Source organism: Macaca nemestrina, chromosome 13, assembly GCF_043159975.1.
Source record: "Macaca nemestrina isolate mMacNem1 chromosome 13, mMacNem.hap1, whole genome shotgun sequence".
NCBI lineage: Eukaryota > Metazoa > Chordata > Mammalia > Primates > Cercopithecidae > Macaca > Macaca nemestrina.
Genome location: NC_092137.1, coordinates 111,697,290 through 111,841,468, shown reverse-complemented (window position 1 = coordinate 111,841,468; position 144,179 = coordinate 111,697,290). Strand labels below are relative to the sequence as shown.

At 39.4% G+C, this 144,179-nt stretch overlaps 1 long non-coding RNA gene across 2 annotated transcripts; it reads left to right on the top strand.

Moving 5' to 3' along the window:
- The first annotated feature begins 63,978 nt into the window (after window positions 1-63,978).
- LOC139357726 (uncharacterized) lies at window positions 63,979-131,864 on the top strand. Of its 2 annotated transcripts, XR_011611332.1 has the most exons (4): window positions 63,979-64,132; window positions 67,682-67,854; window positions 121,431-121,562; window positions 131,677-131,864. It is a non-coding gene; the product is annotated as an uncharacterized lncRNA (long non-coding RNA). The 2 variants fall into 2 exon arrangements; XR_011611333.1 differs by lacking the exons at window positions 121,431-121,562; window positions 131,677-131,864 and adding an exon at window positions 81,391-81,705.
- The last annotated feature ends 12,315 nt before the right edge of the window (window positions 131,865-144,179 follow it).

Below are 144,179 nucleotides of genomic sequence, written 5' to 3'. Positions count from 1 at the left end.
TCCTTTAACCTTCAGGCTTAATACTTAGCTATCCATCAGATTGTTAAATTCTTGAGGGTGGATACTGTCTTTAACCCCTTTTTTTTTTCTCACAGCACCCAGCACGGTGTTAGCACTAGGGTCTATCACATAAAAAATATGCCACGTGATTATTTTGGCTATTTATCAAGTTACTGATTCAAAATAAAGAGAATTCTATTATTGCTTGTCCAGTAGTATTTAAGGGTCTGGATTAGAGTCATCCTAGGTCTGAACCTTCTTTCTGCTCTATATTGACTGCATGACCCTAAGCAAGTTACAATACTTCTTTTTGCCACTGTTTTCTCATCTGTAAAACTAGGATAATAAGAAAATATACATCATAGGGTTGTTGTAGAAATTACCTGAGTTAATACTTGTCTAGCGTTTAGTACGTTGCTTGTATAAAAGAAGAGCTCGAAACTGCTAGCTCTGGGGTTATTAATTCTCATGTCGTTACACTGATTACTGTCAGATAATTGATTATTTTTGGACATGAGGGCCAAGCATCCCACAATACAAAAACAAAACATGACACTTTAAACAGAGCTGCGTGAAGCAAAACAAGAACCAAAACCCAGTGTTATAAATTGAGCAGCATAATCAGAAAGTACATTAGTTGAATTCGGGCTTTTCTACGATATTCCTGATTTCTGATATTCTCTTCAGTTACTCCTATGATACGTATATTTGACAGTGCTCCCTATAGAGTACTTGTGACCTCACATAAAGGCCAGCATCAGGACCAGTAAATTCCCTTTAAACAAACTGTAACAAAGATGCTGAACTAAATTCACAAATCTTAAAGTAGTTTAACCCCCCAGTCAACAGGTCAGCTCAGGTAGACTGGGGTCAACCTGACAGAGGTCTCCTTTTTTTTCCTGACTCTATGGGACTATTAATCATTAGCCGGGAAAGGAGGCTGCAAGGTAGCAAGTCGCTGTCATCTTATTGTCAAAAATGGAGTATCCATCCTGACAGACAGACCCTGCCTGCATCCTAAGCTTCTGTCACCTACTAGAAATTACCTCACCACTTTAAAACAAACCTTCTGGTTAGCAACTGTATTGAAGAAAATGGTTAGGCCGGGCGCGGTGGCTCAAGCCTGTAATCCCAGCACTTTGGGAGGCCGAGACGGGCGGATCACGAGGTCAGGAGATCGAGACCATCCTGGCTAACACAATGAAACCCCGTCTCTACTAAAAATACAAAAAATTTAGCCGGGCGAGGTGGCGGGCGCCTGTAGTCCCAGCTACTCGGGAGGCTGAGGCAGGAGAATGGCGTAAACCCGGGAGGCGGAGCTTGCAGTGAGCTGAGATAGCGCCACTGCACTCCAGCCTGGGCGACAGAGCGAGACTCCGTCTCAAAAAAAAAAAAAAAAAAAAAAAAAGAAAATGGTTAAGTATTTTAAAAATAAAAACCCATGTCTTTTTCTATCTTATACTTTACGAGGCAAAGAATGGTTCCTGTTTGTTTGTTTGTTTGTTTTTCCTATAATGTATTTTCTGCATTGAAGCCACTAATCCACAACCCTGAAAGTCTAAAAACATCTATTCTGACATGGGAAACCTAAAATAATCAACTTCTTTTGGAGCAAAATTAGTGAAGTAAAGTCTAATGCATATTTTATAGCTTAGTTTTATCCATCTACTGGTATAAACCTTTAATCCTCAATCCCACCTCTTGTTTAGGGAGTGCTAGTAGAAAGTCCCCAAAATCAGGATTATATGGCCTAATGTTAAAAACAGTCGATGCTCTTAGAGTATTTAGGGATTTGCGTCATGAAAATATTGGGTTGCACTAAGTACTGAGTAAGTGAGATTCTGGTGGTGGAGGCTACATTTTACTGGGAAGTTAAGTAGGAAATTGTTTTTCTTTTTTTTTTTTTTTTTTTTGAGACAGAGTCTTGCTCTGTCGCCCAGGCTTAGCCAGGATGGTCTCGATCTCCTGACCTCGTGATCCGCCCGTCTCGGCCTCCCAAAGTGCTGGGATTACAGGCTTGAGCCACCGCGCCCGGCCGGAAATTGTTTTTCTTTTCCTAGAGGCTCTGCTTGTAATTGTTTTAAAAAGCTTTACCTTCTGAGAACGAATGTGGCAGCTTGTAATATTTAAGTGTCTAACATTTCATCCTTTCAGATTAAAGCAAATTGTTAGGAAAGGCTCATTGGCATGTTCTGTACCAAAAGGTAGATGAATGTATCTAGAGAGACTCTTAAACTCGACACCTTCTTGCTTCTCATCAATAAGGAAAGCTAATTTCACAGTACTAACTTGAAATATTTTTGGCACCTTTGTTAGGAATAATTCATCATGAAACATCTGGCCGACTCATAAAAGTTTTGCAGTTTCAAATAACGTTCTAGCCTAAATAGCTCTGAATGTACCAGCATTTCTTTTGATTATTAATATAATGGACAAGTTTTGTATTGTTTGGTGCCAACACGAAGGAGCAGTGACAAATGAAATTTGTTCTCAATGTCTAGTATTGCATGAGTGAGGAATGCTCTTCTCCTGAGAGCTTTATCTCCCCTTTTGGTGAACTTGGCAACGTAAACATTTGTTCCTCATGATGACAGCGTCTGGGTGGAATTACCAATTCTGCACTGAGCTCTTTGAGGTTTTCTAAAGATTTTTCTTATTTGGAAGTTTGCTTCTGTATAAGGTTATTGTTATTGTTACTGTGCAGCCATAAAAAGGTGTTTGTGGTTGATTTCAGTTCAATAGAAAAGCAATAGATGTTAAATGTACCAATTTTGCATAATTTGATAAGCAAATAGATCTTCCATGACAAATGAGCTCTGCAGTTTTGGGACTGGCATCTATCAGAAAATAATCCACGTAGCTTATAAAAACATGCCTGATATGGAATTTCCAAATATTAAAAAATTGCACTTTACGTATTTTCCAAAAACCCTTCAAAACTTTAGTGTCGTTTAAAAGAACATAAAATAAGAAAATAAAAATTGGAATATAATGTGGGGAAATTAAGTAAAATTATAAAGAAAATAAAGCTTTTGATTGTAATTATTAAATTGTACCAATATCTGAACAAAACCTGAGTCTTTACCTTCCTTTTAGCCAAGGCAACCAGAGTATATGGCAAATGATCTAATTCTAACAATCACTAAGGAGGAAACGGTTTTAGGGTTATGCGCATTTAATTCACTGATTTATCCCTCCTCAAACAACAATTGCCTCAATTGCAAATAGCAGTGTAGAGCCCAAGGTGCTTCAGGGGAGCTAATTAAAACAAGTTGCATATGATATTTTGTTTCTAATCTCCTTTATAAATTAAGTGGTATGGGTTGTTAGTTACAATATCATCATCTAATTAAGGCACACTTATTGCATAGTCATTATAATAAATATGTAAATATAATGCCAATTACAGCTGTAATGTCAGGTCATAAATGTGGTTATGAATTTATAAGAAGTACCTAGAATAATTCATGATAAAGTATTTCGTTCAAATTTAAACACGGAGATTATCACTAAGATGACAAGAAACTCAGACTATGCAGAGTTTTTAATCCATTTAATTGCACATAGAAATTGTGCAAATTGCAATTGAGCCTGTGTAACATGACTGGGAGACTTAGATTAACATCCTGGGTCTCAGGTAAAAGACCCAGCATCAAATCAGGATTTCCATCCCTAGATACATCCTTCGCCCTTCCGCATCTGCTGTGTATCGCATGAAGCTGACCTGTGTGTCAGGTTTGACCAGTCAGGAGCATTCAGGGATCAAAGGCAGGGAGGACAGACTTTGGAGAACTTATTCTTTTGGATCTTTCCAGTGGCATGATGTGATCCTCTCCTTGTGGCCACAGCTCCTGCCAGGTAACCCTCTCCATGCACCTCCTAGCTAGTTTTCCACCCACTCCCACCCCCTTGCTCCTTTAGGGCCTTGGGTAAGGGCTCCCTGATATTGCTAGTCCCAGGGTACTGCACTACCTCTTGTTTCATTATACCCTGCCCATTTTGAAAATATTCCATTGCTAAATTCTCCTCAAATTTTCCAGTTTCAATTAGTCACATGTTTCATGTCTGTACCCTGATGGGTATACATCACAGATATTATTAATTAGGCCTTTAAACTCTGTATCAACATTGTTCCTTTTGAGAATTTGGTTGTTGAGAAATTTAAGTTTCCTCAATCTTCATTATTTTGTAACGACAGAGATAGTAAAAAGTCAAGGAAATGGTAAGAATAACAATGAATATTTCATAAACACAAATCAGATGCCATGCTAAGACTTTTACACTCTACGCTTCATTTAAATTTCATCAAAATCCTTTGGAGCGGGTAGTGTTGTCATCCCATTTTACACACAAAGAAACTGTAACCGGTAGGCGGAAAGGTCTGGATTGGTGTCCCATGTTTGTATTCTGCAGCCCCTGTATAAATAGGAAGAAGGGCAATTCAGACATAAGAATGTTAAGTTGGGAGGAAGGCGAAGTGTCCTGAGAAGCAACACCTTATAGGAAAGATTTTGCCAGAAGAAAGATGAAAACAATGATGACTAACAGAGCAACTGATGGGAAATTAAAAGGACTAAGTGATTAGAAGAAAGCAGAGAGGGAAGAACAAAATGGAAAGGAGAGGGAAGGCATGAGTGTGGGAGAGTGAGGGAAGCTAGGAAGGTTCTGGAAATGACATCTTCATGTGACCTGGCCTTGAAGATCTGACTTACTCAAAACCAGAGAAATGAGGAGGTGGCAGAGGGAGGGATCTGAGAGGAAGGGACATGGAGAGAGGCAGTGAGAAAAAGAAAAAGGGAGAGAGAGAGAGATTCGGTGAAAAGACAAATGATCAATCAGGGCCATTTTTAAAAATGAAAAATGCTAATAGTTTTATTAACAGTATCTAGTCAAATGTAATATGAAGAACTAGCCTCAGTGGAACTTTAAATGAGAGAGATTTTTAGCGGTAGAAAGCATCTTTTTAAATGAAATATCCACCACCCCAAGCAACTGTACATTCTCTTATAAATTGCACATGCTACTACTCAGAAAGTTGTAGTGGAATAAATATGGTTAGAGTTGCATGCTCACTTTTGAAGAAGATTCTCTAGTATTTGAGTGCTGTACTTGGAGAAAAAAGTTTTAAAAATATTCAGCATTTGATGCTTGGCATTTTTCAAATTAAGAAAGTTTTTATTGTTATATTTGAATATGGCTTGGGCATTAATTTTATTGTTCACTCTCTTGACTTTCACCATTTGCTATTATGACAACTTGCTTATTAACTAAAAATGGGACATAATGAACCTTCACAATATGTGCCGGGTATTTTTGTTAGAGCCATCTGGCAACTGTAGTGCACGTCTCATTTGGAATTGTGCCAGCTATTGATGATTGCAAAAGGCATCGCCCATTCTCCTAATCTCCCTTCCTACTTGATAATTTCCTTCTATTTCTTCATTTCCCCTTACAACAGAAGCCTTCTGGGTTATTTTACACCACATCACCACCTCTTCTGCCTTCTCATTGGACGTACGTTACCCAGACTTTTGTCTTCACCACCCAACTAACATTTTCCTTGTCAAGGTGACTGGTAACTTACATGCTGTCCCATCCCAGGATCACTTCTCAGCCCTCATCTTGCTCTATTGACCATTTGACTCCATCTTTGAAACACTTTCTCACGTGGCTTCCAGGCCATCACACCTTCTTGACTTTCCTCCTGCCTCCCTGGCTACTCCTTCTGGATCTTTCTTAGAGGGTCCTCCTCCTTGTCCTGGCTCCAAAGCTCAGTTTTTTTTTTTTTTTTTTTTTTTTGGCTTTTTGAGACAGGTGTTGCCCTGTTTCCCAGGCTGGAGTGCAGTGGTGCAATCATATAGGTCACTGCCGCCTAGACTTCCTCCACTCGAGCAATCCTCTCACCTCAGCCTCCTGAGTAGCTAGGACTATAGGCATGCACTACCAGGTCAGGCTAATTTTTTAATTTTTAGTAGAGACAGGGTCTTGGAGGTCTTGCTATGTGGCCCAGGCTGAGTACAGTCATACTCCTGGCTCAAGCCATCCTCCATCCTCAGTCTCCCAAAGTGCTGCAACTATGGGTCTGAGCCACTGTGCTGGGCCAAAACTTAGTTTTGGAGTTCTCTGTTTTCACTGCTCTGCTCCACATCTTTCAGTGGCATCTCTAGCCCAGTGTTTCCCAAATTGACCTCTCCAGCTGCAGCCTCTGCCTTGAGCTCCACACCACACATCCAACTCTGCACTCTGCATTTCCCATTGGCTATCTAGCAGGCATCTCAAATTCAGCATGCTTTAAAACTTTTAAAAAAGTTTTTAAAAAAAATTTAATGGGCACCATAAAAAAGGATGAGTTCATGTCCTTTGCAGGGACATGGATGAAGTTGGAAGCCATTATTCTCAGCAAACTAACGCGGGAACAGAAAACCAAACACTGCATGTTCTCACTCATAAGTGGGAGTTGAACAGTGAAAACACATAGAAAGGGGAGGGGAACATCAAACACTGGGGCCTGCCGGGGGCTGGGGGGTAAGGGGAGGGAGAGCATTAGGACAAATACCAAATGGATGCGGGGCTTAAAACCTAGATGACGGGTCATGGGTGCAGCAAACCACCATGGCACATGTATACCTATGTAACAAACCTGCAAGTTCTGCACATGTATCCCAGAACCTAAAGTAAAATAAAAACAAAATAAAATAAAATAAATTAATTGACACATGCCAATTATACATGATTATGGTGTACAGTGTGATTGTTTGGTACTTGCATAAAATGTGTAATGATTAATTAGAGTAATTAGCATATTCATTACCTCAAGCATTTATCATCTCTTTGTGGTGAGAACATTCAAAATCCTCTCTTCTAGTTATTTTAAAATATGCAATATATTAGTATTAACTATAGTCACCTTATTGTGCAATGGAACACTAAAATGCATTTATTTCTCTTATCTAAGTGCAACTTTGTACCTGTTGATTAATGTTTCCCTCTCTCCCCTGCCCCTGCCACTCCCTTGGCTTCAGAGCCTCTGGTAACCACCCTTGTACTCTGCTTCCATGGTGTCAACATTTCTTTTTTTTTGGATTCCACATATGAATGAGATCATGCAGAATTTGTTTCTCTTCATCTGGCTTACGTCACTTGTTTTCCTCCAGTCTCATCCATGTTGCCAATGACAGACTTTTGTGTTTTATGTGGCTGAATAATATTCCATTGTATGTGTGTATATGTGTGTGTGTATGTGTATATATATATATGTGTGTGTGTGTATATATATATAAAACATATTTTTACCCATTCATCCACTGATGGACACTTAGGTTAATTCCATATCTTGGCTACTGTGAACAGTGCTGCAATAAACATGAGATTTCAGATATCTCTTTGGCATACTGATTTTATTTCTTTTGGATATATACCTAGTAGAGGGATTGCTGGATGGTATAGTAATTCTGTTTTAAATTTTTGAGGACCTCCATACTGTTTTCCGTAATGGCTGGACTAATTTACATCCCCACCAACAATGTATAAGAGTTATTTTTTCTCCACATCCTTGACAGTGTTTGTTATGTTTTGTCTTTTTCATAATAGCCATTCTAACTGGTGTAGGATAATATGTTATGTGGTTTTGATTTGCATTTCCCTGATTATTAGTGACGTTGAGCAGTTTTTCATATACTCATTGGCCATTGGTACATCTTCTTTTGAGAAATGTCTATTCATATTACTTACCTCTTTTATAATCAGATTATTTGATTTTTTTTCTCTTGAATTCCTTATATATTCTGGATATTAACCTCTTGTCAAATGCATAGTTGGCAAATATTTTCTCAAATTCTCTAAGTCGTCTCTTGACTATATTGATTGTTTCTTTTGCTGTGCAGAAGCTTTGTTTTATATAATCCCATTTGTCAATTTTTGCTTTTGTTGCCTGTACTTTTAAAGTCTTATCCAAATATACTCTTGCCTATACCAATGTCATGAAAGCTTTCCCTTATGTTTTCTTTTGGTAGTTTTATAGTTTGAGGTCTTACATTTAAGTCTTTAATTCATTTTGAATAGACTTTGTAAGTGGTGAGAGATAGGAGTCTAGTTTCATTCTTCTGCATGTAGATATTCAGTTTTCCTAGCACCATTTGTTGAAGAGACTGTCATTTCCCCAGTGTATGCTCTTAATGTCTATCAAATATCAGTTGGCTGTAAATATCTGGATTTACTTATGTGTTATCTATGTTCATCCATTGGTCTATGTATTTAATGCCAGTACCATGCCATTTTGCTTACTACTGCTTTGTAGTATATTTCAAAGTCAGGTACTGTGATGTCTCCTGCTTTGTTCTTTTTTGCTGAAGATTGCTTTGACTATTCAGAATGCTTTGTGGTTCTGTATAAATTTTAGGGTACTTTTTCTATTTCTGTGGAGAACATCATTGGTATTTTGATAGGGATTGCATTGAATCTGAAGATCATTTTGGACACAAACTAAAACATTTCATAAATTCCACAAATCCCTTCTTTCTCAGGCTTTCCCTTCTCAGCAAACGGTACCAAGAACCTAGGAATCATTCTTAATTCCTGTCTTTCTTTCATGCCTTCCTTTAATTCATTATCAATTTCTGATAGTTCCACCTTCTAAATACATCCTGAACACAGTCACTTCTTCCTGAAAGCCACTGCCACCCTGTGCATTCAAGCTGATGTTTCTTTGCCTGAACTATCACGCTAACCATATTGGTCAGTTTCCTGTTTTGGCTAGTCTTGTTTCCTATGAATAGACAGAGTGGTCTTGTTTCAGGAAGACCAGGTTATGCCTCTTTTTTGCTCAAAATTGCCCAGTTCCATCTTTTCACACTGGGAAAAAGTGTCGAAGTTTTGACAATGGCTTAAAGGACCTTTCAGCTTTCCAGCCCTGCCTCTTTCTCCGCTTCATTTTCCATCACTGCCCTCACTCTTAAATCGTTATTTCATTGCAATCTTATCAGCCTTTTCAACAATAGTTGATGCTCGTTTTCACCTTTGGGTCTTCTCCCTTGGTTTTCTTTCCTCCTGAAATTCTCTTTGCCTTGATATTTTTATGACTGCCTCTCACACTTTATTCAAACCTTTCCTCAAATTTTAACTTCTCTGATCAATCGAAAGTAGGGTTTTTTCTTTTTAGAAAACTTAGAATTTGGGTTCTCATATCTTGCCGAATTAGTTTTGTAATACTTATAATTACCTGAAATTACATTGCACATTTATTAGTTTGTTATCTTTATTTAATAGTACAACATAGCTTCAAGAAGATGGGGACATAGATGTTAGCATTCCTATGTCCCTTGTGTTGATACCTATTTATTGTAAATGGTCAATTAATATTGAATCACTAGCTCTCTATTGACTGTCACCATCCCTGAATACTCGTATGTAATGAGAATCTCAAAACTCAAAAAGAGCTGTGTGTGTGTGTGTGTGTGTGTGTGAGAGAGAGAGAGAGAGAGAGAGAGTAAGGTATCCCAGAATTACCTTCTAAAATAATCTACAATTACACCCTGGCAACAATGGGCACACCTAGCACCCAGATATTGATTTCTAAATATTTTTCCCACATAAAGTAACTAGAACACCTTAGAGAAATGGCTGATTCTAGGCCTGGAGTAGAAAAAGTGAAATATAAGGCTAAAATACCTTGATAGATCAGAAAGCAAAAATTGCTCTAAGACTAATGTGAGTGTTTCAAGGTAAAACAGAAAACATAGGTGCGACGTTGGAGAAATTTTCGCTAGCCAAATTCAGAGAAATTAGAGCATGAGAAAGGAAGAAATACTATTTATTAAAACACTATGTTCACAGTTTATGTGGGAAGGGTGAAAAGCAATGTTTTTTTTTTTTTTTTTTTTAAGAGACAATTTTTTTTACAAGTAATCTTTTTTTGCACCAGAATCTAATCAAGTTTTTGTGTATTTGAATATTAATTAAAGTAATCAAAAACAGCTGAAAAGTAGGAAATGTTTCCTAAATGAGGGTTTGATAATGTAATTTCAGGACTTACTGAAGAAGAGCCTTTCCCTACTCCTTGGAAAGATGAATCCCAGGATCATGGCAACTGCAAACGTGAGTCCCTCTGCAGGGGGCTGGCATCTTTAGAAGTAGTGGGGTTAGAGGTAGCAGTGCCAGAGGTGGAGGAGCAAACCCAATCCATTGGCTGTAGAGACCCTCAATGGGAACAGGTGAAAGCTACTCAGGGAGCCAGCCAAAGGTGGGGGTGAGGTTGAAGAGGTTAGGTTGGAGGACTGACCAGTCACTACTGATATTGGTATCCATATCCCCTTAGCTCAGCCTGGCCCAGGTGAGGATGCTGAAGGCAGGAAATTCATGCAGAATACAAATGACATTTTGTAATGATGTACCACTAACATATAAGACAAGTATATATTTGCCTAAGACCAAAGGGAAAATACATTTCCCCAAATGTACTATTCCTCAAAATCCTGGATTGCAAGGCCAGAAGGAGGAAGCTCCTGTAGGTGGTTAAAGGACTGCATGAGTTACAGCTTCAGGCAGCAGTGTGTCCTATTGTGTGCCAGCATTATCTGGACGAATTTGAAGTGATGATAATTTGCTCCTTTCTTCATTCTCTGTAATTCAGAGAACAAGCTCCTCGAGCCAGACAAATGCATTATGCATCTTTTTAAAATGAAGGACCAAAAATAACTCAGGGAGTAACCAAACAAAGTAAAGATTATTAGGAATTCTTTTTTTTTTTTTTTCTATACAAGTGCAATCTTCTAAAAGGAAAAAAAAAGAAAAATCAAGAGCTTTTTTTCATTGCTAACTCAAAAGTTATCTTAATGGCATAAAACAATATTTAGGAACAGTTGTAGGACTAAGGAACATGACGGAACTGAATAAACACCCACACATCTTTATAATGTAATCGAAACCTCACATGAATGCTTACAAAAGCAATTAGTGGGCAAAACTCGAAATTGCTCATATCTGTACTTAAACATGCATTAAAATCATAATGAAGTCGAAATCTCAGAAAAGGTTGGTCTCATGATTGAATACTTTGGTAAACAGAATCCGTTTTTATTTCTTTTGTTTAATTTCTTTTATATCTTCTTATTTCTTTTCATAGTGTGATAATCATTGTAAAGAACATCAGTGTGCTTAGAGTAAGTATGATACAGTGAGCATGAATTCATTCTGTAATGGTTCAGGTTCTTGTAATGCCCTAGGGTTACCATTACTACTGTTCTCTCTGCACTAATTATGCAAGACGGTGTGAATGAGGATGGTGTAGTGCATAAAACCAAATGGTTATTAAACTCAGAACAAATCACGGATGTCCGTTCCTCCTATGAACTGGGTTTTTTGTCATTCATCTGTCTCTTCACTCCAGCAAGATAATGGAATCACTTTTGCTGAAACATCATTTTCCGGTGTTAACTCACTGATCCTGCTTATCCCAGTCTGTCCTAAGGTCCTGCAACACCTCCTTGTCATGGAATCTTCACAGCCCCTGTATTTCTCCTCTACAGTGAAAGAGACGCAAGCCCAATGTATAGGACAACCACCTCATTGAATCCCTGGTTTCAAGCAAATTTTTGCACTACTTTGAAATCAATTCAATTTGATTACAAGAAAAGAAATGCCTGTTTAAGTCCATTTGTTACATAATGCTTTCTCAAATATGACCAGAAAACCTAATACATTGTTGAGCATGTATTAGTTATTAATAAAGGTTACGGGTTATGAATAAAGAGGCATTGTTCTTTTTCAGCAGTGATGTAGATTTATAAAGTGTCCTAATTCTGTTGTAATTTAGGTTCAAAGTCCTTCTTTTCCAGAATTTCAAAGGAGGGGGATCCTGAGGCAAGCAGAGCCCATGGCACTGTCATCTGAAGTCGGTCATCCAATGATGATGAGCTGGGGTTTTGCTGTGAAGTTGTATGCAGTTATAGGAACCTACTTGTAAAATTATAGCCTTTGTATATTAATGTTATAATATGCTCTGCTATCACCACTGGGGCTAAATCCCAAGGACAACCTCCTTCTCTGGCTCTTTAATAATAATTCTCCTGGTCCAGTGGTCACTGCGATGTCTCAGTACTTAGATTCCCCGTCCATGCTCATAATCAGAGTCGGTCCAAACAAAAATGGAACTGGGTGAAGTTTCTGTTTGGCACCGTTTACTCCTGTGTTCCCCTTTAGCCCCAGCCCCAGGCGTAGCCCATTTCCTACCCTTTGAATATTAAAATTTTTCCCCTCTGATACTTTACTTAGCTGCCATGATTGGCTCTTTCTGCTCCTGTTTTTATATTGTTTCTCATCAAAACATCCTGTCTTATGATCCATAGCTCTAAAATATCCTAGGAGGCTGAGGAGCCAGACTTAATATTTTCTGACAAAAATGCTTCATTCAAATTCACTTTCACATAATATTTTTATTAAGCACCAATTCTTCAAAAGAACAAGTCGTAGAAGAAACAGGATGGTTTACAGAGTGGCCAGAGCTATTTTCACACCTCCACCCTGACTCTTACTGCCTATGTGATCTGGTGCTGGGAAGGGTGATGTTAAGTGAAATAATTTTAAAATGTTACCTTGGGGGAAAAGCAGCACTAGGAGGTTAGGGACTTCGAATTATCACTGTACTTGGGCACCTAGAACCGTGTTTGGCACAGGCTAAGCGCGCAATAGATATTTGTTCTGTTCTTGTGTTACGTGCCACCCACTGAGCTACAGGCAGAGGGTTGGTTCAATGACATGTTAGAAACAGCCCAGCCTGCAAAGGACGTGCTGTGCTAGCCCAGCAATGGGCCTGCCTACCACTCTTCAGGAGCTTTAGGTGGCAACAATTACTGTTTCTTCCATTGGGAGCTGCTTCTTCCTAGCATGCCATGCTCTGCAGAATGAACCATTACCCCGGGCAACAGCCTACCTGATAAGGGGTGGATGTCTGACCCACCTAGAAGATGCTCAGTGGCCTCAGAATTGTTGTGGTTCATTAGCTCTGCCAGACAGGCTCTGTCTATTAGAGAAGGGGTCAGCAAATTTTGCTGTAAACAGCCAGATAGTGACTATTTCAGGTTTTCCCACAGAGATTTAAAAATCGAGGATATTATGTACATACTTCAATAACAAGAGAGAGAACGGCTGCCTTGCTGTGTCCTTTCTGCCTGGGGAGAGTCATCCCTGGTGGTGAGCTTGCTTTGTATCCAGTGGCATCTACTAGAAGAAGAGTGACGGCTGCGGGGGAGAGCCTCGCAGGCCGAGGATGAGGTGAGGTGGTGGCACTGGTCAGTTTCACTTTCTATACTGTGACACCCAGATCTTGTGGGATTCCCTGGAAATCATGGCTGTCTCACCATGAGGAACTTGGCTGGAGCGAGGTGACTGCCTGAGTCACTGTCTCTGAACTGCCACCACTCAGTACTCAGCAGTTGCCAGCAGCAGAGTCCTTAGTGTGTCAGTGGAAACCAGTGCAGGCTATAGGCAGCGGCAAAAGATAGCCATCAACAGGGAAGCCAGAGCTGGGGGTAAAGGGGTAAGGATGTGCTGGCTTTGTGTCCACGAGTCTACGTGCTAGCTGGAGCATGCCTGCTGTCGGTGATATCAAAGCTGTTGATGGATGGATTTGGCCTGCAGGCCATAGTTTGCCAACCCCTAGAGGCCTGCTGGCTGAACTATCAGATATGGTTGCTTGGGAGAATTTGAATTTCAGGCTTAGCAACAGGGAGTCCATTATTTGGTCACCCTATGTAAGCAGAGTCATCATGATGGACAAACACTGAATTAGGGGCAAGAACTTCTGCTGCGGAAGGCTGTCTGATAACTTGCCCTCCCAAGGCCCTTTCCTCCCTGCATGGTGTCCCAGTGTGCTCGTGGCTGGGGTGGGGGTGCCTAGCTGGGAGGTAGCTCAGATTACTTTCCCGGATTCCTCAATTCTTTTTGTATTTTTGTAAGAACTCAGGTCACTTCTGTCTTCTTCGCAGTCTAAATAGTCCTAACCACAACAAAGCATTTACTCTTCCCTGCCTGTTTCCTTCCTTGACCCTTAAGCTATCTTTTGTTGCCTTTATCAGAACTCTCAGAACAAGGTGTCTCCCTCAGGACAATTGTGCTTCTCCCACCTGAGGGTGAGATGTGTTTGCCTTTCCTAATCTGAGAGATCCATATCTGTTTTATTTCCTAAACTTTGATGAATGAATGAATGATTTATAAGCCAAAGGGATGAGGCTAAGCCATGTGCTCTGTATTAAAACAACGCCTGGCTTGAGGCTTTCTCTGTGTAATAACCATGCCAAAGACATCTATTTATTGGTTTGTTTATTGATATTTTTCTTATATATCTTTTATTTATTAATCAGAAGTTTTCAAAGAAAGCTGGAAATTGTCCTTATCACTGGCCATTAGACAGAATATTTAGTGTGGCTAATGCTGCTTCACCATAGACACACCAATGCCCCCAAATTGCCTAAAACCATGTTGGGCTTCAGTTATTTAACAAGTTAGAACAAGATTCAGCACAAATCTCTGCTCCTCTTCTTTTGGGAACACCAAGGGCTCAGGGTGTGTCCTCGTCACTGTTCATGTACAGATCCATTGTGACACTTTAGGCATGAGTGATTACGCCTTGGAGAAATGAATTGCTTAACCAAATGCACAGGAAATTGGTGATTAAAATATGATATTAAATTTAAATTTGATACTTAGCAAGGTACCTGCCAGGTAGTCAAAAATACTTTCACCTGCTGGGCGCTGCGGCTCACACCTGTAAGTCAAGCACTTTGGGAGGCCAAGGCGGGCGAATTTCCTGAGATCAGGAGTTCAAGACCAGCCTGGGCAACATGGCAAAGCCCTGTCTCTACTAAAAATACAAAAATGAGCCAGGCATGGTGGCTGGTGCCTGTAATCTCAGCTACTTGGAGGCTGAGGCAGGAGAATCTCTTGCAGTGAGCCAAGATCATGCCACTCCACTCCAGCCTGGGCGACAGAGTGAGACTCCATCTTAAAAAAAAAAGAAAGTCTCGCCTGCATGTTGCCTCTTGCATGCTTCTCCTGTCCCAACCTGGGGACACAGCAGGAGGACCAAAAGACCTGAGTGTCAGCACAGTGGTCCTGGCCAATGTTGACAACACACTGAGAAACTCCCAGCACTTGCCTTTCCCATTTCTAGGCGTCTGGCACATCCCTCCCTGTGGACTTCCAAAATCATCTAAGATCAGTTCCATCAACTGTGTCACAATTCATCTTGTATTTACCACATGTTTTCCCTTTTGTGGAAGTTGGAAATATACGTTATTTATTTAGTAATCTTAACATTTTTGTGTTGGGACTTCTCGGACTCTCTGATGAGGGCTGTCACCCAGCTGAGCATGCAAGCTCACATTCCCTAGGCCCGCCCTTGCCCCAGCATTGGTACCCACTCCAGAGAGCCCATCTGCAGAGCCCTGCAACCCCAGCCAGTCTTAGCTCTTTCCGCACACTGTGGTGAGATATCATTTATCATTGGTAAGTAGTTCATAAATTCCTTGCATATTAAAATGTCAATCATTTACTTTATATCAGTTTAAGCTGAAATTTACTTGCTTTTCTCAAGATGATTAAAGCTAGTGAGAAATATTTGAATGGTAATACTTCATTGTTAATATTGGGCAATTTAAAATGGATAACATGGTTATTAATGTGGTGAGTTCATGAGTGGAAATGGTGTAGTTTGTTGTAATATTTCTACTTTTTGTAATGCTTTTCTCTGGCTTGCCTGCTTTAACTCTAGAAGCAGCCTCAGGAAGAAGAGAGTTAGGAGGTGGCTTTGGCAGAGGTCTTACCCATGATATAATTAGCTAACGTTTCATGAGAGTTTACCTTGTTCTAGGCACTGTGCCTCACCAGTTTCCATGCCTTATTTCATGTTATCCTTACGACAGTTGATAATCTAGGAACTCGCCAGCAAGGATTTTTGTTTTGTTTACATGTGATCCTCATCCCAACTAGACTGCCTGGTTGATGTGGGTATCATCTACACACTGTTGTTGAATAAATGAATCATCCCAATGGAAAGGAGGCTTAGAGAGTTTAAGTGACTTACTGAAAGCTAAACAACTTGTAAGTGCTATAATCAAGTCCAAATCCAGATTCAAGTCCTTAACCTGTAGGTTGCACTTCCTTCTCTAACTAGACAAGAAGAGCAATGACCCCACCTCTTCTGTGGTGCTTCAGTTTCCCCTTGGCTTTAATGCATTCTGTGCCTTTTGATCCTCATGGACATTAGATCAGGTGTGATCACCCACAGTGAGGAAGCTGAGGGTGGGGATGTTAGGAAATGATTGGCAGCCTAGTAGTGCACACAGTTGGAACTAAGTGCCTGCAGCTTCATGAGATGATAAGGTTCCAGGAGTGGAGTTCCATCTGCTCTAGCTCTGAAATAACAATACGGCTCATCACAATGGCCAAACAATGTTCATTTGATTTCTCTGCCCATAAATCTTGGTGCTCCTCAGTCTCTTAATTTCCACACTGTTAAGGTTCTCCTTGTGTGACAACCTGACCACATTGTCCTGCGTTCACCTACATGCTAATAACTCCCAATTTCTATGCCTAGACTTCTCCCTTGAGGAGCAAACCTCTATTCCTTAGTATGCAGGAGAGGCCCATGGATGTCTCTTATCTGAGTGGCCTGTAGTCATTGCAACTTATCCTACTTCTGAGGAACTTATTACGTCTGGTCTTTTGCCCTGTCACCACGTTTATACCCATTCAGCACCCGCTGATCTGACTCATCCCAACCTCATCCAGCCAGACTTCCAAGATAACACCTCACAACCATCTTTACCAATTCTCTGCTCATCCAAATAGTTTCCAAGTCCTGCTCAGGTCACTTTCCAACACCATCCCCACCTCTGCACCTCCGGGACCACTGACTAATTGAGGCTGTCTTCATCTCCTGCGGATGTACCACAAATCTTCGAACCTTTGTTGTCCAACCTTCACGTTTCATCTTCTTAAAACAATCTGCGTGCTACAGACTGAGTGACTTCTGCTGGGCTCCTGATTTCTTGGGAGGAGACAGAATTATAGGCCCTAAAATACCTTACCAGCTCTTAATCCTACTCCTGGACAACATGAACTCTAGCCTGGGGTTGCCCTGTTGCCTTTCATATTTTTGAGTTTTAGTGTTTACCACTTCTTCTCCTTCCTTTTACAAGATTCAACCCATATGTCATCTCCTCAGTGTGGGGCTTTCTTCACCTTCCCACCTTCCCTACTTCCCTATGTCAACATTAGCTTGCTTGCTTGCTTTCTGCATTTTTTTTTTTTTTTTGAGACAGAGTCTTGCTCTGTCACCCAGGCTGGAGTGCAGTGGCAGAGGCTCACTGCAACCTCTGCCTCCTGGGTTCAAGAGATTCTCCTGCCTCAGACTCCTGAGTAGCTGGGAATACAGGTTCATGCCACCATGCCCAGCTAACTTTTGTATTTTTAGTAGAGACAGGGTTCTGCCATGTTGGCCAGGCTGGTCTCGAACTCCTGACCTCAGGTGATCCACCTGCCTCGGCCTCCCAAAGTGCTAGGATTACAGGCATGAGCCACCACTCCCAGCCGACGTTAGCTCACTATCCAGTGCTTCCTTAAAGTCCTTCTAATGTACATGCCGTCATGTGAAACATAATGACATTTTGGTCAATGATGGGCTATATAAATGACAGTGATCATATAAGATTATGATATCACATTTGCACTGTATCTTTTCTATGTTTTGATATGTTTAGATCCACAAATACTTATCATCATGTTACAACCGCCTACAGTATTCACTGAAGTACATGCTGTAGAGATTTGTAACCTACGAGCAATAGGCTGCATCATGGAGCCTGGGGGTTCAGTAGGCTGTACCATCTAGTTTTGTGTAAAGTACTCTCTACGATATCTGCACAATGACAAAATCACCTAATGATGCATCTCTCAGAATGTATCCCTGTCATTAAGCAATGCATGACTGTATAGATACATAAATATGCATATATTTACATATGCATATACATAGGTATGTATATATAAATATACATAAAAATTTGTGTATTATATATATGGCTTTTATTTTTCATTTTATTGGAATTGTTAATGTATGGATCTGTTTCCTTTTTTATTGGAATTGTAATGTATGGACCTTTTTTTTTGGTCTTCTTGTCATGTTTCTTAGCATGCAAAGACAATTTTCTTAAACGCTAAACAATTTGTATAAGTTACAGAGGCTCTGGATGATACTCTCTTCCTCCAGAGAGGCTCCTTTGTGTCCTCGGAAGGCAGAGAGATAGAGGTAGATTATCTCAATCTAAACTGAGCAGACGGGGTTGTCGTTTTATGAGAACTTGTCTACCTCTAATCCATTCACACCCTCTTCGGGAGTTCCAACCATGAACCTTAGGTGTGCACTGGGGCCTCTTCCCTTCGGTGAAGTACTCCCCAGTCCACAAAAACGGCAAACAAAAACTTTATCAGCAGCTTCTGCCAGGTTTTGTATCCCCTTGCGCTTTGCAATTCCAGAGGTCAGCAAGTACCTCAAGGGGAATGAAGCTGAGAGCAGGATCGCCTCCCTTTATCCATTTTGTCACCTAGACAAGGCTCCCCATTTCTTGCTGATATGGTCAATGTCAAGTCCACTTCGTCTCTTCAGCACCATGAGATTGCCGAAAGCTCTACTGCTCCTTTCCATGCTGGCAGTGGCCTTGTGCCCAGGCCCTCTGCCTGCGTGCTCGCTCTCTGCCGCCCACAGAGAGCTGGCAAGGTCTCCAAAGACAGAAGAGCAGTGTCAGCACCTAGGCTCACCTCCCTAAAGTTCCTTCTCACCGGGACTTTGGCCACGTGACTTCTCGTTATCTAAGCAAATCATCAACACCTTCGAACACTTTCTCTGTCTCTCTATTTTGTATTTCATCCAGTTTTTCCAGTTGTTCTTAGGGGCAGTGTTGGTCTGCTGCGAGTACTTCAGCATAGCCAGAAATGGAGTCTGAAATCAATTCTTTGAAGCAATAGTATTTCAAATCAGAATGTGCTACTTTTTCTGTTATTTTTGAAGGAGATTACTGCTTTTATAGACTGAGGTTCTCTCTTCATAAATCTATAATGGGCAACGCTAAGAAACTAGACAAACAGTCAAAACTGTGCATTTCCTTATGCTATATATTATTTTATAGTAATCCAGAGAAGTCTTTTGTGTTTGTACACCATGCTAAATTTCCCAAAAATCACACAGACAGGCTAGGAAAATAAGCCTACTGGAATTTTATTTGTCTATTTAAATCTATTATATCACATAACCATAAACCTAGTCATGCCTAGCAAAATATAGCAAGTCCACATACACTTACATCAGGATATCTAAATAGCATTGGAGGTATACTTCAACTAGTAAAAAAATTGTGGTAGGAATCTAACTGTGGGGAATTCAAGTTTAAACTTCATCAATCAAATGGGACAGAAGTGTAATTACTCTGTGTTAATGCTTTGCTTATCACCCTAGCTTAGATAAGAAAATTCTGGTTTCCCAGCATAAAATTCAGATGACCTGAATTTGTGTTCTTGTTATTTGGCCTTAAGCAAGTAGCATTTTCCCTGGGTTCATTTTCTCCTTTATAAAATGGGCCAGCATGATTTATTTTACTCTTTCTGTGTGTCTGGTAAGAGAAAATTAGGTCATTATATACAAATGTACTATGAAAAGTTAAGTGCACTTATAAATATGTGTTATTATTAGTTTTTAAAAGTTTTGAGGGAGTACTAGCGATACATGAATACAGAAGTTCAGACAAACTCAAACCTGGGCATCTGACTCAGAAAATGGCTTTTAAGAAAAGCATGCTGGGTTGCAAAGCAAAAGGAGGTTCCTGCAGCTGAGTCTTAAGTTAGTGTAGGTGGTCATATACCTGTTCTGATTTCAAAGGGGCCAGGACCTTTTCTGTTTCTCTACTTCTGGTCCTCTTCCCTCTCCTTTTATCCCCAGTCTCTCCCCAAAACATAAAAATACACACACACACACACACACACACACACACACACACACACACACACACTTGCACTACTCTAGGATTTAAGCCTAAATTTGCATCCTTACTTTACTAATTCTATGGGGACAAGCACATGTAGGGAGGATAGAGTTTTAGGTTGGAGTCCTTTGGTCCCTTCACACAAGCAAGGCTCACATCCTCTCCTGAGAACACTATTTGTGATACTGGAAGTTCCAAAGGGCCTGAGAGCTTGGAGTTTCCAGGAGAGACGGGATGAAGCACTGGAAATGAGGAGGAAAGTAACAAAGGGGTTCAGCAGGAGAATATGAAAAAAGCATCTGCCTCGCTTGACATGAGGCCTGGGGCCACCTTAAGGTGTGCGGAGATGAGAGAGGGGCAGAGTCACTTGGCAAGGATGGCTTTAGCCCTGTCTGCAAGATTCTGGAGAAATAAGCATCAGCCCCTCCTTATGGGACACACTGTGTACCAGGTTCTCCGCTGAGTACTTTGACATTTGATCTTCACAATAACGGGTGAACTAGACCACGTGTGATAGGCTGCATTGTTACCTCCCCTTCCCATCACACGCATATGTTGCAGTCTTAACCCCAAGTACCTTAGAATGTGACTGTATTTGAAGATGGAGTATTTAAAGAGGTAATTAGCTGAAAATGAGGTCATGGGGTGGACCATAATCTAATCTGACCGGTGTCCTTGTAAGAAAAGATTAGGACCCAGGCACACACGGAGGGCTGCCCATGTGGAAACACAAGGAGAAGATGGCATCTACAATCCAAAGAGAGAGGCCTCAGAGGAAACCACCCCTGCTAAGAACACCTCGATCTTGGACTTCCAGCCTCCAGAACCGTGAGAGAATAAATGTCTGTCGTTTGAGCTCCCAGTCTGTGGTACTTGGTTACGGCAGTCCTGGGAAATCAGTGCGCCACAGTATACGGCAGCAAATGGAGTGCAGGTCTGGATAGGGAGAAAAAGACACTCGCCATTATCTTTCAAGAGCTTTTCTGGTACTACATACAAGTATCAGAAAAATACTTCTTCATCTTATTCTCAGTTTTGAATAGACATTTCTATTTAAGCTTTATAACTAAAACAAACTAGGTTTTTTTTCATCTCATTATTTTAGGTGTGCTTTGTAAACTAGCTTGAATTTTATTGGTGATCCCTTCTTTCTTTTAATTTAATCCTCTAACTTTGAAATCAATAGAGAAGTTTCACAGAGGACTCTTCTTAATCCTCCCCTAATCATTACTGTAAAAATTGGGCTTGCATTTAAGACTCGTTTTATTATAATCTACCTAATGTTCTCTTAATATTCCTCTTGTACGGTAAGTGATAGTGATAGAAATTAATATTGAGTAGCCATTTACTGTGTAAAGAACTTAACATATATGACTTCATTTTTTAAATAAAATATATATTTTAGAACAGTTTAGGTTTTCAGAAAAACCTGTAAATCTAAAGGTAGCACAGAGTTTCCACATACCCTACACCTAGGTTCTTTTGTTACTAAGCCCTACGTTGTGATGGACATTTGTTACAATTAATGAAGTAACGTTGATACATTATTAATACTAGCTAAAGTCCATGCTACATTAGAATATCCTTAGCTGTTACCTAATGTCCTTTTTCTATCCCAGGATTTCACCCAGGATACCACATTACACCAAGTCATCTTGTCTCCTTAAGCTCCTCTTGGCTGTGACAGTTTATCAAACTTTGCTTGTTTTTGATGCCCTTGACACTTTTTTTTTTCAGTTGGAGTCTCACTTTGTTGCCTAGGCTGGAGTGCAGTGGTGTGATCTCAGCTCACTGCAACCTCCGCCTCCATGCCTGGCTAACTTTTTTGTGTTTTTAGTAGTGACAGGGTTTCACCATGTTGGCCAGGCTGGTTTTGAACTCCTGGCCTCAAGTAATCTGCCTGCCTTGGCCTCCCAGACTGCTAGGAGCCCTTGACACTTTGAGGATCACTGGTCAGATATTTGGTAGACTGTTTCTCAACTGAGATTTTTTTGATATTTTTCACATGATTAGACTGGGATTATATGTCTCTGGGAGGAAGGCCACAGAGGTAAATTACCACTTGCATCACATCATAACCAAGGTACACACTATCAATATGACTTGTCATTGTTGGTGTTGACCTTGACCATCTGGCTCAGGTAGTATTTGTTAGGTATTTCCATTGTAAAATGACTCCCTCTCCCTTTCTGTGTATTCTCTGCTGCGGGTTACTATGTACATCCCACACTTAAGAAATGAGGAGTTATGCTCTGCACAAATTATTTGCAATGTTTCGGATTTGGAAATGTGTCCCCCTTCTCCATTTATTTCAATCTGTTGTATCAGTATGGACACAGGGATATTTTACACATATGGTTTTAAAATTTATTTTATTTATATGTTTATCTTAAACTTAGAATTTTCATCTAATACCACTTTTGTGGCTTGGCTATTGGGAGCTCTTTCCATTGGTTCCTGTGTCCCTTTGTCATACTCCCATCATCCATCATCATTGTGACATTTTTCGTTAGTTTTTTTTTTTTTTTTTTTTGCATGTCTTTAATTCTTGGTAGTACAAGACGCTCCAGATTCATCTTGTGAATTTTGATTCAGTTTTAGAGCTTACTCTTTCTCAAGGCTCCCTGATTCATTTTGCTGGAGAATAGCACTAGAAATCAAGCTTTGGGTGCTAGAGGTACTGGTGCTACTGGTGACTAATGGCTTCCAGGCTCTCTCAACTGATAGAGCAGGGCAAGAGATGTCTGTACACTAACGCCTGTATATACTTGTATCCATAATTATTTCTGTAGGTAACTATGCATCTGTATTAGTCTAAACATGAGTTCATACTGCTGTCTGCATCTCCATTTATGACCCCATGGATTATTCGAATCTCCCTCTTGCTTAGCTGTAAATCCTTACCATCGGCTATCTATTTATTTAATTGTCCAATTTTGGTATACATCTATAGCAGCATGAAGCTTATGAAACTATGCCTCTGTGGGAAACAACTTTAACATTCAGAGTATAGTTCTTTGTGCTGTTTCCTTTGCTTTTATTACAGATTTGAAAGTTTTTTCAGGTCACGCCTTTTCTCCACCCATCATATAGTACTAGTATGTTAGATTGGTTGGTGACATCCTGCACTCCATCTTGGGATCCTATCATTTTGTTTTTGTCTTCACAATAAACCTCTTAAGGAGAAATTTTAAAAATGCTTGTTTTCCAGATGAGGAGACGGAGGCACAGAGTTTAATGAGCCCAAGGATTTCACAGCAAGTGATTAGTAGAGGTTAAATTTGAAGTTAGATTTATATGTCCCAATGTGAAGGTTAACATTGTCCTTGAAAAGGTAAACATTGATTACTTTTTCATAGAACAAACCCAAACCCATGCTTGTCGATGAAGGGGAGCCTGGAGATGAAAACATGCCACTGGGGTGACTGACCACACTCAAAGCCACAGCATGACACCATACTCGGTCATGACTCACAGCTCAGTCCTCACACAAACTGATGCTGGAAGGATTCACCTCAGGGAAGCGTGTGGTTTCTAATATTTCTATATCAAGTGAAGGTCTGCGGTAGCAAAATAGGAAACCTGAGCATTTAAGGTAGCTGAACCATTTTCCTGCCCCTGATGTGTGGGGGTTCGCTAAGGAAGCAGAAGCAATAGAATATATGTGTATAAAAATTTGCAAATAATTAGAAGATGAAACCAACTTTATTTTTAAAGGGCCATTTAGTTCTATAAGGTTAAATGGATAGACTTGTGCTAGGAGAAATAGAATTTCATATATATGATTTAGGTTATATTTATCCCGTACATATATGATATATGATTTATTGAAGGGAATTTGCTCTTGTGATTACGGAAGGGCTTAGAAGCCCAAAATCTGCAGCGTGGTCCAGCAGGCTGGAGACCCTAGAGACCTGACAGGGCAGGTAGACTGGTAGGCTGGCTACTGGAGAATTCCCTCTTGCTTGGGGATGTCAGTCTTTTTGTTCCGTTCAGGCCTTCAACTGATGGGTTGAGGTCCACCTACATTATGGAGGGCAATCTGTTTTACACAAAGGTTATAAATTTAAACGTTAATCTCATCCAAAAACACTCTTCAGGCTGACACATAAAATTAACCATCATCCCTGAAATGGCTACACAGAGCCTGTACTTTCCTTAGGAGTGGAAGCAAAACATTAGGAAAAACGATGCCTCTTATAAACTATATGCGAACAGGTCTCACTGGAGTAGCATTCGTACATGTTCAATTGCAGTTAATTGGAGGACCCCAGAAAGATTTGAACTAGCTTATGCCCGAGTTAGGCACGTTTGTGAAGAAAAGAAAGCACTTTTCAAAGAAATGAACAACTTTCTTGTTACGCCTAAGCAGCTGCAGTTTCTATTCTTAGCAGACAAGGGGATAATTCACTAAACAAAAACATATCCCAGCATTGAGGCATTCACACTTCACAAGGTGAAGCATTATTGCACTGACAACTTTATTGCCTTTTTTTTCCCTCTCCCTGAAATGAGTTTCCTGGGGATGAGGGCTGCCGCCTTCGGTTCACCAGCTGCCGTGTGCTCTATCGTGCCAGTGATAATGATGATCCCCCAGAAGACCGTGGCCGACACAATCAAAATATGACTTGCTCATTACAGAGATTGGTGGAAATAGTCAAATTTCCTGTGATATAGGGTGAGGCTGACAACCTAGCTTGTCTCAGAGAAACTCCAGGCTCTAGTGGATTAAGATCATGGGTTGTGAATCAATGGTGTTGTCAGAGACACCAGCTGTAAGGAAATATTTTTCCTGGATAGGGCTAGAAATAGTCTGAGTGTTGCAATTCAGAATCTCTGGGGCCCTTTTCTGCTTCCAAGAAAGCAGCATTGATGATTGGCTTTAGTGTTATTTCATATTAATCAAATGTTCAGATATGCACAAAAGTAGAGAGAAGTTAATGGAACCCTATTGTCCATTGGCCACTTTAACGATTCATTTTGCCTGTCTTGTTGCAGTATGACTCCTCACACTTCTTGCCATTCCCGCATCCCCCTTGAAGTGGTCTAAAGAGATCCTAGACATAATGTCACTCCATTTATAAATACTGCAGGATGTCTCTTTAACAGATGAGACTTAAAAACATAACCATAATAACATTTTCACACCCAATAAGACTTAAAATAATTTCTCATCATTATTATATACCTGGCCTGTGTACAAATTTCTACTTTTCTGAAAAATGTCTTTGTAGAGTTAGTTTGTTGGAATTACAGCCCCAAAGGTTCCTGGGCAGTATTGCTTGGCTTGCCTCTCAATGTCTCTTTTGTTTCCCTCTGTAGTAATTTCCTCTCCATCTTTTTACGCAGACCATATATTGCATGATGGCAACCAGATGATTTACATGAAATAGAACTGGCTACTTTCTGCATTGGCAATGGCTTCTTCAACATGTAGTTACTCATGCTTATGCTTTTACTAGTACAGAGGCTGGACTAGAATGAACCACTTTCTTACTTCTCCAGTGACACTGGGTGCTTCCTACAGTGTTAAAACAGGAGGCTCCTGAGACCTCATGGTCCTACCTCCCGCAAGGTGTTTGAACTGTGGGTTCCAATGTTGTTGTTGTTTTTTTTTTTATTATTATACTTTAAGTTCTAGGGTACATGTGCATAACGTGCAGGTTTGTTACATATGTATACTTGTGCCATGTTGCTGTGCTGCACCCATCAACTCGTCAGCACCCATCAACTCGTCATTTACATCAGATATAACTCCCAATGCAATCCCTTCCCCCTCCCCCTCCCCATGATAGGCCCCGGTGTGTGATGTTCCCCTTCCTGAGTCCAGGTGATCTCATTGTTCAGTTCCCACCTATGAGTGAGAACATGCGGTGTTTGGTTTTCTGTTCCTGTGATAGTTTGCTGCATGGATGCAGTTCCAATGTTATTAACCTGATTCTGCATTCTAAAGTTGCCCTTTAACTTTTCACTGAATGGTTTCCACAGACATTGATGAAAATAGTCTACATCCACTACTTCATTAGGAACTGCAAAGTGCTGTTTTTTTTTTTATTTTTAATTTATTTTATGTTTTTTTGGAGACAAAGTCTCGGTCTGTCGCCCAGGCTGGAGTATAGTGGCACCATCTGGGCTCACTGCAACTTCCACCTCCCGAGTTCAAGTGATTCTCCCACCTCAGCCTCCCAAGTAGCTGGGATTACAGGTACCTGCTATCAGGCCTGGCTAATTTTTGTATTTTTTTAGAGGATGGGTTTTCACCACGTTGGCCAAGCTGGTCTTAAACTCTTGACCTCAGGTCACCCGCCGGCCTTGGCCTCCCAAAGTGCTGGGATTACAGGCATGAAAGTGGTGATTTTCTAATCCTGCCACTTAATAATTAGAATTTTGTTGTACAGAATTTTCCAGCATTAACTACATGGTTACCAGAAGTATATTCGTATGGAAAAGATAGGGTATGTGCTTCACTTTTCCCCTTTATTTACTGATTTTCAAAAAAATAAAGCTGATGCCTTAGCAACTTCCAAGAATAAGCAAGGATTTTTTTTTATCATTAAAAACAGATGAGTTTTTACGAGTTTGATGTTTTAGTCCATTGCAGGCATTATTTTAGTTTTTGATGTTCAGAATATCTCATCTTGATTTTGGGGAACTCCTTTAGGCTGAATCTTTGACATGACTCCTGTGGCTGTTGGTAGCCCCGTTGCCTTCCAGCCACACACGATGTTCGGGATTTACCTTACGTATTTCTATCTTAGACTTAGAGCACTGTTGCTTTAGTGAGAAATGGTAGTCAGAGGCCACTATTATGTGTGAGGGTTGCTAACTACTACTAGATTCTCCTTATGTTTTCTTGGCCTTTCCAGTGGACAGAACTCGGAAGTCTTTGTTTTAGAAGAACAAGAAAATAAATCATAAGCCCATAATAGTATTTCTAATTCATATTTAAGACGGTAGTTTTCATGCTACTGATTTTGTATTTATACCTCTTTTATCTTACACTAAAAACTTTGTTAACTACATTAACATTATTTGTTTAACAATTTAACAATTACTTGCAAAATTACATATTTTCTCTTGTATGTATATGTTAATTTCAAAATAACACTAGTATATTATTAACTATGATTACTAAATGCAATTTAAAATTCCTTTTTGCGTGTGTGTAGATGAATATACTCTAAAATTCCTGTATTTAGAACCACTGGAAACATTTTTTTTGTTTATGCCAATACAGTAACTTGATATTCAGTTAACATCATTTAATTTTCAAATTGTGATTTCATTTACATTTTGGATTATGGTGGGGTGGGGAAAGCACACACATTTCCTGGCCATCTCTCTGTTAGCTGGTGCATGCCCCAAGGTGTTTCCTGGGTCAGGCAATTTCCCAGGTTCCCTCTAAGCCCAGCACTTTCCTTCACCTCCGTACTCCTCTCAAGAATCCTCTGGGATGGACCGGAAAAGTGGGGCAGTCAGTGTTGATTCTGTCCCTTCTTATACTGCTCATACACGGCCCATCTGGAAACCTATGATAAATTATATTTCAAATTGGATATCAAGGTTGATCATGTGTTTACTTCCAAATCTACATCAGATGGAAATCTCGCACTGCAAATGTGACTCACTATCTGCTTCGGAGTCTGACAATGCTCTGTCATCCTTCCAAGTGTTCTCTATTTTCCCAGTACTTGAGCGACTTGATCTGAAGTCAGTTAGAGAACTGTTGAGCCTGGACTCCTATGGGCCTGTTTACCATTCATAACCCAAAACCCCTCAATCATCCCCTGGCCTACTCCTTTGCTAAGGCCAAGTCTACAACTTTGAAATCAAGTGATCAACACTGCCCTCTGGGCTTCTCCTTCTCCTCACCCCATGGGTGGAGATTTGCTAGCCTGGAAGGGTATTAAAGAACAGATGTTCACCTTCCTCCTTCCAGCCTGTTTCCCCTTCAAATTGCTGTAGAACAAGCTGGAGTTGTTCTGTCCTATTACCGCAACAGAGACGTTATAAATTTCAACCAAGTTCCAGGACTGCAGATGTTTCTCTCAGTGGTCCAGTGGCATTCTCTGTCATCCATACTCGAGGTTCCCTTTTATATTCTTCTTTGGCTACTGTAATTCACACAGGCCCAAGGGCCTCACTGCCTCTACCTAATATGGAGCAGATACTTTCTGGACATCTGAATTAGCCTTGTAAACACCTTACATGGCTGAACAGAGTCACTCAAGAGGCTGGATATTATATAGAGATAGCTATAAAAGTCATTTTATTTCCAAAAATTTAGAATTTCTTAAGCATGCTTGCCAAATATATGAATCTTGGGTGATAAATAGTCATTTAGATATTCAAACTTTGCATGATTCATATCCTAGGAGAATAACTTTGCTAGCTGAGTAGACACTAGTTTATGTCAAGGATTTCTTCACTTGGCCATAGGTAGAAGACATTTGTCATTTGTTATCTTTAGGCTCTCTTTCTCCTATTTCAGTTCTAGAAATATATTTCAGCTAAGAGCTGTCCAGGTAAATGGATGATGTTGCTGTGTGTTAAATTTATGGCTCAATTACAATCAATCTTATGCTATCACCTTCTAGTGTCTGTATATAATTAATATAAACAAAGTAGTAAACCAACATTTCTTATGCCAACTTATTTCATGCTGGTAAAAAATAAAATAAAATCAATGCCTGCTTTCGAAGTAATTGGCTCCGGAATACCATCTTAGATTGTCCAGATAGGTGTGATAGTAAAGATAATTATTTCCTTGGGTATCATTTACGCTGGTATTGTAGATTAGTAAGTGATATTTACCTTGCTTAAATTGACAGCTCAAATTGTAGGTTTTTTCTCTATCCCATCATTCCTGGCAGGTTAATTGGGTTGGGGGTATCAAATGTACAGCGGTCAGCTTCTAAAGCTTCCGCTAGCAGTATGGAAAGACAGTACAGTGACTAGGTGAGCTCTGTCATTTGAGGATTTCCAGCCCAAACAAAGTCACTACCTACTTTGCCCAACCAGAGTCAATCCTGGGCCATCTTGGTTTAGGATCTATGTTTTGCTACACATCTATCATGATAAATCATTAAAACAAAGCCTTGTAAATATTTGCCTTTTAAACTAAAACAATTCTACACTGTAAACCAATTGAGCACATTTCTGTTGTTATAACAAGGCCATTCAATTAAAACAAAATGGCTCACTCGGAGTGACTTCCTCGCGTTTAGATATTTAGCATTCTGGATCCAGATGCACTGGGAAGTTGAGCTGCTTACCACTTTTGGTCCATGGCACATTAGGGTTGCTGAAGATATTGGACGCTAATTTTTCCACTGAAAACTTTATTAGGCATTCTTTTGTTTGGCCAGATAGACATCTGTGTTTCCAGATTAATGTATTAGGAATCTTTAAATCCTAGAAACACATTTAGCTGCTTTGCAGAAATTTCAATATGTGCTCAAAGGATTATCACAGATCTATTGAGGGTATTATTATGTAGATTCATTTGTTCACCCTGCAAAAGACTGAGCCTTACAGCAAATCTCTGTATATTAAAAAAAACAGAGTCGGTGTATTTTGGCAAAGCTCCAGATTCGTTGATAACGGGTGTCACCTTGGTACTTCATCCTGAGTGTTCGTCTCGATATATATTTTCTCCTGAATTTAAATAGCTCATATATGCAAGGTGGCTGTATTTATGCTATTTTTAAGAATAGCATAGTATTTAATGGCATAAAACCAAACAATCTGGAGTTAACCTAATTAATATGAAAATGAAGGTCAAATGAAAACTGACATCAAACTGCAACATAAGGTAACATATTCACATTCCTAACATATAAAGAGCATATATGCATTTTTTAAAATGATGTACAAAATAATTAGAAGTTAGGTGAGAGCGTGAACAAGTAGTTTATAAAATAAATTCAGATGGGCAATAAAAATACAAGAAATGTTAGCCTTATTAGTAACCAAAAAAGAGCTGATTAAACAATGAGAATCAATTGTTCCCTTAAGAGAGTCCAAAGATGAAAATAAAAGAGGAGCCCACCATGGAAAGCGTCGGGGAGCTTCCGCGCTGCGGGTCTCGTTGACCAGGGAGCGCCCCCAGAGAGTGAGTTGTCAGCACTTATTTCAAGCTCTAAATTAATGAATCTTCTCCTGATCTGCCAACCAAACAAGATTACAACGTGTATATCAAGCATTTTTACGTCACAGTGTTTTGAGGGGAGGAGAAAATAAAAATAACAACATAAAACTCTAATGATAAGATCTTGGTTAGATAAATTATGGTATAGTCATATAATAGGATAATAGGCAGCTACTAAAATAGTTAATAGAAGTCTATTTCTTGACATGAAAAGATGTTGATTGCATATTTCACTGGAAAACAACAAGTTGTAAAATAACTCTGCAGCAACAAAAACTATTTTAAAATAAATCGTAACGCCAAGAATATCAGAAAGTCTAAAAGCATGTACATTTCCGTAGCAGGCTCAAAGATGGATTTTTTTTCTCCATTTGGCAGATCCGTATGTTTTTTTTTTTTCCTCTCTGCCTTTCTCCCCCCTTTTATATTTAATAATCAAATATTACTTTTGCAATATGAAAAAAGTGACACATTTTAAAAGCAGAATGCCTACATCATCAGAATGAGCATTATCTCTTGTTGTCACCTTGGGAAACAATAAAAGTCTAATGATTGATGTAAAACTACTTTTGTGCCTTTTCACTAGAATCATGTTCTATACTGAAAAAGGATCAATTTTCATCAGTCTTGCTGAGATGACATCTTAGTATTTCTTATTTCCTGTGTTTTCTTGCAGGAAGGCTGCAACCCCCAGAGTGACCTGTGTACATACCTATCTTCACAGCTGGAAAGAACTTAATGCATCTATGTAAACTGATTAAGAATTACAAATCACAATGATGAAACCATCAAGGAAATTCCTTTAATAAGTTCCACATATATTTTCAAGGCCATATATTGTTTTTCTCATAAATGTAAGCATGCAAGCATTTAAGATACTTTTTGAAGTAAGTCACACATTCATGATTTTATTTATTTATTTATTTATTTTTCTGAGACGGAGTCTCGCTCTGTCGCCCAGGCTGGAGTGCAGTGGCCAGATCTCAGCTCACTGCAAGCTCCGCCTCCCGGGTTTACGCCATTCTCCTGCCTCAGCCTCCCGAGTAGCTGGGACTACAGGCGCCCGCCACCTCTCCCGGCTAGTTTTTTGTATTTTTTTTTAGTAGAGACGGGGTTTCACCGGGTTAACCAGGATGGTTTTGATCTCCTGACCTCGTGATCCTCCTGTCTCGGCCTCCCAAAGTGCTGGGATTACAGGCTTGAGTCACCGCGCCTGGCCACATTCATGATTTTAAAAAATGAATACAATGTAAGTTTATCTTGATTCAAGAACACACCCACAAATACATATATTTCACCATTAACTATCTTTAGATTGTACCAGTTGAAACAAAAGGCCTACCCAAGAGGTTTTGAAAATGCTGTAGTAGTAAGTTAACATCAGGAAGCTGGGAATATGGCAATCCAGTCTGCAGCACATCTGTCGGGGATGAAAGACGAGCAGACCACTATTAGCTACCATTTATTGACCATATGCTCCATGCCATACCCTTTATATCCATGATCTCTCTAAATCCTCAGGACACTCCTGAGAGGAAAACGGTGTTGTCCTCAAGTGCTGAGGCCTAGAGAATCTCAATGACTTGCTCAGTTTCACGTTCTATTAAGTGGCAGAACCCGGGAAAGTCTGACTCCAGTGTTCTTGCTCTTCACAATGCATTAAACTAGTGGTGATGAGGAAAACACAATTAGAAAAATCACTGATTTGCTTATTGCATTATTCTTGCAGAGGTAAGTCACTTCTCTCTTTCTTTTTTGGTACTTTTTAGGAAATAAGTCCTGCTTTCCTTAATGTAAATCTCGTCCATGAACAAATGACAGAGTAGGCACATTCCACAAATGTATTTACATTTCAAATGTTTCCATTTTCTAGAGACCCAGGATCTGTCAATTGTTTGTTCCCTACACAATATTCTGCTGATACCTATAATCAAGACAATTATTTGTCACACATGTGAAATTGTATTGCTACATATAATCAAAGCAGAGAATTTTTGATATGCTGACAAGTGATTATATTTTGCAATAAGAAAATCCTCTGGGTCCCTATAGAACACTCCCCAATTGTTCCTCTTCTGTTTTACTTAAAATATTCTACCCTAAATTATAAAGATGAATGTGAATGTCATTTCTGTTGTTAGTAAGTTTTGCGACGACAAGCACTTTTCATGTGACACCCAGAGAGGTGAGCAGGCATGGGAAAAATATGCAAGACCCAGAGAGGGCAGGCACTAACACTGAAGTATTCCAGCCCTTAGAATCGACAGCCAGCACAGCAACCAAAATCAAAGCAAAATAAAACCGAAGAAGCAGACATCCCCAGGAGGAAGACAAGAGTCTTTCCTCTGAAACTCCCATGGTTTTGGGTTGAGTGAGGAACCCTGACTCGAGCATGGGATTGAGAGAGAGAACACAGCTGCCTCTGCTGGCCCAGACCCTTCAGGACGGAAAGTAACTGCTGTGGAGAACAAGTGACCTGTCTTCCTGAACAGACCATGTAGACAGCTCATGTCTGTGTGGTCCTCTTGCCTGGTTTCTGTAATGCCCTCTGCTCACCACTCAGACTGTAGGACACTCGAGAGTGTGATGGTTTATTATCTTCTTTCTCAATGTCTGCTGAGGACTCGGTGGCAGAGGGCAAAACTTTGCGTTCCAGCACCCAGCACAGAGCCAGTGATCTCCAGGCTGAGCAAGCGTCCTCGGCAGCGGTGACTTCTCTCTCCAGGCGCTCCAAGGTGTTATTCTGTGACTGGACCGACCATGGGCTGCCAGCTTGCTGCTGGTTGTTCCTACACTTTCCTGGCCTACTCCTCTGCTTCTGAGAATAGCAATTTACCCAACAAAGGCAGTTATCCACCTGCCTACCATTCAGGCCTTTCTACTTCATTTGCAAGTGCGTTTCATTGTTAACCTAAAGCATTTTGTCCATACTGTAAGAGTCAGCACAGGGTGGTGATGTGATCTTGAATTTCCAGTAAAACAGATCTGGTGAATTCTGGTTGAATTCCAGTAAAACAGATCTGGTGAATCCATTATGCTGCATAGGCTTAAAGAAATGGCTTTGCCACTAACCGTCAGTTTCCTTCAAATGGACATAATAATACCTTACACAGGCTTATTGAGAGGAATAGATGAAATGGAGAAGGTGAAGCCTTGTGTTCTTCATTATAGAAGCTCATCACATGTTTCTGTCCGTCTCCTAACCCCTTCATCTTCCACTTACCCCAAGACTACAGTCCCAATAAAGTTTGGCTATGGAGAAATACCAACTACATTTTTAAAGGATGGTGTATTAGTCTGTTGTCATGCTGCTAATAAAGCCATACCTGAGATGGGGTAATCTATCAAGAAGAAGAGGTTTATTGAACTCACAGTTCCACAAGAGGGCTTGTGCAGGGGAAGTCCCATTTATAAAACCATCAGATCTCGTGAGACTTATTCACTACCACGAGAGCAGTATGTGGGAAACTGACTCCATGATTCAATTATCCCCACCTCATCCGACCCTTGACACGTGGGGATTATTACAATTCAAGATGAGATTTAGGTGGGGACAAAGCCAAACCATATCAGATAGAAAGCAATGAAGAAATCCACAAAAACATGTTACAAATTTATTAGGATAGCTTTGAAATCAGCAATGCAAAAACCTAGCTAGCAGCAGCTCCATCAGAGTGAAACAAACATCTCAAGGTGGAGCTTGAAAGGAAACAAAATCCCCTTGGTTGTAAAAACTTGAGCCCATTTGTTTAAAAAAAAGAAAAGAAAAAGTCAGTCATGCTCTTTTATAGCTGCATCTCATACATTTTATATTTCAAATCACACTTATATCAACAGATAAACGTTTCTTTGCAGCTCTCCAAAAATGTTTCACATTTAAGTACCACATGTTTAACTCGACCCAGTTTTCCACTAGAATAAATAACTTTCTTTAAATAGATGATACAAGTGGAGATTATGCTGTCCAGTATTTGACATAAATCCAGTCATAAAATTTGGGGACAAAATGATACAGTTAGATTTTCCTTTCAAATCATTCAGTGGAAGAACGGCTTAGAATTAGCTTCATGTTTAGAATGAAACTTTTATCCATGAAGTGCACATTCATTTGTAGCCTGATCAGGAATTTGCATTTCTGCCATTCTTATTTCTCGGTTCCCCTGGCAATTCTTCTCTTGTGCAAAAATTCTTAGAAGTTGACAAGGTATGGTGGCTCATACCTGTAATCCCAACACTTTGGGAGGCCGAGGCAGGTGGATCACTCGAGATCAGTTTGAGACCAGTCTGACAAAACCCCTTCTCTACTGAAAATACAAAAATTAGGGGTGTGGTGGTCTGCACCTGTAATCCCAGCTACTTGGGAGGCTGAGGCATAAGAATCGCTTGAATCCAGAAGGCGGAGGTTGCAGTGAGCTGAGATCACGCCACTGCACTTCAGCCTGGGTGATAAAGTGAGACTCTATCTCAAAAAATAGTAATAAATAAATAAATAAATAAATAAACTTTTAGAAATTGAGGCACCTTTCACCCGATTCTTTCCCATCACTTCCTGTAGGGAAGTTAAAGACCAGGACGCAGAGGGCACCCTGGACTCACACAAGGGATGTATTTGAAATAGCACCCATCTCCCATGTTAAAAATTTTTTTGTATTGGTCATGAATTTATATAATTTAAACATCAATAATTTTAAAAAGGAAGACAGTGAAAGGCCCCTTTCCCACCTTCCCTGTGCTTCCAATCTGTTCCGTTTCCAACACCCACAGTAGACAAATACTGCTTGGGTCCTTACTTATTCTTCCAGATAAATTTTATGAATATGCTATCCTTCCTAGGTAAGTATACACATACATATATACACACACTCATTCACAAATATTCACACACATGACTAGTTTTCTATTGCTACAAACTTAGTAACTCAAAAAAGTCATAGTTACTATCTCACAGTGTCAGTGGGTCAGGAGTCTGGATGTGGCTTTGCTACGTCCACTACTCAGGTTCTCACAAGGTTGCATTCAAGGTGTCAGGTGAGCTGTATTCCTTTTGGAAGCTACAAACCCTCTTCTCAGCTGTAGATGAGGAAAAATATCTGTTCCTCACTCATCCTAGGTTCATGGTTGAAGACTCTATAACCAAAGATAAATCAACAAAAGAAAAGCATATGAGTTTATTTAATATAAGTTGTACATGATGCAGAAGCCTCCATAACAAAATAAAGATCCCCCAAAATTGGCAAAACTGTGTTTTTTTGTGACAGGTTTGATGAAGAAGTGAATAGTCATAGAGAAGTACGATTGGATTAAAAAGTATGATTTATGGTAATAAACTGGAGGAAACACAGCAAGGCCTGTTCGTTCAGATTCTTCTCTGTGTCCCTGTATCACCAATAATAGGATGCTCCTTTCCTCTGAATACAGGGAAGGAACGTACTGCTTTCATGAAGGACTTAGGACCTGCTTCACAGGAAGGTCAGAAACTTCTTCCTAGGTTTCTTTTCTTCTTTTTTCTTTTTTTTTTTTTTTTTGAGATGGAGTCTCGCTCTGTCGCCCAGGCTGGTCTGTTGCCCAGGCTGGAGTGCAGTGGCCTAATCTCAGGTCACTGCAAGCTCCGCCTCCTGGGTTGACGTCATTCTCCTGCCTCAGCCTCCTGAGTAACCGGGACTACAGGCGCCCGCCACCACACCTGGCTAATTTTTTGTATTTATTAGTAGAGATGGGGTTTCACTGTGTTAACCAGGATGGTCTCAATCTCCTGACCTCATGATCCACCTGCCTCCACCTCCCAGAGTGCTGGGATTACAGGTGTGAGCCACCGCGCCCGACCACTTCTTCCTGGGTTTTAAAGGTCTGCCTCAAGGGAGAAGGGCAGGAGGAAGGTAGAGAGAGATCCTCCTGTTTCTGCTGTTTTCTCAAATGCCAGTGTGCCATATTTTCAGATAATGTGTCCTGAACCCTATCAGAGCACACATGATTGTTAGCAGAGTTCAGTTCCTTGTATTTGTACGACTGAGGCCTCAGCTTCTAGAAGCTGAGCATAGTTCCCTAGGTGTGGCCCAATCACATTAATTTCACTTAATAACAGCTTGCATCTACAAAGCCAGCTCAGAAGCCTTGCAGATCCATTGGAAGGGCCCAGACTCTCTTTTAAGGGCTCCCTCTAATTAAATCAGGCTCAATCAGGATAACCTTGCTTTGTATGGACTCAAAGTCAACTGATTTGTGGTTTTCAGTTTTCCTTTTGGACAGATAAAAGTTTGGTGGTTAACACTCATTCTCACAACAGCAACAACAATAAAAACATGAACAAACTGAAAATTAACATGCTTCTTAGATCATTTAGAGAATTGAGGTCACAGGGCAAACCACCATTTGAAAAGTGGTGATAAAGGCAAATGCGGAGAATCACATTCTGATGTGAGCAAAAACCTCTGGAAGCTCATAGGAATACTGGAGTAATTGAAGACTTACTGGAGTCTGAGCGTGAGCTACTTCGAGAAAGAAAAATGCCTGAAAGCCTAGTCTTAAAGGCTGGGGGGCCTCACACATTCTTGAATTTTACCTCCAGCAGCCTTAGCAGATTTTCCCTGTGAAAATCAAAGAAATACCTTCTGGAGGAAGGAGAGGGGAAAAGTAACATTTTTGGAATATGCCCAGAGGGTTCTGTTCTTCATGACACAGACATGTTCTTTAGGGAAACTCATTTACAGGAGCTTAGAGGAAGGTCAATTCATGTCTGCTGCCCTCTCTGGCTTTCCTGTCTCACATAACGTGAGGAAATGCAAAAGAGCCTGAAAATTTATTCTGGAAATCAAGTCCCAGGGATGCTGGCCCACCAAAAATGAAAGATTTAATCATGCAGTGCTTCTCCTTCCTAATATTTTACCACCACATCAACAGGGCTTCAGTGGAATAACAGCAGATCACAACTGAGAGAGTGCAGAATTAACTCCTAGCCAGATAGGCATAAAACCTCATGCTAATGGCCTGTGTACCTCAGTTCACATTACCTGCTACAACATGTCTATCAATAAAAAAAAAACAAAGGATATTAAAAGGCAAGAAACACAACCTAAAGAGACAAAGCAGGCATCAGAACCAGCCTCAGATATGACAGAGATGTTCAACTTATTATATTGCAAATTTAAAACAACTATGATTAATATCCTAAGGGCTTTAGTTAAAAAAGTGAACAATACGTAAGGTCAGACGGTTTATGTAAGCAGAGAGAAGGACATCTTAAGAAAAAATAAAAAGGAATTGCTAGAAATCAAAAACATTATAAAATAGAAATTAAGAATGCTTTTAGTAAGTTCATTAGTAGACTGGACATAGCTGAGGAAAGAATCAGCGAGCTTGAAGATACATCAGCGGAAACTTTCAAAATTAATATTCAAAGAGAAAAAAGAATGAAAAAGATGGAACTGAAACAGAATATCCAAGAACTATGGGATGATCTCAAAAGGTATAACATACATGTAATGGTAGTATCAGAAGAAGAAGAAGGAGAGAAAGGAACAGAAGAAGTATCTGAAAACAAAGACTGAGAATTTCCTAAATATTAATGACAGACACCAAACATCCAAGAAGCTCAGAGAACACAAACCAGAATAGACACCAAACTATCTACACTAAGTCATCTCATATTTGCTGTAGAAAAAAATCAAAGACAAAAAAATATCTTCCAAGAAGTTAGAGGAAAAAAATAGCTTACCTACAAGACAAAGAAGGATAAGAATTACAGTAGACTTCTCTTTAGAAAACATGCAAGCAAGAAGAGAGTGAAATTAAATATTTTAAGTGTTGGAAGAAAAAACCCCGACCAGCCTATAATTCTGTACACAGCAAAATTATCCTTCAAAAGTAAAGGAGGAATAAAGACTTTCTTGAACAAATAAAATTTAAAATTATGGGAATTTGTTGTCTTAGATGTGACTTGCAAAAAATGTTTAAAAGAATTTCAAAATATGTGCAAGATGGCCAACTAGACTCAGTCAGGTGGAACAGCTGCCACTGAGGGATGAGGAAGACAGACACACTCCTAACAGATCTTCAGAGGGAAAGAACTGAGAGAGGATGGAGGGAAGACACAGAAGCTGGGCTGAAGGAGGAGAAAGCTGGAAACCTTGCATGGGGCTACTGCACACTGGGGCTCATTCCTGGCCCCCCACGACTCTGGGGGAATGGGCGAGTTGGACTGGCAAGAAGAAATCCACTCTCCCCAGGGGTATCGGCAATCCTGGCAGGAGAGAGACCCCTCAACCGCCATGGACACTTGAGTTGGCAGGGAGAGATGCTTAGAGAAGTGGCAAGGGCAGCAAGCCAGCTGGTTAGGAGCCCAGAGGGTTTGGTGTGGGAGTGTCTATTGTGGAGCCTAGCAAGAGACGTCCATCCCCCTAGGCTCAACTTGCTCCCATAGGAGATTGTAGCCCTAGGGGAACTATTGCACCTGAACTCTGCAGGGAAGTCTTGCCCATTAGATGAGCCTGGTCTGATCTGAGCACCTCTTAGTCTGCTGGGTTCTCCTGGGGCCCCAGCCTGGCCACGTCTGCTTGTAGGCATGCCTTGGGTGCCGTTGGGCACATAAAGCTCCTGTGCTGGTGGACCACACCTGAGAGGTGAAGAGCTCCAGCCGTGTGGCCCCTGCAGATGGACATGTATCAGTGCACCTGCTTCCTCCCCAACTGCCGCTTCCCATGGGCCCATGGCCACTCCTCACATAGTTTTGCCAGAATGTGTGTGCCTGGGTGGATTTTGCCTGCACTGCGTTGCCAGAACGCTTGTGCATATGTACCCTGCCCTGCCACTACTGCTTGGCAGGAGTGCACTCCATCCTCCCTGATCCCACCTGCCACCTACCCTACTGCCATTGCATTTGGAGCCTTGGCAGGCACAGAGCCCATAAGCCCTGCCCTCATCAACATCCTGCCCCTGTGCCAACACTGCTGCAAGAGTAAAATGAGGCATGGAGAACAGCAGACCTTCTCCTGCCTTGGGCAGCCAACCCTGCCTGTGTGAATGCACATAGAGGGTACACTCAGACCTGGAGCCACCAGAGCCCCACCCCTGTGTTAACACCATCACCAGCATGACCCTGCACACAGTCACCAGTTGGAGGCCCCTACCCAACCCCCAGCCATACCACTGTTACCGCTACTGTGAATGCCCACACAGAGGCAGGCACCTCAGCATCTGCCAGCACCCTGCTGCTGCTGCTGAGCATGCACCTTGCCATGCTGTTACTGCTGATGCTGCTGCTGGCACATGTGAGCAAGGACAGACCCCATTGCCACCACCCTATGAAATGCTTTGGTTGGCACCACACATCAGAATGTAGAGATCAGTGGTCTAGGAGCGCCTCAGCCTCTCCAGTACAGTGGGTTCCTAAGTTTGAGGAGCCAGGGAACAAAGTTAGGACCGGATGCAAGTCCCTCAAAGTGAGAGCATGCAGTCAGGAGTTGGGAGCTGAGCCTTGGCCCCCTAAAAACTTCCAGAATTTAAGCCAATTGATGAACTTACCTTATACCTCAATCAAATCCTCAGTGGCATTAAATGGAATACAAGAAAATGAAAATCAGAAGACATTAACTTCAAAGACTGGAGGGACATCAGTCCACAAAGATGAGAAAGAATCAGTCCAAGAACTCAAAATCCAGAGTGCCTTCATTCCTCAAAATGATCACAGTATCTCTCCAGCAAGAGTTCTGACTGGGTTGAGATGGCTGAAATTACAGAAATAGAATTTAAAATACGGATTGAGATGCAGGAGCATGTTTAAATCCAATCCAAGGAAGCTGAGAATCACAATAAAACAATACAGAAGCTAACAGACAAAATAGCCAGTATAGAGAAGAACATAACCAGGCAGATAAAGCCAAAAAACAACACTACAAGAATGTCATAATGCAATCACAATTATTAACAGCAGAATAGACCTAGCAGAGGAAAGAATCTCAGAGCTTGAAGACTGACTTTCTGAAACAAGATAGTCAGACAACAATAGAGAAGAAAGGATGAAAAGGAACAAACAAAACCTCCAAGAAATATGGGATAATGTTAAGAGACTGAAAACTGTAATTCGTTTGTGCCCCTGAAAGAGATGGGGAGACTGGAAGCAACTTGGAAACATATTTCAGGATATTATTCATTGGGAACTTCCCACAATCTGGCTAGAAAAACCAACATTCAAATTCAGGAAGTACAGAGAACCCCAGTAAGATACATTACAAGAAGATCATCCCCAAGACACATAATCATCAGATTCTCCAAGGTTGAAATGAAAGAAAAAATGTTAAAGGCAACTGCAGAGAAGGGACAGGTCATTACAAAGGGAAGCCCATCAGATTAACAGTGGATCTTTTGGGAGAAACCCTACAAGTCAGAAGAAATTGGGAGCCCATATTCAACATTATTAAAGAAAAGAAATTACAACCCAGAATGTAATATCTGGCTAAACTAAGCTTCATAAGCAAAGGAGAAATAAGATCCTTTTCAGACAAGCAAATGCTGAGGGAATGTATTACTACCAGGCCTGCCTTAAAAGAGCTCCTGAAGGAAGCACTAACATGGAAAGAAGAGACTGTTACCAGTCACTACGAAAACACAAGTACCCAGACCAATGATACTATAAAGCAATCACATAAACAAGTCTGCATAATAACCAGCTAACATCATGATGACAGGATCAAATCCACACATACCAATAATAACCTTGAATGCAAATGGGCTAACTATCCCAATTAAAAGTCACAGAGTGGCAAGCTGGACAAAGAACTAAGACCGATTGGTTTTCTGTCTTCAAGAGATCCATCTGACATGTAGTGTCACCCATAGGCTCAAAATAAAGGGATGGAGAAAAATCTACCAAGCAAATGGAAAACAGAAAAAAAGCAGAGGTTGTAACCCTAATTTCAGACAAAACAGACTTTAAACCAACGAAGATCAAAAAAGACAAAGAAGGGCATTGCATAATGGTAAAGGGTTCAATTCAACAAGAACTAACTATCCTAAATATACATGCACCCACCCCAGGAGCACCAATTTCATAAAGAAAGTTTTTAGAGACTTTCAAAAAGACTTAAACTCCCACACAATAACAGTGGGAGACTTTAACACCCACTGACAATATCAGACAGATCATCAAGGGAGAAAATTAAAAAGTTATTCAGGGTCTGAACTCAGCACTGGATCAGAGACCTGACAGATATCTATAGAACTCTCCACTAAAAGCAAGGAAATACATATTTTTCTCATTACCACATGGCACATACTCTAAAATCGATCTCATAACCAAACATAAAACACTTCTTAGCAAATGCAGTCATAGCAACCAATCTCTCAGATCACAGCACAGTCAAATTAGAACTCAAGACTAAGAAATTAACTCAAAACCTACAATTACATGGAAATTGGCTAACCTGCTCCTGAATGACTTTTGAGAGTAAATAATGAAATTAAGGCAGAAATCAAGAAGTTCTTTGAAACTAATGAGAACAAAGATATAACATACAAAGATATAACATACCAGAATCTCCAGGACACAGCTAAGGCAGTGCTAAGTGGAAAGATTATAGCACTAAATGCCCACATCAAAAAATTAGAAAGATTTCAATTTAACAACCTAATATCACAGCTAAAAGAACTAGTGAGCTAAGAGGAAACCAACCCTAAAGCTAGAGGAAGACAAGAAGCAACAAAATCAGAGTTGAACTGAAGGAGATAGAGATGAAAAACCATTCAAAAGATTAAGAAATCCAGGAATTAGTTTTCTGAAAATCTTAATAAAATATATAGGCCATTAGCTAGACTAATAAAGAAGAAAAGGGAGAAGATCCAAATCAACACAATTAGAAAGGACAAAGAGGATACTACCAGAAATACAAATAACCATCAGAGAATATTATGAACACCTCTATGCACACAAACTAGAATCTAGAAGAAATGGATAAATTGCTGGACACATACACCCTCCCAAGACTGAACCAGGGTGAAACTAAATCGCTGAACAGACCAATAATGGGCTCCAAAATTGAATCAGTAATAAATAGTCTACCAATTAAAAAGAGCCCAGGACCAGACAGATTCACAGGTAAATTCTACCAGATGCACAAAGAAGAGATGGTACCATTCCTACTGAAACTATTCCAAAAAATGGAGGAGGAGGGTCTCTTTCCTAACTCAGTCTATGGGGTTACCACCATCCTGATACCAAAATCTGACAAAGACACAACAAAACATGAAAACCGTTGGCCAGTATCCCTGATTAACATCAATGTAAAAATCCTCAACAAAATACTGGCAAACCAAATCCAGCAGCATATTAAAATGTTTATTCACCATGATCATTCACCATGCTTTATCCCTGGGATGCAAGGTTGGTTCAACATATGTGTATTAGTCTGTTTTTATACTGCATCAAAAGAACTGCCTGAAGCTGGATAATCTGTAAAGGAAAGAGGTTTAATTGACAACAGTTCAGCATGGCTGGGAAGAACTCAGGAAACTTACAGTCAGGCAGAAGGCGAAGGGGAAGCAAAGCACCTTCTTCACAAGGCAGCAGGAAGAACAAGCACTGAGTGAAGGGGGGAATAACCCCTTATAAAACCATCAGATCTTGTGAGAAGTCACTCACTCTCATGAAAATAGCATGGGGGAAATTGCTCCCATGGTTCAATTACCGCCACCTGGTCTTTCCTTTGACATGTGAGGATTATGCATATTACAATTCAAGATGCGATTTGGGTGAGGGCACAAAGCTTAACCATATCAATACGCAAATCAATAAATGTGATTCATCACATAAACAGAACTAAAAACAGAAACCACATGAATATCTCAATAGATGCAGAAAAAGGCTTTCAATAAAATTCAACACTGCTTCTTGTTAAAAACTCCCAATAAACTAAGTGTTGAAGGAACATACCTCCAAATAATAAGAGCTATGACACATCCAAAACCATTATCATACAGAATGGGCAAAATCTGGAAAGATTCCAGCTGAAACCTGGCACATGGCAAGGATGCCCTCTCTCACCACTCCTAATCAATAAGTTCTGGAAGTCCTGGCCAGAGTAATTAGGCAAGAAAAAATAATAATAAAAGGCATCAAAATAGAAAGAAAGGAAGTCAAACTGTCCCTCTTTGCTGACGATATGATTCTATATCTAGAAAAGCCCAAAGGTCCTTCAACTGATAAACAACTTCAGTGAAGTCTTAGGATACAAAATCAATGTACAAAAATTACTAGCATTTCTATACACCAACAAGAGTCAAACAGAGAGCCAAATCAGGAACACAATTCATAATTGCCACAAAAAAAGAATAAAATACCTAGGAATACAGATAACCAGGGAGGTGAACAATCTCTATGAGAAGAATTAAAAAAAAAAAAAAAACTGCTCAAAGAAATCAGAGAGGACGCAAACAAATGGAAAAACATTCCATGCTCGTGAATAGGAAGAATAATTAAAATCGCTATACTTCCCGAAGCAAATTTTAGATTCAATGATATTCCTATCAAATTGTCAATGATATTCATAACAGAACTGGACAAAACTATTTTAAAATTTATTTGGAACCATAAAAGAGCCTGATACCCAGGGCGATCCTAAGCAAAAAGATCAAAGCTGGAGGTATCATGTTACCTAACTTCCAATTATACTATAGGGCTATAGTAACCAAAACTGCATGGTACAGGCACAGAAATAGATACTTAGGGCAATGGTACAGAATAGAGGGCTCAGAAATAAGGCCACACACCTACAGCCATCTAATCTTCAACAAAGCTGACAAAAACAAGCAATGGCAGTAAGCACTCTCTGTTCGATAAATGGCTCTGCAATTTACCCTAACTGGCAAAGCAAAATGGACAAATGGGATCTAATTAAAGAGCTTCTGCACAGCAAAACTCTTTAGTTTAATTATAGGAGTTTAGTTCAAGATAGTAACAACATCAATATGTTGAGTGATTATAGCTTGTGCATAAGTAAAACAAATAACAATAATGTTTATAAGGGATGGGAGGGAAGAATTGAGAACACTTTGTTATAAGATATTGCACTACTATGAAGTGGTGTATATATTGTTAAAGGTTGCACATCCCAAATCCCAAAATTCAAAATGCCAAATGCTCTCAAATCCTAAACATTTTGAGCATTGACATGAAACTCAAAAGAAGCCCTCACTAGACCATGCTGGATTTCAGGCCTTCAGAATTGGGATGATCAGTACATATGTATAATGCAAATATTCCTTTTTAAAAAAAAAAAGAAAGAAAGAAAGAAATCTGATACACTTGTGGTCCCAACCATTTTGGATACTAGATACTCAACCTGTCTTTGAATGTGAACTTCGATTAGTAGTAAATGGGCATTGCAAACTGTAGGACAACCCCTAAAGTTTTAAGAAATGTTATAATCGGGGCATGTATTAGAGGGGGATGCCCAAGATGGCCGAATAGGAATAGCTCCAGCCTCCAGCTCCCAGCATGAGCGACACAGAAGATGAGTGATTTCTGCATTTTTCTGCATTTTCAACTGAGGTACCGGGTTCATCTCACTGGGGTGTGTGGGACAGTCGATGCTGGTCAGCAGGTGCAGCCAGACCAGTGAGAGCTGAAGAAAGGTGAGGCATCGCCTCACCTGGGAAGCACAAGGGGCAAGGGAATTCCTTTTCCTAGCCAAGGGAAACTGAGACACACAACACCTGGAAAATTGGGTAACTCCCACCCTAATACTGCGCTTTACCAAGGGTCTTAGCAAACAGCACACCAGGTGATTATATCCCACACCTGGCCAGAGGGTCCCACGCCCACAGAGCCTCCCTCACTGCTAGCACAGCAGTCTGAGATCTAACTGCAAGGTGGCAGTGAGGCTGGGGGAGGGGCACCCGCCATTGCTGAGGCTTAAGTAGGCAAACAAAGCTGCCAGGAAGCTCGAATTGGGTGGAGCCCACTGCAGTGCAAGGAGGCCTGCCTGTCTCTGTAGACTCCACCACTGGGGACAGGGCATAGCTGAACAAAAAGCAGCAGAAACCTCTGCAGATGTAAAAGTCCTTGTCTGACAGCTTTGAAGAAAGCAGTGGTTCTCCCAGCACGGAAGCTGAGATCTGAGAATGGACAGACTGCCTGCTCAAGTGGGTCCCTGACCCCTGAGTAGCCTAACTGGGAGACATCCCCTACTAGGTGCAGACCAACACCTCACACCTAACACGGCTGGGTACACCTCTGAGATGAAGCTTCCAGAGCAAGAATCAGACAGCAACACTCGCGTTCAGCAATATTCTATCTTCTGCAGCCTCTGCTGCTGATACCCAGGCAAACAGGGTCTGGAGTGGACCTCAAGCAAACTCCAACAGACCTGCAGCTGAGGGTCCTGACTGTTAGAAGGAAAACTAACAAACAGAAAGGACACCCACACCAAAACCCCATCAGTACGTCACCATCATCAAAGACCAAAGGCAGATAAAACCACAAAGATGGGGAAAAAGCAGTGCAGAAAAGCTGGAAATTCAAAAAATCAGAGCGCATCTCCCCCTCCAAAGGAACGCAGCTCATCTCCAGCAACGGAACAAAGCTGGACGGAAAATGACTTTGATGAGCTGAGAGAAGAAGGCTTCAGTCGATCAAACTTCTCAGAGCTAAAGGAGGAACTACATACCCAGTGCAAAGAAACTAAAAACCTTGAAAAAAGAATGGATGAATGGATAACTAGAATAATCAATGCAGAGAAGACCATAAAAGAACTGAGAGAGATGAAAACCATGACACGAGAACTACGTGACAGATGCACAAGCTTCAGTAACCGGCTCGATCAACTAGAAGAAAGAGTATCAGTGATTGAAGATCAAATGAATGAAATGAAGCGAGAAAAGAAGTGTAGAGAAAAAAGAGTAAAAAGAAATGTTACAATCGGGTATGCTAAGAGAGAAGAGAAAATAAAATAACATAAAATGCATAATCAAAATTAGGGAAGGCACAAAATAGAAGGTTAAAAATAACAACAAATAACAATTGCAATGAACAGAAAACAGTTACAAATGTGGTAGATGTTATTTCAACTATGTCAGTAATCATTTTAAATGTGAATCATCTGAATACGTTAAGCAAACGACAGAGACTTACAGAGTGCATAAAAAACAGAACCCACTATATGTTTTTTATAAAAAATCTCGCTAAATGGAATGGTACAGATAGATGAAAAGTGAAGGGAAGGATAAAAATATGTTATGATAATGCTAATAAAAAGAAAGCCGGAGTAGCTATGTTAATTTCAGGCAAAATGGACATCTGAGTAAGAAAAATGATCAGGACAGAGAAGACCATTATATAATGGTAAAGGGGCCAATTCTCCAATAGGGCATATAATTTCTTACTGTGTGTGTCTCACTACAGAGCATCAAAATACATGGGGCCAAAACTGCTAGAACTGCAAGGACAAACATAAATTCACTATGATAGTTGGAGATTTTAACACTCCTCTACCAAAAATGGACACAGCTAGCAGGCGCAAAATCAGTAAGAACATATGTGAGTTCAACTACATCATAAATCAACTGGATATAATTGACATCTATAGACTACTTCATCCAACAACAGCAAAATACACATTGTTCTCAAACACACATAGAACATTCACCAAGGTTAATGACAACCTGGGCCTAATCGTAACAAATTTAAAAGAGTAAAAATCATACAATGTATACTCTTAGACCAGAATGAAATTAAGCTAAAAATCTATAACAGAAAAATAGCTAGAAACCCAGAAATATTGGGTCCTTAAAAAACACACTTCTAAATAACACATTGATCAAATAATTCTCAGTAAAAGTTTTTAAATATTTTGAACCAAATGAAATGAAAATACAGTCTATCAACATTTTTGGATTCAGTGAAAGTAATGCTTTAGATGAAAATCTATAGCATTGAATGCATGTATTAGACAAGAAGAAAAGAAAGATCTAAAATTAATAGCCTAAGCTTCCACCTTAATACAAACTGAAAGCAATAAGATAAAAGAAATAATAAAAATTAGTGCAGAAGGCAGTGAAATTGGAAACCAAAAGTTAATAGAGAAAAATCAACAAAATCAAAAGCTGTTTCTTTGAAAAGACCAATATAATTGATAAGCCTCTAGCCACTCTAACCAAGAACAAAAGAAAGAAGACATAAATTTCTATTGTCAGTAATGAAAAAGGGACCATTACTACTGATCCCAAGGACACTAAAAGATAATAAAGGAATATTATGAGCAACTCTCTTCTCACAAATTTTATAACTTAGATTAAATGGACCAGTTGTTTTAAAGACAAAAATGTACCATAATTCACACAACGTGAAGTAGATATCTGAATAGGGTGATATACATTTTAAAAATTGGATTAATGTTAACAGCCTTCCAAAAGAGAAAGCACCAGCCTCAGTTTCACTGGTGAATTCTACCAAACACTGAAGGAAGAAATAATATCACTTATCTACAATATCTTCTAGAAAAATAAAAGTAGAGGGAACAATTTCTAACTTATTCTTTGAGGCCAGAATTACCCTAATACCCAAAGCTGAAAAATACATTACAAGAAAACTAAAGAATAGTATCTCTCATGCACATATATGCAGAAGTCTTCAACCAAATATCAGCAATTTGAATCCAGCAATTTATAAGAAGAATATACACCTTAAACAAGGGAGGTTTATGTCAGGCATGCAAGGTTGATTCAACATTCTAAAATTATCTAATGTAATCCATTACAAAACATCAAAAACTTCAAGAAAAAATATGTGATCACATGAATCAATGCAGGAAATGCATTTGAAAATATCCCGCAACCATTTGTATTGAAACCTCTCAACAAACTAGGCATATAGAGAAACTTTCCTCACCTTGATAAACAGCATCTACAATAAACCTGCAGCTGACTTTGTACTTAATTGTGAGACACAAAATCAGTTGACTTGGGACTTTAATTATTTCTGGAAATTCTCTTCATCTTTGTTATTTTCTATAAACTAGAAAAGTACCATGTTCTACCCACATTGAAGAGGAGGGCAGTAGACAGAGTATAACCACCAGGAGGTGGGGACCTTGAGTGCTATCTTAGAATTCAACTCTCTCTTTCTCTCTCTCTCTCTCTCTCTCTCTGTGTGTGTGTGTTTGTGTGTGTGTGTGTGTGAAAATCTGCACACAACTTTTGATTCCCCAAAACTTAAGTACACATATTGTTTACTGAGCCTTACCAATAACATAAACAGTCAATTAACATGTATCTTGTATGTTATACATATTATGTACTATATTCTTACAGTAAGTAAGCTGGAGAAAAGAAAATGTTATTTAGAAAATTATAAGAAAGATAACATACATTTACTATGTATTAAGTAGAAGTAAATCATCATAAAAGTCTTCATCTTCATTGTCTTCACGTTGAGTAGGCTCAGGGAAAGGAGGAAGAGAAGGGGCTGGGCTTTGTATCTCAGGGTGGCAGAGGTAGAAGAAAATATAAGTGGACCTGAGTAGTTCAAAACTGTGTTGTTCAAGCATCAAATGCATGAATACACACAAACACATGCATATGTATGTACAAAAGTTCCTCTTCTCTTCCTAAACAAATTCTCCACTTTGTTTTTTGTTTTGTTTGTTTGTTTGTTTGTTTTACCTACTGATGTATCTTAGACAACATTCCAACTCTATACAGCATTTCCTCATTCTTTTTTTTTTTTGTAGTTGCATGATATTCCAGTTTGTAAAAAAATGTATATCTAAATAAAATCACCAATTTTCTGTTGGCAGATACTTAGGTTATTTCCAATTTTTCCTATTAGAAAAAATGCTGCAACAAAAAACCTTATTTCATACTTATGTATTTGTGGGAAAAGGTCTAAAAGTGGAAAATAGTGCATCATTTTCTCCACTGCTTTACACTTTGCATTAACAGACTTTTGCTTATTTACCAAAGTGGTGAAAAATATATTGAAGTATATGAAGCAAGGTAAGAGAGGTTATGCATCACCCAAAGCTCTCTGGCTGAATACAACAGTGTGTCCTTTGTGCACATTACCTACCCCATGCAGGTGAGGTGGGCCCTACTTCACTCATCACTGGAGACTCTGGGCTGCTGGAGACTCAGCCGCCATGTAGCTTCATCGTCTGCAGCACGAGGTCTCCTTGGTTACCTTGACAAGAGTGGAGAAGCAAGCAGGTTCTTTCCACTCCCTCAGGCTGGAAGGGGCGCTGATTATTAATTACTTCTCACATGGCACACCTAAGTGCAAGCCACACAGTGTGTGTGGGAGCCAGTGGAATATTTGGTGAACATTAATGTCTCTTTCACAAGCAGTGTTTTAATTATGACTGAGATTAATCATCTTTTCATCTTGAGAGCCATTCCTATTTCCTCTTCTGTGAATTGAGTACAACGTTTTACCTACTTTTAAACTTGTATTATCAGCCTTTTTCTTATTTATTTTTAGAAGCTCTTTATGTATAAATGAGATTATATTTTTGCATTAACAGATTCAAATGTGTCTTTGTTTGTCATTTGACCTTTGTCTTTACTTATGGTGGATTTTTAAATATTAATTCTGATTGATGTTGATATTTATCAATATTTTGATATTGACACATTTAAATTTTGTAAATATTGATGGTTTTGCTGATTTTTGGTATTGATGATTTGTGTTATGTATTTAAGTTTTTCACAGATTCTGTGTTTTGTGTCATATTTAGAAAAAACTTCCTCACTCTGAGGTAATGAAATAATTTCCCCATGTTTTCTTCAAGTATTTTCACAGTTGTGTGATTTTTATATCTTTGTCCATTTTGTGTCATTCTTTGGTTTAAGATACAGATTCAATTTCCTTTATCTCTGGATAATTCTTTTCTAGATGGCTACCCAGTGGTTCCAATCTTATTTATTGAATATCCTCAAGGTACTACCTTTATCATACCTGAAGTCCTGTACGTACCAAGGTCAGGTTCTGGATTTTCAACTTAATTCCATTGGTACATCTACCTGTTTTAATTCCTGCGACTTCAGAGCACATTTTGGTATCTGATAGAGCAATTCTCTTTGCATGGCCCTCATTTTTCAGGTTTTTTTCTTTTTATTTCTTTTTTTAATTTTTAACATGAACTTTATTAGCTGTTCCTTCAAAATACTGTATTTTTTTTCAGATTCATTAAATTTGCAAATGAAGATAGAAAGAGCTTTCATTACTATAATATGATGTCAAGTATTTATTTTCAGCAGCGTGGTGTGCTTCTCCATTTGGTCCAGCCTTGTTTTGCGGTCTTCGGTAGAATTTTCAAGTTTTCTTTGTTTAGGTGTTTCCTATTTCTTGTTAAGTTTAGTCCTACATGTTTTACGTGTTTGTTAGTATTGTAAATGGGCTTTTTTTCTTTCATATTTTGACTGTTTCTTCTTTTGTATGAATGACAGTTATTGCTTTATATCTACAAATTTCCCATCCTACTATTTTCTGAATTATTTACTATCTGTAGTAATATTTGACTTACAGATTTTCTGCGTCTATAACCATATCATCTCCATCTTGCTTTCATGTTTTTATGCACAATGGAATTTCTTTTTTAAAAAATATTGGATTGTCTACTACTTCTAAAACAGTGGTTATCAACCCCATTACAGTTCTAATTTTAATATAAAGAAAAAACACAGGGGAAGTAATTTATAATAAAACAGCTTAAATTTCAAATGTAAATAATGATAATAAATAATAAATTAGTCAAATATTTCCATCCATTTATAATAAGTTTATACTTAAGAGCATCAAAACAATATTTCGTCACATTTATCACTATTCTATAATTGGATACAAAATTAGAACAAGGGCCAACTACATAATTTGCAGGATCTAGGGCAAAATAAAAATGCCAAGCTTCTTATTCAAAAGTAGGAAAACTATGCCAGTAAAGGTACTAGCTCTTGGGTGTCCACTCCTTCCCACTGCCAGATTGCAGGGCCTGGTCCAGCTGGGGATAGGGAAATTGATCCAATGTCTTCCCTTTTTGTGGGATTGAGGCCCCAGCTCATGGAGGATGACTGAACCCAGTGGATATTGCAACCCCTGTGCCAGGATGCACTGGGTATCTGGATGAAGAGTGGGTCAGAGGCTCACCCCTTCCTAGATGCCCATGGAAGCTGCCCAGGTGCTGTCAGTGCAGGGCAGTGTTGACTACTGCCACTCCCTACCCAAGACACCACGAGGCTCATAACTTTGCCCTTCCCTGTGCCCATGTCAGGCCGCTCTGGGAACAAGGGGCTGCAGTGATCTCTGGGCCAGGGAAGGGAGGGGGAGACCAGGAAGGGTGAAAGGCAGCAGGGATGGGGGAGCAGGCCATCACAATCTCTCTGAGGATGATGAGGAGGTGGCAGAAGCTGAGACTGCTCCAGTGCTCCAAACCTCCAATCCCCCAACACCCTCTACTGTCCCATAAGACTTTACCTAAACAATACACATTCAAAGATAAAATTCTTAAAAATTTCAGGATGACCACTACGGAACATTAAAGGTCAACCATTTGGCTCTTCTGAGCATGGGGTCCAAGGGAACTGCAGAGGTTACTGGTCCACCAAGCCAGCCTAAACCCGAGGGGCAGTTTACAGAAAGGGCGTCCCCTACAATGATTCTGGAATCTATGTGAAGGCATTTTGGGTTGTTACAATAATTTAAGAGTGCTGTTGACGTTCAGAAGGCTAGCGATATTATGCATCCTGGAAAATGCAGAAGAAAATCTCCTACAATGAAAACTTACAGCTTTCCCTCAAAGACTTTCAAATATTCCCAGTCATATAGATGAAAACCAGCTCATAAGTGTCTGAGTCTAGAACATAACTGTTTAACATATGAATTCTAAGTCTTTTTGCAGTTTTAATATATTCTGAGTTTTCAAGGAAAGCAACTGCCAAGTAAATTGAGAAGAGGTTATGCTTTGTATTGTTCAGAATTTCATTAAGAGTTGTTTAGCATTGGAAGAAATTCTCTCTCCAATGACAGAGATTCTCATGTTGTCTGAGTCACGAGATTTCTTGTCAGTCACAATTACATTGATCATATAGACTTACATTTATATAGATGCAACTATGCTTATTTGTCCTTTGTATGGAAATATTGAGTATAAGGAACAGCAATGACAATATCCAGTGAAAATATTTTGTCTTATTGTATTTCCAAATTATTTATTATAATTAGGCATATACCTATGAATATGAATATTTCATTTTGTCTTCTAATGGAACTGTGTCCAAGCATTTGCATACAGAATACAAATCATTTAAAAAATTAATTATACTTTCTCTTTTTTCCTACTTTTTATTACGTTGTGGGCATAATACTAAAACTTTTTTTTCTGAAATTTTGTGTGGAGTTAGATTTTTACCTCTGAAGTTCTTTCCAGGACAGAAACGTGGTCATACCTAGAGTATCCTTGTATTTTTCCTGACTTTAGTGGAAAGGCTTTTAGTGTTTCCCCATGAACAACATACTAGCTTTTGAGATGAAATGGATACATTTCACTTGTATTATTGCATAAAACCTTTCAAGTCAAGAATGAGTATTAAATTTTGTCAAGTACTTTTTTAGCATCGTTGGAGATGAAAATATGATATTTTTCCTTTAGACGTAATTGATATGCTAAATTAGATCAATAGATTTTCTAGTATTAAACCATCTTTGTTTTTCTGGTATGTACCCTACTTAGGCATCCTTACTAAGAGCTCCCTCGTGGGTGAACCTGGGATGTCGAGGTGCTAGGTTGAGCCAGGCCCTCTCACTGTGTAAGGCCCTCACTCCTGCACATCAGCCTCCAGAATGCATTTCTCATCTGTGGCTTGGCAAATTCACAAATGGCTGCTGGTGCCCAGAACTCGGCTGTTAAATCTGCAAATGTTCCAGAGGTTGACCACATATTCTGGGATAACAACAGAGCATCTGCTGACAAAAATGAATGGGGAGAGTGAGGACATCTCTATACAGTCTCCTGTAAAAGGTCTCTGAAATATTGTTTCTAAGACCAGTTTTTCTGGAAGTGACGCAGTGGCTCACGTCTGTAATCCCAGCACTTTGCAAGTCCGAGGAGGGCGTGTCACTTGAAGTTAGGAGTTTGAAACCAGCCTGGCCAACATGGGGAAACCCCATCTCTACTAAAAATACAAAAATTAGCCAGCCATGGTAGTGTGTGCCTGTAATCTCAGCTACTTAGGAGGCTGAGGCAGGAGAATCACTTGAATCTGGGAGGTGGAGGTTGCAGTGAGCCGAGATCACACCACTCCGTTCCAGCCTAGGTGACAGAGTAAGAGCCTGTCTGGAAAAAAAAAAAAAAAAGTGCAGCTCTTGTTAAAATGTTTTCCCCTTGCTTTCTCATTCTTTCTTTCTCTGTGAATATTTATGTGTGTGTGTGTACATACACACATATAGATAGGCATACACACAAGCAGTAGTTTTGAACCATTTGAGTATAAGTTATATCATGGCTTGTCACCTAAACATTTCAATGTGCGTTTTCTAAAAATAGGGATAGTCTCTTATATAACCACACTAGGGTTAACAACCTCAGTAAATTCACTGCTATCGCACTCACACAGTAATTTCTCTGGTTGATTGTACATATCCCAATTTTGCAATTCACCCAATAGTGATCCTTAGAGCCATTCCCCCTCCTTTCCTTTTGTTGTCTTGTCTCTGTAGCCTCTTTTTATCTGGACAATTTCCACCTCCTTTCTTTTTTTCTTTACCCGATCTATGTTTTTGAAGATATCTCATTTATTTTTATTTAAATTGAAAGGAAATTTCCTACTGGTCTGAGATAGGTTGTGCATTCTAGGCCAAAATATTGCACTCATGATGTTGTCTACCTCAGACGGCTGATCCTGTTACAGCTAAATTTTAAAATAATATAGTGTGTCAGAGGAAGGTGGGAAGGTAAAAGGCCCCCTTTTACTGTAGGAAGCTGCACCGCAGTGGCTTCTCTGAAAATCTTCTTCAAGTTCCTGTGCATCAAGCTCTACTCTGCCCCACCTCACCGGCTTCATCCTCCCCAGTCCCCCACCTCAGCCTCATCTCTCACTGGGGCTCTTTGTTCCTTGCCTTAACAGTGACAAGAGAGTGTGCTTCACACCTTGGGGGCTTCCACACCTTTGCCCCCACTGCTTCTTCTGCTGGAGGGACTTCCCTCCTGGGATCCACTGTCCTATTCCCAATGAGAGGCTGCTGCTTATTCCAAGCCATCCTGCACCACCAGCCCTCCACAGAACCTCTCCTCTCTGCCTCAGTCCAGTGTGCCCACCACGCTTTCTGTCCACTTTATTGCCTTTCCCAATTCCTGTGTTTGTCTTTCCCTACTAGACCATATGTTTTCTAGGGATAAGGAACATGTGCAAGTTATCTGTAATTAATTCATCTGTAATTAATTTATCTGTAATTTGGCACATAAAATATTCAACAAATGAATGTATTAATTAATAAATACATGAATAGATATGTGTCAGAGACAAACTTCATCATTTGACTCAGGGCAGGTTTCCTTTATTTAATAACAGGAGAGGGTGATTGGATCAATTGCCCTTGATTGATCATTACGGTCTTAGAGAAGGAATCACCAGTAAATAGTCAATTTAGTCATATACCTAAAGTTGGTTAGGGTTATAATTACTGCTCCCAAGTAATTTCATGGTTTCGGAAGTCTGACATTTGGTGATAAAGGCTGTTTATTTACTTTTCCAAGAAAGCTCATTGCATATGCAGTATTGACCTTCTCCTCTGGAAATGTCATTGTAATAGTCACTTACTCATTGAGAAATGATTATGTTACATTTTACTTGCATCTGACTGCTTATTCAAATACACAAAAATCAGGTTACTTAAAACATAAGAAAACACATTCATTTATAGATATTGGATGGCAACTAGGTTTATTGTTTCTAATTAGGCATTTATCTTCCTTTTTCCTATCAGAAGCCCCATATTACATAATTCTGTATGGCACGTGAGATTTACCTGTCAGAACTTCATTACTTTCAATACATAGAACTTGTTGGCTGGTGTGACTGTTTATCAAAACCCATAAATGGCCCAACCCAGAAAGATAGACTTCTTGTTATTAAACATTATTTAAGAATTATACTTGAGGTTGGGCTCAGTGGCTCACGCCTATAATCCCAGCACTTTGGGAGGCCAAGGCGGGTGAATCACCTGAGGTCGGGAGCTCGAGACCAGCGTGACCAACATGGAGAAACCCAGTCTCTAATAAAAATACAAAATTAGCCGGGCGTTGTGGTGCATACCGGTAATCCCAGCTACTTGGGAGGCTGAGACAGGAGAATCACTTGAACCTGGGAGGCAGAGGTTGCGGTGAACTGAGATCTCACCATTGCACTCCAGGCTAGGCAGCAAGAGTAAAACTCCATCTCAAAATAATAATAACGAAATAATTACACTTGAATTTTTTTTTCTATTTTGGCAAAATATGATTCATTTTATCTTTTTAAGTTCAGTGACAGTTTGCTCACTCCAACGGGCAACTATTTAGCACTAATTAGGCCCAATGTGCTAAGTATTGGTCATGCTCCAGAAGATTGAATCAGACATGATCTTTCCTCTAGGGGGGCTTACACTCTATTGAAAGAGAAACCAGTACAAACCAATCACTTGCTTATCAATTTCCCAGCAGTTACTCTATCTATCCTGTAGTTATGTTAATTACACTCTCCCCTCTCCTTCACCAAAGCATCCATCATTTGGCAAACCACGAGGACACTGACCAGTTCTCTCTGCTTGGACTATGATTTCTTTGAATGCACACTTCCCCTGGGTTTCCTCCTTTCCTGTTCTCCCACAGCACTTGTGGGGTTCCCTATCTCAGAACTTACTTTACTGTGTTCATCTATTATTGTCTCTTTCCCAACCTTAATGAAGGGTAATGTGAGAAGACAATTGTTCTTTTCAGTTTTGTATCCCCATCGTGGAGGGGCACACATCTGGGCACAATAAATCTTTGCTGGATGGATGGATGGAAGGACAGATGAGGTGAGCCTCAGCTGAGTCTCCAGTGATTGTGGGAATGAGCCCACCAGGAAGGCACAGAAACAAAAGACAGGTACAGAGGCTGGGACTTTTATTAAATCCCCAAATCCTTATGGTAATCATGGCTCTGAAATTGATGATAATTGTGCAAAATAGTTGTTTAGAGGGGCTGTCTACTCATTTCAGGGATTCTGTCATGTTTCTACAGTTTGGGACTACCTCTGGGAAAATTGATTCTAAGTCTGTAGCACATTCTTTTGAATTCTTTTGAAAGTTTTTGATGTTGGTGAATCTTTGGTCTTTGATTGAAATTTCGTAAACAGATGCAAGACATTTCACGTAGCAACTGTTTGCTGCTGAGTCTCTGCTTCTTAGGACAGTTCCAGGCACATAGAAGGTATTTCAAAGTGTCCATTGAATGAAAACATTCTTGTACTTCCAAAACAAATGTGACTAAAAATAATCACACTGTTTTTTCATGTGACTCAGACTGGATCCAAAAGCTAGTTCCCATGGAATGTCCCAAAAATGTTTGAGGAAAGATAATGCTTGAATTAGACACTGCCACTGTATTAGTTGGGAGGCTGGGGTGAATAACTACCTGAAACTGCGTGATTCATGAAGAAAACAGGTGTAATTGACGCATGGTTCTATAGACTATACAGGAAGCATGACTGGGAGACCATAGGAAACTTACAATCATGTTGGAAGGTGAAGGAAAAGTAAGGCATGACTTCACATGACCAGAACAGGAGAAAGTGAGTGAAAGGGGAAGTGCTACACACGTACTTTTAAACAAGCAGATCTCATGAGAACTCTATCAGGAGACAGAACTAAGGGGATGGTGCTAAACCATTAGAAAGCCCCCCACCTCCCCCCATAATCCAATCATCTCCCACCAAGTTCCTTTCCTAAAATTCAGCATGAGATTTGGGTGGGGACAGAGTCAAACCATATCAGCCACGTAAATAATCCCTTCAAAGGACAAACTGGATTAATGATAATTATGGAAATATTAATCTTATATACTACAGTCACAGTGTAAATAGATGTTTAATATCTATCTTTAAATGAATGCATGAATTGACTCAGCATCAGAGTTCTGAATAGGCGTATAAAGCATTTCTGGGGGTAGGCTGGGAGCAGTGGCTGACGCCTGTAATCTTAGCACTTTGGGAGGCCGAGACGGATGGATCACCTGAGGTCAGGAGTTCGAGACCAGCCTGACTAACATGGAGAAACCCTGTCGCTACTAAAAATACAAAATTAGCTGGGCGTGGTAGCGCATGCCTGTAATCCCAGCTACTCAGGAGGCTGAGGCAGGAAAATCGCTTGAACCCAGGAGGCAGAGGTTGTAATGAGCTGATATCATGCCACTGCACTCCAGCCTGGGCAACAAGAGTGAAACCCCGTCTCAAAAAAAAAAATTTCTGGGGGTATAGGTAGAGGCAGAGTGACAATGATTTTGTTGTATGAGATTCTTAAAAGTTAATTTCTTTATTGAGAAGCATCTAGAAAGAGGAAGTAAAGATTCCTAGATCTTTGCTGGTAAAGAAGCATACATGAACAGCAGACAGAATGTTTTCTCTACCTTTATCCAGGGAAATTATACAGATGGCTTTCTTGATGGAAAGAAGAGAACCAGACTAAGAAAGCACTATGCTTTTGGTGGTAAAGATGATAATTTTTCATGCTATGTTTTTCCTGGTAAATAATTCACATACCAAAATATTCAGTTATCTTTCACTCCTATCCTTTCTTTCAAAACCATTAGCAATTCCGCTAGTACCACCTTAAAAAATATATCAGACCACTTTATCTCCTGAAAGTCCAATCCATCAACATTTCCATTTGATTTAATGACTGGAAGATTGGAAAATGCTGCTCTAGTCTGAGTAGTTTATGCAACTTCCTCTTTTTAAACTTTATCACATGGCCTCTTGTCATGCTTTTATTAGGTCCCTAATTACCTTTAGGTCTTCTGGTCATTTCTCATCTTCAAATGTCTGCCATGGGTATCTCTGCCTAGGAAATACCTAATCATTTCCCCTCTGATGTTTATTTTTCTCAAAATTTTTCCTCATATGAATATGGCCTGGTGGTTTTAAGAAGATATTCTGAATTTGTTAATTGATTTAAAGCCACATTCTCCCTCTCCCTTTGTTACAGTGAGATAAATAATTAGAATATTGTGTTTTCCCCAAATGCACAGCTGAAGGACTTTGAAACTCAGGCCCCTCAGTTTGTAAGAACATCATTTGGTACATTCTTTCAGAGCCAATTCTAGATCTTTCTCTTATTAGACAACCTTTGTTTGAAAAAAATATTATTTTCTATATTAAAATTACTAGATTATTATTTCAGTAAAGCAAAATATTTATTTCACTGCTTGCTGGTGTGAATCTGTACCTCAGACTCAGGGGAGATTTTGTTTCTAGACTTCTTTTTTTCCTGCTTCCTATGTAGCCATATGCCTAGCTTTTGTGAAAAATGCTTCACTCAGCCTAGAGTATTTATTGCTCTACCACCAGTGTTGTCTCCATCAGATAACCTTGTCTTGTTGGTCCATTCCTATGTCCTGGTTCATGGTTAATCTCTATCCACAGGATATTGGGAAGCTAGTGAAAGTCCGAGTCTGTTGGTATAGTTTGTTTGGGGACTAGAAAGCAAGAGCTATCAGGGTTGATGGGTGAGAGAACTCTTTCTGGATATTTCTGTCCTTTCCAGAGAAAAAGGATAGGTGACTAGGATCATCATTACAAATCATCAACCATGCATGACTTCCTCTTAATGTTAGGCTGACTTTCATCTTTTGGAGTAATTGCAACTGTCTTCTCCTTCTGTCCTAGATGGTCTTTATGGGTGGAGGGCCCCTACTTCATGTATTTACTTATCCAACATGGCCTGCAACAAAGTCTATCATACAGAAGCTGTTTAATAAATATTGAAGAAGTTATTTAATAAAAACATGAATTAATATAATTTGTTGATGAAAGACAGATTGAGAAAGTAAAAAGTCTGTTAAAAAAAACAGTGACACATGAACAAATTTGAGGAGAGATTCTTGGAATGAGCAAATGTAGAATAAAGGAAGAGGAAAGAGTGATGGAGACAAAGAAAATCATTTGCTTTACTACACTGTTTAAAATTAAACACGTTTTATTTCAAATGGAAGAAAACTCCATTCTTGATTATGATAGACACAAAGGGAATATCATAAATTCCCAAAATGACCATTCAGTAAAACACAGATTGGAAGCCTTGCTCAGGCTGGCCAGGCCTCTCTCTGGTCCCTCTCATCTGCCAGCCTAGGGGTCACTCTTTCTGGGCTCCATATTGACTTTCACTGTCAACCTTGGAAGTATCTTGGCCCCACTTCTGGAAAGTTTGGCTTTCTCTCTCACAGGCAACCATGCAAACGCTTTGCACCACTCCTGTGAAATTCTCATCCATTTTCTTCAGCTCTGGTGCAGATCTTGTTTGGGTTAGGTATTCAATACCTGGCTCCTGCCTCTGTCTCAGGCTAAAATCAATTGCTTCAGCCTCACCTCTACCTGCTCCACCAGATCCTATCCCTACCAGTCGGACCTCTACACATGGTGGTCCCATTCATACCATGTGGACCTCCATGCTGGTAGTTTTTGACTCAGCTTTACTCACCCCCAGTCTTTGGTGCATCTTATATTTCCTCTTTCATTCCTATCTGTCATAGATGTTTTCAGTCCAATTTGGGCAGTTGATTCCTTTTTCTTCTAAATACGTCTCTCCTGCCAATCTTTAAAATCCCACACAAGACAGAACTGTAGCAGAACTGAATGCAAAAGTGCAGGAGTGTTGGTTATTTGCAGCCCAGCCTTGCCCTGGAAGGAGTCACCATGTAGGTGACAGTAGGATGAACACCTGCAGGGATCTTCCCTGTCAGTGTGCAAGTTTAGCAGCAGCGGCTGGATGTAGAAGAACACGAAATAAGGAAGGCCCTATTACTAGAAAGGGGAAGACAGGGCTGGGAAGCCAGCAAAATGGAGAGAACCTGGAACAGTGTGGACTGATGCAACTTTTGGGAGTGGAGTGACCAATATGTGTCTCAGAGGGTGATGTCTATGAGACAGCATTGTGTTTCTATGAAGTAATCCATTTTTAGGACTCCTCCAAAAATATTAATTGTACTCTTAGAAATACTTTAAGTTAATGGATTATTTGGGGGAAAATACTACTCCTAAAACATAGGCTCTTTTAAGAAAGTAAGAACCCAGGAGTTTGCAAAGACTAAGTAGGAGGATTTGGGTTTTTGTAAGGCTTGGAATAGGTTGGTCAGGGTGGGAAGGTGATCAAAACTAATTAAATCTAGATTTCCAGAAAATATCAGGGATCAGCTGACAGTTGGACTACACAAACATTTTATTTTACCAAGTACTCGGAGATTGCAGGTCTCTTGAACCACCAAGAATTTTTAATGTGAGGTAGCATTTCAAATGTAATTTTTACATGTTAAAATAGACAATAGGGCTTGGGGTTTTTAGAAATGTTGGGTCCTTTGAACATTTTGGTTTCAGCCTATTATTGGTTGTAAAATTAGTTTAATGGCTCATTCAAGTGAGCAATAGAATAAAGTAGTAAGTGCTGTTGAGTATCACACATAGTAAGAGGAAGTATTGCTTAAATAAGTTTTTGTTTCCTTTATATATCTGTGTACATAAGTCTACATATGTACAGGTGTGCCTGTGTATATGAGTGCTTTTTTGGACAAAATACCAAGTTTAAAAAAATCAATATTTGGCTGAAGGAGGTAAGTTTAATGTAGCATCAAAAAGTAAATTTCTGACATAAGAATAAATCTGAATTTTAAGATCTATTATTGTCAATTTTTTTATAAATAGTTTAGTAGTCTTTTTTTTTTTTTTTTTTTTTTTTGAGACAGAGTCTCGCTCTGTTGCCCGAGCTGGAGTGCAGTGGCGCGATCTTGGCTCAATGCAAGCTCCGCCTCCCGGGTTCACTCCATTTCCTGCCTCAGCCTCCCGAGTAGCTGGGACTACAGGCGCCCGCCACCACCCCTGGCTAGTTTTTTGTATTTTTTAGTAGAGACAGGGTTTCACCATGTTAGCCAGGATGGTCTCAATCTCCCGACCTCGCAATCCACCCGTCTCGGCCTCCCAAAGTGCTGGGATTATAGGGTTGAGCCACCGTGCCCGGCCTTAGTAGTCATATTTTTAGCTGGGCATTGTGTTGCAGGAACAATAATTGCTGAGCATCATCGGCAGCTGGATTGCCCTGAACTCAGTGCATTGCATGTTTAGAGTATCAGAAAGGACAGATTTTCATAGAGATTAGTGGGGACAAGATAATTGGGGTGCTACTATTTTCTCTAGCACCTCATTCTCTTTTTTTTTTTTTGCATTATTTATATTATTTATGTTACTTGTATACTTCGACTAACTGATGGAAGGCACCATGTCAGGGACTCAAGGAAAAGTCACACCTGATACCTTAGTACCTCTGGAGCAAACATGAATTACACCATAAAGCTGGCCCAACTTGGAGTAATGATCTGGACTTTGTACCTCTGTGTTAGCCAGTCATAGGCTGCAGACTGGTCCCAGGGGTTGGGGTTGCATGGGGATTTGAGGGCCTGGTGGATGTGGGGCGTGACTCTATGTGTGACAGGCTCCTGTTTGGCCAAGTGCAATTCTCCCAAGAAGAGGAATTAGAGGGTCCTATGATCCCTGAATAGCCAGCACTCTCAGTGGAATAGTTGTGCTGGCGAGGTAAAGGGGACTGGGAGGGCACTGACTTTGTCCTTGTCACGTCCCTCCATCTTTGACCTATCTTCACACACCTTGATCAAGAACCCTCCTCTCTTCCTGTTTACTTGTCTCTGCACCAGCTCTACTGCTTCTTACTGTCAGGCACAAACTGATCCTCTGAACTTTATGTGAGAGCTGTCTAATCATGTGCAGAATTGTAGTGTCTGTTGATGAGGTGTTATATTTTAATTAATACACTCCATAAGCTCATTATCTTTTTTGGCAATCACATCTCACTGGTGACTTGCATTATGAACACAAATTTTGTTCCTGTGTGCTACAGGGAAGCAGTATTTGTTCCATCTTGCATTTCTAACTTTTTGTTGTTGTTGGACCCAAGAGCAGATCATGTCATCATTCCCTATTAAATTTGAACTTGTCAGATTTTTCCTACCATTTTATCCTGATAGCTCAGATTCAATAAACCAATGCACTATTTGCCTGTTGAACTTTTAAAAACTCAGAAACATAATGATTATGTCTTTAACATGTAATACAAGTTCTTTAGCTTGTCTATAGAAACTTCTTTCCAGATTGGCATCACCCCTTAATCACTTTAGTCATTTTTGTGGTTGCAAAGCTAACTGCAGTTCACCCAATAGTATCATTCAGCTTATATATCTCTATTTGCCCTTAAAATAGCGTAAGGGACCACTTCAGATTGAATGCTGAACTAGGGGCTGAGCACGGTGGCTCATGCCTGTAATCCCAGCACTTTGAGGATGAGCTGGGTGGATCACCTGAGATCAGGAGTTCGAGACCAGTCTGACCAATATGGTGAAACCCTGTCTCTACTAAAAATACAAAAATCAGCAGAGCATGGTGGCCTGTGCTTGCAGTCCCAGCTGCTTGGGAGGCTGAGACAGAGGAATTGCTTGAACTCTGGAGGCGGAGGTTGCAGTGAGCCGAGATTGCACCACTGAACTCCAGCTTGGGTGACAGAGCAAGACTCCATCTCAATAAAAATAAAAACAAATAAATGCTTACCTAGAAATATATAATGCCCATAGAATTTCTACAACCTAGCAGTTTAGAAATCTTGTTAAAACAAAGGGTGGATAATATGACATGACTTGTTCCACAGCTCAGTGATTCTTTCCTTTTCTGTATACTCATAAAATACCTGGGACAAAAGCTCACATACTGTATGGAAATTTATTTTTCCACCTGAAGTTTTAATAATTTGAGACTACGAGAAGCTGATGATAGACAGACTAATAAGAGAAAAAGGTGTACACATTTATTAATGTGCATATGGACACAGAAATCATACAAAATATGAAAACTCAAAGAGGGGCCTTGATGGTTAACACTTAAATATCCTCTTCATTGGGGAGAGGGAAAATGGGATGGGGTCTGTTGGAGTAAATGATTTGTAGGGAAAGTAAATGAGACCAAAGAACAGTGATGGGGGCCACATTTCTCTGGGTTCTAGGGGAGGTAGCATCACAGGTTATAGGAGAGTAAAGGGAGGAAAGCGTGTCAAGCAAAGACGGACTTGCTTGCAGATGAAACTAGCTCAGGGAATGTTGGAGCTGCCTTAGAAAGGTTAGATGGTAGTTTATTCCACCAATGTAGATATTTTTCCTCAGATGCAAAACTTTTCCACAAAAGGCAGCTTCTCAGGGCAATTCTGGTCTGCAGACCCTCCCTTATTTGAAATTTTATTTTCAGTATGTTTTACATATTAAAGTAAGATTGTTGGTGATAGAGAGATGTGGTTAGAGATTGTGAGATAAGAGATTAGCAAAGGGGGTTGGGGGGTATAGATTGGAGCAAGCAGCTCATATCTTTTCAAATTAGTCTTTTAGTTCTGAGAACAGATCAGTTCAGTTAAATAGCTGTGTCCCATTCCAGGAGCTGACATTGCAGATGAGCTTTCAAACCTAAGCCTCTATTATGATGCAGGCAAACAAATCTTTAATAAGAGGCATTTCTATGGAAACAGAAGACAAAACAAGGGTTAATGGCTAGAGTAGCATATAAGCTAGATTTCCTAGAGTTTCTAAGACATCCTCGGTTGGAGAGGGCCAGCAGTGACAAGCTGATACACTTTACTGGATTGTACTTTGAATCAAATATTGGTGTTCCAGGCAACTGAGTAGTCTACGCGTCAACTGGCACAAAGGTTATTTATATGCAAGTTCCTGTAGTGCTTTCTCCTGAATTGTATATCAATTTCATATCTAGCTTCAGTTTGAAGAGCTCTAAGAAACGAACAGTTTTAATTTCTTGTGATTTCAAGTCAGAAAAGTTGGAAATGTTAGTCTGGAGAGTAACAGCTGGATATTGGAGTAAATGTAACATTCAGAATTAGTCCCGATAATAAAAAATAAACTAACAAAAAACCCTCAAAAATAATGGATGTGGCTAGAATCTAATAACAAGTGCACTATACATTTTTTTTCTTGAAATATATATATATATTATTTTTCTCTCTCTCTCTCTCTACTACACTATTTTTACCAAAGATGAATCATGGTAAGACTAATCTATTTGCAAAATAAATTGCCTTTGGCCTGATTATTTACATAAATTTGGCAAGAATAGTGATTTATCACATATGCTCTTTTCAAGTTGGCTTTGCTGAAGTATTTTACAAAAAAATTTAGATTAGGCCAGGCACAGTGGTCCAAGCCTGTAATTCTAGCATTTTGGAAGGCCAGAGCAGGAGAAGGCCTGGGCCTATGAGTCAATGACCAGCCTGGAAACATAATGAGACTCCATCTCTATTTATGTAAAAAGGAAAAAATTAGATTGGACTTTTAAAAAGCCTCTCAAGACTAGGAAGCCAAAACAAAAATTTGTCTTGTCCTCAGGCTGTGTCTGTAATATCTGTCAAATTGGGTAAATATCCCTGTTCTCAAAATCCTCAAAATAACCTGAAGTTCCTTGACTTGTCAGAAATTGACATTCTTTACTTAGCGCAAGGTCAGGAACCCTGTAAGGGAGCCATGTAGATAAGATACTGGGCCAGTATTTTTTCCAAGTTTATGGACTTCTAAGTCAACCTCCACTTCTCAAAGAAGCCTCATCATATCTGAAAATACGACATTCCAATCAAAGTCTTGGTAAAAAACCAGTGTCTCCAATTGTGTCCTGTTACAAAAGAAAAGAGCTTGTTATTTAACGTATGCAAATAATTATATTGCCTTTAAAAATTCTTGAAAAGTTTTCAAGACTTTTTGATTCCCCAGGGATCAGTTAAAGAGAAAGGCAAATGTTTCAGTTTTGCTCATGAAAGTATATTTTGCCCAATTACTGCAATCTATAGAGAGCTTAAAGGGAAAACAAAGAGTTTCCTTAACCTTGGAAGACAAAACATAAAAAGAATCAGCAATGTTTCAAACAAAAATGTCATAAAAATTGTTTTCAATCCTCTATTATTTCAGTTCTGTATAATTCATTTTTGTTTTGGTGGTTGTTAGGTTAGCAATTTTATGAGTCCATTCTTTTTGTCATTCGCGTTTTTGAAATTCTTATTTAATCAAATTGTGTGATCTTAACCTTGTAAGAAACCTGTATTTAAGAGTACATATAGTCTTTCTCATGAGCATCTTTAAAGACAGAGTACTTTAGGATTTGCAAAAAGCTTTTAGGAAAAAAAAAGCATCATCATAAAACTGTGGACAATAAGACAAAATGGTCATGGTTAAAAATGCAATTGACAATGAAATTTGATTATTTTCTCTGGCCTACAACATTTTAACAAAATAGCCGTAATTATGATTGATTACATGTATCAAGATAAATCAAATTTTTAGGAATCGTGTACAGTTTTGAACATATACTAGTGATACATTTGTACAAATATAGCTCAAAGTTTCAGCATCATTTCTTATTTGATAATGCTTCCCATAGGACTTTAACATATACAAAATAAGCCTAATATCTCCCTTTTGGATTTTCAGGGATGCATCTGGAGTACCTAAAATTTAGTTTTAGGTCCCCCAAAATTTAGAGTTGTGAATTTGGAAAGCTTGTTAAATATCAAAGGTTTAAAACATTTGACCAAAATAAGATTACAGATTACTGTAAAATAATATTCATTTTAAGCAAAATGATAATGAAAAGATTTCAAAAAGAAAAAACCTTTACTCTTTGAAATAGAGGAGACTCAGGTTCCAAATAATCAAAGGATCTAATAAAGACAGCATGAGGGCCAGGTACGGTGGTGCACACCTGTAACCCCAGCACTGTGGGGGGCCGAGGCGGGCGGATCACGAGGTCGAGAGATCGAGGCCATCCTAGCCAACATGGTGAAACCCTGTCTCTACTAAAAATACAAAAAATTAGCTGGGCGTGGTGGCACATGCCTGTAGTCCCAGCTACTCGGGAGGCTGAGGCAGGAGAATCACTTGAACCTGGGAGGCAAAGGTTGCAGTGAGCCAAGATCGCACCACTGCACTGCAGCCTAGTGACAGAGCGAAACTCCATCTCAAAAAAAAAAAAAAAAAAAAAACAAACAGCGTGAGGCACATAGAATTTGTCTCTCTCTCTCTCCCCTCTTTTTTTTCCCCCTGCATTTTACTCAAAAGGTGAACAAAAATTTTTTTCTTACAATCTCTTATTAATACTACACAAAAATATTGTTTGAAAGAGAAGATCAATTATTAAAGTCACATGAACTTGAAAAGCATTTGGGCTAGTTATTTAATTTATGATCACCTGCATATTTATAAGTCAATTTGGTGCCATGTGGACAACATACAAACACATGTATAGACATATACATACATGTAGACACAACATGCAGCACACATATGTATATGTATATGTGTCCAAAAGTCAAAGATTTCAGGGAGTTTAATGCAAAAGAGAGAAGAACTTTAGACCTAAGAGCAACCCATTCATGACTCTTGGGGATCTTTGAGGAAAACAGGGGATTCCAAAAGAGGGGCTCAGTGATGTCTTAACTGTATTCCTCCAGGGGTCTCAGGGTCACTACAAGTCCCTGCTAGACCCCTTCATGTGGTATCCAAGGCGGCAAAAGGGAGAAGGGGCAAAAGTGGAAGGAGATGGGAGAACAAGGCTTAGAGGAGTCCATTTGGGAAGGTCTAAACTTTTCAAAACAGCAATGAAATTTTTGTTAGCAGGAATTTGAGGGAAAAGAAATCTAGTCAACTAAATGGTTCCCATGGGAGAAATAGCAGAGAACAGAGAAGGATATCTGCTGTTAACCAAACTGACTTTTGACAATAGAACTCTTAAAACAAAACAACAGCAAAAAAATACTTTTCTGAATATATTGGCAGCAAAACCTTTTGTCCCGTGCACATCTGGCCTTTCACTGGAGCAGAGAGAACTGCGGCTGCAGTGGAAATGCAGTGCCTCCCCCAGACTCTGCTTTCCAGGAGGAGCCCACCTTGCTGACTCACTGGTTTGGTTCCTGGAAGCAGGGCGTGTGTCTTTCTGGCCCAGGGAAGTGATCTTATTCTCTCAGTCTAAACTAAGGTATTAAATCAAAGGTATACCTCAAGAAATGAATCAAAACCAAAACAAGTATGTACACATAAGACTAAAACCGACATGTCATTTATGGCTTTAATCAAAGTCTACAAAGAGGGAGCAAAAGCTGCAACCCTCCCAAGACCCATTCCACTGCCATCGACAGGTCAGAGAAAGGAAATGTTTTGCTACTACCTGCAACTGAGGTACAACTCATATTTCTGTCCAGCCCTATTCTCCAGGGTCTTGACTTCTCGGCTTACCATGTGCACATAAAGGCTGATCATTCCTGTGCCCCATAGATGGAAGATTATAAGAGACAAGAGGAAAGAAAATCAAGAACTGTTCATGGGGGTAGAACAGATTACAAATGCGTTCTCAACAAAACCAAGAATTATACAAGTAAGTAAAACAATGCACATTCATTCTTATAAGTGTTTCTTTCCTGAGCCAAAGGAATATATGGAAGCATTTCTTTAAGATGTTTACATTTCAAAGACATGGTAACATGTACAGCTACAGGGCCACAGTTCTCTGACTAGAAATCAAATGTGGTCCAACAGTGATAACTCTGAATTCTAAAACTAGACTACAGAGTGCAGAGTCTCTGCAGCAAATCTCACAGATGATCGAAAGTAGGCAGTTTGAGCTTACAAAAGATTTTAATTTTGTTTCAAATACAATGTATGCTTTACTTTAAAAGTCTTTCCAAGGGTGTTTCTAAGCCTGTATTCTGTTTGTATCTTTTCATAGGTACCAATAAGACAGTCCTTTAAGATGAGAAGTCTCTAAAAAGGTTTTTAATATATTCAATTTATTTTAAAAGCAATTCCAACCAATACAAGAACGAATTTACATATTTTATTTTAATTCAAATTTAGAAAGAACAAAAAGACAAAAAAGATGCTTACTGCCTTCACTCAAGTGGGCTCTATAGGGATAGGTACTGGAAAACTGACCTGGTAGAGAAATTCTTACTTTTTTTGGAAAGCTGTTTATCCGTTGTCCCAAGATCACCTTCATAGGCTCCACAATGAACAGAATGATTTGTTATCCTGCTCACAGAGCCAAAACTCTAGGGAGTCAATATTTTCCCCCGAAGGCTTGATAATTTCAGTTTATAAAAAACTGCTAATAGATTAATAAGAGAAAAGGGCACACACATTTATTAATCTGCCTAGGAACGCAGGAATGAGACAAAATATGAAAATTCAAAGAAGGGGCTGGATGGTTGACATTTAAATATCCACTTCACTGGGGAGAGGGGAGATGGAGGGGTGTATAGGAGTAAATGCTTTTCAGTGGGGGCAAATGAGGCCAAAGAAAAATGTCATGGGACCATGTTTCTTGAGGCTGTAAGGGAGGTAGCATCAGAGGTTATGGGAAAATGAAGGAGGAAAGCATGTCAAGCAAAAACTGACTTGTTTGCAGATGAGACTATCTCAGGGCATCTTGGAGCTGCCTCAGGAAGGACAGATGGTAGCCTGTGGTTGCATCAATTTTTTCCTAGATCTGGGCCGTGGCAGTGTTGGGGGTTCTCTGAGAAAGCCTGGCTGTTTATTCCATCAGTGTAGATTTTTCTCTTCGGGCGCAACATTTCTCCACAAAAGGCAGTTTTTTTAGGGCAATTCCTGTCTGCATGCCCTCTGAATAGCCATCTTGACATATGTCAAAGGAGTATGCTTTAGAGTAAAATATTTTCAGTTTCCTTTAGTAGTTAAGTTTATGTCCACTTCCTTTACCACCTTCAAAGACAGAGCCACACCTCTCTACTGGCAGCTATTCTGTACCTTTCCCATTCTTCACCCTTAACTAGAAATCACTGGTAGAGACTTGGTGATTTTATTTACAGTTTCCTCAGTGACTACTCTGTAATTCACTTTTGGCATAAAACATCAATCCATTCAGCAGTACTTACTAGTCTTGCACACCAACACACACACACACCACTTTACACATACTCTAATTCTCTCTTATAAGTGATTGTCTCATTTTCTTGCAGAGGAGGAAAAAAATAAATTTTCTTTTAGCTTTGTAAGTTTTTAGTTCTGACCCCTAAATAAAGGACAGATTAACAAATGTTAACAGAAAAAACCAAACTCTGCAATATATTTTAATGAGGTTTATTCTGAGTCAATGTGAGTGACCATGGCCCAGGGAACAGTCTCAGGAAGTCCTGAGAAAGTGTGCCTGAGGTGGTTGAGTTATGAGTTGGTTTTACACATTTTAGGGAGACCGGAATTGTGGGTAAAATCATTAACCAATGCATGGAAGGTATACATTGATTCTGCACAAAAAAGGTGGGACATCTCAAACGGTCATGGGAGGAGTTACAGGTCATAGGTGGATTCTGAGGTTTTTGGATTGGCAATTGGTTGAAAAAGCTCTAGACTTGAAGTCAGTAGAAAGAAATATGTGACTTAAGGTAAGGGGGGGCGGGTCGTGAAGGTCAATGTTCTTATTAAGTAGATGAAGCCTCTTCATGGGTGACAATCTTCAGAGCAAATAGATGGTAAATGTTTCTTTTCAGATCTTAAAAGGTGTCAGACTCGATCTCTCTTAGATCTGGGAAAGGTCTGGAAAGGGAAGCCACGGCTGCATTTATGGAGAGTCTCTACTGATACGAATTTCCCTCAAAAAAGATGGTTTTGCAGGGCTATTTCAAAATATGTCAAAGAAAAGTATTTTGGGGTACAGTATTTTGATTTCCCTCAGGATTTGCTATCTGCAGTGTGATGCTATTTTAGAGTCAGTTTGAAATTTGGCATCTTATTGCTATAAGCCATCTGTGTGGTCAGTCTCATGATTTCTATTTCAATGTTGATGCTGGTCACTTGTGTCTAAACTCCAAAAGGGAGGAAGTATAATGAGTTGTGTCCAACCTCCCTTCCCAATATCATTCTAAATTTAGTTTTTCAGATTACTCTGGGGTCCTTTTGGCCCACAGCATGTCCATTCAGTTGTCTGGGGGACTTGGGATTTTATTTTTGGTATATACAAGAGAAAAATAAACGTATATATATTAACAAGTATATTGCATATGCACATATGCAGAGAAGTGGCATAGAACTATCACTGATATATCATCTTCAAATAAAACAACAACAAAGACAGTGTTAAGGAGGCAAGTTATGACAAAGAGGCAGGGAAAAGGGATAAACTAGAGGGTTCTTTGTCTCTCTCTTTTTTTTTTCGAGATGGAATCTCGTTGTGTCACCCAGGCTGGAGTGCAATGGCGCCATCTCGGCTCACTGAAACCTCTGCCTCCCTGGTTCAAGGGATTCTCCTACCCCAGCCTCCCAAGAAGCTGGGACTATAGGCACTTGCCACCACACCCAGCTAATTTTTGTATTTTTAGTAGAGATGGGGTTTCACCATATTGGCCAGGCTAGACTTGAACTCCTGACCTCAAGTGATCTGCCTACCTCAGCCTCCCAAAGTGCAAGGATTACAGGTGTGAGCCACCATGCATAGTCTTTTTTTCTTTCTTTTGCCTATTAAACCTCTGCTCCTAAACCCACTTCTTGTGTAGGTGTCCTCAGTTCCCTTGGCGTGAGAAGATGAACCCAGGGTGTTTAAGCTAGACAATGACATCTCTTCATTAGACTTTCTGATTATGCAGATTATTATGTGTATAACTATTAGGCTCCAGAAACAGCAAGTGCTTACAAGAATGGTGAAACCTTACTAAAGATAATTTACAATTTAAAATTACAGTGGAGAATTCCAAATGAAAAACACTGCACTTTAGGATGTTTATGTAAAAGTGAGGGCTCCTAAGTTAGGCTCACCAAGGGACATTTATTGATGTGCAGAATCTTCGTAAGCAATTATCATCCTGAAGTGTTGTGTCTTCAAGGAGGTTCATGGAAAGGATGGAAAGGACCCTGACAAGGACTCTTGAATATGGGTTTCTGATAAACTCTAGAATTAATCATTTGGGCTGGATACGAATTCCCAGAACTCCAATAAATAAACTGACTGGTTTATAAACGTGGTAATCCACAAAGGATGAACATTAATTAAAATATCAAGGAAACACTTTGGCAGATTTTCATGCTAAGTCATCCAGTACTGAACTTGTTAAGATATGCAATTCAAATGAACTCCATGATCCAAATCAAATTACCTATGATAACTCATCTAATAAACAGTGTTATGGACCTGAATTGGAGAAATGAAATTGGTATTTAAGAGGATATAAATTGAATGTTAAGTGTGGACTCATGGAAAGCCTGAGCAGTAACTTGGATCTTCCTGTGTCCTTAAAGCTTTCATTATTAGAAGCTCTGTATTTCATGACTCATCATACAAGAGATGAAATGATCCAAATTATGAAAAAATATTGGTGTACTGACTATTCTTAATTGTTAAAATGGTTTATTATCAATGTTTGATTTGTCAAACCCATAACCCGGGGAATGCAGTCAAAACTGCAGGTATATTTCTGCTACCTGATGGGCCATTTGAACATTTATAGAGAAATTTCATTCAACTGCCATTTTCAGTGCGGATTTTCTCGTTTTATAGAAGCTTCCTCATGCAAGATGTCCAATGCTGTAACAGTAGCTAAATGATTTTTAGGAAATGTGTTTCTCTCATTGGGCATTTCTGGAGAAATCTCCAGCAGTATCAGTACATGTTTTACTGACTAAGTTGTAGAATTGTTAAATAAGTTATTACAGATACAATATCATTAGGCAAAACAAACTGAATTGGTTGGATTGCCATGGCTAAATATATTGAAGATTAAAGACAATCAGATCCACTTCTAGTAGAAAACGTAACGAAATTGTCACTGGAAGGTCTGTGTCCCTAACAATAGAACCTCATGTATCTTTTACTCCTAAACTCTGATGTGAGTAAATGCTACAAAGCTTTCATGTATTATGCCAAACTGTGTTTCCACCAAGTAAGGGAGGCATTTTATGATCCACTGCCTGAGGACAATTAAACTCTTCACAATCTAGAACCTAGAGAGATTGGGCCTTCTGGAAACAATGTCAGAGAAAGACTTCTCTTGCCATTCACACTGTAGCAAAACTTAAGGACCTCCAACCATGGGCATGTAATCTCATAATTCAGAAAGGCCCCCCCCAGACTCTTGGAATTGTATACTCACTGGGGACTTTAAGGTAAAGGAAGTTTCTCTCCAGAAGCAGATGGCATCCTAAAGGTGGACAGCTTTCCCAAGATCATGGATCAAGACTGCTCTGATATCACACAATTCTTACCTCTTTTAATTTTTGTCTTGCTTATGCCTCTATGAGCAATAGAACCGGAAAAGGTGCCTCATGTGCACCTATGGGGTACGCTTTTATTTATGAAGAGTTTTTCAGCCAACCTTATACATTAGTAAACTTACATCCTGGTGGATGGAAGATAAAGGACCAGCGTGGACTACGGATCTTAATGCTATTTTTGTTTCTACACAAGTGATCAGAAACAGAATATTGGTCTTCTTCTCTTAACCTACATCATAGGTTAAAGAGATAATTGCTAGATCTTTTCCCTTCTGGATGGACATCACTGTGTTAGATCTCTTTTTTACAGTTTGGAGAAATTTTAAATGAGTCAATAATTGTACATTTACCCCTCATAGCAGGCTCTACAGTATATTCTACTGCAAAGGCTATGGTTGCACAATAGACTTTAAAAAATTCTCTTGCTAAAGTTGTACTAGGTAATATAATTGCTCCAGATTAGCCACTAGCTGAACAGGGAGGAATCTGTGCAGTTGCTGACACTTTTTGCATATGGATGAATACACTGGGTGTTGTAGAGACTCAGTTTCATGGAATTAACCAATAGACTGCTTGGTTAAAGAGGGCAGACTCCTTATTTGGCTTATTCTTTGATGGATTTGATTTTGGTGGGTTTGGTTCATGGAGACCCTGGCTAAGGAACATACTCCAAGGCCTTGTTATTATCCTCCTGAAAGCCATAATAGAAGATTTTCTGATGCTTTTTATTCTCTCGAAAGTTTTCAGTGTTTGCATGCAACTATCCTTAGAATATCAAATGATCTTTGACTAGAATGACAAAATCTCAAAGAAATGCACAGCCATGAGGACACTGTAACCTATGCATGACATGTTGAGATCAGAAGCCCCAAATGATGGTAACTGAGAGCAGTGCTAATGCCCTAAGTTTTGGTCATACTCTCACATAGGAATTGTTAAACAGAATTATGAGTGGTCAGTGTTTTGGACTGAGCTCCTGCACTAGCTCCCACCAGACCAGACCAAAGTGACATGGGGCCATTTCTGCTAATTGCCACATAGTCAAACTGAAACTTTCAGAAAGCAGATAGATCCCAAAACCAGAGCTGAGACCAAACAAGACTTGCAAATTTCATACTGCAACCAAATAAGACCATTTACGATGGTGGCAGAGTTACATCACTACCTAAAGTTTTTGTGAATATCTCAAAATTGAGAGATTGACCAAAAGAAGGAAATTGTTAAATTAAGTTTGACCCATAGATGCCTCTATACATATTTTGAGGTTGGCCTAAACATTTCTCTATACATATTAAACTGTAACTTGATATATAAACTAACTGTAACCTACTCTTGTAAAATGGTAACCAAATCACAGCCAACTACAGGTAGCCAACTATTCAAAGCCAGTTCAAATAAAGCACATGCCCCATTGTAACCAATTAGCAGTTTTTTCACCTCATTTCAGTTTTCTGTAGGTCACTTTCCGTTTTCTGTCTGTAAGTGTTATCCAACCGTGTGACAGCCCCTGGAGTCACTCTGAACCAATTATCATTTTGAGGGCTGCCCAATTCATGAATCATTTTTTGCTCAATTAAGCACTATTAAATTTAATTATTCTAAAGTGTTTCCTTTAACATTTCTAACAATGAGGCCACTGCATCTTTGTTATTCTTGTTCTAAACATAATTTTAAAAAATAGTTTTTGAGTCATTTTTTTGGATGATGTTTTCCTAGTCACTTATAATTTTTTCATTTCAGATGGTCTTTCACTTGCTGAATCCCTAGTGTCACGACGCTTCTCTTTTTATCATTCTCCTCTTTCTCTCTCTATTCCCTTTAGACAATAGTGATGCTCACCTACTCTTTCAGTCCCAGTCTTTCTTCATTGTTTTGATCCTCTTTCCACACGTCCCCCTTGCTCAAGCCACTAGACTCTCACCGTGATTGCATTTCCAGCCCCAACACACGCTGTGCCCATGTGCACAGACACTCACTCACATACACAAACCAAACAACTAGAAGAGTTGTTCAAGAGTTCAGCTACCTCTTATTTCTAAACTGTTGCCACTCAAAAATGCATCATCTTTTTCTATGATATCAAATTAAATCCTCTTCTCTTAACTGTTTTTGATGAATCTGATTTTCATAATATAATCCTCCCTTAATTCAGGTAACACTATTCTTCATAAATAAACTTTAGTAATAAAATAAAATTTGGGTAATTGGGTAGCCCCTTTTCTTGCATTGCATTTATTATAGTTAAACTATTCCTTTGTGTTAATGTCAGAACTAAATGGAAGTTAGGGAATAAAACAGAGAATAACTACTAGGAAATTCATTAATTAGAGCCATATTTATATCTTACTGTTAATTTTATTTGAACTAAATTATTGTAAGTTTAATGTGACTCTTTAAGTTTCTTATTAAGAAATAATATGCCTGAATTTCTGACTGTATGGGAGCACAGAAACCTTGCTCCCGAAGATTTAATAAGTTAACTGAGCAAAGCACTTATGACAATCCCTGACACATTGTAAGGGCTCAACCAGAGCTAGTTCATAAAATAATATATATATTTTTTACTTCATCAGTATTTTCACATTATGAGAGGTAGTCACAGGATTTTATTTAATAAAGAATATGGTTATTTTACAATAATAGAGCAGGAATCTAAGCAATAAATTTGCTGATAGACATTCTCCTGCTCTATCTTATGTTACTTATGATCTTTAATATTACATTGTAATTATCTATACTAGAGTTGACTATGTATTTTAAAATGTCAGTTATTACAGATACATTCCTGTATGTGAAGTTCTATATACGGAGAGAGAATACATAACTCACCCCACAGAAGAATTCTTTATACAGAAAATCTACCTGTGGGTTCCTTTATGTAACAATGTCTGCCAGAGTGGCAGCCAGTCCTTGAAGTCTTTGATAGTGGTTCTTGCATAGATAAGGATCTTGGGCCAGAATGGTAAGCAACATACTGCTTTCTTCAAGAAAATCTCATTACTAACCAAAGTTCAGATGAGTAAACAGCATGCCCAATGACGGAGCTGATTTACATTCTGGACTTACTGCAACATGAGCCCAGTTAGCAGAAACAAACGCTTCAAGAATTGGTATTGGTCTGCAGAACACACTTCGGAGTAGCATTGCACAAGAATACTTACTAGACTATTTGAAATAAGTCAATTAAAATTTTGCCTCTTAAATAATGTAACCTATGAGTAAATGTGTGCTAGATGTGACAATAAATGTAAGTATGAATTAAGTTATCAGAATGGCCACATTGAAACATTATAAATGATCAATGGCCCTAAAACATTTTGTTCCAAATCTCTGACTTTAATTTTCTGTATTGACAAGAAAGGTTAGTTGGTTAATATTAAGAGTTGAGAATGATGAGTAAGTTTTGAAAACTTTCATGAGAAGGCATTTGCTGTTTTATATCCATTAATCTTGATAAGGCAGGTAGCTAGAGAGAATTTTTCCAATATTAGTCAAGCATGAAATGACAAAGCTGATAGACAGTTAAAGCGAATAGCATTTCTGTTTGTATAATGAGTTTTGGGGGATATTATTAATAACCATTTTACCTTCATTAATTAGAGGAGCTTTATTTCCTCTGCTGGGTTTCAGAATAGATAATGTGCTTTAAGATTGTCTTTCAATTTAAATATTCATTTGAATGAAATACAGAACATGGAAATTGGAGCAAGATTTAACCTAATGGTATCAGTCAATCATAATTAAGGATAAATAGAAATGAGACCATTTTAACTAATATATTTATATATATATTTAAAAACATTTACTACCTGCTAGACCGTTTCACATATATTATCTTACTTAAAACTCATCATAATGCACAGAATGTAAATAGCTGATATTCAGATTGAAACCAGGTATGACTGCTTTAGAATTCAGCTTCAAACCATCCTCTTCCCCCGCATTTTCCTAGGCTAGAACAGCAGCTAGTTTCAGTGTCACTACTGACATGAACCAAGGGTCTTTATATTCTACCCTATTCCCATAGAACTATGTCACTCTGTCCCTTAACACATCCTGTGTTCAGGTTTTTTCATATTTCTCTGTATCTTCAAATTACTTACTTACATCAAATTTGTCTTTGAGTCTATTCTTGAGAAATAAATTCTTATGGAAAGCTTATAGAAGAGGAATCTGGGGTTATGTAACCCATCTGAGCTTATGTTATCAAGAGAAAACAAGTCCAGAATATCTAACTGTATTAAAACAACAACCCCAACAAAACCTATTAGATTGTATTTACTTTTTATTTTAAACAAGTTTTATTATAGAGGAATTTGCTTGGTGAATTATCAGCAAGTGAACACATTCATACAGCTTCACCCACGTCGAGAAACAAAATGACTAGGATCCAGATGTTCCTTCATAAACCCTCGTGATTCTTACCCATTCACAATCTCCAAAAATAACCACTGTCCTGATGTTTAACTCCATAGATTTCTTGCTTCTGGTTTTAAGCCTTTTATAAATTGAATTATGTGTTGTATTTCTATCTTAGTCCATTCAGGCTGCTATAACAAAATACTGTAGATTACGTGGCTAATAAACAGGAGAAATTTATTTCTCACCGTTTTGGAGGCTGGAAGTCCACGATCCAGGTAACTTCAGATACAGGGGATGGTTAGAGATCTCTTTCTAATTTACAGAAAGTGACTTCTTGCTGTGTCCTCACATGGTAGAAGAGGTGAGGCAGCTCTCTGGGACCTCTTTTATAAGGGTATTAATTCCTTTCATGAGGGATCTGACCTCATGAGAGAATTACTTTCCCAGAAGGTCTACTTTCTAATACTTTCATCTGCAGGATGAGAATTTCAACATATTAATTTTACAGATACATAAGCATCCAGTCTGTTGCAAAGTTCTTTGCAAATAGGTTACTTTACTCAGGATGTTTGTATAATTTATTTATATTGTTGCATGTGGCAGTAGTTGGTTCATTTTAAATACTGTATAGTATCCTATTGTAGGAATATACCACCTTTAGTAAATATGTTGTACTGTTGTCAGCTTTTAGCTACTATAAATGTTGTGGCCATGAATATAGTTCTATCTTTGGTGGTGTACATATACACGTGTCTGTTGATTTTATGTTTAGGAGATTATAAAGTAGATGAGTTAAGTTTGCTGAAAAAAAAAAGAAAGATGGCACAATTGGGACAGTTCTTAGCTCTTCCATTTGCATTTAAATTTTATAATTTTACTGTCAAAAAAAATCCTGGATGGTATTATAATTAGGATGGTGTGGATCTATAGACTAAACTGGGAAGAATTGATACTTTTATAATGTGTAGTTTTCCAATCCATGAACATAGATTATATCGGCATCTTTTAATGTATTTATTAAAGAAGGTTTAAGTTTTATCTTTAGAGATTACACATGGCTTTCATTGGCTTTCTTTCTGGGAATTTAAGGCTTTTCCATGCTGTTGTATATTGTATTTTTAAATATTTTATTTTCTAATTGATTATTTGTGGTTTATTAAAAGTTACTGTTTCTTTGTTGAACTTGCATCAGCCCTCATAGTTAATTTATGCATTAATTCTAATAGTTTACTTATAAATTATTTTAGATTATTGTATATACAGACATTTCGTCTACAAAAGAATGACAGTTACATCTTTCCTTGTGTCAGTTCTTTTTCTTGACTTATGGCAATAGCTCTAATCACCAGTGCAAAGTAGTGATGATGCTATAAGGGCAGGCAATTTTGTCTTATTTATTATGTTGAAGATTTCAAATGTCACCATCAAATATATTGTGTGACGTAAGGTGTATACATATACATTACATACACACACACACATATACACATCCTTTATCAAATATATATACACATATATACATGTATGTGTATATATATACATCCTTTATCAAATATGTGCACATATGTATATCCTTTATGAAACTGAGAAATTTCTCTGTATCAAAATTATTTTTCTGCATTTATTGCAATGATTATATTATTTTCTTCCTTTGTCGTGTTAGTGAATGGTGAATCATTTTTATTGATTTCTAAGCTATACTTGAGGAATACATCTAACTTGATTATAATGTATTATTCTGTTTATATTACAAGACGATATTGTTTGGATTTGTGTTCCTGCCCACATCTCATGTCAAACTTTAATCCCCAGTGTTGAAGGAGGGGCCTGGTGGGAGGTGATTGGATCATGGGGACAGACATCTCCCTTGCTGTTCTCATGATAGTGAGTGAATTCTCACAAGATCTGGTTGTTTAAAAGTGTGTGGCACCTCTCCCTTCTCTCCTTTTCTCCTACTCCAGCCATGTAAGATGCGCCTGCTTCTCTTTCGCTTTCTACCATCATTGTAAGTTTCCTGAGGCCTCCCCAGCCATGCTTTCCGTACAGCCTAGAAAACCATGAGCCAGTCAAACTTCTTTTCTTTATAAATTACCCAGTCTCACATAGTTCTTTATAACAATGTGAGAATGAACTTACACAGAAGGCATTTGGGTTGTGTGTGTGTGCGTGTGTGTGTGTGTGTGTGTGTGTGTGTACATAAAATTTCCGTGTATTTCTTGGAGAAGGTGGCCTGAATATAGACATTCTTGACATTATTACAATATCCTTTACAGGATTCATACCAAGTTTATGTTGAACTCATAATAATTTGATAAATAAGTCCTCGTGTCTATCGTCTAGGTGAGTTGGGTAAGTCTGGTATGATATCTCCTTAAAGTATTAGATATGATTCATCAATAAAACCAATTGGGTTTATCGTTTTAGGTGTAGGAATGCTTTAAATTATATATTCAATTTCTTTAACAGATACAGTACCTTTCAGATTTTGATGAATTGTGTTACTTTAAGAATTTGTCTTTTTTATGTGAAATTTTACCAAAACAAGAGCATAAAGTTCTTTATAATATCATTTATTATATTTTAAGGTCTGTAGGTTCTGATAATCAATGTCAGCAGCCAAAAGGAAGATACTCTGTAGAATTTATTTCTGTTATTGGTAACTTTGGATTCTCTCATTGACTCTTAATCAGCTTTACCAGTGATTTATATTAATTTATTGGACTCTACAAATAATTGATTTTGCTCTTCATAATTATACATGTGTTTTTCTTTTTTCTTTAGTTACATTTTAAACTATGTCATTTCCTTTCTTCTACTGTCTTTGACTTTTATGCACAATGCTTTTCTGTTTTGTTTTTGCTTTGTTTTACTAGCTTTCTGAGGTATAAATTAAATCATTGGTGGCCTTTCCTCTTTCCAGTTTTTGCATTTATCAGACATTTTATCTACATCCATTTAGCTACATCCATCAAGTTTTGATATCCCATTTTCATTATAATTTGCTTAAAAACATTTTCTAATTTCCAATATAATGTTTACATGTGAATTATTTAAAACTTCTGTGATTTATTTTCCAAAACATGGGAATTTTCTTGTCAACTTTTGTTTTTAATATCTTGTGAATTTTGTTATTTTCACTGTAGTCAGAGACTTTGTATAATGCAAACTTTTAAAATTTGGTGAAGTTTGCTCTATGGTTCAGTATGTGACGAATTTCAGTAAATGTTTCATATTCAGCTAAAAATGTGTATTCTCTAGTAGCATGTTAATTAGGTCAAGTTAATTAATGATACATTTTCAAATATTTTGTGTAGTTATTGATTTTCTCCCTTCTATCTGTTCTGTTATATACTAAGAGATGTATACTAAAATGTCACACTGTAATTGTGGATTTGTATGTTTGTTTGCATTTTTTGAATACTTGCTGAGTATATTGTAAGGATACAAAATTGGGTGTCTACAAATCTAGAATTATTTTCTATCTAATGATTTGATCATTTGATAACTGTGACATTTTCTTCTTTTCCTCTGGTAGTGCTTTGTACTTTAGTATTTACTTTGTTTTAAATCAATTATATTCAGACTGTTCGAGACATTCTAATCAGAGTGGGTCCATCTTGAATAAAGGTTACATTCCCAGGGGGTTGGACACTTTGGATCATAAGATGTTTACGGTTGAGTTACTGAATTAATGATGATAATTAACTTTAAAAAGACCCAGAATTTATGGAAATGTCCCAGTTCTTTAAGAACGAAAAGAATTCTTAGTTTAAGAATAGGTTTTGCTTTAAATATAATAGTACACTCATACATTCTTGCTGAAATCAGTAGTAACATAGGAAAATAACAATACTAACAGCCTGTCACAAACTGATTACAAGCCTCTGTAATAAAGCACACTGTTCTTAACAACACATATAAGCAAGCACAATGTTTAAGGTAAGGGTGTACCTCCTCTTGCTTTCTGAGGATACCCTAGCCTGTAATAGTCCTAATAAGCTATCTTAACTTCACTATACTGTGACTTTCCCTAAATTCTTTCCTGTGTGAGATCCAAGAACCTGCTCTTGGGGTCTGGGACAAGACCCCCTTTCAGGTGATATTTTCTCTGGTGACTCTGCCAGACCTTAATGAGGTGAGAGCTCCTTTCTGGTAACAATACCAACTTTCTTTCTTTTTCCTTCCTTTTACTTTCACATTTCTATATCCTAATATTGAGGGGGGGTGGTGTGTGTGCGTGTGTGTGTGTATGTTTAAGTGGTATATGGTTGTGATTTTAAAGACTTTAAACCTGATCTGACAATCATTGCTTTTCTGTTGTTTATTTCTTTAGGTTGAACTATAACTTACATACAAGTGAGGAAAGAAAAGAACTTTTATCTGAGGAAAAAGAACTTTTGCGTGAGGAATGTGAACCCTTTCAAAATATTAGGAGAAAAGAGGCATGAAAATGAGACAGCAATCATGTTCTATTCTGCCCTTTTGAGCTAGGTATTAATCTCTTGAAATGGCTTGCAGCTGCCACAACTATGAATTAGTCTAATAATGCCTCGTTGTATGCTGTAACTCACACCCTGTAGCTTACTACTGTATAGCCAATCACTAATCAATGTTATTTCTCTAAACCAATGATAATTCATAACATAATTTGATGAATATATCAGCCTATTATCTGTTCCCTCTTTTTTTGCCATTAAAAACCTGCCTGTAACAAAGGCCAGACAGAGCTTATATTGAAGATTACCTGGGTCTGAGTCTTGCAGGCAGCTGTCCTTATTTTGGCTCATGTAAACTCTTTGAATCACATTTTGTGTGTTGGTCTCTTCCTTTTAGGTTGACACAAGAAAGCTCACACCATAATGTAGAGCTTGATGAATTTTTGTAAATGCAACACACTTGTGTTACCAGCACTTGGATAAAGAGACAAAACATTACCAATATTCCACCATTCTTCTGTTCCCCTTCCAGTCCTTACCTTCCCAAGGCACCACAGAGTAAAAGAAAGCATGGATTGTGCCATTTTACAATGTTCAACTCTTACTTGAGCAATTTGCAAAGATTCCTGAGGGTACTCTCTAGGGTTTTCAATTCTCACTGAGTTTTTCTCAGAGACCCCTGACCATGGAAGATCCCTGTCTCCTCAGCATTGGGAAGTTGTCGAAAAGTCCAATCTTCTCTAGTTTTGGCCTTTTAGCCATCCAGCCTGCACAGCTTCAGACTTCATCAGTTATCTCGTGGGGAAGTGGCCCATGAAGCTTCTGCTTTTGTCATTCCAGTGTCTTTACAAATTCTAAAAGCTGGCTGATTTCTCCAGCTCCTGCAGCAGCCCTGTTAGGGCAAGTGCAGATTCTCAGCCTCTAGCCCTGCTTAGAATCAGTAAGAGAAACCAACTAAAGGGCAGCAGGAGATCCTCAGCTCACCTCTGAAACTTTCTCCTCTCGCTGGAACTTTCATTCCTCTAGATTTTATGAAAGCAGCTTTCAAAATAATGTGGTTGTATAACATAAAGGGTTGTTCTCACTGGGACTGTAAGACAGCCATGAACTATTCCATCTTATATGAAAGCAGAAGCAAATGCACATTTCATATCCTTGTCCTCTAATTAGAATGTTTACGCCATTTGAATTGAACAACCGAACACACATTTGTAGGGTTTTTTGAATTTTTATTTTTTTATTTCAACAGTTTTTGGGGGTGGTTTTTGGTTACATAGATGAGTTCTTCAGTGGTGATTTCTGAGATTTTACTATACCCATCGCCTGAGCATTGTACACTGTACCCAATGTATAGTCTTTTCTCTCTCACCCTGCAGCCCTTCCCCTTAAGTCCCCAAAGTCCATTATATCATTCTCATGCCTTTGCATTCTCATAGCTTAGCTCCTACTTATAAGTGAGAACATATAATGTTTGGTTTTCCATTCCTGAGTTACTTTACTTAGAATAATGGGCTCAATCTCCATCAAAGTTGCTGCAAAAGACATTATTTTGCTCCTTTTTATGGTTAAATAGTATTCTATGGTGTATATATATATATATATATACATTTTCTTTATCCACTTGTTGGTTGATGGACACTTAAGTTGGTTCCATATCTTTGCAATGATGAATTGTGCTGTTATAAACATGTGTGCAGGTGTCTTTCTAATATAATGACTTCTTTTCCTTTGGAGAGATGCCCAGTAGTATGACTGCTGGATCCAACAGTAGTTCTAATTTGGTTCTTAAAGGAATCTCCATAATGTTTTCCATACTAGTTGCACTAATTTACATTTCCACCAGCAGGGTAAAAATGTTCTGTTTTCAACACATCCATGCCACCAACTATTTTTTTTTTTACTTTAACTATGGCCATTCTTGCAGGAGTAAGGTTATATCTCATCATGGTTTTAATTTGCATTTCTCTGGTAATTAGTGATGTTGAGCATTTTTTTTATGTTTATTGGTCATTTGTGTATCTTCTTTTGAGAAATGTCTATTCATGTCCTTTGCCCGCTTTTTGATAGGATTATTTGCTTTTTTCTAGTTCAGAATACTAGCCCTTTGTCAGATGCAGTTTGTGAATATTTTCTACTACTCCGTAGGTTGTTTGTTTACTCTGCTGATTATACTTTTGCTGTGCAGAAGCTTTTTAGTTTAATTAGGTCCCACTGATTTATTTTTCTTTTTGTTGCATTTGCTTTTGGGGTCTTAGTCATGAATTCTTCGCCTAAGTCAATGTAAAGAAAAGTTTTCCCAATGGTCATGGGAGTTCATCCCCACTTGAGATCATACTGCAAGGTTCAGCTGGGAGCTTCTTTCACTCTGCAACCCCTCTCTGAGCTCACTGGCTAACTTCCCTGAGGGCCCCTGTGAGATACAGTCAGGAATGGCTTTCCTCAGTTTATGCTGGAGACTGGGAATGCCTACAAGGCACTTCCTGCTGCTGCTTCTAATTTTATATTTCATGCCGCTTCCTAAATCTGTTCCAGCTCTGGGTAGGGTTACGGCCTTCTCCCTTGGACTAGATTTTCAGATTCCACAGTGGAGATGTGTACCTGGAGGCAGACTTTCCTCCTCTCACATTCTGGGAACTGACAAATTTTCACCTGTCTCACAGAGTAGGCTGCAACCTACTGCTTCTTTCAAAGTGTCTGTGGATTCTTTCTGTTTTCCTGTTAAGTTCCTGTGGTGGTTCTGGAAAAAAAATTTCACAGTGTGAATCTGTACCCACGATTCTGTCCTTCTAAGTGGGAAAGACACACGAGCACTGCCTTTTGTACATCATTTTGAAAACATAAAATAAACGAACAAAAAACCCCCACACATTTGGTTTTATATCCTCCATCTTTATATATGTCGTTTGTCTCACCTGTTCAATATACTTCCTCTCATTCTTTGCCTTATTTTAGGTTATTTAAGTATTTTAATCATTTTTTCTCCATTCTAGCTCTATTGACTTAAAAGGTATACATCATTTTACTATGTTAGTGGTTAACTCAGGGATTGCCACATATACTTTCATGACAGTTTGAAAATACAAGGTCCTTGATAAACTTAATCACATTTACTCTCCTCTACCAACTTATTATTTCTGTGCTTGAATTATTTTATAATTTAAATCCCTCAATGTTACTATTTTTATATTTTCTAACATGCATATAGATTTTTACAGATATTTATCCATTCTGTTGATTTTCATTGCATCTCTGAGCTGCCATCTGGGATTATTTTCCTTCTGTCTGAATTTTCATCATTAATACATCCATTAGTGCAGGTCTGCTGATGACAAATTATTTTACTTTTTGCTTGCCTGAAAGTGTTCTGGGTATTCCATTTTCAATTTTAAGAGTTGTTTTCATGGGATGTAGGATTTTAGATTGGCAGCTATTGTTTTCAACAGCTTGAAGATATTTTATTTTCTTCTGGCTTCCTGGTTTTCTGTTGAGAAGTTAGATGAGTCCTATTGTTGCTCTTTTAAAGGAGAGTGTCTTTTTCATTGGTTGCTTTTGTATTTCTTTGATGTCTTTAGTTCTCACAGGTTTACGAGGATATGCGTAAGTATAGCTCTTTTGCTTTTTGATTGTTGCTGTGTATGTGCAACTTACTTGGGGTTGATAAAATTTTTGAATTCATTGCTTGATATCTCGATATTAGTTTTGGAACATTCTCAGTCATTACTGATACATTGCTTTGATCCATTCATTTGTTCCTTTCTTTCTGGGACCCAACTACAGACATTATAGAACTTTCACACTTGAGGCATGTCTAATATGATTTTAAATCTGACCAATGAATTCTGAATTCAAGAGTTTCAATTACTGAATTTCTTTTGTCCAACAATTTTATTTAATCTTTTAAAATAATTTTCATTACCTACCCAAAAGCTTAATCCTGTTTTTTTAAAAATTATTTGAACATATTCTTGAACATATTTTATTTTATGCTCTTTTCTGATAATCTAATTGCCTAAATTTTTATGAATATCTTTCTATAGTCTGCTTTTCCTCTTGATTTCTATTATCTTGTTTTCTTGTTATTGCTCCATCTTGTGTTTTTTTAATTGAATGCCAGACTTTGTATATGAAAATTCTAGAGGCAATTGGAGCTTCTGAATGATCTTGTTTCCTTTAGAGAGTTTTTACTTTTGCTCTAAGTAGACATTTAGGTTGTATATATGCATGTATAACACCCTGTATTATCTTAATCCAGTTAATACTTGAGTTGACTAAGGTGGTCCTTGCTGGGAAGAGGATTTTTTCTTTTTATTTCTGGTTCTCTCATACTCCTAGAGTACAGCCTTTCAGCCTCAACCTCCCAGGCTCAAGTAATTTTCCAGCCTCATTTTTTGTAGAGATGAGGTATAACTATGCTGCCCAGGGTGGTTTTGAACTCTTGGGCCCAAGGAATCCCCCTGCCTCAACCTCCCAAAGTGTTGGGATTACAGGTGTGGGCCACTACACCCGGTCTTGAACTACAGTTGTTGCTCTTTCAGCTGGAAACTACTTAGCCACTCAACCTCTTAAAAACTCTTTTTAGAATTGACAAATTCTCCAAAGGAAAAAGCTGAATAAATCCTTGTCTTCTCAATATTGGTTCTACAAATTATTTCTGCTGTACAGATGTCTTTTTCTTCTCTTTTTGGAGAGTGAGGAGGAAAATCTAGTTAATTTAATTGCTTTTGTTTTCACGTTGGTTAGGTTAAGAACAATCTGAGCCATTATGCCTGAGGGTATTTGGTGGCTGTTTATGCATTAAACACCAGAGCTCCTAAATACATGATACAAACATTAATAGAATTGAAGGTAGAAATTGTGGCATAATAGTAGACAACTTCAATATACTATTTTCAATAATGGATAAGAAAACCAGACAGAAGATCAATAAGAAAATGGAGTACTTGAGCAACACTATAGACTAATTGGACCTGATGGACTTATACAGAACAGTGCACAACAACAAAAGAATCAACATTCTTGTCAAGCACACATGGAACTTTCTCCAGCATAGATCACGTGTTAGTCCACAAAACAAGTCTTAACAAACTTAAAAGATGAAAATCAAAGAGAGTATCTTTTCTCATTACAATGGAATGAAACTAGAAATCAATACCAGAAAAAAACTGAAAACGCACTCTTTAATAGCCAATGAGTCAAATAAAAAAAAATCACATGGGAAATTACAGAATATCTTAAGACAAATGAAAACAAAAACACAACAAATCAAAACTTACAGAAGCAAGCAAAAGCAATACTAAGAGAGAAGTTTAAAAAGAAAAACCTCAAATCAACAACTTAAATTTATACCTCAAAGAAACAGAAAAAGAAGAATAAACTAAAACCAAAACAAGCAGAAGAAAGGATATAATAAAAATTAGAGCAAAGATAAACAAAATAGAGAATAGAAAAACAATAGGAAAAAATGAAAACTCAAAGTTGTTTTTCAAAAGAGATCAGCAAAATTGACAAAACCTTAGCTAAGTTAACCAAGAATAAAAGAGAAGACTCAAGTAAGTAAAATAAAAAATGAAAAGACATTATAACTGATACCACATAAATAGATAAGATTATAAGACAATACAATTGTACACCAACAAATTGTGTAACCTACAAAAATGAATAAATTCCTAGAAACATGCAACCTGCTAAGACTGGATCATGAAGAAATGGAAAATGTAAACAGCCCAATAATGAGTGAGGAGATTGACTCAAAAGCATCCCAACAAAGAAAAGCCCAAGTCCAGGTGACTTTACTGGACAATTCTATGAAATATAACATTTAAAGTGTCTCTATAACAAAAAATGCCAATCCTCTTGAAATTTTTTCAAAAACTTGAAGAGAAAGAAACACTCCCAAACTCATTCTGTAAAGCCAGCATTGCCTTAATGCAAAGGCAGACCAAGCTATTATAAGGAAAGAAAAAGGCAGACCAATATCCCTGATGAATATTGATGCAAACATCCTCAGCAAAATATTAGCAAACCACATTCAACAAATCATTAAAAGAATTATATAGCATGACCAAGTGGAATTTATTGCTGCAATGCAAGAATGATTCAGCATATGAAAATCAATCAATGTAACACGTTACATTAACAGAATGAAGGACAAAACCACGTGATCATGATTTTAAAAAAACTCTCAAAAAACTAGAAACTAAAGAAAACTACCTCAACATTATAAATGTCATATATGAAAAGTCCACTGTTAACATCATACTCAATGGTGAAAGATTAAAAGCCATTTCTCTAAGATGAAGAACAAAAGAAGGATGGCACTCTGCCACTTCTGTTTGATATAGTACTGGAAGCCCTAGCCGGCATAATTGAGCAAGAAAAATAAATAAAATCCTCCAAATTGTAAAGAAAGAAGGAAAATTATCCTTATTCATAGAGGACATGATCTCACATATAGAACACCTAAAATTCTACCATAAGCCTTTTAAAACTAATACATTCAGCAAAATATTAGAATACAAAATCAACATGCAAAAATCAGTTGCATTTCTATTCACTAACAATGAACAATTTGAAAAGGAAATTAAGAAAACAATTTCATTTATAATAGTGACAAAGAGAATGAAATAGTTAGACATAAACCTAGCCAAGGAAGTAAAAACTTGTATGCTGTAACTATAAAACATTATTGAAAGAAATTAAAGACAATTAAACCAAAAGACATCTGATGTATCTGGATTGCAAGACTTAATATTGTTAATATGCTGAGTGAGGGGCCAAGATGGCAGAAGAGAAACAGTTGTGGTCTGCAGCTCGCAGGGAGACCAACGCAGAATGTGGGTGATTTTTGCATTTCCAAGTGAGGTACCCAGTTCATCTCAATGGGACTGGTTAGGCAGTGGGTGCAACCCATGGAGAGTGAGCAGAAGCAGGGTGGGACATTGCTTTACCCAGCAAGTGCACAGAGCCAGGGGACCTCCCTCTCTGAGCCAAGGGAAGCAGTGAGGGACTGTGCTACCTGCCCTGGGTACTAGGCTTTTCCCGTGGATTTTTGCAATCCACCGAACAGGACAGTCCCTCATGAGCCTACACCACCAGGGCCCTGGGTTTCAAGCACAAAACTGGGCAGCTCTTTGAGCAAGAATCAAGCTTCAGGAGTTTTTTTGTGCTCCTGCAGCACCTGGAACTCCAGTGAGACAAGAGAACCGTCCATTGCCCTGGAAAGGGGGCTGAAGCCAGGGAGCCAAGTGGTCTTGCTCAGCGGGTCCCACTCCCATGGAGCCCAGCAAGCTAAGAACCACTGACTTGAAATTCTCACTGCCAGCACAGCAGTCAGGAGTCAACCTGGGATGATAGAGCTTGGTTGGGTGAGGGGCAACTGCTTTTCATGAGTCTTTAGTAGGTGGTTTTCCCCTGACAATGCTAAGGAGACTGGGATGTTTGGACTGAGCGGAATTCACCACAGCACTGCAAAGCAGCTGTGGCCAGACTGTGTCTCTAGATTTCTCCTTACTGGGCAGGGCATCTCTGCAGGAAATGCAGCAGCCCCAGTCAGGGGCTCACAGGTAAAACTCTCATCTCCCTGGGACAGAGCACCTGTGGGGAGGAGTGGCTGTGGTGGCAGCTTCAGTGGACTTAATCTTTCCTGCCTGCTGACTCTGAAGAGGGTGGCTAATCCTCCCAGCACAATACACAAGCTCTGCTAAGGGACAGCCTGCCACCTCATGTGGGTCCCTGACCTCTATGCCTCCTGACTGGGAGAGACCTCCTAACGGGTTGACAGACACCTCATACGGAAGAGCTTCAGCTGGCATCAGTCTGGTGCCCTTCGGGGATGAAGCTTCTGGAGGAAGGAGCAGACAACAATCTTTAGTGCTTTACAGCCTCCACTGGTGATACCCAGGTGAATGGGGTCTGGAGTGGAACTCCAGCAAACTGCAGCAGACCTATAGAAGAGGGGCCTGACTGCTAGAAGAAAAACTAGCAAACAGAAAGCAACAACAATAAAACCATCAACAAAAAAGACCCCCCAGCAAAAACCCCATGCAAAGATCATCAGCCTCAAAGATTAAAGGTAGATAAATCCACGGACATGAGGAAAATTCCAAAAGCCAGAATGCTTCTCCTCCTCCAAATACTTGCAACACATCTGCAGCAAAGGCACAAAACTGGATGGAGAATGAGATTGATGAATTGGCAGAAGTAGGCTTCAGAAGGTGGGTAATAAAAAAATTCCTCTGAGCTAAAGGTGCATGTTCTAACCCAGTGCAAAGAAGCTAAGAACCTCGATAAAAGGTTACAGGAACTGCTAACTAAAATAACCAATTTAGAGAGGAACACAAATGGCCTTTTGAAAAAATCATAAATGGTTTTTTGAAAAAGCTTAATAAAATAGACCACTAGGCTAGACTAATAAAGAAGAAAAGAGAGAAGAATCAAATAAACACAATAAAAAATGATAAAGGGGATATAACCACTGATCCCACAGAAATACAAACGACTGTCAGAGAATACTATAAACACCTCCATGGAAATAAATTGGAAAATATAGAAGAAATGGATAAATTCCTGGACACATACACCCTCCTGAGACTAAACCAGGAAGAAATCAAATCCCTGAGTAGACTAATAACAAGTTCTAAAAATGAAGCAGTAATTAATAGCCTACCAACCAAAAAAAGCCTGGGACAAGACAGATTAGCAGGCAAATTCTACCAGAGGTAAAAAGAGGAGCTGGTACCATTCCTTCTGAAACTATTCCAAACAATGGAAAAGGAGGGACTGCTCCTCCCTAACTCATTTTATGAGGTCAGTATCATCCTGATACAAAACTGGGCAGAGACACATAAAAAAGATACCTTCAGGCCAATATCCCTGATGAACATTGATGAGAACATCCTCAATAAAATACTGGCAAACCAAATCCAGCAGTACATCAAAAACCTTATCCACCACAATCAAGTCAGCTTCATCTTTGGGATGCAAGGCTGGTCATATAAAATCAATAAATGTAATTCATCACATAAACAGAACTAATGAAAAAGAAAACACATGATTATCTCAATAGATGCAGAAAAGGCCTTCAATAAAATTCAACATCCCTTCATGTTAAAAACTCTCAAGAAACCAGGTATTGATGGAACATATCTCAAAATAATAAGAGCTATTTGTGACAAACCCATAACCAATATTATACTGAATGGGCAAAAGCTGGAAGCATTCACTTTGAAAACCAGCACAAGATGAAGATGTCCTCTCTCACCATTCCTATTCAACATAGTATTGGAAGTTCTGGCCAGGACACTTAGGCAAGGGAAAGAAATAAAACGTATTCAAATAGGAAGAAAGGAAGTCAAATTGTCTCTGTTTGCAGAAGACATGATTCTATATTTAGAAAACCCCATCATCTCAGCCCCAAAACTCCTTAAGTTGATATGCAACTTCAGCAAAGTCTCAGGATACAAAACCAGTGTGCAAAAATCACTAGCATTCCTATGTACCAACAATAGACAAGCAGAGAGCCAAATCATGAATGAACTCCCATTCACAATTGCTACAAAAATAATAAAATACGTAGGAATACAGCTAATGAGATACGTGAAAGACTTCTTCAAGAACTACAAACCACTGCTCAAGGAAATAAGACAGGACACAAACAAATGAAGAAACATTCCATGCTCATGGATAGGAAGAATCAATATTGTGAAAATGGCCATACCACCCAAAGTAGCTTATAGATTCAATGCCATTGACTTTCTTCACAGAATTAGAAAACACTACTTAAATTTCATGTGGAACCACAAAAGATCTCGTATAGCCAAGACAATCCTAAGCAAAAAGAACAAAATGAGAGGTATCACGCTACCTAAATTCAAACAATACTACAAGGCTACAGTAGCCTAAACAGCATGGTACTAGTACCAAAACAGATATATAGACCAATGGAACAGAACAGAGACCTCAGAAATAATACCACACATCTACAACCATCTGATCTTTGACAAACCTGACAAAAACAAGCAATGGGGAAAGGATTCCCTATTTAGTAAATGGTGCCGGGGAAACTAGCTAGCGATAAGCAGAAAACTGAAACTGTACTCCTTTCTTACAACTTATACAAAAATTAACTCAAGATGGATTAAAGACTTAAATGTAAAACCCAAAACCATAAAAATCCTCAAAGAAAACCTAGGCCATACCATTAGGAACATAGCTATAGGCAAAGACTTCATGACAAAAACACCAAAAACAATCGCAGCAAAATCCCAAATTGATGAATGAGATCTAATTAAACTAAAGAGCTTCTGCACAGCTAAAAACCTATCATCAGAGTGAACTGGCAACCTATGGAATGGGAGAAAACTTTTGCAATCTACCCAACTGACTGACAAAGATCTAATATCCAGAATCTATAAGAAACTTAAACAAATTTACAAGAAAAAAACAACCCCATCAAAAAGTGGGCAAAAGTTATGAACAAACACTTCTCCAAAGAAGACATTTATGTGGCCAACAAATATATGAAAAGAAACTCATCATCACTGATCATTAGAGAAATGCAAATCAAAACCACAATGAGATACCATCTCACGCCAGTCAGAATGGCAATTATTAAAAAGTCAGTAAACAATAGATGTTGACAAGGCTGTGGAGAAATAGGAACACTTTTACAGTTGGTGAGAATGTAAACTAGTTCAACCACTGTGGAAGATAGTATGGCAATTCCTCAAGGATCTAGAACCAGAAATGCCATTTGCCCCAGCAATCCTGTTACTGGGTATATATACAAAGGAATATAAACCGTTCTACTATAAAGACACTTGCATATGTACGTCTATTGCAGCACTATTTACAATAGCAAAGACATGGAACCAACCCAAATGTCCATCAATGATATACTGGATAAAGAAAATGTAATACATATATACCATGGAATACTGCATGCAGCCATAATAAAGAATGAGATCATGTCCTTTGCAGGGACATGGATGAAGCTGGAGGCCATCATCCTCAGCAAACTAACACAGGAACAGAAAACCAAACACTGCATGTTCTCACTTAAAAGTGAGAGTTGAACAATGAGAACACATGGACACAGGGAGGGGACCAACACACACCAGGGCCTGTCTGGGGGTGGGGGACAAGGAGCAGGAGAGCATTATGACAAATACCTAATGCATTTGAGGCTTAAACCCTAGGTGATGGGTTGAGAGGTGCAGCAAACCACCATGGCACATGTACGCCTATGTAACAAATCTGCACATTCTGCACATGTATCCCGGAACATAAAGTAAAAATAAAAAAGAAAAATAAGCAAATAAAATAATAAAAAAAGAAAAATATATTGTTAATTTGCCAATACTACTCACAATGATCTACAGATTCTATGTAATCCCTAGGAAAAAAATGACTTGTTTTTTGCAGAAATTAAAAAAATATATATATACCAAAAGTCATATGGAGACTTAAGAGATTCCAAATAGCCAAAACAATTTTGGGAAAAAAGCGAAGTTCTTATACTTAGTGATTTCAAAATATATTACAAAACTACAGTAGTCAAAACAGTGTGCTACTGGCATAAAGACAGACAATAGACCAGTGGAATAGAATAGACTGCCCAGAAATACTCCCTTATGTGTCTGATTAAATAATCTTAGATAACGGTGTCAATATCACCCAAAAGGGAACAACAGTCTCCATAACAAAATGGGGGTAGGAAAACTGGATATTCACATGCAAAGAATAAAGTTGGGCCTATATATTTCTCCTTATAAAAAGATTAACTCAAAATGAATTAAAGACATAAACATAAGAACAACAACAATAAAATTCCTAGATGCAAACATAAGGGAAAAGCATCATAACGTTGGACATGGCAATCAATTATTGAAGATGACACCCGAAGCATAGGCAATACAAGCAAAAATAAACAAATGAGACTACATTAAATGTTTAAATTTCTGTGCATCAAAAGGCACAGTCAACAGAGTGAAAAGGTAACTTACATAATGGGAAAAACATCTGCAAACTCTATATCTGATAAAGGGTTAGAGTAATATCCAGGATATGTGAAGAATTTCTACAATTCAACAACAAAAACCAACCCAATTTAAAAATTGACAAATGACTTAAATAGATATATATTTCTCCAGTGACATGGAAATGGTAAAGAAACATAGGAAAAGATACTCAACATCACTGACCATTAGAGAAATACAACCAAAACCATATGAGATATCATCTCACACCTATTAGGATGGCTACTTTGGTTATCTAATAATAAGTAAAAATCAAGTGTTGACAAAGATGTGGAGAAATTGAGAAAGTGGAAACCTGGGTGCTAGTGTATACTAAGAAAAGTTGAAAGCAAGGTCTCAAAGAGATATTTGTGCATCCATCTTCCTAGTAGCATTATTCACAAAAGCTAAAACATGAAAGCAGCTCAAAGTCCATGAGTGGATGAATGGATAAGCAAAATGAGGTATATATATATATATATATATATATATATATATATATATATATATATACACCGTGGAATATCATCCAGTCTTAAAAAGTAAGGTCACTCTCTTGCATGCTACAACATAGCTGAGCCTTGGAGATATTATCCCAAGTGAAATAGGCCAGTTAGAAAATGACAGATAATGTATAATTTTACTTATGTAAGTTATGTAAAGCATTCGGATTCATAGAAACATTGGAATGGGGCTTATCTCAGTTTAGGGGGAGAAGGAAATGAAGAGTTGCTGTTTAAGAGGTACAATATTTTGGTTTTGCAAGCTGAAAAAATTTTAGGGATCTGTCACACAACAATGTGAATACACTTAATGCCACTATTCTGTACACTTCAACATGGCTGAGATGCTAAATTTTACATTACATGTTTTTTACCACCATTAAAAAATAAATTTGTAATGATTAAATAATAAAAAGAGAAAGCGATGATCGTGGCAGTCCCTGTGCTCACAGTATAATTATAGTGGTACCGGCATTGGGTTGATAAATGTCTCAGAAGAAGAGGAAATTATGGCTGTAATAAAGTTGTTATGAAGTAAGTATCAGAAGTCTAACCTTGATGCCATGATAGAAGACGAAAGAGGCCAGAGGAGAGCAAAACATAAAGGACTAGGTGACTTTCCAGAAGGGCATTGAAGCATTCCTAAGAGTCTGACCAGTGAAGCTACTGAGTGAAAAACCAATTCATGTCCAGGGAAGTTTTTCAGGGCATTGTATTTGTAGAGGTATAGTGAAATTGAGCCTGGAGTTGTCAGCTGGAGTGGAAGCCTTGAGTGCAAGATTAATAAGCATCATTTGTTGTGGGTAGTAGCCAAGAACAGCTAGCAGAGGTTTCAGGCATGAGTTCACTTGAACAGAGATGTGCTTTAGGATGATGAGCCACAGCAGCAGCAGATAGGATGAATGGCTGTGATATGAGAAAGAAGCAGAGAGTGGTTAAGAGACGAATACAGCCTTCCAACTGAAAAAGCAATGATATACTCCGTTATACCTTCGTCAGGCAAGGTATGACTCTACTGAGCGGGGAAGGTTGCTGAAAACCAGCCAGTTCTCTGCACCCCAAACTGTGCTCCTTAGGGAAAAGATGCCTTTTCCTTATTTGCACAACATTGTATTATGAGATGGAAGTGGCCTTGGAATTGGTGAGGCATTGTAAAATGGTACCCAAATCCAGATACGTTAGGGTTTTTTTTTGTTTTTTTTGTTTTGTTTTTTTTGAGACGGAGTCTCACTGTATCGCCCAGGCTGGAGTGCAGTGGCGCGATCTTGGCTCACTGCAAACTCCGCCTCCCAGGTTCACGCCATTCTCCTGCCTCAGCATCCAAGTAGCTGGGATCACAGGCGCCTGCCACCACGCCCGGCTAGTTTTTTTTTTTTTTTTTTGTATTTTTAGTAGAGACGGGGTTTCACCATGTTAGCCAGGATGGTCTCGATCTCCTGACCTCGTGATCTACCCGCCTCGGCCTCCCAAAGTGCTGGGATTACAGGCTTGAGCCACCGTGCCCGGCCAGATACGTTAGTTTTAGAGAGAGGGATGAATGAATAAGTCACCTTGGAAAGTCCATGTGTGGGAGTCATGGAGAATGAAGTAATATTAACAGAAACAGGGAGGTCAGAAGGATAAGTGTGGTTATTTAGATTTGTATGTTCATTTAAGATCTGAAAATATTGCAAAATAACAAGAGCAACAAAATCTAATGGAAACTCTTTATAATGAAGCATGTAGATTTCAGGATATTAAATATTAGTGGAGGTTTCTAGATATCTCCAAAGCACTGTGGGAACAGTGCTTTGTACTTGATAACAGCCATCTTTTGTTCCTTTTTTTCATGCTTGCTAAAAATTGGGTGCTCTTAGACAACTACTTACAAAAAAATATCCTACCCTGCACAGGGAAGGCTCTCTGGGCCTGGTCAGCAGTTACAACTGTTGCTTCTAGAAGTCTATGTGACTCTGTGTCTCCTCTGTAGGGATCTCCTTCTCTATCCACTAACTCTCTCTGTTCGCATTCTTCACCCTTTTTAGTTGATCGAATTTTTTTCTTTCTTTTTTTTTCCATCTGTGTGTTTGCCTGTTTCTTCATCTTCATCCTCCAACCTTGCTAATTTATTCATTCACACATTCATTTGGCCATTATTCACACATTCATTTATTTAAGCCCATGTGGTAGGCAGAATTCTAGGATGTTCCTCTGAATCCCACCCCATGTCAGAGATAGAAGATGTTAGAGAGAGTCAAAGCTGCAACAGATGTTGTCCTACTGGCCTTGAAGGAACATACATCCCTGTTACAGAGAAGGCCACAGAGCAAAAAAGAGCAGGAAGCCTCTAGGACCTGAACCTCATCCCGGCTGGTGGCTCAAAAGAAAGTGGGGACCTGCAGCTATAAGGAACTGAATTTTGCCAACAACCACATGATCTAGAAAGAAAACCCAGAGTCCCAGAAAGGAACGCAGCCTGGCCAACATCTCTCATTCAGTCTTGTGAGACCCTGACACTGAGTCTGTACTTTTGCTCTGCAGAAACTGTGGGATAATAAATAAAGGGTGTTACTTTAAGCCTCTATGTTTGTGGTTACTTTTACATGGCAATAGAAAATTGAAACAGGTTGGCCTTCATTCCTGTTAGTCTGTCTCTGGGCCTGAGTTCCAGAGCTACTAACTCTGCTTACCCAACCCACTGTGCTAGCACCACTGTCCCTGAGTTCCCCAGTGGAGAGCCAAGGTTCTCCATTTCCTGGGCCTGCCCATGATTCCTGGTCAGGAAACTGTTTATCGTGCTCATCTCCTGGGGTCTGCGCCCTTGTTTTGACTTAAACACACAACTTTTTAGCCAATCTCTGCACAAACTGACCTGACCGTTTCCTTTTTGCCCACAACTTTGACAGCCACCTTATCGTTTACCAGTCCAGGCAGTCCTTTTCTTTAAGCCATTCTTTTTTTCTGCAGCTGCTCCAAGACCTGATATTAAAGGGAGCAAAGAGTTTTGATCCATCAGTGTGAAACAAAAGCACCTCAGAGAAATCTGGTCAGAATCATCATCATTTTAATGAAGGGGAACATAAAGTCAGTGCCTTCTTAACCAGGAGTCGCTGGTCCATCAGTGAGCGATAGAGACTCTGAACCTCTGAGGAATTTCGTTTGAGATAATCTGGCCAATGCCGATAGTGTGGGGGTAAATTCACGACAATCGAGCAACCTTGCTAGTACAAGATCTCACTTGGTGAGGTGTGCCACAAACTTGCCTCCACCAAACTGATATTCTCATTTTACCCCCTAGACTGTGAACCCTGCCATTGCCTTGGTTTACCACTCAGAGTTGCAGCTGCTCTGTTTGGAGGAGGGAGAAGAGAGACTTACCCTTGGGAGTCTGGATTTGCAGAAGTTCCAGGTGGAGGCAAGAGTCAGGAAAATATAATATTTGTCTTCTGCAGCAGTTCATACATCTTTTTGTTTGTAAGGCACTAAAGGCCTAAGCTGAAATTATCTCTTCAACCAATGTTTTCTCTCTTGTATTGCTATTGTTCTTTATTTCTGCTGTCTATGCTTTTATTTTTCCTTTTTGGAATCCATAAGAAGAGAATACCATTCCCAACTTAGGTGACGGGTCATCCTCCATTGACCCTCCTGTCTTTGGATAAGTGTATGATGTTTCATACGGCAAACACTGTATCAAATGAATTGTATGACATAACTAGATACAGAACAGCATTTTGTGAAAAATAAGTACTGATTTGGAATAAAAATTACTTACATTATTTTTTTCTTTCTTTTCTTTCTTTTTCTTTTCTTTTCTTTCTTTCTTTCTTTTTTTTTTTTTTTTTGATATGGCGTTTCACTCTTTTTGCCCACTCCCGGGTTCAAGCAATTCTCCTGCCTCAGCCTCCTGAGTAGCTGGGATTACAGGCACCTGCCACCATGCCCCGCTAATTTTTGTATTTTTAGTAGAGGCAGGGTTTACCATGCTGGCCAGGCTAGTTTTGAACTCCTGACCTCAGTTGAGTCTCCCACCTCAGCCTCCCAAAGTGCTGGAACTGCAGGCGTGAGCCAGTGTGCCTGACCACAAATCTTAATGTATTAAATAGATAGGATTCTTTTGCTATTTGAAGGGGGAATAAAATACTGAAACATTTGAAATTAATGATGAGGAGAATGAAGATTCTTCAAAAAAAAAAAAGAAAACCATTTCATATAGAAATCTTTCAAGCAAAAGCAAAGGATTATATCCTACTCACCATATGAAAAAAAAGGCAAAGGAATATTGTAAATGTTTTATGCGTTGAATCATGTTTAGATGAAGTCTGCATTTACCACAATTAGAGTGAAATAAGCGGGTAATGTAAAGGTTGGAAATGTTTAATATATTCTCCAGATTTTCCGAGTTTCAACTGCTTGAATGAAAATATTTAGAGAAGACCAAGTCCTATGGGTGAGATCAAAATCTTAGAGATTGGAAAGATGTGATTTTTTTTCCCCTGTTCCCCACAGCATGGGCACAGCCTGTGGCCTTTGCTCACTGGCAGAATGTGGGGTGAACTTCATAGGCCCTGAGAATGTGGGTTTTTCTCACCAAAGATAGGAGCAGATATTTCAAGAACAGCTTTCAAAGCAGCAGATTTTATTTTTTATTAAAAAAAATCTCACATGAGTTAGATTTAAGACAAACTAAAATTTATTTCTCTAGGTGAAGACTTCTTAATTGTTCTTACTTAATATGACTTTTATCATAATAAATACAATTCATGGACTTTTATCATATTAAAAACAATTCAAAGTGAATGGTTGGAAAAGAATCTCATTGCCAAGGTTCATCAAAAATGGAAAAAAAATGTGATATGTTGATTGACTGATCAATTAATTTAGAGAAAGAATACAGCCACTCTGGATAAATCCCATGTACAGTGAACATTCTGCATTATTTCTTTCTTTGAATAAGGAATAGACATTGATCTTACTCCACCTTGTATAGAACTAGTTCTGTAGTTCAGATTTGTAAAATTCCTGCAAAGCAAAGTTCAGTGGAAACTTTCCCTAGTTAAGATCTTTCTATTCTTATGTTGGTGCTTAAAAGTGCTGTTCTTTCTGGCAAATCTTGCTAAAGTCTAAAACCTTTCTAACATGCGACGACTATTGTCTTCCTGAGGAAAAAACCCCTAAAACTATCTATAATTAGTAGGTCCTATTGTGAAACACCACCAGCATACTTACGGGATTCTGGGGCTGCAGGTTTAAAGAAAACCTAGAGATTAGAAATAGGGAAGAGCTCACCTTGCCTTGAACCATGATAATATTTCTATGAAGTAAAGTGAGTTATATTTCCTTGAGCCGCTCACAAATTCTTGTTTAAAAGTAAAAAGGCATCTGTAACTTTAAGAAGAAAAAAAATACAGAGAAGGTAAACACCACCACATGATGCAAATCTATAGCTCCCCAAAACTGTAATTTATACCTTCTTACATTCCGGTAACTTTCAAATGAGTTTACAGTTTATTTAAACATGTACCAAATGTTATTTACTTGGAGCTACAGAACAATCCAGAGTAGATTTGTTAGGCCAGGCTTTCAACCACCAAATAAGAAAATTTGTCATATGAGTTGCTGGCATACTCTTAACTCTGTAGCAGAGCACACTAAACTGTAATAATTTTTCTTTGGTCATTTTCAGCTCTTAATATCATTTTGATGGTTGATGTAAGAGCTGATTCTCTTTCTCCTTTGATCACAGAAAGTTGAATTTTTAGTGATTACAGTTTTTAAGGATTTTTTTTCTTTGATGGAAGCATAAAGAAGGTCAGAGCTTTAATTCTGTCCATTAAAGTGGGACAGAGCCTTGACTTAGAAAAGGAGGCAGTCACTGGGAAGGAGGGCACTAGCCTAGTGGCCTCTAATGGACATTATTTTCTGGTAGATGGTTGAGTTCTCTGTGACCTCAATCTTATCCTTTTATTCTGGTGTCTTTGGCCATTTCTGTCACTTTTCTCAAATTTAAAATCATTACGGGCACTCTTTTAGTCATTTCTGCAATTCTTTTCCCCAATATTTTGTCCTTCTAGAATATTCTATGCTTTATCCCCACTACCTGTGTTCTTCCTTCAGCAGTCTTTTCCCTCTTACCCACACCTTGTCCTTCCTCAGTGTCATTTCCACTCTGCCCACCACAGTGTTGCTAGGTTTGCTTCCTCTCCACTAAGGGACACGTTGTCTTGCACACTGCATGGCCCTTTCTCTCCAGGCGGTGAGTTAAACAAACATGCAGAGCACCCAGTACTTACAGGCCTTTCTCAGGATCATCTTACGAGTTCGTTCTTTCTACAAACTAATTCTCTTTATAAGAACTTGCGATTTTCACAACCTGTTTGGCAACTACTTCATAGGGTAAACTAAATGGCAGTTATACATTTCTTCTGTAATCTGCCATTTTGTATGCATGCATTTGGGAAGCATTGTATTTTTTAAAACACTCCAGCTGGCAGGAAACTGATAGCCAACAGTTTGTGCACATTACTACCACGATTGTTTGTGCTTCCCAATATTTTGAGTTAGGAGTTAAATGACAATCCTAAGCAGTTTTGCAGTTGCCTTTATTGCGATGTCTTGGTGTATCGCTGTCAGACACACTCAGAATCTGGAGCAGAGACAATGAGAAAAATCTGTATGTTTTAAAAATGTACTGCTTTTAGGAAGCCTGATTCTAACTCCAAAATGTAATCGAAGAATTAAGTCACATTTTGAGTTCAGTGGAAACTTTCCCTAGTTAAGATCTTTATTCTTATCTTGGTACTTAAAAGTGTTTTTCTTTCTTGCAAATCTTGCTAAAGTCTAAAACCTTTCTAACATGCGATGACTGTTGTCTGCCTGAGGAAAAAACCCTAAAACTATCTATAATTAGTAGGTCCTATTGTGAAAACACCACCAGCATACTTACGGGATTCTGGGGCTCAGATTTAAAGACTGGGTATAAAGCATAAAGAAGAAGTTCAGGAGAAAATGTCTTGACATTGCAAATCTATTTCCATTTTTTTGTTTTTTCTGAAAAAGGCAATCCTACTACAGATGAGAAATGTAATACTGAAATACAATGTGAAAGTATATGGGTTTCTAAGAAGGTCAAATTTTATATTAAACTTCATCAAGGTCACTCTCATTTTCCTATTTTATATGCTGCATTTCAAACATGTTCATGAATAGTCATCTCTATAATCAAAGAATGACACTAGTCATGTCATCAGACTTTGCCTTTTTAAGTACGACAGCCACAGTGCTTAGAAAAATATAATGTCACCTTAACCACAGTGTGATGTTGAACCCATTGGCTATATGCACATAGAGGGCTGCAGGAGAATCTGGACCGTATCCAGTGGTCTGCGGGTTCAGGGCACATGTGGCCTGTTAGAGAGAAGCCCAGCTCATGGAGTTTAAAATCTGAAGTGATGTAGTGGTGTAGCTGCCCAGCTACCACAGGCTGGAAATGATGCTGGGCCCTGAGGGCCCTCCTGCTAAACCTGCAAGTTCTGTTCTGACCTCTCATCGACTGTAGGGTTTTTCCCAGATTAGTTCATGTTTAAGCAAACATAAGTATTAATGTTTGCATTGAAAGAATCCAGACCAGGCTTTGAAGACCTTTCCTTCAGGATTCAAGCTTCTGCTGTGGTCCTGTGTTCTAGTATGTGAGAAGCACATACAGAAAGCAGAAGGCTCTCTTGTCGCGTGATTATATATGAAAGATGACCAGTGACGATTTGTCTTCCTTTCCCTGACCCTTTCTGGTAGCAAAATAACTAGCATCCCCCTTTCAAGGCCACAATGCAGCATCCCTGATAAAACCAACACTGAGCCATGAGTGGCTAAGGAAGATTTCTTCCTTCTGGTCTTGGGTGCTGGTAAGAGAAGTATCTAGTCCTGCCTTGTGCAAGCCATATGGCATGCCAACCAGTCATGCCAGGCCAAGGACCATGAGAACCCAGGGAAATTTTCTCCTAAGGTCCCTAAAATATGTGAGGGAGACTGAGACTGAGACTGAGTATCCTCTTGTCTCCGTGTACAGAATAGGCTGACTTCTCCTACAGGGGTTTTGTCATTCAGGATAGGGATATATCTACAACTAAAATTCTGTTAATGTTTGCTTTTAAATTCTGCCATCTACTCTTTTAGTAGTCATAACTTTAAAAAGAGAAAATGTAAGTTTAATAAAAAATAAAATACTACATTTTTGTTTCTCAACAGAGTTGTTGATAGACACATAACCTGAACAGAATGTTTTGATGTTTACCATCCATCATAGGAGTCTACTGATTTTATAGAAACTTGAAAACTGGAAGACACACATGTGCCTGTGCTCAGGAAATATCAGCATTTATTTGTTTAGTTGGCCCCCGAGAGGAGCCAGAACCAAGTCACAAAGTCTACTTAAGTTTCCATAGCTGAGATTGAAAACTTCTAGCCTATCTCTGGAGTAATGGATGGACATGTCTCCCAGCTTATCCCTAGGCGAGCAGACAGGTCTGTTTTCAGACTACAGCTGAAAGGGGCTGTAGCTGATTTATAAGGTCCTTTCAAGGTCCACAGTGGAACTGAAGACAGCAGGTCAGCCTGCTGGGGTACTGATAAGCATATTTCTCTCAGGGTTCTGGAGACTGGAGGCAGACAGGACTGCCCTCAAGCCTGGCTAGGAGTGGCTGGGAACAAGATTTGGGATCCTTTCTGGATCTGCTGTGGGACATAGGTCAGCTGGCCTGCCTTCTGGGGCACATAAAGGCAGGCATCCCTCCAGGTCACTGGGTTGCCAGACTGCTCTCAGACCTCAGTAAGAGGGGCTGGGGGTTATGTTCGAGGCTGTTTCAAGATCTGCTGTGGACCTGGGGTTGGCAAGCCTGCCTTACGGACTCTCCAGCTGTGTCTCCCTCTGGGTGCCTGTGCAAGCAGGACTGATGTTGGAATATAGCTAATAGGGGCTAGGGCCAGTCACAGAGGTGTTTTAGGATCCACAGCTGAGATGGAGGTCAATGGCCTGTCTCTCGAGACACTAGCGTATGTGTGAGTCTTTTTGGGCCTCTTGGTAGATGGTTTTGGTAGCAAAACCAAGGCCAAATGGGGCTGTAGTAAAGCCCTTGGGGAAACAGGGCCATTTCTTGGTCTGCAGCCCAAATCACAGTCTGTGATTCCACTACCTGGGTACAGGTCTACCCTCTCAAAAGGAACCTACTAGGTCTTGGGTTCTATTGGCATTTCACGTACTCCTACCTGAATCCCAGGGCATCTGCAAAGGCACTTGTGTTCATGAGTGGCTGTGAAGTCATTGTTGGTTTGGGAAATTAGCAGCCAAGGAACCTCCTTTTCTATCGTCTTGCTGATGTCTCTCTCTTTTACAAAGTGCCCAATGTTTACACTTGATTATTTCTGTCAACACACTAGGCAAATACTCAAAAAGAAAAGGAGCTGTTCTCAGGAGCGATAATGTAGGACTTGTATATCCCCAATTGAAAAACCACATTTCTAAGGGCATAATGGCTACCAGCTGAAAGCTTTGTTAAAAGAAATTTATCCTGTCAAGACCCACTTAGCATTGAAAGTGAAAACAGATGACTTAGTCCTTTTTTTCTCTCTTTCTCTTTTCCTATCTGTATTTAAAGTCTTTGTTTACGTATTTATTTGTTTTTTTTAAAAAAACATTTTAAGAGGAGTTCACAGCAGAAGGTTCACAGATTTCCCATGTACCTCACACATTCACAACCTCCCCCATTATCAACATCCACCACCAGAGTGGCACATTTGTTAAAACTGATAAACCTACATTGATATATCATCACCCAAAGACTATGGTTTGCATAGGGTTCACTATTGGTATTGCACATTCCACGGGTCTGGACAAATGTATAATGACAACACGTATGAAACAATATAGTGTCATATGCAGACAGTAAACTGTTTCACTGACCTAAAAATCCTCTGTGCTCTGCCCATTCAGCTTTCTCTCCCCCTCCTAATTCCTAGAAACCACTGATATTTTTACTGTCTCCATAGTTTTGCCTTTTCCAGAATGACATGAAGCTGTAATCATACACTATGTAGCCTTTTCAGACTGACTTTGTTCACTTAGAAATACGCATTTAAGGTTCCTTTATGTCATTTCATGGCTTGATACCTCCTTTCTTTTTAGCACTGAATGTTATGCCACTGTATGGATGTATCACAGTTTATTTATCCATTCACTCACTGAAGTACATCTTGGTTGCTTCCAAGTTTAGGGAATTATTAATAAAGTTACATCCACATGCAGGTCTTTGTGTAGACGTAAGTTTTCAACTATTTTGGGTAAATACAATACTAAGAAGTGCTGGATCATATGATAAGAGCATGTTTAGTTTTGTAAGAAACTGCTAAATTGTCTTCCAACGTGGATGTATTATTTTGCATTCCTATCATCAATGAATGGTATTTCTCATGTCTTCACATCCTCACTGGCATTTGGTATTGTCAGTGTTCCGTGTTTTGGCCATTCTAATAGGTGTATAGTAGTATCTCAATGTTGCTTTAATTTGCATTTCTCCGATAACATCCAATGTGGAACTTTTAAAAATGCTTATTTGCATTCTGTGTATCTTCTTTAGTGAGATGTTTGCAAGGTCTTTGTTCCATTTTATAACTTGGTTGTTTATCTTCTTGTTGTTGAGTTTTAAGAGTTCTTTGTGTTTTTTTTGAATGACAATCCTCTATTAGATGTGTCTTTTGAAAATATTTTCTCTCAGTCTGTGGCTTGTCTTCATATTCCTTTGACATTGTCTTTTGCAGAGTAGAAGTTTTTAATTTTAATGAAGTCCAGATTACCAAATTTTTATTTCATGGATAGTGCTTTTGCCACTCTAACTATGAAATCATTGTCATACCCAGGGTCATCTAGATTTTTTCCTTGTGTTATCTTCCAGGAGTTCTACAGTTTTTTTGTTTTACATTTAGGTCTGTAATTCATTCTTAGCAAATTTTCATGATAAGAACTTTGTCTGGATTTATTTATTTATTTATTTTTTGCATGTGAATATCTAATCATTCCAGCACCATTTGTTGAAAAAACTATCTTAGCTCCATTGTATTATCTTGGCTTCTTTGTCAAAGATCAGTTGACTATATTTATGTGGATTTATTTATGGGTCCTCTATTCTGTTCCAATGATCTTTGTGTCTATTCTTTTGCCAATATCACACTGTCTCATTACTGTAGCTTTATAGTAAGTCTTCAAGTCAGGTGGTGGCAGTCCTTCAACTTTCTTCTTCTCCTTCTATATCATGTTGACTATCCTGGGTCTTTTGCCTCTCCTCATAAACTTTAGAATCATTTTTTCAATAGTTACAAAATACCTTGCTGGGATTTTGATTGGAATTGCAATGAATCTGTAGATTTAGCTGGGAAATCTGACATCCTGAAAGTATTGAGTCTTACTATCCATGAGCATGGACTACCTCTCCATTTACTTAGCTCTGATTTCTTTCATCAGAATTTGTTAAAAGTTTTCTCATATAGATATTGTACATATTTTGTTAAATTTCTATGTTAGTATTTCATTTTGAGAGATGTAAATGATATTGTGTTCCTAATTTCAAGTTCCACTTCTTCATTGCTGATATATAAGGAAGCAATTTGCTTTTATATATTAACCTTGTATTCTGAAGCCTTGCTATAATTGCTTTGCGAGAGTGTATTTTTGTCCATATTAAAAAGTTTCAACGTAGTTGATCATGTCATCTGCAAACAAAGACAGTTTTCCTTCTTCCTTTCCAACCTGTAGACCCCTAGTTTCTTTTTCTTGTCTTATTGTATTAGCTAGGTCTTCTAGTATGATGCTGAAAAGGAGTGGTGAGAGGAGGTATCTTTGCCTTGTTCCTAATTTTAGTGGGAGAACTTCTAGTGTCTCACCATTAACCGCACTGTTAGCTATAGATTTGTGGTAGATATTCTTTGTCAAGTTGAGGAAGTCTTTCTTTATTCCTAGTTTACTGAGAATTTTAACCACAAATGTGTGTTAGGTTTTGAAAAATGCTTTTTCTGCACCCATGGAAATGATCATGTGGTTTTTCCTTGTTAGCCTGTTGATGTGATGGATTATATTAATCAATTTTCCAATGTTAAACTAGCCTTGCACTCCTGGTATAAGTCCCTGTTGGTCTTGTTGTATAATTATTTCTATATATTGTAGGATTCAATTTGGTAATATTTCGTTGAGGATTTTCGCATCTATGTTTATAAGAGATGTCGGTCCGTTGTTTTCTTGGAATGTCTCTGGTTTTGGTATTAGGGTGAAGCTGGACTCACTGGATGAGTAAGAAAGTATTCCTTCTGCTTCTGTCTTCTGAAAGAGAGTATAAAGAATTGATACAATTTCTTCCTTAAATGTTTGGTAGAATTCACCAGTGAATCTACCCAGACCTGGTGGTATTTGTGAAGGTTATTAATTATTGGTTTAATCTAATAGACACAGCCTTATTGAGATTGTGTATCCTCATGTGACTTTTGGAAGATGGTGTCTTTCAAGAAATTGGTCCATTTCATCTAGGTTATCAAATTTATGGGTATAGAGTTTCTCATAGTATTCTTACACTATCCTTTTACTGCCCATGAGATCTGTAGTGATGTTCAGTCTTTCATTTCTGATATTAGTAATTTGTGTCTTTTGTCTAATCAGCTTTTGATTATATTGATTTTTTTCTATATTGACTTTTTAATTTCAATTTTATTGATTCCCTCTCTAATTCTGATTTATTTTCTTCTGCTTCCTTTGGATTTAGTTTGCTTCTTTGTCTAGTTTCTTAATGTGAAAGCTTAGATTATTGATGTTAGACCTTTTTCCCTTTCTAATATATGCTGTTAATATTGTAAATTCTGCTTAAGATCTAATTTTGCTGTATTCCACAAATTTTGATAAGTTGTATTTTCATTTTCATTTAGTTGAAAACATTTTTAAAATTCTAGAGTTCTCTTCTTTGACCCATGTGTTACACAGAAGTATGTTAATATTGAATTGTTATGGGATTTTGCAGTTATCTTTGTTACTGATTTCTCATTTAGTCCTATTTTAGTTGGCTAGTAGTTATTTTAACAAATATGTGCCTAAGATGAAGCTTGAATGAGTACTATTACAGAAGCTGTATTACATTTCACTCAGTGAAATGTCTTTGTATTTATATCAAGCACCTGTTATTCTAAACTAATTGTGCATATTTTTTATTTGCAATTTTTTTGTGTATACATGAAAAGTGAATTGATCCTCAGTGGAATGTTAGCTCCATTAGCAGAAGAACTTGACAAATAGTTAAATGATTACACTTTTAATCAGTGACGCCAGATACTTCAAATATAAAATCAGTTAAAGTAAAACAAAAAATTATTTGATTTATTAACTCAATTTATGAACCTAAATGTTTGAACCTTTTTTTCTGTCAAAAATTAAATATCTGGCATAACTTGTGAATGCTATTGTAAATTAAATTAAAATTCAACATGGAAAGTAGAGATTATTTGTTTTTGTGCTTATACTATGATTATAAGTTTTACTGAAGCATAGTGTGGAAACAAAATGAACAATGTTCTAAACTAAATTAAGAAATCTATAGAGCAGAAATATATGTGTAATTAGCTGTAGTACAAACAGAGGCCATCATTACAACCAATCACACAGGATGCATGATGCTACCAACTGAAACTGAATTTGCAGTTAACAGAATTTTCTGTATATTTATATCTAATTTTCTATATATTTATTCTATATACTTATAAAGATTTCTATGTATTTATACCTGAACTACACCATTGTTTCTGATGAAGTGGTGTGGAATTAAAATAATAAAATAATGAATAAATAAATAAATAAAACTTCAGTCTTGCAGTCTGAGCTTGCTTTCTTTGCTGTTCATTATGAATCCGATTTTAGAAAATGTGTGAGCCTTTATGAAGGATTAGTTTAAAATCACAATAAGTGCCCTCTGTCGTACTGAACATATTTTGGAAACAAGTCCCTTACAATTTTGGTTGTCTTTTGTTCAAAACTGGTTGAAAATTTTTAACTAAATAATTGGACACATGAAGCACCAAACGACTTTGTCTTTCAAAGCTTTTAATAAATTGTAATCATGGAGGATACAATTTGCTAACAGGGAGAGAGTGCGCTTTATTCCTACAAAAGCACAGAAGCAGAGAACACATCCAGTGACGGGAGACCAGAGGGTGTATGTGAAATGATGTTGACATTTGCTATACTTTGGATAATCTTGACTTAGAAGAAGAATATTTTAATGATGATGCTATTTTCAATTAGAACATTTCTATTCTAAACCAGCATATAATAAAAATGAAAAGTTCATAATTTTGGACTATCTAAAATTGGCCACAATATTCCAAGAAATAAGAGAGGTAAGTTTTCATGAGCTATGACTTATTCAATATTTACTGAAGAAATATTTATGAAAAATACTTATTGAAGTAACCAAGAGCTGTGCGTGGTGATGTCTGCCTCTAGTCCCAGCTATCTGGGAGGCTGAGGCTGGAGGCTGAGGTGGAAGGCCAAGGTGGGAGGACCGCTTGAGCATGGGGCAGTGAGCCTTGATCACATCATACTCTCTAGCCTGGGCCACAGAGCGAGACCCTGTCAAAAACAAACAAACAAACAAAAAACAACGATACTCAGAGTGCAGTCTCCTTTTTAATATAAAATAACTTTAATTGAGATTATCCTTCATTTAGCAGAATTTTATCTGAATTGATCAGATACCACAGCACCCACAGAAAAGCCATTTTCTCCTTTAAAAACACTATGCTTTTCAAAGAAGAGTCAACTAAATGTGTCGACAATTTCAAATGTATTAACCATAAATACATACAGAAGAATAGTGCAGGTAATTTTGCGAAAAACATTTTAATACAATAAGGTTATATTGAAATTACTGACTCCAGAAAAATACTCGGGGCATGAAACTCATTAAAGCATGAACTATATTCCAAGCTTTGCATATATATTTATTTAATTTACACAATTACTATAAAATTTTACCCCACTGTATACACATACGCGCAAGTATATGGAAATTAGTATATTTTAAAAATTGATTCAGAACAGAACTGTTGTATCGGCCAATATAATAATGTAATAAGACCACATTATCAATCAATCAAAAAATACATCAGAAGTGTTCATCTGAACGATCGCACAGTTCCCACAGTTTGGGCAGTGAGCAGGACCCGGGTCTGCCGCTGGCCACCCCCATACGCTTGGCCCTTCAGGCCCGCAGTGCACAGGGCTCCTACTCACTGCTGTGTTGGCGTCTCTCTGCCTTGGCTGTGCAGTATCAAAGCCCTCTCTATTTATGCGGAAACCTCCACCTCGTGAATCTTGGACAAGTCATAGCCCATCTCCCACCACAGCAGGTGAGAACGTCACGTGCTGGCTTTTCAGCTTTCTGTGCACTTAGGGCCAAAGCCTGTATTAGGCTTGGCCTCAGAGATGCGCACCGAGGAGCTTGTAGTGGGAGCCAGTGACTCAGAGGTGGGAAAGCAAAGATGCCGTTATCTGGGGACACATGGGGACTGCTGCAGTGGTCCTGGTGTCCAGCGTGCAAGGACAGCACAGGTATTGCTCCAGTAGTGGTGCTCACAAGCCAAGTGCCCTCACCCCCAGCAAACCCCCAGGGAGAGCCTAAGTGGAAGCGGTGGGAGACCAGCAGGAGGCTCAGAGGCAGCAGCTGCGGAAGCTGGTGCGGGTGGTCCGGGTGTGCCACGGTCTTCGCTGCCCTGGCCGTGTTGACAGACTTGGCTGTGACCGTGGCTCCTGCCCAGCCCTCCTTTTTGCTGATTATTTTCTAAGTCTGGTTCTCCTGGCTGTTGTAGGATTCTGGAATCAACCATCAACCTAACATTTCCTTTTGTTGTTGTGAATAATTTCCTTTTCTGTCTTTATTGGCTGGAGTTTCTGCACTCATACTGAGGAGCCATGGCTGCTGTTACCTCCAAGGTCATACACCAGTGTCAAGCCAAGAAGTCTAAGGCTGTGCCTGGGCTTGGACCACGGTGGGTGTCCCGGCTCTACATAGGACTCATATGAAGAACTTTTCAAACCAGAAACAGAAACTCAGCAGGAAGTAGGGGTGCTTCAACCCTGAAAATAGCATGGAGACCCGGGAACCACACAAGTGTCACGCTGATACCAATTGGGGTGTCCTGGTCTGTTTTGATTCACATGAAATCAGATCGTGCCTGGAACATGTAAAATGCAAATCTAGCATCCTGGTCTTTCTGGGATTTGATGTTCTTGATTACTTTTGTTTCGTGTGCCCACTTGTATCTATGTAGTATGTTTGAAAGTTTACATTTGTTTAACAAAACATATGATACACTGGGCTTTACCAGTAAGAACTAAATATTCAACCTTCTGAATTAGGTATTATTACTATCCCCATTTAACAAACGAGGAACTTGAAGATTTAGAAATAATTTTCTGAGTCACAAAATTACTGACAGAGTGACGGAGTGAGTGGTCTGAGGGCAAAGCCCAGGCTCTACGGATCTGACTGGCACCACTCATGCTGGACCTGCTGTCCTTTTCCAGCCCTTATCTTTTCACCCGAAGTATGGACAACAGGAGGTTATGTCTGCAACAGACCCGCAGCTTTGAGGAAAAGACTTGTGTCTGTGTGGGAGGGTCGGGAGAATGTGTGACTAAGCATTGCTACATCACAACAAAGAATGAGCAAAGCAAACAAGACAGGGTGACAACAAGATCCTTTCGATTAGATTTTACACCCCCATATCCCTGAAATGTCCTTGGTCATTTCTGCCGGCCAAACCCTTTCATAGGATATTTGCTACTACTTTCTTGCTGAATTTTTGCAAGTTTTCTCCCTCCAAGAAACCCCAATTCATTACTTTGATTATATTGACAGAATTGTTCTTATTTCTTCACTTTCTGAGCCATGTCCTGAAGCTTGTTTTTTTCCTGAGTGACTTATCCTTGAACTGGCTATCCTGAACGTAATGGTGCCGCTCCCTAGTAGGCAGACAGAATTATAGTTCAAGGGCTTTTCTCTCTCCTATACTAGCCTAGAAGACTAGGCAAACAAAACGGAATGAAATGAAATCAAATAAATAAACAAAGACCAAGGAAAAGCTAGTGTGAATACCCAGGCAATGAGAATCCCAGGTCCAGTTGAGTAGGTAGAAATGGGAGTGAGGAGAATGAATGGAGGACTTGTAGGAGGGTGAAGATGGCTGGGGGTGGAGTCTTGGGACTCCTTATGAATGGGCATCTCTCTCCAGGGTGGTGGAGACCACAACCTGATTCTCAGTCCTAAAGCAGCTGCACATCTAAACCACAGTCAAGAGCATGTCAAATAGGAGTGGAGTTAGGCAGAAGTATTCAGAGAGGTAGCAGGAGGCCAATTCTGGCTAGACAGAGAAGCCAGCCAATACCAGCCACAAAGCCACTCCACAGCTGGTCCAAACAGTGCTGGAGTGCATTGTCCAGCAACAAAACCACAGAGAGAAATAGCCAGGGCTGTGAAGTTCCCATGAAACTCCTCAGATCAAACCATGGCCACACTTGAGTTAATGTTGGGTAAGAATAAGTGCAGTAAATTTATCCATCCTGCAGTTATTTTTATCGCATGATTTCTTAGTAATGTTACTTTTGAGAAATTCGAATTGATATCAGCAAAGTTACACTGAAGAAGAATTTTCTATGTTGCATAAGAGCTCTGGGTAAAACAGAACATCCCCCAGGGGCTGTGATGGTGGGTGCAGGCAAAGGTGAGTGGAGTTGGCTGGCAGGTGGCAGGAGACAAAGGAAGGAGCAAAGTGAGAAGGAGGGAGGATGTGGAGAAGGGGAGCCAGGCAGAGGGAGAGAAAGCCATTGACCTAGTAGTGGGAAGCTGGGCGCTGGTGGATTTTCAGTTCCTTTCCCTACTGGCATCTCAGCTTCCTACCCAGATTTTCCCCTACAGCAGTGGAGCATGTGTTTATGCTTAAGCAGCCACATATGACCAAACAAGGAAGGACTAACCAGTGACCTTACAGAACTAGATTGACTAGTTAGCTTACCTCAATGAGGAAAACCAGAAAGAAAGGCCAAGGTGCTTACCCTCTCAAGCAAGGTGTAGCATTGGCTTTCTATGTGGTGTTAGGAAATGTCTGGGGGTCCCACTCACTGGAGATGCTACTGCAATTAGTGAGTAGGGTCACATTTGTTAAATTCTGTGCTCCCCTCAAATATGCTAATTGCAACCCTATTGAGAAACGCTGGAAAAAGCATATTAAGATTTAAGGTGATGGTGGAGAAAGAAAAGTAAGAGAGAAGAGATATAGCGGAGAGAAAAGAAAGGGAAATGTATGGGGTGAAACATTACACGTTGATGGATGCTCTGCCATGCATTGCTAGTCAGTCACGGTGCTGAAAATAGGACCATGAATCATTTCTGTTGTAGACTTTAAATAAGGATGGGAGAGAGGGCAAAGGGAAGGGAAGACAGTGGAGAGACAGGCAAGAGAAACACAAACACAGGCTGTGCACATCACCATTTCCCTCGCCACACTGCAATTGAGCACCTCCTCCTGGACTCTACCTGCTCCTTTCTCCACCTTCCCTGTGTCCAGGCCTTTTGGAGGCAGGTATTGAAGCCATTGCGACATGTATCTGGGATTTAATTTTTTTATTCAAATACGGTGAGGCCAACAGATCAGGAGATGACTGCCTTTGAAAAGACAGTTTGTGACTCACAGTTCCCCAGAGGAGGGGGCACACCATATCTCCAAGAGCCACAGGAAGCACCAGGGCCAGTCAGGAGCCAGAGGTAGGGCTGACAGGTGGGTGGGGGAGTGTTGGTGGGGCTGGGGAGTCCTTTTGTGGTTTCTCAGTAAAGGAATGGGTGAGGCAGAGTAAGCAGCTGAGCAGACTTAGAATTGGATAGTTTGAATAATTTCGGCAAGCTCTGGGATATACAGAGGTCTCCAGTTGTCCACTTCTGGGCCCCGGGTGATTTAAGGCAGGGGGATAGTGCCCCAGACTGCAGACATCTGATAAAAGGAGGCAGGTGGAGGACACGGACTTGGGATTGGTTAGCCTGCATATCAAAGGCATGACCATGGGGGAAAGTTGTCCGTTATCTCTGGGAATTAGCTGATGCTGGGAGGGGCAGTTCCTCTCTAGGACTTGAAGGCCCCAAGATATCAAAGTGTCATAAAATGTAAAATGTGAAAAACATGACTAATACAGAGATTAGAGCAGAAACAGAAAGATGCTCAGGCACACACTCAATGTGGAAAATCCTTGTTTCTCATCTTGGCACTCTGAAATAGGCAGAGGCTCATTCCTAGTCGCCTGTTGTCTGGCTCCAGTGTGGTTAGCCAAGTTCATGGGTATCAGGTTGCCAGATCCAGCTGCCTTATTGACGGCACTGGTGACACTTAAAACTCAGAACACTTTTTTTGAGTCTTCCTCACTTCATTCATGCAATATATATTTCTTGAGTAGCCAGGGATTGAGTAGGTACTGGGGCTAAACTATAGATTGATTGAACTGATGGTCCCAGTTCATACCTTCCCTGGCTCTACTACCTTTATAAAGTGACTTTCCAGCTCTGTCCACTGAGAGCTGGAATCTGTTACCCTGGTTTGGCTTTGTACTTTGCAGTAGCCAAAAGAATTCAGCACAACTCATGTGCTGTGCTGAGCCTAGGCCTCGGGAGGTCTTTATGTGCTTCAGTGCTCTTTCCTAGAACTTCACCTCCACCGTGAGGACAGGTCCAAGCTAGCCTCCTGGAGGATGAGAGACCCGATGGAGCAGAGATAAATTGTCCTTGCTGAGGGCATCCTCACCAGCTAGCCCCTGTCCATCTGCTGATTGCAGATGCATGCACAAGCCCAGCCAGCAGGAACAGCAGGGCTGCCCAACCAGTCCTACACTCATGAGCAAAAATGAACGTTTAATACTGTATGCCACAGATGGATTTAGGGTTGTTTGATATGCAGCATCATTTGGGGGCAGTAGAAAGTGGATATAAAATATGTAGGTGAAAGAGAGAGGACTGATCCACAAATGTTTCTGAAACAATGCTGGAGACAGGTATTTTCAGACCACAGTGGAAAGTGTGGGCTTGATGTCGTATAGAAGAGGTTTCTAACCCAGAATGGATGGTCAGAAGAACTTTCTGAAGAAGTTGAGGTCTGAGACCGAAGGAGACATGGAAAATAGTTACAGAAAGAAGGTGGCTTAAATGTCAATGCAGCGAGCAGGATGGTCAGGGTTCTCTAGAGGGACAGAACTAATAGGATAGATGTATATACAAAGAGGAGTTTATTAAGGAGTATTGACTCTCATGATCACAAGGTGAGGTTCCACAATAGGACATCTGCAAGCTGAGGAGAAAGGAAGCCAGTCTGAGTCCCAAAGCTAAAGAACTTGGAGTCCAATGTTCGAGGACAGGAGGCATCCAACATGGGAGAAAGATGGAGGCCAGAAGATAAAACCAGTAGTGTTTCCACGTTCTTCTGTCTGCCTTTATTCTGGCTGTGTTGGCTGCTGATTGGATGGTGCCCATCCAGGTCGAGGGTGGGTCTGTCTCTCCCAGTCCACTGACTCAAATATTAATCTCCTATTGCAACACCATCCTCACAGACACACCCAGGAACAATACTTTGCATCCTTCAACCCAATCAAGTTAACAGGTAATATAACCATCACAGATAGGTGACTGGAGTTAATTGTGTGTATGTGTGTGCGTGTGCATGTGTGTATGTCTGTGCGGGGGGTTGGTCGACACTGAAGCAAGGACCTGTGAAGTCATCTTGGGATTTCTGTCATGATTTATTCAGAAGTCAGTGGAAAACCACTGAAGACTTTTCAGCAAGAGAGTGGCACAATTCAATTTACATTTTGAACCACATTTTCTGCGAAGGTAGAGGCTTGGTTGGAAGTAATGTCACTGGGAGCTGAGAAGCTAATAAAGAGGTCTTTAATTGAGATCATCAATGCCTCTTATAAGGCGTTGTCTTGGGGATAAACATAGGCGTAAAATTGACTTACAAAACATATAAAACTTGCGAAACTTGTAGAATTACTAATAAACATTTTTCAAAGGAAAAATGATACATTTCATTATGATCAATCCAAATATTACCAACTCCTCTGATTCTTCTCTCTAGCAAACTTGATCTCAGGACAGGCATGTTTTAAATAAAGGCTGAGCTAACATTTACCTGCTAGAGTGAAATCCTTCTGTCTGGCTTCTCGTGGCTATTATCTGCATAATTAAATGGTGGCTGTCACATTACTTTGGCGGTTCTCTGGCTTTATGCTCCAAAGACTTGCTGAGACAAATGTCAATCTCAGCTCCTCAGACACTACGGGAACCTGCTGACATGGTTAGGGAGTACCCCGTCACTGGCAATGGCAAAAAGTCTTTCAAGGTGAACTTTTTCAAGATACAGAGTTCGATGGCTCTGGAAGGTGTCCCCAGAAGCCTAAATGGAAACTGCCTTTAAGCCATGAGACAGGAATTTAAATTGCACTTGCCGTGTATAAATTGTTCATCTGTCATGTCATGAGGGGGCTCAACTTCAGACAGCATGGCCTGAGTTGACACTTGAAGCTACATCTACTTGAGAGAGGCAGATGTGCTGGAGAGGAGAGAAGGGTCCCTGTCCCATCACAAAACTGAGCTGAGGTGACAAAGCGGTGGTGTAGACCAGCGCTAGGAGCTTCACCCCATTAGAACCAGAGATATGGGAAGGTCTCATTAAATCGAAGAGGGGTTAGGCGTATTCTTTTTCAGGATATCCTTGTACTAGACAGAGACATAGTCCTCATGTCCACGAACATACACTAATAACAATAGTGGCGAACACTCATTGCAGCCCATATGAGGTAAATACTATTAATATTCCAATTTTACACAAAAGAGGAAAATTGCAGTATACAAAGGCTAATTTGCACAAAGCCAGGTGGCTCACAATTCATAGACATGGGCTTGGAACTGAGGTCCAGTGTAGCCCAAAGCTGATGCTCCTTTTCCTCACCCAAGGCCTGGCTTTGAGACCAGGCTAGGGCCAAGTTCTAGTTCCTAGAGATTGTGGGGACAGGTGGACAAGCAAGAGTAAGGGAGCATGACTCACTCAGGGAAGGAAAGGCCTCAGCCCAGGAGAGACATAGGTAGTGGAACCCATATACAGAGAGGAGGTCAGAGATCCAGTGAAGGGAAATAAGGTGCAGAGTTTCAGGGCCCAGTCATCAGAACCAGGATCACAGAATGCTTTGGAGACCTGCCTCAGTCCCTCTCACTCTTGTCAGGATTGGACCTCGACTTGAAAAGTTTATCCCACAGGCATAGCACTGACATAGAAATAATTGCAGAGTATGCCTACTTGAATATCTATTCTCCTCTTCTTCTTTTATATTTCAATTCCAGATTTTAGTTTAGCACTTGGGGGCCCAAATAAACCCTACATTTCCAAGCCCCTCCTGTCACTGGGTGTGACCACATACTTGATGTTCTAGCCACCAACAGATAGCTGGAAGGGAAGTGAACATTCTCTACGAAGTGTTCTTTAAAAAGAATGAGCATGTCCTGTTTTGTTGCTTTCTCCTTACTGCAGGCTAGAATTTGGACATGATGGCTGGAGCACAAGCAGCCATTCTGGACTGCGAAGTGTCATCTAAGGAAGGCAGGGAGGCATAGCAGACATGAACAACTTTGGGCTACCTCTCTTTATATCACTTTTATGTGTAAGGGTAATGAACTGTGTCTGCATGTATGTACATTATATTGCAGCAAACCTAATCCTAACTTAATTACTGAGTTTATAATTCCTGCTTTACTTTCAGACTACAGAAATATTTCTTCTCAAGGTTCCATTGAAATTGGTGTAGCATTAATGTGGGATTGGGGGAGTGGCACTAGAAGCTGTAACACGGATGTATTCTTTATCATCTTGCCCTATTATCAGTGCTGATTTTCTCTGAAGAGCTGACTTTAGGAGTTGAAGGTATTGACTGCAAAAAAAAAAAAAAAAAAAAAAAAAGCAACTCTACTTTCCATCTTTCCATATTTAATCCTCTTGATTGCAATTTAATGTATAACACCAAGGCACTTTGAAAAAACTGGACCAGTGCATTTTGTACACAGTAACCAAGATACACATACTCCTGAATGACATCAAAGGGGCACACTTACCCCCAGATGCAATATCCAAAAGTTTCTAAGAAGATTTGAACAAAATATTATGGCACCTAATAATGTAGAGACTTTTTTCCATCTGAACAAAGACCAAAAATTCATTTTACCCCTTGTCAGCAGATATAAATCTGAAACTGAATTTGAAAGCTTTTCCATATGCTCAGGCACACCACCATCCTGAGCTAAGTTTAAATCATAGCCTTGTCCTATCATATGTATCTATCTTCAAGCGGGGAGTGGATGTGGGGGAGGAGGGTGGGTTGAAACTTCCCGTTTAAGGTGATAAATGCTGTCACGGGACCATCTGCCATGGTCTGCATGTCTCATGACTCAGAGATGCAGCTTTTGGAACACAAAAGGATCTGGTTAAAATCCCAGCTTTACTACAAGGTATTCTTGTATGACTTCCAGGGGTCAATCAAGCCCTCCAGTCTCTGCTTCCTCATCTGTAGAACTGGGTAAAAACCACCAACTGTTTTAGTGTAACATGAGACAATTAAGGGGAGAATCTAGATCCCTGGCCTCTCCACCCCCTGTTCTATCTCACAAATGTGCTGTAAGCCCAGGCCCATTCTTAGGGGAAAACGATTATTTTGAAGCCTCTCAATTGTTAACCCAATGTGATACTGTTTAAAGGACAGAATGCGAGTTTGAGGTACTAATGCTCTGCAGGCTGGACTCTGGCTCACAGAGTCTTGTCCGTTCCAGGTGATTCTCCGTGTGTGCACAAGGGCACTGTCCTTGGGAGAAGTCCTTCCCAAGGGTGGCCCAGCTCGGACTTCCTACAGGTCTGTGTCTTGCTGTTAATTTGGAGGTGTTTATCTTGGTGCTCGCTGTGTTAACATGTGAGCGTTCAGCACATTTGAGCCCACTCGCTTTGCTCTGAAATAGCCTGCACAGAATCTTCGTGCTGCACCCTCTCCGGAGCAGCTCCACTTCTGTATTTTCAGTCGGACTCTTCAGTTCTGCCGTGGGAAAGCTCCAACTCAATGGACAGCAGCCTCAGTGGATAGTTTCCATGCATGCCTCCAGGAAAATGGGAAAGTTTAATTGCATAAATTATACGAGCAAGTGATCTTCCCATGGCTACTGAGCGAATATATGTTAGCATGTCATTGATGCTAAATCCTAATGGTTCATACCGACGTTAAAGCCAAGAACACCTGAGAAAGCTGCAGTTGTATACAATACGCTACCCAAAGCTTCCCATATGCCTACCTTCCTGTTGTGGGATGCAAGGGAAAGCACATGCATGCACAGGCAAATATTCTTAAACACACTCTGGGGCTGGGGGATGGTGAAGCCAACTGATTGGCAAAATCTCCCCTTTTCTTCTGTTTAGAGAAATTGCCAGTTGCATATAAATGAGGCTTGTTGAAATGGAAAGTCTTCTCTGTGAATAATTAGGGTCAATTGAACATGAGCCTGTTCTCGATGTGTTTCTTTTATTTCAAGAAATGTTCATTTATCAAAAAAACAGCAGAAAGGGTAAATGGAGAAAATAAACAGTAGATTTAGAGATAAAGATGAAGTAACTGCAGATTTTCAAGATGTTAAGACTAGTTTAGGTTTGCACATAGACATCTGAGGTTTCGGTTGTGGACAGACAAGTAGTAATTTTATCATACTGCCACATTATACAAATCCCCAGGCTAGGCGTGGTGGCTTACACCTGTAATCCCAGCACTTTGGAAGGCCAAGGAGGAAAGATCACGAGGTCAAGAGATTGAGACCATCCTGGCCAACATGGTGAAACCCCGTCTCCACTAAAAGTACAAAAATTAGCTGGGCGTGGTGGTGTGCACCTGTAGTCCCAGCGACTTGGGAGGCTGTGGCAGGATAATCACTTGAACACGAGAGGCAGAGGTTGCAGTGAGCTGAGATCGCACCACTGCACTCCAGCCTGGGCAACAAAGTGAGACTCCATCTCAAAAAAAAAAAAAAAAAAAAAAATCCTATACAAATGGCAAAGTATTTAACTGTTCTTCCTATTCTTTCTCCACTTTCAGAAAAACTTCCCCATTTTTTAGCTGAAAAGTTCTTAAACATAATTTGTCCCAGAGCTCAAATATGATGAAATTGATGGCTCTTGTGGCATTTCTTTGCTAAATTTACTGATGATGATGTTAAGATTATTAAAGACATTCATTTAATGACCTAGAAGATTTTAAAATCAAACTACAGACATGAATAAAGACTTTGCTATTAAAAGCATGGTATGAATAAATGAAGGCACACATAATAAAGGTCTCTACAAGAAACTATTTTCCCAATTATTTGTTTTTTAAATTTTCTAATATATCTGATATTTCCACCACTTAAATGTTGTGTAAATATGAATACCTAGCACCTTCATGGAAGGAGAGGAATAATTTTTTTTAAGAGAAATGAACACATTTCTAGTTTAATCAGTGTTGTTCTAAACATTCTTTTGTAGAAAGAGGGATGGTTAAAAAATGTTTTTATGATTCATTTATATTTTGTATTAGATGAAGTCTTAGCATATCACATATGAAGTTTCACATAAATGAATGAACATAATCAATTTGAAAGTATGTACTTTGGAGGACTGGGTTCTCAGCTTCAGCTCTATTGATATTTGGAGCCAGGTCATGCTATATAGGGGGCTGCCCAGTGCATTGTGGAATGTTGAGCGGCACTCCCAGCCTCTCCACTCCAGATACCAGAAGCAGCTCCTCCATGCTCCTCCCAGATGTGACAACTAAAAAAAAAAAAGAAAAAGGCCGGGCACGGTGGCTCACACCTGTAATCCCAGCACTTTGGGAGGCCAAGACGGGTGGATCACGAGGTCAGAAGATCGAGACCATCCTGGCTAACACGGTGAAACCCCGTCTCTACTAAAAAATACAAAAAACTAGCTGGGCGTGGTGGCGGGCGCCTGTAGTCCCAGCTACTCGGGAGGCTGAGGCAGGAGAATGGCGTGAACCCGGGAGACGGAGCTTGCAGTGAGCTGAGATCCGGTCACTGCATTCCAGGCTGGGTGACAGAGCGAGACTCCGTCTCAAAAAAAAAAAAAAAAAAAAAAAAAAAAAAAAAAAAAAATTCCAGATATGGCCATGTGTCCCCTGGGGTAAAAAATTGTATCTGATAATAGCCACCGGCAGTAATTCCTCTCGCAAACTAAAACGCTCTGTTATTTTCTTCAGCATTTTGTAAATTATTGACGAATTGTCAATGTTGTTTGCTCACTTGCATAAAGTACACCAGCATGCAGCCTTTCCCAGGGCTATGTAGCTAGTGTGCACTCCCATGCCTTCTACCAGGTGCCAGGCCTGTTCGCTTCACCACCCTGTGATTCAGGGTGCAAAAGGTGGCAGGCGTCTCCCTTGTTCTTTGCATAACTGAAGGGAGCTAATAATTATTCCTTCCCTTAATTGCTCATTCGCTTAACAAGGATACAGGAGCCACCTCTCATAGGCTGAGCATTGTTGTAGGTTCCGGAGACAGCTCCATGGGCAAAGCAGGCTGATGTCCCTGTTCTCATGCTGAAGGCTGGGGGCTGCATGGGCAGCAGAGATGAGGGAGACAAAAGCAAAAAACCTAAGTATATAATATTATATAATTAAGTAAACTATATAACAAATTGTAAGGTGATAAGCTATATTGAGAAAAGAAAATGCAAACAAGGTAAGAGGATTGGGAAATTCAGTCAGGGAGGATGTTGGAATTTAAATGGAGTGATTCAGCTGGATTTAATTGAGCACGGGGACACTTAAATGCAGACTTCATGGAGATGAAGAAGTCGGCCTGCTGGCATTTGGGGTGGGACGTCGTGGCAGAGGAAGCAAGTCTGTGCAAGGGCCCTGAGGTTGAAGCACACTTTGCCCACGTGGCTGCAGCAGCTCATGCCACAGAGCATCGTAGGGGGCAGTGAGTGGCCTGGCCACGTGGAACCTTGCAGTCACCATAAGGAATTAGGATTTTCTCTGAAAAGAATGAAGAGCCGCTGGATGGTTTGAGCAGAGAGGTGACATAAACTTGCTTATGTTTCAATAGGGTAACTCCTGCTATTAAATAGAGTGTAAACTGCTGGAAGACACAAATAGGAGCTGACGGTCCAGTTAGAATGCTAGGACAGTGATCTGGACCAGGGGAGGTAGTGGCGTGGACTCCATAATTAGGAGGGATAGAAGGGAGAAGAGGAGTGAGAAACACATGGCTAAGCTCCACAGTGAGGCTTCAAAGACTGTTTCCTTCCCAGGGTGCAAGGAGAGATATCGGAGTGCAGGGCAGTAAATAGCCGCCTGTGTCTTTGTGAAGAACTGGAAGTTGGTGTCATCTCAACGAAATGTTCTCTGTACGATGGAATTGGGAAGTGCTGGCTGCCTTCTAGGTAGGTAGGAAGGTAGGAAATGGGCTCTGAAATAAACAAGTCAGCCATGTACCTGCTCCACCATCTCCACTGCCATCTCTCATTCATTTATTTAGCAAACGTGTGCTACCTTCCTGGCTGCGAACCTCAGGATACTGGCAGGTTCATCAGGAGAGTGGACTGTTGGTGGGAATATAGATACTTTTTGTACCTTTTGAGCATCAGGGTCTTAGGTGAAGGCCTTGAACCTGCCCTGTTTTATGCTGCTCAGGCTGCTATTGCCAATACCATAGCCTGGGTGGCTTACGCAACAGAATTCTCTTCTCACAGTTCTGGAGCCTGGGCAGCCTGAGATCAGGGTGCCAGCATGGTCAGGTTCTGGTGAGGGCCCTCTTTCAGGCTGGCAGATGACTGTCCTCTTGGTGTGTCTTTACTTGGGAGAGAAGAGACAAAAGACGCACGCTTTCTCACGTCTCTTCTTATAAAGGTACTAATTTCATGGAGGAGGGCACTACCCTCAGGACCTCACCACCTCCCAAAAGTCCCATCTCTTGATACCATGATGTTGAGGATTAGAATTTCAACATATGAATCTGGGGGGGAATGGAAGCATTCAGTCTATAGGACTCCCCCTCCAGTCCTCTTGTACTTCCTAAGAGTGGCTGCGTGTTCTCTGAGAGCTCCCACATCTTAACATAATGTTGATTTCAGTTCCTCAGGTGTCGGGAGCCTCACTGACCTATGCAGTGGGGTATGTAGCAAGCAGTAGACAGTAGATGTGGAGCTTCCATTCCTAGAGTCGCAGCAGCCCATAGTCTTTCTATTAGAGACCCAGCTTCCTACAATTGCACCATTATCAGAAACATGGCAAACAAGGTCCCCATAGCAGTCTTTTGCAATCACAACTTTATCGTTATGTTAAATTTTTCCGATTAGAGAATATGCCGAATTATACATTTTATAATAAACGGTGATACGTTATGTTTGCATTACTTGGTTTTTATTTTTCATATTTGCTTTGTTAGTTAAAATAAGCTCCAGACAAAGCACCCTAATAAAATGATGCATGCCTATATCAAAACAATGCATGCACGCCATAAATATATACACCTACTGTGTACCCACAAACATTAAAAAGAAAAAAAAGGAAAATTTTGGATTAAAAAAACTGAAATTTTGGACAAGGCTTAAAGTAGGTGTTCATTTTTCTGTTTATGCACATGTGGCCAGCGCTCTGATTTGAGGTCTCTTGATGCTACTCCCCAGAACAATAAGTGGAAATTGGGGAATTTAAAGGAACCGGAGATCAGCCTTGTTTTTTCCTAACTGACGGAAGTTTTATCTCCTAGAGTGAAAAAAAAGGTCCTCTTACTTTGTTGTAACTTAGAGAAAATACAAGACAAGACTTGACAGGATCCTGTAGAACCACACCAGGAAAGGTTTGGTTTTTCTAAAAATATATGTATTGATATGATTTCCCCGGCCTCAGTCTCACATACACCCACATCCACACTCCCATACCACACTGGGTTAATAGACATTTTTTGGCTAATTGACATTTTTTTGTACCTTTTGAGCATCGGACCTTCCAACTACATACAGGATAAAAGGAAACTCAGCTAGCTGTATCAAGATTTTGTCTAACAAGAAAGCAAAAATACACAGAGAAAAAGAATGTAGTATACATTCCCTGTGCACATTTTGGTGGCCAGCCAGGCAAATGGGATCATAGCTTTGGAATCTGAAATGCCTGGATATGAGTCCTGGGATACCTTGGTTTCTTTATCTGTAAAAATAAGGCAGCAGTGCCTGGCAGGGTCTACTTCTCTGCCCTATGTTTGAAGGCTGAACTCCCGCGAGATCAGCTGAATCTGTCTGAGTGTCTGGACTCAGCCATGGGAAGCAGTGTCCCAGGACTGGAGGGGAATGAGATGATTATTCCTCCTCATCCTCTACTGGCCCATGGTTGCTGTCCTCCACGGAGGCACAGAGCCCTCTGTAAGGCCATTCATTTTGCTCAAGTTCTGGGGACACCATCTCCTCCACTTGACCTCTGAAGACCTAGTCCCTGAGCATTTCAGCTGCTCCTTTTGTGTTCTCTTCATGATGAAGACAGCTTTGTAAATTTTTCCTTCATTAATGTCTCTTTAGCCACCCTTGTGTATGCGCCATCTGTTCCTGCCAGCACCATGAGGCAGGCCTGTAGGATTAGGGTTAGGATTGGGTAAATGAAGGCATATAAATTGTTTAGCATCACACCTGGTTTACAGAAGTTCCCCACACTTAGTAGTAGGTATTTTGTAAGAGTTGGTTCCTTCCCCATAATACAGGGTCACAAGAAAAAGTCAAGACCACTCTTAAAATATTAATATTTTAGGTCATCTTTGTGTAGTCGTCTGATATTTCATAAGATTATCATTACAAGGTTAGGGGTGGAAATGTTTCTGTATGATGCTACACAAACTATTTCAAAAAGCAATTAAGGAGAAGTCTACATTAAAGCAGCACCAACCAAAGCCCGTGTCCTCTTTTTCCACTTCATAACGTTGCCGCGTTGAAGAGTGACCTTCAATAGTGTGGTGAAAAGAATCCTGAACAAAATGTTGAAAGGCTTGTTTTCCAGTTCTGGCTGGAGACTTGCTGGGACTTCATAAAATGATCTCAAAGTCACCTTTCAGCTCTAAAACTATATAAATAGATACAATTTTATCACACCTATACATTTAATGTGATATGCATTTGGGGAACACTTCTTGGAGGTGGTAGGATTTGAACTAGACACTGAAGTAGGGTGTGACTTGGAGAAGCACAGAGTCCCGCCCACTGAGGAGAGCAGAGTCTGAGGGAAGACAAGGAAGGAACTTGTCAGCTTTTGATGTGATTATGCTGACTTCAAAAAACAATTTGGACACTGATTCTTCTTTTATTTTCTGGAAGAGCTTGTTTATGATTTGTGTGTGTGTGTGTGTGTGTGTGTGTGTGCGTGTGTATGTGTGTGAGAGACGGAATTTGCTCTTGTTGCCCAAGCTGGAGTGCAATGGCCCCCTTTTGGTTCACCGCAACCTCCGCCTCCCGGGCTCAAGCGATTCTTCTGCCTCAGCCTCCCAAGTAGTTGGGATTACAGGCATGGGCCACCATGCCTGGCTAAATTTTTGTATTTTTAGTAGAGACGGGGTTTCTCCATGTTGGTCAGGCTGGTCTTGAACTCCTGACTTCATGTGATCCGCCCACCTTGGCCTCCCAAAGTGCTGGGACTATAGATGTGAACCACTGGGCCTGGCCTGATTTGTGGGTTTAAAAAATACATATTTAATATAATTTACCACTGACAAGCCATCAAAGTCTAGAGATTATTTTGTGGAAAAGTTTAAAAATACAAAGTTACTTTCCTTAATAGTTAGAAAACAATTCATATTTTCTATTTCTTTTTGTGTCAGTTTTGATATATTTTATTTTTCTAGAATTTAATCCTTCCATTTGAATTTTAAAATGTATTGGCATAAAACACTTCATTTAATTGTCTTATGACTTTTTTATTTTTTATTTTTAAATTATGTGTTTATTTGTTTATTTTATTTATTTATTTTTTAGGCAAGGTCTCACTCTGGCACCCAGGCTGAACTGCAGTGGTGCAATCCTAGTTCACTGCAGCATTGAACTCCTGGGCTCAAGTGATCCTCTTACCTCTGCCTCCATAGTATCTAGGGCTACAGGCATGCACCACCACGCCTGGCTAATTTTTTATTTTTGTAGAGATGGGGTCCCACTATGTCTCCTAGGCTGGTCTTGACCCCTTGGTTTCAAGTCATTATCTGGCCTCTGCCTTGCAAAGTGCTGAGATTACAGATGTGAGCCACTATCCCCGGCATTTTATGACTTTCCAGTATCTGTGAAATGCATAGTACAGCGTTGATCCTTTTCTCTTAGTGTTGGTGGGTTTTTGAGACCTTACTTTTTTTTCTTGATCAGTCTCATCAGGAATTTATCTTATTAAATTTCCCAAAGAACTAACTTTTAGCTTGGTTAATTATTTTAATTGTATGTTTGTTTTCTATTTTGTTAATTTATGTTTATATCTCTGATATAGTTTCACTTTGGGTCCCCACCCAAATTTCATCTGGAATTGTAATCTCTAGGTTTTGAGACAGAGACATGGTGGGAGGTGATTGGATCATGGGAGCGGTTTCCCCATGCTGTTCTCGTGATAGTGAGTGCATTCTCACGAGATCTGATGGTTTTATAAGGGGCTCTTCCCGCTACACCTGCTCTTTCCTGCTGGTTTTCGAGGAAGGTCCTTGCCTCTCCATAGCCTTCTGCCATGATTATAAGTTTCCTGAGGCCTCCCCAGCCATGTGGAACTGTGAGTCGATTAAACCTCTTTCCTTTATAAATTATTCAGTCTTGGGTAGTATTTTTATAGCAGTACGAAAATGGACTCATGCAATCTCGAATGTTTTCATCCTTCTGTTATAAGATAGTTTTTGTTATTTTTCTTCTAAACTGTTGATTTGGATACTTAGCTCATTTATTTTCAGCATTCTTTTCTAATATTTGATAGAAAATTATAATTTCCTTCTAAGTGTATATTTGCAGGATCTCATATGTGATTGATATAATTTATAAATTATTGTTTAGTTCACAAGATTTTCTATATTTTATTATGATTTGTTCTTTCATGTACAGGTTACTATGAAGTATATTATTTTCCAAATATATGGAATTTTTCAGTTTTTATTTTTCTGTTCATTTCTAACTTGTGCTGAAGTCGGTTACACATTTTATTATATCAGTTATTCATGTTTCTGAGATTTTCTTTATGGGTTTGCAAATGGTTAATTTTTATAAACGTTCTGTGTATGTTTAAAAAGAATATATGTTTTGCAGTAAGTTAAGTGGCTGCTGTGTTTCATAAATGTCAATGAAGCCAAGGTTCTCAATCACAAAGTTCAAATTCTCTATATGTGTAAAATCTCTTTGTGACTATTTTATCAGCTTGTGTTATAGACTACTGAGAAAGTATTGTGTGCTTATATATTTGCTATTTATCTTTTCAAATTTGTTAGCTTTTGCTCTATATTCTTGAGGCTACATTATTAGAGACATACAAATTTAGAATTATTTTATCTTTCTATATTATAAATTTTTATCATTATGAAGTATGCCTTTTGATCTGTTACACATTTTGTCTAAAAACATCATATTCCTATATGTATCTACCTTCTTTCAGTGTCTACTTAGCATATCATTTTATATTTAACCATTGTGTAACTTTACAGTTCAAATATATAAGTCATAGCCAACATCTAGTGGCTTTAAAAAAAATCGTGACTGATATTTTTCTTTAAATTGTAGCATTCAATCTATTTTTAATTAACATAATTACTGATAAAGTATATGTAAATTTGCCTTTTAGCTATTTGTTTTTCATTTGTTCTGCTTATTCTGTTTCTCTTTTTCTCCTTTTTTGCTTACATATGGGTTATTTTTAAAATTAATTTATTTTCATCTATTATTATTTTAGCCATTACTCAAGACTAGCCTGCATCCTTGAATTTCAAACACAATGCTTCTTTGTACTCTTACCCTTTCCTGAAAAAGTGAAATAACTTAAAACTCTTTATGTATTTCCTCACCAAGCTTTATGCTGTTCTTTCAGTATATTTTAATTCTCTATTTTAAATGCTCTGTGTATTATTGTTTTAGATAAGTTATGTGTATCTACTCGCAAGTTCATTTCTTTTAAGATTTTACTTGTTTTCATTAATAAATAAGGCATATTAATTGTCAATATATAGTAAAATGGATACCATCTTTCATGATCTCTGATTTATTATTATTTTCCTTGTCTTTGTTGTTTGTTTTTGTTTTCCTTTTTATTCTCTTGGCTTTTCATTTTGACATAATTTTAGACCTACGGAAGAGTTGCAAGAAGAGTTCAAGTAATTCTGTATGTCCTTTATACAGATTTCTTGAATATTTACATTTTACCACACTTGCTTTGTTCTGAGGACTCACTCTTTTCCTCCCTCCTGCCACGCACACACAGCAGCCACCTCATTCTTTTCTGGATTGTTTGTGAGTCAGTTTGCTACTGATATGCTGCGCATTACCACTAAATATCTTGGTATGTTCTTAAAGTAGGACATTATTTTACAAAACACCGGTGCAGTTACTAAATAACAGGAAACAGCTATTGATGCGATTCTATTATCTATTCTGTCTACCTATTCAGATTTCTCCCAGTGTCCCACAAAATAGTCTTTTCAGTAAAAGAAAGTCCTGTACCATGTGTTCCAATTAGGGAGCCACGTCTCCTCGGTCCTCATGGTTTCCTTGAATAGGATGAGTTCTTGACTCTTCCTGCACATTTTATGACATCGACCATCTTAAAGAAAAGAGGCCAGTTACTTTGTAGAACAGTCTCAGTTTCAATGCATGGCATGTATCCTCACAATCAGAGTCAGCATGTGCACCTCAGGCGGGAGTGGCATAGAGAGGATGCTGTGCCTTCACTCTCTCTTGTTGCAGGAGACACTGGGCACCAGTGACATTGCCAGTTGCCAGTTACATCAGTAGTGGCATTACCAGTTACCAGTTACATTACTGGTAACTACAGTGTGGTAACTTTCATCAGTTGACTGTGATGGTATCTCTGAGGTTTCTCCACTGTCAATTTGTTATTTTTTCCTTGGTAACTGGTATCTTGGGTGAGATACCTAAGTTTGTGTAAATATCTGGTTATGCTTCCAAATCAAAGATACAGAGCTGTCTCCACAGGACTGACGGAAGCCAGAAGACAGAGGAATATATCCCTAGTGCTGAGAGGAAGAGCTGCCATTTTTTTTAAGTAAAAACACCCTTGAAAAATGAAAATAGGGCCGGGCGCGGTGGCTCAAGCCTGTAATCCCAGCGCTTTGGGAGGCCGAGACGGGCGGATCACGAGGTCAGGAGATCGAGACCATCCTGGCTAACACGGTGAAACCCCGTCTCTACTAAAAAATACAAAAAACTAGCCGGGCGAGGTGGCGGGCGCCTGTAGTCCCAGCTACTCGGGAGGCTGAGGCAGGAGAATGGCGTAAATCCGCGAGGCGGAGCTTGCAGTGAGCTGAGATCCGGCCACTGCACTCCAGCCCGGACGACAGAGCCAGACTCCGTCTCAAAAAAAAAAAAAAAAAAAAAAAAAAAAAAAAAAAAAAAAGAAAAATGAAAATAAAGTATCTTTTTTTTTGGAAAATACATGATTTGAGAGAATTGTTCACCTGAAGATCCTCACTAAAGTTTCTAAAAATAAATTAAATCCATAAAATACAAATTTAAAAATTTTTTTTTAGAAAAGAAAAATAAATTCTGTCCTCACTCAATTCTGCAGCACATCTAAAGGATCCCTGTCTCTCGGCTGCTGTCACCTTGTTGCTGCTGGCGTGCCTGTCACCCTGGTTTCCAACCTCTTTCCTTCTCCTGACGTGTGGTGCTTCCAGATGTCCTGGAATCCCTGACCTGATGGTCTGCTCTTTCTGGCTTTCCAGCCCCGGTTTGCCCTCTCCCTCCCAGTGATGCCTTCCTGCCCGGCCTCAGTAATCCACAGCTGTTATGCTTGGCCACAACAATGTGAAACTTCAAATCTGATATACAAGTCTTGAAAATTAAAAAGAGAATTTCTACTGAGTACATTTCATCTCCAGACTCTGTTAATGTATGAACTGTCATAGGCAGAGCTGTGGTCTTCAGACCTCATTTCCAAAGAACTGTCCCAATCTTTTTCTAATAAATGTGTTATTGCTGGAGGATCCAGATGGTTGCTGATTTAATCCAATTGCTAAGCAAGAAAAAAAAAAAGTCTAGTCTACTCACAGATGAAACAAAGAAATCTCAATTTAGAAAGCAGGCTTATCTTGCTTAAAATACTGCAAACATTTTGATGGGTATGATGAGATTAGTACATTTTCAAATCATCGAATAGGGGCCAGTTTTACAGGAAATATGGCTTACGTGGAGCATAAGAGGTCCCTCAATTCTCATTGGCAGTGCATTCATACTTACTGCAGCCACACAGGGCAAGCGCACATGCATGATCCGAGCCATTAGTTTGGGTCTGGATTTAGGAGGCCTGCGGACAGGTGCTGTCTGATTGTGAGACTTTACTTCTCTAGTTAAGATAGGGACAGGAATAGATGATTTCTATTCTGTCTTCCTGTTCTAAGATGCTGTGGCTATAGTACTGTTATCATTCAATTAATACTGCAGCAACATCTCATTTATATACTTAAGCCAATATTTTTACAATGTGGCAGTTTCCCTTGTAAAGTGAGAAATAGAAGAGAAGCTACTTTGCAATGACCTCAATTATTAAAATATCTTGCTTTCTCTTACACACACACACACACGGATATTTTACAAGCCAGAGGAGGATGTGTGGGGAGGACGAGGTGACAATACTAAAGCCAAAATGCAATATCATTTTAGTTCATTATTTGGCCTGAAAACTTATCCCTTGGACTTAGTCAGGAGAGGTATTAAAAATGTCAAGCGAGAAATGACAGGATAAAATGCAGATGGATTTAGGTTTTCAAAATTGATTAGCAGTTTGGGGCCATGAGAGCAATTTGTGTGGTGTTTTCACTCTACTAGTTGCTGAAATTGATTAGCACTTTTGAGGAAAGTATAGCAAATTGCTATGCTAATCAAGGTAAATTAAATCATGAAGCGACTTGATTACTGGACTCTGCACTCTCAGCAAAGCTTCAACAAAACCAGTTTGGAAAACAGTCTTTCATTAGAGCAGTACAAAAACGTTAGTCTTTCCTTCTTTCCTCTTGATTTTGGGATTTGGGGAAGTGTGAAGACATCACTCATGCTTTTCACTTTGACAATTTCTCAGTCTTTCAGACAAAACAAAGAGCTATTCTTTGAGAAGATGAAAGTATCCATACTATTTTTTTTTTTATTGCAAGCAAATTGATATTTACATTTGACCAGATTGGCATTAAATTGCTCTCACTTGGTAAATGGTTTCAGCTGTAACCTCGTCTTCTGGGGGCAGTAATATAATTTGTGGGTTACAGTCTGGAATAATGAGAATGTGCTTCCCCATCGGATTAGAGACTTCGGATGTGAAAAAGGCAGATGACATTTTGTGATTGGCCTGGACAAGGTTTTGTGTTAAAGAGTAAGTTCTTTGTCCAAGAATGTACCTTGCCTTAGGCTTAATTTACATTTCCTTAAAACACTTCAATGAAATATTAGAAGTAAATATCCAATTTGAATCAATCTCATATGACAAGCAATTGGTAACAGTGTTGTATCTAATTCAGTCAACAATTCAAATCAAATTAATAAAATCTATATCGTGTTTATGTTTGAGTTTAATCTTAGATTCCACATGGTTTTCAGACTGCTGTGGGACTGGCTGCATAAGAATGGATCATATGTCACATATGAAACTTCAGATTTGACTTCGCTTTCTTTCCTTTCATTCCCTGGAGGATTTGGTGTATTGAGATCAGGGTAAAATCAGAAATTACATTACCAGTGAACTCCTCGTATCTGCAGGACTTGCCCTCATATTTGAGAACTGGTGATTTTGTCCAATCTCTTCTTTTAACAGATAAAACAGACAAACAAAACAAAACGAAAAAACCCTAATGTCTAAAGAGATAAAATACAAAGAATGGAGAAGGTTGATGGTAGATCATTATGAAAACCCCTAACAGTGGAGTAGGTTATCTCAGAAGACTCATGGAAACATTTAAAGGTAGACCTTTAAAGTGGAACACAGTATGAAATATCTGCTATTTAAGCAAGAATTTTGGTGAAGGATGAATACTAAAAACTAAAGGAGAGCATAAAAGGGCTTATTATAGCCCGTGAAAAAAGTGCAGGTAATGGGAACTTTCTGGGAAGACTGGAACAGCCAGTCAGATAGATATGTCTAGCGTCAGATAGATACAAACAGCATCAGATAGATATGGAAGAGTGTGTAGTAGAAGACCACATGGAAAAAGTGAGCTAAGGAGGATTAGAAGGGACTCCAGGGCCACGGTAAGAAGGTTACATTTTAAACCTTTGCAGCAGGTATTAGGATTTGGATTTAGTACTGTGATTATGAAAATAAAAAGTATTTGTTTTCTTGTTTCAGATTTTGGAGACCAGATAAAGATGGTAGTTTTGGATCAATATGTTCTAACAATATCTTGATGGATGTCAACACCTGAATTAATGATCACCAAGGAGGGATTCTCTCCCGGCCCGCGGGATAGTTGAAGCAGGCCCTGGAGGAGGGGGTGGGAATTTGGGGAACAAGAGATACGAGAAATGGAGACAAGACAGTGCTCTGATCAAGTCCTCTTTAATGGCGCTAATGCAGTGCCTTATATACACTTGGAGGGAAAGGGGTTGGGCCAGAGGCGGAGATGATCTCCTCGCAGAGGGCGTGACCAAGTAGGTATTGGTTTCTCTGGTCGAACGTCATGTTGCACCTGCGCTGTCAGGTAGTAATTTTCGCGGGCGCGGGAAAAATGGGTGAAGAAGAAGCAGGAAGAGCGCCATCTTCAATGAGGTATTAGTACAGGGGAAAAAAGGCAAAGATAGGGAGAAGGTGTGGGGTGGAAATGAATATAGCTCAGGCGTTTTTAATCGTCAGTTATTATTCGCTATGGCCGGGGCGTGCAGCTCCGGACAGGATTCCCCATGGCTACACGGATTCAAATTGTGATGTTTTATGAGTGGATTGTGCAAAATTACACGAAGTGAGTTTTTACCCACCCTTTATCTGCCAACATTAGGACCAGGCTAGAGGTTCAGGACTAGACATGAGGAAATACAGTGAATGATCTAGAATGTGGGAATTTTGAACATTGTGGGTGTATGTTGAACTGCCTTTCTACCACCTAAAGGATTCGGATAAGAGGAACACTAATTTCAATGCTGTACATGTCTAAGAGCTTCCAAACCTTTATGAACCAGGATGTTTTGTTTGTCTAATGTCAACAGTTCACAGGGTTTCAAAATCTGGACTGGAATTTTTTAATGGTAGTTTTTGAAATTTTGAAGCTATAGGCATGTCAATGATTTGATTACAAAGCTGAGGAAGACATGCTGTATCACTATTACAGAATGACTTTTCCCACTATTAACTTGGGAATACTTCCATTACAGAGCAGAGGACTGGTATAAGAGTCGGAGTGCTTTGGTTCAAGTCCTTGTTCTGACGCTCAAGGCGTGACCTTGGGTAAGTTACTTTACCACTCTGAGCCTCTGTTTACTCATCTATTAACAAGAACAATAATATCTCTACTTTTCTTGCTGCGTTTTGAGATCATTAAGCTAGATTAAAACACATTATAAGCCACTGCTTCTACTAATATTACTATTAATTGGCTGAATATTTCTAACTCAGCTTTATGAAGCAGTTAGTGTTTGTGTTCAGGGAGCTGATTAATAAGCTAATAACATGAGTCTCAGATAAGTTATCTGTCACTTATTTAATTCACACAATCATGGGGCTTCCATGAAAATACAATTAATAGGTATTGTGTCAAAGTCTGTATCCACAGAAGGGAAGGAGTGTGATTCTATAGCTCTACCCCCATGGTTGGCATTTTATCTCCTAGTGAGGCATTAACGCACCTCTCACTGCTTTGAAGCTCGCTTATGTTAAAAGACTAAGCCCCCAGAAAAGCAATTTTGAATATAAAAGTATGAGATCCACTTATCTTCTTTATTCTCTTCCAATGCCCATAGTAAAAGCATGGCTTTTCCACTGGGGAGATTATCTAACCTCTCTGGATCTTATTTCCTTAACGGTAAAATAAGAAAAATAATTTATAATTCCCGTGCTTTAAATAATGCTTTGGAGAATAGAGTCATAATATGTGTTAAAATACTTTGTATAGAATAAAACTCCAGAAATTTAGGATCCTAATGTGGGAGTTATTTTATATCATTTCTGGTTGTTTCCGACAGCGTACTTACATGATCTGAGCTTTAATTTATAATGTCCCTATAATCAATAAACTTATAGGGTGCACCAGCCATGGAGAATTGAAAAGAGAAACTTTTCCATGTATTTTAAATGGATGGCATTTTATATATGGACTTGGTTACACAGAAGAACTGAGATACCAAAAGACGATAGTGCTGGAATCCAGAGGTCAGCAACAGCGGAATGCTGCTATGACCCCTAGTGCTGGCAGACAAAAGTAAACATGGCATTACTGGATCTAGGAGCTAGGTGCAACCCAGAGATCACCACCTGTAGGGTGCTGCTATCACCCCTAGTACTAGGGACAAAGGTGAATGTGGCATTACTTCAGCCTCAAATTGGGGCCAGTCAGAAGAAGCTAAAACCAGGGTAGGTCTGTCCCATGGGAGCTGAAAGCACAGAGGACGTCCAGCTACTGCTAAAGATCCCAACTGAAGCAAATGAGGAAAGAGAGAAATACCCTGATTTTTCCTTTCCCACTGTCATCCAGGCTCCTACTAGTACCCACCTTTGGCCAACCCTAGCTGGAGGCCACCTAAGTGTAGCTGATCAAAGGCTCTTTGTAATGTGGGCAAGGCAGGGAAAAGGGAAGAGATTCTGAGGGAAAGGAGGCTAAGAACTGACACGGATGTGCCTCATAATGGGTTGGAATAGGTCCTCGACCTCACAGATTTCACAGCAAGCCTCTTGCTGCTAAAGGTGCCTTTCCAGTGAAGATGAAGATGATGATGGTGACAATGATGTTTACCACAGCAGTCAGTTATTGAGTCTAAGTTATTATCCCGGGCATTTGGTATATGCTGGTTCTATGCTATAAACACTGTCTCCATTTTATGGAAGGAACAAGATCAGAAAAATTGAGTAATTTGCCAGCTAGATAAGAAGCAGAACTGAGATTGGAAGTCAGATCTTCTTGGTACAAAAACCTGGGCTCTTTAGTGTACATAGCCTGTCATCTACTCAAAGGTCTACTTATACCTTCAGAGATGATTATCACCTCTTCTTCCTCTGCCAAGTAACTTCCTTGCTCTGAAGTTGGTTATAGAAAAACCTCTCCCTTATTTTAACAGCTTTGATTTAAAAAATACTTTAAGTATTTTTTGAAATCTTTTAGTTTAATATACTTTATGGAATCTCTTCATTTCCAGAATTCTTTTACAACAAATACAAGGCATTTATGATCTTTGGTTCAGCTAATATTAATAAATTATTGTCACTACAAAAGAAAAATAACTCTCCTTGGAATTTAACTATGATGAGGGTCACGGCCATAAAATATATATGCCACACAAACTACAGATTATCCAACTTTTGTGTCCTTCAGTTCACACTCGAGAAGAGTTGAACATTCTTTAAAGGATCACATCCTAACTCTCCAACCATGGAAATTGCTCTTCAGTTTAGTCCCATGAGAAACTGGGAAATGTTATGCAAATGAAGTACACCTCATTGAGTTTTACTAAGCTCTGGTCTTTTCCCCCCATCCTTTATGGCCAACTACACCACGACTCTGAATAATCAGAATAAGCCACATTATTTTGACCATTTCACTGTGCTAGGGGGAAAATACCTGGCATACAGTAGCAATGAGGTGGGCCAAAATGGAACATGACAGGTGAGGGAAACTTTTACCAAATCCACTCAGTATCTGGTTTTTCTTTATAGCTAATCAGTCTGTCTTTCACATGAGACCTGAGCTTCAGCTGCAGGTACTCAGTTTGTCCCCTTGGGAATTCCTTTATGACCTCCCAAGCTCAACTACAAGTAGGCTAAGTCTTCATTGGCAGCAGCTTCTTGTCTTTATTCTGATGAGTTAACCAATTAGTGTCTGTTAAGTCTTCATTGGCAGCAGCTGCTTGTCTTTATTCTGATGAGTTAACCAATTAGTGTCTGTTAAGTCTTCATTGGCAGCAGCTTCTTGTCTTTATTCTGATGAGTTAACCAATTAGTGTCTTTCCTGACAAAAGACACCACAACTTCAACTGACTCACTTCTAATGGGCATGATAAAGGTTGATTACTAGCATACTAAAAGAACTCTTTGCCTAATGAAAGGTTTCCCTTGAGCATTCCTTAGTTCTTTTAAATATTTATGGAGTGTTTGCCATATGCTAGGTACTCTTTTAGGGTATGGGAATACAGCGGTGAATGAAACTGATGAAGTTTACATTCTCTTGGGATGTATATTCTAGTGGAGAAAATCACAGTGATTCAATAAACACATATGTTGTGTTTTTAAGTAATGACAAGTTCTTTGAAGAAAAGGAAAGCAGGGTGAATGCTCAGAATAAACAGGATATGGTAATTATGATAGCTTGAATTTGAAAGCCTATGAGGTTATGACCTCTGAGGGGAAATGAATGGAGCATGGTAGCAGCTGCCATGCAGAGATCAGGGGCTAAGCCTTCCACATGTGGGTGGCCAGTGCTAGACCATGACACAGGCCCAGGGAGTGTAAGGGCCTGGATCCTAGACACCTGCTGCCCAGTAAAGATCACCAAGAGGTGGAAAGAGTTAATCTCTGGAAAAAAATGAAATAAAACAGGTTGTAACACATTAGAAAATAAAAATTGAAAATCAAGACACTTAGGACTCTAGTTCTCTGTTTATAAGTGGAGAGGAAAAAAGAAGAGAGTAAAATAATTTTTCTGCAACTATTTACCGAATATTCAATGTAGAAGGTTTTCTGCTTAGGAACGAAAGGCATAGTCCAAAGTGATACTGCACAAGTGACCAATGTCACCTTCAGCTGGTGGTGGGCAAAGTTAGTGCTTATTGTTTTTGCCTTTAGACATAAGATACAGATAGAGATATAGGTATGTATTTTGGTATTTCCCTATATATTTTCTCATTCACTCGCAATTGGTGGAAGTTTCTAGTGGATAGGTAAGAAGCTCATGATTTAGAGGCCAGAGCTTGTGTGATATCCTTGAGGCAATTGCCATTACAGTAAAGAAACAGCCAACAAAAAAAGAAGCAGAGTCAGTCCATCTCTCACTGCCCTGTGAAGCTACTATAAAACTAGCAGCACAGGCTGCCTATGGTTTTATTTTTGAAAAGAGATGAAGCCTGCCCAATAAAAGAGTCAGTGGGAGGCTCTTCTGGTAGAAAACATAACCCCTGGTCTGTAGCTCATGAACTAATCCGTGTAAATGATGAAATAAATTTCTTATCACATTTTGGCTGCTCTTTTATGTGTAAGATCCAAGAAAAAATATCGGCAGTCCTTTCTCATGTCCTCCGGGAGAAATCTGAGCACTGTCTCCTGTACTTCCCTCCCCTATCATCCATCTCAGTCACATCTCAGAGTCGTCTGCCCTGGGCCTTCCTCAGCACTTCCACCTATGTGACATGCCCATCCCTGCATTCCTCACACTGCTGTCAGAGAGAGAGGGCTGGGCCAGAATTCAACAGGCCTGTCCAGGTTGACCACTTACTGTTGGTGAAATAACTGTCTCCAGGTCACTGTTTTCTCATCTGGAAAGAAAGGGTTGGATTGTAGGATAAAATAGGATTCACAATCAAGGTCGGACCCTGCCTCCTCCAAAATCCTTACTCGCTCATCTAAGCCTAAAGTGTTATTGGCACCTAAGGGCCTGATCCATTTATTGTCTTTGAGATTCCTTTTGCAATTGATTCCATTGAGTAAGCCCTGCCTGCTCCAGGAAGCTTTATCTGCTCAATGGCCTGTTATCCACCCAGTCACAGGTATTCAAGTGGGAAGTCTGGCTTCATCTCAGGCTAGTCCCTTTTTCTCAGCAGCCATTCACATTCCCCATAGATAAGGAGCCAGGTTGGCCGGCCTCTGGTGGGACCTCCATTAACTGGGCTCTGGTAAAGTAAGTGTCCCTTGAGGTCAGGCCTTGGTTAGGGAGAATTGCATGCTCCACTTATATTTCAGAATGGTACCTTTTCCCCTCCCACTGCTGGAAGCAGGAAAAGGTTTTTCTTTGAACTTCAGATCTTTGCCCTGAGAATCTGATGGGGCTCCTGGAGGTAGAACTCCCAAAGTATAGGAGCTCCCCTAAGACTGAGGTCCTGGAGTTTTTATGCCAGTTCACACTCAGTCTCCAGCAATTGGCCACTTACCTTTGAATTGTTTCTACCAGATGCTGGCTGCAGCAGCTGCTTCTGCTATCTGTAAGCCGTGCTTCTGTATCTCTCTGTCTGTCTAGGTTTTGGGTCGTGGGTTACCCAGTGACCTCACTTCTCTGATGGATTTAAAAAGATTTCTTTTTAGTTTGTTGACCATTTTTTGTTATTGTTGTTCTTGTGAGGATGGGCATGAAGATTTCTAAGCTCTACATGTCCAACTAGAAAACTTAAGTCTCTGGTTTGCTTTTTTCTGTAAAATATCTAGAAATCTTTCCATGACACTAAACACAGATCTACCTTCTTAACCATGGCCACATGTTGCAATTATCTGTGGAGTTTAAAAGAAGACTGAAGCCTGGGCTGCCTTTAGGGTCCTGATGTAAACGGACTAGGCGAGGGTGTGGCAAGGACATGGGATGTTTAAAATTCCTGAGTTGATGATGATGTGCAACCCACGTTGAGAAGCTCTGGTGCAGAATGACTGAACCCACACCTGGAAATAGCTATGTACCGTTCAGTATGTAAACTTCCGCTTAACTAAAGGATGCACTCTTTGTACTAGAGACCAGCTTCCTTCTCCTGGCAACTCATGCCTGTCTTGGTTCCCTGGATCTTCTGCTAGTTCTTGACTGCTCCTATATTTTGCCATATATGATAGGATGCTCAATTTGTGATTCAAGCTTAGGTCTTTTCTGCTAGATCTTGATTCTTAATTCCTTGAGTACTGAATCTTATTGATTCATTAGTAGGGAAAGGAGCCTGTGTGAGGTTGGAGCTCCCTTTCTTGGAGAATGTTTTGCAGGAAAAATTTCCCTTGTACTTGAGGTAAGACAAGGAGAGTTCCTTCCATGTTGCACTCTTAACTGAAAGTGGATTTTGCCATTGCTCAGAAATATAGACCTCTGTGATTACTTAAGTGCAACACCATGAAGCAATGCCCCAAAGTCTCAGCCAACACCACAACCCCCTCCACCAAGTCAGCAGCAGACATTTGCACATTAGCTGTTCACTATATGTGTGCTAATTTTATTTTTATATGAACTTTTTAGTTATGAATAGAGTCCGATGCTATCTATCTTCTCTGTTCATTATTTTTCAAATGTTGGAAGTATTCTTTTTTTTTTTTTGAGACAAAGTCTCGCTCTGTCGCCCCGGCTGGAGTGCAGTGGCCGGATCTCAGCTCACTGCAAGCTCCATCTCCCGGGTTTATGCCATTCTCCTGCGTCAGCCTCCCGAGTAGCTGGGACTACAGGCTCCCGCCACCTCGCCTGGCTAGTTTTTTGTATTTTTTTTTAGTAGAGATGGGGGTTTCACCGTGTTAGCCAGGATGGTCTTGATCTCCTGACCTCGTGATCCGCCCGTCTCGGCCTCCCAAAGTGCTGGGATTACAGGCTTGAGCCACCGCGCCTGGCCTTGGAAGTATTCTAACACTTAGAAGTATCTGCACTGCCCAGTATAATAGCCACTAGCCATATGTGGTTATTGAGCCCTTGAGGTGTAGCAAGTGTGGCTAAAAAACCAAATGTTAATTTGTTTTATTTTAATTTATTTAAATTTAAATAGCCACATATGGCTAGTAGCTATCATATTGGACAGCACAGAGAGAGACAAATATTTGAGGCAAGTGTATGTTTCTTTGGTGTTTCACAACTTTTCAGTTTCTCTCTCTCTCTCTCTCTCTCTCTGTATTCTCTATACTTTCCTGCGTTTAAATATCTCCTGCTTTATATTCCAATATTCGGGGCCTGGTTGCCGGGTGGCTGTCTTTTCCATTGCTATACATTACCTCCTATCTAGCGTTTCTCTTGCCAATTTCTTTCTGTCCAGACATAAATGTTCACTGTCTCTCATCTCATTCCTATAGCTCCTCTGGATGTTGTAACCAAAGAATTGGTTATTCGATAATGCCTAGAATTGACAGATAGTTTCAACAAAAATACTGAACAGTGTTACTGAAGTGTACTAACTAATTAGACAAATGTACCTGACACTGAGGTAATTTACTCCACATCCTACCTTTTATATCAGAGAAGCTTTTATAATCAATCATGTATTTTAAAATAAGTGTTTACCTCTCACATACAAGTGAAAACTATATTTAGAAATATACAAAGTTTACTTCTGTTTGACTTTGTATTTCCAGATTAGCATGTTTGCTTCCCAAGGAATTTCAGTGCTAAATTCTGTCCAACCATCTTTATCTAATATGGCTGGTCCTTGTTAAAGGACCAACACCAGCACCATTTGTAAAAAAAATTCACTATGATTAAGAATTTGAGTCTGTGCTATTGGAAACAAACAGTTGCATTGAGGTACAAGTAACTGTACCCAAGTGACAAATTGGGAAAGCATGTAGTATTGGCAGAGAGAATGAGTTAAAATACAAGCCCATAAGCCATACTGTAACGTGCTAATGTTATTCCACTCTCTTGACTATCACTGAACACCTGGAAGTAACTTAATGTCTCATTGGAAAAGAGCTCAAAGAAACCCCAGGAGATCTTCCAAACCATCTAGGAAAACACAGGTGGATATTAAACAATCACTTATGAAAAAAAAAATCGTGCCCAAATTTTTGCTTATACCTGTAAAGAAAGTTTTGGGAAATCCAAACCAGGTTGGGAATGTGACAGGATGGGAAGTCTTTCAAATACAGATAGCTGAAGGTGAACATTTTGAAATCCTCACATTTTGACCAGCTTGAGACCTCAAAGTAGCTTCACTGTGCCTTCTCCCACCACCCCTCACCACATACTCATAAACAGCACCCGAACATTTCTTTTTGAAAGAGAGAAATCAGATTTAGCAATCAGCTCCTCACAAGTCATCATCTCCTCCTCTTCCTCCTCTTCATCCAGTGTGTCAGGCACTGTGAATTCATCCAGTGTGCCGGGCACTGTGCTAGGCATGTGACCTCATTAGATACACTTTTACAGAGGAAAGAGAGGGTAATGCAACGACCAACTCAGCTAGGAGGTACTGAAACATTTATATCCTAAATATGATTTTTTCACCACAGTTTCCTTGTTTGAAAAAAAATAATTGAAAAAGTACATATCTACTTGCCCCTTCTTGCCTTTTCTCTGCCTGAAATCACTCATTTAGTGCTTGTTTTAAAGACTAGCTCCAATGCTTCCTCTTGGTTCCACCTGTCAAGATAGAGTCCTTGCTGGGCATGTACGCCCCTGTTCTGTGGCGCCTACCCACGTCTGCCCTGGCACGGGCCGGTCCTCTGCATCGTGGTCCTCTACATGGGGACCAGTGCTGACTCATCATTGTATCTTACAACAACTCAACGCAGTTGCCAAAGATGGACACTTGGTAGAAGTCAGGGCAACTGACTCTCAAAGGCAGCATATTTTCAGATCCTTGCAGGTACAGCTCCCGGAGTATTAAGCTACAATGTGTGCTTTGTTTGTTTTCTACATGTACTCTGTAATGAGCGGTGACTGCAGCCAGCTTAGCGATTCATAAGAGTGCTTATTAATGTGTTGGAATCATGAGCCCAGTGTTAAACACAGCCATTATTAGAATTTAATTTGCATAAACTTATAATTAAATACATTTTGTTTAAAAACAAAGGTAATCAATACTACAAAGTTATCACTTCCTACCTATCTCTGCTCTTGAGATTACTCACATCTATTGCAAGCATGGTGGAAATGCAGTACAATGACATGATTCTGCACATCCCATCCCTCTCTGCATTTAGTGATGTCATGTTAGTAACGTGACACCACCCGTGGTTGGCATATGTGTCCCACGGAAATGGACAAAACTACAAATCAGGGACCCCCTTATCCCCAGTGACTGGCACACTACCAACTTATTCTGAACCCAATTCTTCCTTATCCAGATTGAGTACTTTCATTTTCAGATCTTCCATTTAACTAAATATTTCAACAGTATGTTTCCTGCATGCAGATTGCTAAGTTGAAAGACTAAAAACATAGAAAAATGCATTTTAGAACTAAGAGACGTTGAAGACATTATCTTTTTGTACTGGTTGAGAAGTCCGTATCGCATCTTGCAACACCACAAGGTCATGGCAAAGGATCTAATTATGATTATTCAATCTAGAAAAATAATCTCTGTCCTTTGAGCTCTCAGGTTCTTAAGAGTTGAGGAAAACAGGATTTCTTATAATTTTGCATCAGAGTACAAAACGAATAAAATACAGAACCTGTCAGCTGAATCACTATACTGAATACCTTTTTAGGCAACAAATGCTTTCACCCGGCATTTGGTGATTGAATACAGTCAAGATGAAGCAATAAAAAGGCCAGTGCGCTACCTTATGGGATTCTCTTCTGTCTCTAGTTTATTCTCCATCTTAATCTCCCTTCTGCCTCCTATATTGTCTTTTCTTTCTCTGTTTAAGGATACCTTGCTCTGTAATTTCTTACACTGAGCAGTAAAGCAGATAGTTTTAAGAGAAGATTTTTGCTGTAATGCACTTAAAAAGCTTGTTTGGGCTTATTTGGGGGTGAAGCAAGGTACCATAAAAACAGTCTCGTTTTCTTTCTAAACACTGAACAAAATTGAAGATCTCAAGAGTTGCTATTGCCTGTGGTCACTTTGGCTCATTTATGATTTTTCCTTAAATAATTTCCATTTCTTCTCTATCTCACCTTTTGAGCAATACTTTTTCCCTCTTAAAACCTGCTTACTTCAGTTTAGTGTGCGCCAATTTGGACTGATGACCTGGAGGGGAATTTTATGAATATCGTTTACTGTAAATAAAGGTCAGGGAGAGAAGTATGGTTTATGTAACTGGCTTTTTTAATGAAGTAAAAATTGGATTATTTTCTCAAAGGTGAATCCGCTCAACAGGTCTGGAAACTTTTAGTTAAAAAAAATATATATATTGATCAAGTGTCTTTCTTTGCAGTGGAGCAGAGAAGAAAACATTAGTAAATAAAATTAGTAGTTTTATTTTTCTGTCTCCAGGCTTTTCTTGCCATCAAAATATCCATTCATTTATTTCTCCATAAAATCACTTACTACTGAACAATTCAAAAGTGCTATATTCCATAGATGTGTCCTTTGAGCAAATTTTGTAGGGATTTTTGTTGTTGTTGTATGTGACCAGCACAAAGGGTTATTTGTCAAGCTTCATGGAAAAGAGTCAGGGAGGTGTCTCCAAAGGAAGGGAGTGGCCTCCAGTAAAATGGATGTTCTGGGAAAGTTGGGAGAGTCCAACACTCAAGAGAAGCTAGCTGGGCAACCCCCTCACACATGAGATGCTGTTCCCCAAATCCTGAGCCTCTTTTGGAAGGTTGAGGGTTGGCTGTGGCTTCAGAGTCTAATGTTAAGCCACAGGACCTGGTGGTTGTACTCCATCAGCTTCGGTGTATGAGGAGAATCCATTTTTTATTGCCTTAAATTGTTTAGAAACACATGAGAAGAGTTTCTTGACTATTAGATAAGAAGAGAGTTTCTGCATAAAGTGAGGGAGAGTGAACCAGCTGGTGCCTCTGGCCTTTCCACAAATATTCCTACAGTATTGACATTTAGGACAGACAGTAGAGAGACAGAGATTAATATTGGGAGAGTGAAGACTTATCAGGCAATGTTTTACTTATGACGGTGCATTTACTAGCATGAGGCAAACTGGTATGTTGGAAACAAAAACACCTGAGTTTCAGTCCGCTGACTGAGTTGGGGTATTGGCTCTGCATCGAGACCTTCAGCAAATCACACACTCTCACTAAGCCTCAGTACCAGTATCTGCACAGTGGGAATGACAGCGCTCTGACCTCCACCAGAAGCCTGATGAGAAGAAGTGCATGGAGATTCTTTGTTAACAGTAAAGAGCTCTCAAATCTGAAGGTGTTATCAAGGGTTTGGAATGCATCCGCTAGAGGTGTACTACGGGGTAGAAAAGAAAATGGACTCTGGAGGGGCTTGAGAAATATTATGTTTCTCCCATGATTTCCTTTGTGTAACTGGATAGTTACTCTTGGCAGTGGCAATTTTACTGAAACAAGACCAACTAAAAAGTCTTCAGGAACTCAGCAAGCTCAATAGCCACTGGGGGCAGGTGTGCCGGGAACTGGCCCTAGAGGACTCTGCCATGAAATTAAGATCCTGCCATGTGTGTAAGTTATCGATGCCATGAAAAGTGCCTTCTGGCTCCACCCTGTAAAATGAGAGCTTTGGCAAGGGCAGACGGGAAGGCAATATCCTAAAAGAGACCTGCAGTTTTCTTTAGGCTGTGGAGAGCAGAGAACAGACCAGGACCCCTCTCCTACAGCAGGGAGGAAGGAGAGCAGCCGCCAGCCACTACCTGGAGCAGCACTGGGGGTGTTCTCTCTAAGATCTACTCCCAACTAACTTAGCCCAGATGGGATCTTAGGAAATTGAGAGTAATTGTCCTCATATTCATCTTGAGTGCATTTTTATTACCCCTTTGTTCTCAGAGGATTATCAGGGAAAGAAAGCAACGAAGCTATTTTCTGGAAAAATAAGAGATGCACATCTTCTCAGGTGATGAGTGTTTTTTTGACAGTGAGATGTTTTGATAGAAAAATATCCAGCGCAACCCAGGGGGATGTTTAGATG